The following is a 144,179-nucleotide window of genomic DNA, read 5'->3' as shown; positions in this document are numbered from 1 at the left end:
AGAGACGGGGCCGGGGGTGTGTGTGTGTGAAAGGATTTACCAGAGACCAAGTGGGGAACAGAACAGGCAGACTAACTGAAATACACTGCTGAGGGGAGCAACGGGCAAGTCAGGAGAGGTCTGCTGCCCCATGTGGGTTGCTCCCTGGCCTGCCAGGGATGGAACTCCTACTGCAAAGGCTGTGGATTGCTTCACAGCGCAGTGCTTAATCCCTTGCACCACCAGGGAGGCCCAGTTTGTGGCTAATCTTGTATCATCTATGTTACCACTCATTTCCCCCTCCATATTTTTTTTGAAGATTTTATTCATTTATACATACAAGAACTGGGGTACAAGCCAGAGTTGTGGGAGGTGAGAGGGTTCACAAAAGACAGAGTGGGGAATAGAACAGGCAGATCGCCTGAAATACACTGCTGAGGGAAGCAGCAGGCAAGTCAGGAGAGGTCTGCTGTACCATATGGGTTTCTCCCTGGCTGGGGATTGAACTCGTGCTGCAGTGGCTGTGGCGAGCTTCATAGGTTGCGTCTTAACCCCTTGCACCACCAGGGAGGACCTCCCCCTCCATATTTTGAAGCACATCCTAGCTGTCACATTATTTTACTCATTTATATTTTATATGTATATGTAAAAGAAAAATTTTTTTACAATTTTTTTAAGATTTATTTATTTATGCATACAAGAACTGGGGTACAGGCTAGAGGTGCAGGGGGGAGGGGGTGAGAAGATTCACCAGAGACAGAGTGGGGAACAGAACAGGCAGAGTGACTGAAATACACTGATGAGGGGAGCAGCGGGCAAGCAGGAAAGGTCTGAGGTGCTATGTGGGTAGCTCCCTGGCTGGCCGGGGATCAAACTCGTGCTACAGTAGCTGCCAATAGCTTCATAGTTTGCATCTTAAACCCTTGTGCCACCAGGGAGGCCCAGAAAAAAATATTTTTAAAACGTAATCACAGGGGCTTCCCTGGTGGCACAAGGGGTTAAGTTCAGCACTATGAAGCTATGTGCAGCCCCCGCAACATGAGTTTGATCCCTAGGCCAGGAGCTAACCTACATGGCGCAGCAGACCGCTTCTGTCTTGCCCACCGCTCCCCTCAGCAGAGTATTTTAGTCAATTCCACCTGTTCTGCTCCCCACTCTGTCTCTGCTGAATCTTCTAAAACTCTCAAACCTCTAGTCTGTACCACAGTTATTTATGCATATAAGAGCTGGAGTGCAGGCCAGAGGTGCAGGGTGCTGAGAGGATTCACCAGAGACAGAGTGTGGAGCAGAACTGGCAGATCAACTGAAAATACACTGCTGAGGGGAGCAGCCCGGGAGGACAGGAGAGGTCTGCAGCGCCATGTGGGTCACCTCCTTGGCCAGTGGCTCCAGATAGCTTCATAGTGCTGCAATTTAACCTCTTGCACCACAAGGGAGGCCCCTAAAATAAATCTTAAAAAAAAAAAAAAAACATAATCACAAAACCACTATTGCACCGAAAAGAACAGTAATTCCTTAGGGACATTTTTATCCTATCCTTTGGCCTTTGCCTTGCCAAAGACATGAGTTATCAGAAACAATATAGCTATGGGCCTCCCTGGTGGCACAAAGGATTAAGATGCAACCTATGAAGCCATCCACAGGCACTGCAGCATAAGTTCCATCCCTGGCTTGGGAGCTACCCACATGGCACAGCAGACTTCTTCTGGCTCACCTGCTGCTCCTCTCAGCAGTGTATTTCAGTCAGTCTACCTGTTCTGTTACCTATCCTGTCTCTGGTGAATCCTTTCACCCCCTACACCACTGGCCTGTACAGCAGTTCTTGTATGCATAAATAAATAAATCTTAAAAAAAACCAAACAGTATAGCTAAACAATCTTGGACAAAAGAACTATCCTGAGTTGAGATCTGCCCACAATTTTCTCATGAATAAATTTTAAAATTAATATAAATGATTTGTCTTTTATTCAATTAAAATGAATGTTACTAATAGAAATTATTTTCACAGCATTTAAGTGGCAATGGCTAAAACTACACACAGCAAAAGTTATCTGCAAATTTTGACCCAGGAAAACTGTATGCAGTCAAAATCATGACCACAAATGGGTACTCCAAGTAACAGAAAGCAAGAAAAAGAGACTTAAACAAAGCCTGATAAATGAGTCAAGTTTCCTTTACGAAATTACTAGAGGATGGGTCTGACCCCAGTGAAAACAATTTTATGAAAATAGAAAAATTGGTAGCAGTTTAACTCTTTTAAGTAGAGAATTGCTCAAATGATTAAAGAGAGCTTGTTCTGATAAGCATGTCTTCCAAAAAGACTCATTGAAGTTGGTGTAATTCTGGGCCTCCCTAGTGGCACACTGGTTGAGCGCTGGGTTGTAAAGCTGCCCTCAGCCTCTGCAGTGCCTGTTCTATTGATTCTATCCCAGGCCACCAGGCGAGGGTCCACATGGCGTGCAGAACTCTCCTGCTGCCCGCTACTCCCCTCAGCAGTGTACTCCCTCACTCTGCCTGTTCTGCTCTCTGCTCTGGCTCTGGTGAATTCTCTCACCCTCCCGCGCCTCTCACTGCACCCAGTGCTAGTATAAATAAATAAATAAACCTTTAAAAAAGAACGAAGTTGTGTAATTCTGATTAAAACACTTGGATTCACAAATGCTGGGCAATGTTTCCCTATGGATTATATATAAGGGCCAAAATCTCATAGATTTAGAGATATTAATATAATTTTAAATTTTGTAGTAGCCACATTTTAAAAAGAGGTGAAAATAAATTTATTTTCCATTGTACTCTTTGAAATACACTATATTTTATACTTCTAGTATATCTCAGCTCATACTAGCCACATTTAAAGTGTTTCACAGTCTGGAGCTACAATATGATCCAGCCATTCCACTCCTGGGGATCTACCCAAAGGACACAAAAACGTTGATTCAAAAGAATACCTGTACCCCTATGTTTATTGCAGCACTATTTACAATAGGCAAAACTGGGAAATAGCCCAAATGCCCAAAAATAGATGACTGGATCAGGAAGATGTGGTATATATACACAATGGAATATTATTCAGCAATCAAGAAAGGTAAACTCGGGCCTCCCCTGGTGGCGCAGCGGTTTAACGCTGGGCTGAAGCTGCCCGCAGCCTCTGCAGCACCGGTTCGATCCCTGGCCAACATGGTGCGCAGACCTCTCCCACCTCGCCCGCTGCTCCCCTAAGCAGTGTATTTCATTGCTCTGCCTGTTCTGTTCCCGGCTCTGGCTCTGGTGAATTCTCTCACCCTTCTGCGCTTCTGACTGTACCCAGTGCTTGTATAAATAAATAAATAAATCTTAAAAAAAAAGAAAGAAAGAAAGAAAGGTAAACTCATGCCATTCGCAGCAACTTGGATGGAACGAGAAGGAATTATGCTCAGTGAAATAAGTCAGAAGGAAAAAGAAAAATATCGGATGGTTTCACTTACAGCAGAAATATAGGGAAACCAAATAAGACATCTTTGTAAAAAAAAAAAATAACAGTGCAAAACACAACAAAGCAAAAACAGACAATTATAAATCAGAGACATACTGCAGGGGAGGAGGAGGGAGAGGAATCAGAGGGAGGGAGGGAGAAGAACAGGGGACTGAGGTGATGGTGCACGGGTGCCTTGGGGAAGGAAATTCTATGGGGACTACACCTGAGAGGGTGGGGGGAATCAAATATTGTTTAAAAATGAAAAATAATGTAAAAAATAAAAAATTTAAAACATAAAGTACTTCATAGTCTGTGTAATTAGTAGCCACCATACTAGACATTACAGGTCTCTGGGAAAGCTAATCTATCAGTAGATGGACAGAATGGCTTAATAAAGGCATAAAGTGGGCCTCCGTGGTGGCACAGCGGTTGAGCGCTGGGTTGCGAAGCTGCTGGCAGCCTATGCGGCGCCGGTTCGATCCCCGGCTGCTCCCTGGCCACCGGAGGAGGGTCCCACATGGCGCGCAGACCTCTCCTGCCGCCCGCTGCTCCCCTCAGCAGTGTACTTTGGTCCTTCTGCCTGCTCTGCTCCCCGCTCTGGCTCTGGTGAATTCTCTCACCCTCCCGCGCTTCTGACTGTACCCAGTGCTTGTATGGATAAACAGACAAACAAATAAATAAATCTTTTTTTTTTTTAATTTTTTTTATTTTTTTATTTTTTTATTTTTTTTTATAGAGGCATGCTTTATTTATTTATTTGTTTGTTTGTTTTTGTTTATACATGCACTGGGTACAGTCAGAAGTGCGGGAGGGTGAGAGAATTCCCCAGAGCCACAGCGGGGAGCAGAGCAGGCAGAAGGACCGAAGTACACTGCTGAGGGGAGCAGCGGGCGGCAGGAGAGGTCTGCGCACCATGTGGGACCCTCCTCTGGTGGCCGGGGAGCAGCCGGGGATCGAACCGGCGCCGCAGAGGCTGCGGGCAGCTTCGCAACCCAGCGCTCAACCGCTGCGCCACCGGGGAGGCCCCAAATAAATAAATCTTTAAAAAAAAAAAAGGAAAGGCATAAAGTTATGAATATAGAAATCAAGATCTGAACAAGGAATGGTTCCAGTATAGCCAAAAAGAAGTATATATGAGAGGGAGTGGAAGTAGATGGAAGGTTGAAAGAGAAGAAGGGACAAATATGGACTATTAGACTGGAAAGATAGTGTGAACTGGAACACTTTGAATACCTAAATTGCTATGGAGCTGCTTATATAAGATCATAAGCCAATCTTCCAAAGGCAATTTTCCCCACTTCCTTCAATAACACATTCTTTTCCCCAAGCAGTTGCTATTTCTACTGACTTCCTTATCCTATTTGCCATACAGAGAAAGGTAGCCCTCAATTCCAGGTCTCCAAATGATGGTCTAGAAAACCACTGATGCTAAGTTTTATCAAGACATACAGTAAATCATGGTTTTCTTTTCTTTTTTTAAGATTTATTTATTTATGCATGCAAGAACTAGGGTACAGGCCAGAGGTGTGGGGGGATGAGAGGATTCACCAGAGACAGAGCCAGCAACAGAGCAGGCAGACTGACTGAAATACACTGTTGAAGGAAGAAATGAACGAGACAGGAGAGGTCTGCTGTGCCATGTGGGTCACCTCCCTGGCCAGGGATAGTAACTCAGTGGCAGCTGATAGGTCACAGTGCTGCCTCTTAACCCCTTGTGCCACAAGAGAGCCACGCCCCCTCCCCCCATCCCTGACATCTTTTAATAATCTTCAAAAACAAGATTTTTTAAAAAGATTTATTATTTATTTATACAAGAGCTGGGGTACAGTCTGAGGTGCAGGAGGGTGAGAGGATTCAGCAGAGACAGAGCGGGGAGCAGAGCAGGCAGAAGGACCGAAGTACACTGCTGAGGGGAGCAGCGGGCGAGGCAGGAGAGGTCTGCCATGCCATGTGGGTATCTCCCTGGCCAGGAATCAAACTCGTGCTGCAGAGGCTGTGGACAGCTTCACAGCGTAGCACTCAACCTGCTGCCCCACCGGGAGGCCCAAAAACAAGATCTTTTAAGGGTCACTAAGTAGCCCTTTGCACTAATGTTTGTCACTGGGCTACTATTGTCATTTTGAATAAGACAATATATTTTCGCTTTTTTTTTTTTTAAAGATTTATTTATTTATACAAGCTCTGGGTACAGTCAGAAGCGTGGGAGGGTGAGAGAATTCACCAGAGCCAGAGCGGGGAGCAGAACAGGCAGAAGGACCAAAGAACACTGCTGAGGGGAGCAGCGGGAGGCAGGAGAGGTCTGCGGGCCATGTGGGACCCTCGCTGGGCGGCCGGGGATGCAGAGGCTGCGGGCAGCTTCACAACCCAGTGCTCAACCACTGCGCCACCGGGAAGGCCCTATTTTCGCTTTTTAACTTTCTTAAACTTTTTATTTTGGGCATCCCTGGTGGCGCAGGGATTAAAGTCAGCGCTCTCACGCTATCACCAGCCACTGCAGCATGGGCGTGAGTTCCATCCCTGGCCAGGGAGCTGACCCACATGGCCCTGCAGACCTCTTCTGCCTTGCCTGCTTCTCCCTCAGCAGTGTATTTCAGTAAAGCCGCTTGTTCTGTTCCCCACTCTGTCTCTGGTGGATCCTCTCACCCCCTCATCTCTGGCCTGTACCCCAGCTCTTGTATGTAAAAATAAATAAAATCTTTAAAAAAAAATACAGACCGATTTGCACTCATGAGATTTGACAACTTTCATTTATTTTTATTTATATTTTCACCCACACTGAAATATAAATTCTTGCAACTTTTGCCTATCTGGTAGATGAAATAAAAATCAGAGATGGTTATTTGTAGATTTTATGATCTTTTATCTAGAAAAAACAAGAAACTTAAACAAATAAAGTTTATAGGGAAGAGGAGTGTGTGTATTTGAAGGAAAGCATTATTATATTAATAGGAAGAATAAATTACACTCTGGAGGTCAATTTCTCAGTTTAAGTCAAAAAACATTAAAAATATGCATCTCTTCTGAGTTAGCAATTAAAATCCGGAATTTTCCCCTACAAAAATAAGAAGATATGTGAAGATTTAGCTATGATAATTTTTACTGAAACATGGTTTATAGGTAAATATTGAAAACAATCTGTATGCCCAACAAGAGACTAGTTAAATAATGAGGGTTCATTTATATACATTACACATTCACTGGAAATTATAATGTAGATTAAAATTTGTTGACTAACGGTTTCATACTCTATAAAACTTCAGTAAAAAAAAGATCACAGAATAAAACATACAATATGGTACCAATAAAAATGTATATAAATAGTTCTGAACTGCCTACCAAATTTAATTTGGTTAAATTTAGTCTGTTCTACAGGTAAATTCTTTTTGAAGTCCAAGCTAAAATACCATCCAAATGTGAACTTAGCACCTGACATCCCAGCCAACCAGTCATAAAATTCTGACATAAAATCCTTAAAGTTAGATTCCTTAATAAAATTAATGGTTGCTTGAATAACCTCTCTCTGCTTATTTTTGAAAGATCACTAACTGTCATTGTATCTCAGGATTGTTTCAAGTGTCCCCAAGGACCCTGAGAACCCCCCCCCCAATATTGTGTCTGTAATTTAGACGCTTATCCACTGATTGGAAGATGATTTTAGCTAAATGTTACAGTGTCCCCACAAAAAGGAGAGCCAGTATTTGCTCAGACAATTCCCTGTTTTTCCCAAACCATGAATAAACCCCATTGTTCCACTAGCCTCTGCACATCATTCTGTTCATCACAGCTGATGGCAAAGGCAGGGATAAGGCCAAGACACCAAGACTGCACAAGGAACAAGCTACCAGGCCACAGTATTTAATTCTACTTACAAAGAAAGAGTCAGGATTTCACAAGGGCTGCTTCAGAGAAATAGAAATGTGTCAGAAGGCTAATTTTTTTAAAGATTTATTTTATTTATTTATGCATACAAGAGCTGTGGTGTAGGCCAGAGGTGTTGGGGTGGGGGTGAGAGGATTCACCAGAGACAGAATGGGGAGCAGAACAGGCAGACTGACTGAAATACACTGCTGAGGGGAGCAGTGGGAGAGACAGGAGAGGTCTGCTGCACATGTGGGTAGCTCCCTGGCTTGGATCTAACTTGTACTGCAGTGGCTGCAGATAGTTTCACAGTTCAGAGACTTAACCCCTTGCACCACCAGGGAGGCACAGAAGGCTAATTTTATGGATAGTATCTCATTTACAAAATAATGATTGACAGTTGATGGGCATTTTTCATCCAAAAGGAGTCACCAAATGTGAATGTAAAAATATTTTCTGGGTACCACACCTTCTCAGACTTTTCCTTCCTTCCTTTGTTGGCTTCCCTTCCACGTATTTCTTTTCTCCTTCCCTCTCCACCCACCACTTCCCAGTTGGAAACAAATGATAAATTAACTTTGTTAAATGATGCTCTCCTTGTACAAGCTGATGTTCACTTAGCTGGCTTAAACCTTCTGCGTGTAATTTATCTTATAAAGAATTAAAGGGGTGGGGTCTTGGGCCTCTCCGGTGGCGCAGTGGTTGAGCACTGGGTTGCGAAGCTGCCCGCGGCCTCTGCAGTGCCGGTTCAATCCCCGGCTGCTCCCCGGCCATCGGAGGAGGATCCCACATGGCGCGCAGACCTCTCCTGCCGCCCACTGCTCCCCTCAGCAGTGTACTTCGGTCCTTCTGCCTGCTCTGCTCCCTGCTCTGGCTCTGGTGAATTCTCTCACCCTCCCGCGCTTCTGACTGTACCCAGTACTTGTATGTATGTATCAATCAAACAATCAATAAATAAATCTTTAAAAAAAAAATAAAAAATAAAGGGGTGGGGTCTCCCTGGTGGCGCAGCGGTTGAGCGCTGGGCTGCGAAGCTGTCCGCAGCCTCTGCAGCGCCGGTTCAATCCCCGGCCACCTGCAAGGGTCCCACATAGCTGGCAGACCTCCCCTGCCGCGCCCACTGCTCCCCTCAGCAGTGTCCTCCGTCTGTCTGCCTTTTCTGCTCCCGGCTCTGGCTCTGCTGAATTCTCTCACCCTCCCGTTGTCCTCTGTCTGTCTGCCTGTTCTGCTCTCCGCTCTGGCTCTGGTGAATTCTCTCACCCTCCTATGCTTCTGACTGTACCCAGTGCTTGTATAAATAAATAAATAAATAAATCTTTAAAAAAAAAAATTAAAGGGGTAAGATTCTGTCTCCAGGTCATTGCCAAAAATTTAACTCCCTTTTTAAATCTCCATAAGCCAATTTAATGCCTGTCTCTCTACTCCTCAGTAATTCAATAAACCTCCGTTGCCTTAATTGGGACTCTGGTTGCAGCTAACTTAAGAAAAAGGGGGACAATTTTATAGGATAGTGAGATACTTATACAACACCAAAGGACAGATATTCAATAAGGCCACTGAAGAGCTGCCAGGTCAACTGAAGGCAACCAGGAACAATAAAGCAATTTTGAGTCCCTGCTGTACATTCTTCCCCTCCTCCCGCCCCAACCCTGCCCCCCATACCTAACTTTCATTCTCTCTTCCTATCTGCTTTTTTTCCTCTCCTTTAATCTACTTGACAGGCAGAATATGGTTATTGTGTAGCTCACTGTGCATATGTTAAAATTCCAACCAATGGCAGACTGATTACACGTTTCTCAGTCTAACCTTAAATTCCCCCAAAGAAAAGATCTAATTATCAACTAGGCAACATGTCTACTTCTGGTCCAAAGAGTCACCGCCACAGAGACTGGATGAGGTGGTAGCAAAATGGCTCCCAAGAGCCCACTCCAATGAGCCATGTGTGGGTAGGTTTCCCAGAAAAGAAGGGGAGTGGCTGGGCGACTGAAGAAAACACCAAAAACGTAAACCAAATTAGTTTAAGACTTTGATATTGGACTGTTTGGTAACAGATTTTTTTCTTGTTGAAGCCCAGGATTATTCTAAAGAAAAGATTTCTAATTACATTTTAATAGAATGGAGTTTATAGGACCATGGCCAGTTCACTGAGAAGGGTAGAGATGTGAGCTCTTCTGTTGGGTAGTCCCAATGACCACCCTCTCAGATCCCAGTTACTCCAAACCTCTTCATCTTTCCAGTTTTCAAGGACAAAATTTCAAACTCAAAATTAAAATACGAATATTGACTTTTTTAAAGATTTATTTATTTATGCATACAAGAACGGGGATACAGGCCAGAGGTGTGGGGGGGGGGAGGGGTGATAGGATTCACCAGAGAGAGAGTGGGGGAACAGAACAGGTGGATCCATTGAAATACACTGCTGAGGGGAGCAGCAGGCAAGATAGGAGAGGTCTGCTGTGCCATGTGGATAGCTCCCTGGCTGGGGATCCATCTTGTGCTGCAGTGGCTGCAGACAGCTAAACAGTGCTGCACCCAACCCCTCTCACCATCAGGGAGGCCCCTGTACTTATTCTATTTGAAGAAATTGAGGAACTGAGATATGGTAGAGACAATGTTCCTCAAAAAGTTCTACCTGTTCCCCCACATTTCCCAGCCCCTAGCAGATGGGTGTGGTCAAAAGTACTGACCAAATAAAACCTGCGTGTGTTTCCCTAACTCTTATCTTCCCTGCATAAAAGCCACATGTCCAGATGGGGTGGTGGACAGGGTGGGAGGACCTCCATCCACCTGGTACTTGAAATGTTTTCTGGAACAGAGTCCCCTCCACACCTCCTACAAGTCCACATTGTATATTGGATATACACTGTAAATTAGAAATAAAGCTGTATTTGTTGATCCCCCAAGATTTTAATGTTTGTTTATTATTCTGTTTTCACTGCAGCACAACCTGGCTACTCTAACATATTTGAGATAACTTTCTCAAGAGGACACAGGATACATGGCAGAGACAATGGTTTAAACCCAGATTCATTTGCATTCTTTTTTAAAAAGTGTGGCAACAGATATATAATGTAAAACTTATCATTTAAAACATTTTATTTTAGGACCTCCCTGTGGCACAAGGGGTTAACTACAGAACTGTGAAGCTATCTGCAGCCTCTGCAGCACAAGTTCCATCCCCAGCCAGCCAGGGAGCCACCCACATGGCGTAGCAGACCTCTCCTGTCTCACCTGCTGCCCCCATCAGCACTGTATTTCAGTCAGTGTACCTGTTCTGCTCCCCCCTCTGTCTCTGGTGAATCCTCTCACCCACTGCACCTTTGGCCTATACCCCAGTTCTTGTACGCATAAGTAAATAAATCTTTAAAAAAATTTTTAGGGCCTCCCCGGTGGCGCAGCGGTTGAGCGCTGGGTTGCGAAGCTGCCCGCGGCCTCTGCGGCGCCGGTTCGATCCCCGGCTGCTCCCCGGCCACCAGAGGAGGGTCCCACATGGCGCGCAGACCTCTCCTGCCGCCCGCTGCTCCCCTCAGCAGTGTACTTCGGTCCTTCTGCCTGCTCTGCTCCCCGCTCTGGCTCTGGTGATTCTCTCACCCTCCCGCGCTTCTGACTGTACCCAGTGCATGTATAAACCAAACAAACAAATAATAAATAAATAAATAAATAAGACAAGACATGCCTCTAGAAAATTTAAAAAAAAAAAATTTTTTTTAAATGTTTTTTTTTAAGATTCATTTATTCATAAAAGAACTGGGGTGTAGGCCAGAGTTCAAGGGAGTGAGAGGATTCACCGAGAAAGAGGGGGGAGCAGAGCAGAAGGATCTGCTGAAATACGCTGCTGAGGGGAGCTGTGGGCAAGACAGGAGAGGTCTGCTGTGCCATGTGGGTCACCTCCCTAGCGGGGGAACTCAGGCCGTAGTGTTGACAGCACTGATACTTAACCGCTAGGCCACCAGGGAGGCCCCTTGGATCTGCTTTTGAAGGTGTCTGATATTGCCTTTCATATCTAAAAAATAAATCAATTTGGGGCCTCCCTGGTGGCAGAGGCGGTTGAGCACCGCACTGCGAAGCTGTCCGTAGCCTCTGCAGTACGGGTTCAATCCCGGCCCGCCAGTGGCAAGAATCCCACATGGCGTGGCAGACCTCTCCTGCCTGGACCGCTGCTCCCCTCAGCAGTGTATTTCGTCAGTCTGCCTGATCTGTTCCCTGCTCTGTCTCTGGTGAATCCTCTCACCCTCCCATGCATCTGGCCTGTACCCTGGTTCTTGTATAAATAAATAAATCTTTTTTAAAAAAAAGAAATCAATTTGCCTCTATCTTATCCATGTTATTTTCTGATCAGAAAAGCAAAGGAAACCTTCTGGAAATAGCTCAAGTAAAGTGAAAATTTAGTGTAAAGATAAAGATATCAGAGACCAGGCAAAATGAACCAAAGAGCCTCAGGGAGGACAGGAGCCAGTCATTCAGGGGCCAACAATTCTCTGTCTCTTGTGATGATGGTTGATCTGCTGCTGTAGGTGCAACTCCCTGTTCACTTATCTTCTAGCTCTCCCATGTTCCTTAGGGGCTTATTCATTCCTAACTCTGTTTTTCAAATGCCAGCAAACAGGCTGCTCCATTCTTGATTCTTCATGGTGTTTCCATTCAACTGGGTTCCTTGCACTGACAACACTTCCCTCTGTGTTATTTCTTATGAGAGGAACTTGTTAGGTCAAGCTCATCTTTTCCAACTTAGATATAAACCACAAATAGCCAACAGTTTAGTGGACTGACTCCCTTCAAGTAAGGTGACCATCTCTTGACCAGTATAGCATTTGTTCCTTCATATTTTCTGGTTCCATCAAGTGACTTACTGATCAAGGGCTAGGGATGAGAGTGGATTATCTGAAAATGGGAGGTGAACCATGTAGACATTGAAACACATGCTTAATAAAAGAGAATATGGGGCCTCCCTGGTGGTGCAGGCAGCTGAGCGCAGTGCTGTGAAGCTGTCCGCAGCCTCTCCAGTGCCGGTTCTATCCCCGCCGGCCTCAGAGCAACCCACATGGCAAGCAGACCTCTCCTGCCTCGCCCACTGCTCCCCTCAGCAGTGTCTTTGGTCCATCTGCCTGTTCTGCTCCCTGTTCTGTCTCTCGTGAATCCTCTCACCCTCCCGCGCATCTGGCCTGTACCCCGTTCTTCTTGTATAAATAAAATAAATCTTTAAAAAAAGTGAATATGATCTTAAAATTTTATCATTCTAGGGCCTCCCTGTGGTGCAAGGAGTTAACATGCAACCTATGAGGCTGTCTGCAGCCTCTGCAGCACAAGTTCAAGCCCCAGCCAGGGAGATACCCACATGGTGCGGCAGACCTCTCCTGTCTCGCCCGCTGCTTCCCTCAGCAGTATATTTCCATCAGTCTGACTGTTCTGCTCCCCACTCTGTCTCTGGTGAATCCTCTCACCCCCCACACCTCTGGCCTGTACCCCAGTTCTTGTATTCATAAATAAATAAATCTTAAAAAAAATTTTTTTAATCATTCTATGCCAGAGATTGCTGGTAAAGCACCAGAAAGTAGGAAAGAGGCCTGAAATGGATTCTTGCTCACAGCCCTCAGAGGGAACCCTGCCAACACCTTGATCTCGGACATCTAGCCTTGAGAACTGTGAGACAATACATTTCTGTTGTTTAAGCAACCCTGTCTGTGGTATTTTATTATGGCTATTGGAGGAAACACAGCGTGTGATAAGTACAAATTAATATTAGATGTTATTAGCCCTGTACACTTAAATCTAATTGTACTGAGGCAGCAATAATTTGCAGCATTTCAACTGTCAATTAAAGAGCATTTTCCAGCTTAAAAAAAACCTATCTTTTTTTTTAAATTTATTTATTTATGCATACAAGAGCTGGGGTACAAGCCAGAGATGCGGTGGGGGGGGGGGTGGTGAGAGGATTCACCAGAGACAGAGCGGGGAACAGAGCAGGCAGATGGACCAAAGTACACTGCTGAGGGGAGCAGCAGGTGAGTCAGGAGATGTCTGCTGCGCCATGTGGGTTGCTCCCTGGCAGGCCAGGGATTGAACTTGTGCTGCAGAGGCTGCGGATTGCTTCATAGTGTGGTGCTTAACCCCTTGCGCCACCAGGGAGGCCCAAAAACTTTATAATTTTAACTTGATCAAAAATGGGATTCCATTTAAATTGGTATTCTTTATTAAGGAGATTAAATATTTCCCTGCTTATGTATTTGCAATCTCTTTTTTGCTTATTTGTTAATGTTCTTAGTGCCTCTTTCTATTGCTGTATCCCTCTTTTCCTTGTTGATTAGTAAAAGACTATTAACCATTTGTCTATTGCATATATTACAAATATTTTCCCCAGTTTGCCATTTGTATTTAAATTTTGTATGGGGCCTCCCCGGTGGCGCAGCGGTTGAGCGCTGGGTTGCGAAGCTGCCCGCAGCCTCTGCAGTGCCAGTTCGATCCCCTACTGCTCCCTGGCCACTGGAGGAGGGTCCCACATGGCACGCAGACCTCTCCTGCCGCCCACTGCTCCCCTCAGCCCCTCAGCAGTGTGCTTCGGTCCTTCTGCCTGTTCTGCTCCCCACTCTGGCTCTGGTGAATTCTCTCACCCTCCTGCGCTTCTGACTGTACCCCGTGCTTGTATAAATAAATAAATAAAAATAAATCCTTAAAAAAAAAAGAGAGATTACAAAAAAAATAAAATAAATTTTGTATGTGGTGGGATTTGGCATAAGGACATTTTTTTAGGGGGAGGTTGCTCTTTTTTTTTTTTTTTTGTAGGTATAACTCTTACCTTTTATGTTTTTTGTCCTTAGGGCCATATTTAGAAAGTCCTATTCCCCAAGATGATCATAATGCTCATTTATTTTCTTTCTGGGATGTTTATGGGCTCATTTTTACATTACTTTGTATATGTGAGAGGGTAGAAATGATAGTAGCTAGCATTTATGAGGTACATTCTGTGTGATAGATACCATTAAAAAAATTTTAACACCCATTATCTCTTTTAATCCTCGCAATATTATGAGGTAGTCACTTTTAATAACTTGTTTTAAATATGGGGAAAATGAGGTTTAGGGAAGTTTAACTATCTTCCTTGCAATTTCACTGGCAAAAGTGGAAGAATAAATAATGAAGAAAAGATCAGAAAGTGTTGAAAAGAAAAGGATTTAGAGGAAACTAGCCTACCAGGAATATAATAAACAATGCCACAGTCATTATAACAGCACATTAGTGGCACAGGAATAGACAGAAAAATTAACTGAACAGAAAAGAAGGGACAGAATTAGAATCAAGCACTTAGCAAAAGCTCTTAGATGATAAGAATGACATTTCAATCAATGAGGGAAATATTACCTTTTACAACAAATGATTTTCGAAACAACTGATGCATGATTTTTGGAGGAATAGCTTTTGATTTTACTAATCCACGCTCTCTAAATAATCCTTTTTGTTGTTTTTTTAGCTCTATAATTTCTTTCTTTTTTATTTCTTGGGGCTTACTCTGATACTTTTATTTAGCTATGTCCTATATACTTTCATGTGTATTGTGAATAAATTCTGGACAGGCAAAAAATGAGACAGCCTCTAAAGGTAAAGAAGGGAGAAAAATTGCATGAGGGAACTGGCACTAACAAAGTAATTTTAATGTCAGTTATCTATTACTGCATTATAAGCCACCCCTAAACTAACTGGCTTGTTCATGATTCTGTGGGTCAGCAGTTGGAACTGGTGTTATCTGGGTAGTTCTTCTGCAGTTCTTAGTTGGAGTCATTCATCTGTCTATAGTGATCTGGGATTATTTTTAAGATTTTAATTTATTTATGCATCCAAGAACTGGGGTCAGAGGTGCAGGGGCAGGGAGGGGAGAGGACTCACCAGAGACAGAGCAGGAAGCAGAACAGGTGGATCCACTGAAACACCCTGATTAGAGGAGTAGCAGGCGACAGGAGAGGTCATGTGGGTTAGCTTCCTGGCTGGGGATCAAACTCATGCTGCAGTGGCTGTGGATTGCTTCATTGTGCTAAGACTTTTTATATATATACATATATATTTTATATTTATTATATCATTGTTCATTTTTGTACAAAGTATGACTTCCCATGAAATTCCCACCACCAATTCACCTGTGCACCATAACCATACTCCCCGCCACCAAGAAGGCCCATGATCTGGGATCTTAAGTAGAGCTGGTGGCTTGAGATGGCCTCACTCACATGTGTGGCAACTGGACACTTGTTCTCCCGCATGGCTTCTGTGTAGAGCTGCTCTGGATTGCTTATTTCTTAGTCTTGGTTTTTAAACCACAGTGAAAAGGGTTAAACCTTTTTGTGCAAGCACCTTTCAAGCCTCTACTTGCATCACATTTGCTATGTCCCATTGGCCAAGTCTAGATTCACAGTATGAAGGAATAATCTCCACCCCACCCCCATGGGAGATACAAAGTCCCATTGCAAAGAGACTTCCATAAAGGGGTAGGGGAAACTATTGTAATCATCTGTGTAAACAATGACCACTCTTACCATCTATTCAATGTATTTTTATTTAGAAAATATCATATGCCACATATTAGGCTCTAGGTTCAAAGATATATTATCTGTCCTCATATAAAATATCTGAGTTATGGGCCTCTCTGGTGGTGTAGGGGTTAAAAACACAGCACTATCAAGATATCGTCAGCCACTGCAGCATGAGTTTGATCTGGCCTGCCAGGGAGCAACCCACATGGTGCAGCAGACCTCTCCTGGCTTGCCAGCTGCTCCCCTCAGCGGTGTATTTATAGTGGATCTGCCTGTTCTGCTCTCTGGTGAACCCTCTCATTCCCCCTCCCACGCACCTCTGGTCTACACCCCCATTTCTTGTATGCATAAATAAATAAATATTTTTTAAAAATTCTGAGTTAGTGAAGAATCCAGACAACTAGACTAACATCACAATGCAGTGTAATTAGAACCATAAGTTTGGAGGGTTCTATGTAAGTAGGGGAATAGCACATGATTCACACAGGGAGAGGAATATAGGAAGGCTGCCTGGAGGAAGTGATTGCTATGAGGAACAATCTACTTTTTGTTCTCAATGAATGGAGAGGGAGGAGAAGAAGAGAGTAACACGTGAGAAATGAAGTCAAAGAACTAGCATTTAATCAACTTTCAACCATCCCCTTTATTTTACAATTTTTTTAAGATTTATTTATTTATTTGTAGAAGAACTGGGGCATAGGCCAGAGGTGCCGGTGGGTGGTGTGAGAGATTCACAGAGACAGAGTGGGGAGCAGAATGGGTAGATCTACTAAAATACACTGCCAAGGGGAGTAGCAGGCAAGACAGTAGAGGTCTGCTGTGCCATATGTGGGTTAGCTCCCTGCCCAGGGATTGAGCTCAGGCGATAGTGATGATAGTGCTGAGACTAAACCCTGGGCCACCAGGGAGGCCCCAACCATCCTTTTAAATCATGAAATCAAGACAGAAGCCTGAAGTCATGCAGAACAAAAGAATATGCCAAGACCATTTTTCCTGAGGCTCCCTGTCTCTTAGTCTCCTCAGGTTACATTCTCCATAAAAGATGTTTTGTTAAAGTGATTTTCCTAGAGGAAGTTTGTGGGCAGTTTGGCTACTGCTTATAGCTTTGAATCTGGAGCAATGCCTTCCATTCGTTCTCAGTAATGCCACCTGCCACAAATTTCTGGATGAAGCCCATGATCAGCATCACAACCAAAATGCCATAAAGCACAACAGAAGAATGAGGATGAAAATGTAACAGTGGCACAGAGGACACGGTTATTGCTCAATAAATGACTGTTGAGTTAAGAAAAAAAAAATGTTTGAAAGGATACATATCTCTCACAGTTATCTGTGTTTATCTCTGGCAAATATCTTCCTATATTTGCTTCTATGTTGTTTGAATATTTCATAATTTCAGATAGTAACGCTAGTACTACAAGTTTAAGAACTTTGAGAAAAGGGCCAAAGATATGAAACATTTCTGATACTACTGCCACCATTAATAATAAACTTAGTGAGTAAGTGCTAAGCATCTTATAAGAAATTAACATATAGCAACTCTATGGGTTTGATACAATCACTTTTCTTATTTTACTGAGTGGGAAGTTGAAACTCACTAAGGTTACATGATTTGCCCAAGATGACAGAGCTAAGATGTGTTAGAGCAAGTGTTTGACTCTGGGTTACCCAGTTTGAGTATATTAATAATCACATTTTTATACCAAAAACAAACTCGGAGGAAAGGGATAAAGGGAACTCTGAGAATGAGACCCAAAGCAGAAAGCACAATTAATTCAAAACCTCATATTTTATTTTATTTTTTAAAGATTTATTTATTTATGCATATGAGAACTGGGGCACAGGCCAGAGGTGCGGGGGGTAAGAGGATTCACCAGAGACGGAGTGGGGAACGGAACAGTCGGATCCACTGAAATACACTGCTGAGGGGAGCAGCGGGCACAATAGGAGAGGTCTGCTCGCCATGTGGGTAGCTCATGCTGCAGAGGCTGCAGATAGCTTCACAGTGCAGTGCTTAACCCCTTGCACCACCAGGGAGGCCCAAAACTTCTATTTTACCCTGACACTTCATCAATTACTTCCTATCTCTTAAGGCAGGTAAATTTGTTTATAAATAAAAGAAATTACCTCCTATGGAATCAAATGAATGTTCCAGGAAGAGGCCCCATGTCTATCCTGGGGTGTCATGTGTCCTGGGTTGTATATATTCAGAGAACTGTTTGCCCTAGGTTAAGAAGCATAGACAAAATCAGTTCTCTGTTGTGTTGGCATTTGCTCGTAGACGAACTAGGTCAGAATGTTTTCCTAAGATCCTGGAGAAGAGCAAACATAAATTAACTCTGCTCTCTACTCTGGTTCCAGTTCATGGGATAAACTTTCCCTCTTAAGTAAAACATACCAAGTGACCTACCCAGTGACAGCTGACAGAAAGGCAGATCTGCTGGCCTGGGTGTGACATTCCTCAGGCTGACCCAGCTGTCTCTGCCTTGGTCAGCTCCTCCTCACAGCCCACAGCCCACTTTCTAGGAATTCACACACAATGAGTGTTGCAATGACACGATTCAAACCAACACACGGTTGTTAAAGGATTAAGAAGTGCAAAAGTTTATCCACACACACAAAAAAAAATTGAAAATATGGGGTGGTAATCCTTATACAACATTATGCATGTAATTAAAGTCATAGATTTGTATACTTTAGATAGTTACGATGGTGAATTTTATGTTATATATTTTATCACCACAACAAAATAGTATAACAACAAATTAATTTATCTGTAAGAAAACAATATATTGTCCTGGTGCCAAGGATATTCTGGGACTGGGGCATGGTAACTGTATTCCAGGTGGGTAAAACTACTAAATAGTGGTGAACAAATCTAATTCCATAACCTCTCACTGAAAACCCTTCAATGGCTTGCCATTACTCTTGGGATAAAGCCAAAAGCCTTGGCTGATTCTAGAAGTCCTATGGAATCATTTTTTCCATCTTCATTGTACTTCTTCCCTCATTTATTCTTTCTTTTCTTTAAGATTTATTTATTTACACATACAAGAACAGGGTATAGGCCAGAGGTGTAGGGGAGGTGAGAGGATTCACCAGAGACAGAGTGGGGAACAGAACAGGCAGATCAACTGAAATACACTGCTGAGGGGAGCAGTGGGCAAGACAGGAGAGGACTGCTGCGCCATGTGGTTAGCTCCCTGGCCTGAGATCGAACTTGTGTTGCAGTGGCTGCAACTTAACACCTTGAGTTGAGACTTAACACCTTGAGCTTAACACTTTGAGCTCCTTGTGCTGCCAGGGAGGCACTCAGCTTCTTCTATCTTCTTGTTCCACCTCAGATGGTCTTCATTCCCATAATCACCTCACAGTTCAGACAACTGCTAGAACTTCAGCCATTATGTCCACATCCCACAAGTGAAAAGGAAAAAAAGGGAGAAAGAACATTTCTTACAAGTTGCATTTACCACTTCTTTTTACATCCCATTGGCCAGAATGTAGTCTAATGACCACATTTAGTCCCAGAAGACTGGTAAATGTGGTCTTGACTCAGGGTAATCATATGTCTAATTGGAAATGAAGTTTGGTCTGACTTATAAAGAAGGAAAGAATGGACATTGGCAGACTACTAGGGTCTCTGCCACAGTCACCCTTTTCTTATTTGGAAATAATGCATCCATCTAAAGTGATTATTCAACTCAAGTCCCTCTCCCTGACTAGACTGATAACTCTATGGGAGCTTGTTCTCATCTGTTTTTGTTCATCGTTGTATCCCCCGTGCTTTGCTTGGTGCTTGGTGCACATAGGTATTTCATAAATATTTGTGGAACAAATGCAGATAGGAGGCCATCTTGGTCAATTCAGGTTGCTATCATAAAATATCACAATCTATGTGGCTTTGAAACAACAGAAATTTATTTATCATCATACTGGATGCTGGGAAGTCTAAGATCCAGACACTGGCAGATCAGTCTCTGGTGAAAGCCTCCTTCGTGTTTCAAGGATGGCTGTCTTTTCAGAAAGAAATCTTAGAGTCTATTTTATAAAGACACTAATCTCATTCTCGAGGACTCAACCTTCAGACCTAGTCACCTACCAAATACCCCACCTCCTAATAGTATCACCAAGCCCCTCTTCCTCTCCCACCACCAGCTGGCAAACTGCTAGACTCCACTGGGATGTACTAGTACAGAGTAATTACTCACTAGAGCCTTACCTTGGGTTTAACAGGTGAATTTTAAGAGGACACAAACAATCAAATCATATCAGGGACCTTGGTGCCAATTGGGTGAATCTAAATGCTGTTAACACTTCCCAGCAAAAGTTAACACAATTAGGGCCTCCCTGATGGTGCAAGGAGCTAAGACTCAGCACTATGAAGCTATTGGCAGCCACTACAGCACAAGTTCGATCCCCAGCCAGGGAGGTGACCCACATGGCACAGCAGACTTCTCCTGTCTCTCCCACTGCTGCCTGTTCTTTTCCCCACTATGTCTCCAGTGAATCCTCTCACCTCCCACCCCTCACATCTCTGGCCTGCACCCCAGCTCTTGTATACATACATAAATAAATCTTTTAAAAAAGAGTTAATACAATTAGGTAACATTTACTGAATCTCTACTATGTTCTAGACATTGTCACTCAAATCTCAGACAGTCCTAAAAGGGAGGTTTCAGTGTTAACCCATTCATCTAGAAGAGGAAGTTATGATTTGGAGAGGGAAATTCCTTACTCCAGGTCACAATGCTGGGAAGAAGCTGGAAACCATGCTCTGGCTCTGAAGTCTGCTACTAGCCATCACTCAAGTGTGTTTCAGAAATAGGATGTAAACTGGTAAATTCCATCTCCCCTAGATCTACCTACCAGTCCCAGGCTAGTTCAACATCACCCACTGCAGCCTTTGCTACTCAATCCTAAGTCAACCAACAGTCTTCCATTATAACTAAAACTGTCATATTGAGAGAGACCAGAAGAGGAGAGGAGAAAAAATATACGTGCTCACACCCATTAGGATGGCTAGTATTAATAACAACAACAACAACAAAAAGGATAAAAACCAGAAATAACAAGTGTTGGCAAGGGTGTGGAGAAGTTGGAACTCTCATGCCTTGCTGATGGAAATGTAAAATGTCACCATTGGGCCTCCACGGTGGCGAAGCGGTTGAGCGCTGGGCTGTGAAGCTGCCTGCAGCCTCTGCAACACCGGTTCAATCCCAGGCAAGGGGACCTCTCCTGCCACGCAGACCTCTCCTGCCATGCCCGTTGCTCCCCTCAGCAGTGTATCAGTCTGCCTATTGTCTAATCCCCGCTCTGGTGAATTTTCTCACCTTCCTGCGCTTCTGACTGTACCCAGTGCTTGTATAAATAAATAAATAAATAAATAAATAAATAAATAAATAAATAAATAAATCTTTTTTAAAATATAAAAAATAAAATGTCACTACTGTGGAAAACAATATGATAATTTCTAAAATAATTAAGTGCAGAATTACCATATGATCCAGCAGTTCCATTTCTGTCTAAATATTCAAAAGAAGTGAAAGTGGAACTGGAACCTGTGTTTGTCTACCTGTGTTTATAGTAACATTATTCACGATAGCTAATAGGTCGAAGAAACCTAAGAGTCCTTTGAAATATGAATGGATAAACAAAATGTGGTATGGCTGCACAATGGGACATTGTCCACATTTAAAAAGCAAGGAAATTCTGACACATGCTGTAACATGTAGCAAGGCTCACATGAATGAACCTTGAAGACTTTATGCCAAGTGGAATAAGCCAGACACAAAAGAACGAATGTAATGTGAGTCCTCTTTTTTTTAAAGATTTATTTATTTAGGGCCTCCCTGGTGGCTCAAGGGTTAAGACGCAACCTATGAAGCAATCTGCAGCCACTGCAACACAAGTTCAATTCCCGGCCAGCCAGGGAGCTACCCACATGGCGCAGCAGACCTCTCCTGACTCTCCCGCTGCTCCCCTCAGCAGTGTACTTCGGTCAATCTGCCTGTTCAGTTTCCCACTCTGTCTCTGGTGAATCCTCTCACCCCCCACACACACACGTCTGGCCTGTACCCCAGCTCTTGTATGCATAAATAAATAAATCTTTTTTAAAAAAGATTTTTTTTAAGATTTTTAAAAAAATTTATTTATTTATGCATACAACAACCGGGATACATGCCAGAGGTGCTGTGAGGTTGAGAGGGTTCACCAGAGACAGAGTAGGGAGCAAAACAGGCAGCTCTACTGAATACACTGCTGAGGAGAGCAGCAGGCAAGACAGGAGAGGTCTGCTACATCATATGTGGGTGAGCTCCCTGGCCGGAGATCAAACTCAGGTCATAGTGGTGACAGCACTGAGACTTATCCCCTATGCCACCACGGAAGCCCATATGATTTCTCTTCTATAAGGTGCCACAGCAGTCAAGTTTATAAAGACAGAAGTAGAATAGTGGTTACCAAGGGCTAGGGAAGGGATGAATGGGAGTAGTGGCCCAGAGTTTCATTTTGGGAAAATGAAAACATGCTGGAGATGGATAAAGGTAATGATTCAGCAACAAAGTGAAGGTATTTAATGCCACCAAAAATTACTTTGAAATGATTACATTGGTAAATGTTACGTAACGTGTTATAGAAAAAATCAGCATTTTCCAGTGGGATTCCTAGGCTGGGCTTCTGGGCCCAAGGAAGAGGAGCTTAGCCAGGCACCCCATCCTGTCTTCCTTCGACAGTGCACCTCCAGTGGCACTGGGTAGTGAGAGGACATGGTCATCTAGGATGGACAATGGGAGTTTGTTCTAGTCCCTGGATTCCTTAGCAGGGAGCCCAAGCTCCTGCACCTCTCCCACCACCAGCTGGCACACTGCTGGTCCACAGAGGGATGTGCAGGTACAGGGAATTAACTGCGAGAACCTCACCCTGTGACCTTTCCTTCCTCTTCTTTCCTGGCACCATCCTCTGGCCTTGGGTTCCTGCCAAGGGTGAATGTCCCTCTCATGCACTATTATCAGCAATTCTATTTTCCTATAGAAAAGAGTCTGTGATGTGACTGCCTGAGGAAGAGGAGACTGTCTGAATCAAAGGAATATGTGTAGGGAAGTCTTTTCCTGCCCTCTTAGTCATTCAGCCTGTGTGGGTGAGGTGTCTTGTCCTGGTCACCATGTCTAACAAAAATGTGGTTCAACCAGGATGAGACCAGGAGCAGGAATGCACTTGACATCACTGGGAGACAGGCAAGGTAGTGCCACACCTGTGTGCTGGTCATTGAAGGGCAACCCATGAGCTAATTGAATATTAAAACTTTAAAAATTCCATTAAAAATTTCATCTAGGGCCTCCCTGGTGGCACAGGGGTTAAGTCTCCTGTTATCAAGCTATTGCCAATCACTGCAGCATGAGGCATGTGTTCAATCCCCTGCACCTGTCAGTCCTTCTCCTTCCACCCCCTCCATCCACGTTGTTTAAAAAGACTAGGAGAACAGTGGTTTTGATACTATAAAGAAAAAAATAAAATGCTCTGCCAGGAGGAAGTGGCAGGAATTAAATTTAATAAAATAAAAAATTCAGTGCCTCTTTTATATTTCAGGTACTCAGTAAGCAGGTGTAGCTGGTAGCTTCCATGTTAGTGTAGAACAGAACATTTCCATCATCACAGAGAAGCTCTGTTGGGTTGCGCTAGTCTCCAACAAAGATCAAAAAGTAGCATAGCATGGGCCATATTTAGTCCATAGCAGTAAAATATGATGAATAAAAGGGTAGTTTCTAGAGTCAGAAAATTGATTTCAAACCCTGCTGTGTTACTTATATCCATGTGATTTTGGACAACTTAACTTCTGTGCCTCAGTTTCCTCATCTGTAAAGTGGAGATAATGATGGAAATTACCTTATAGGTTGTTATAAAGACCAACTAATTAATACCTATAAATAATATAATAATAAATAACATTAATGATTCCTGGAAAGCACTTAGGAAATTACCAAATATATAATATGGATGTAATAAATGCTTTGATTTGCCTATTAGTTACTAACACATAAAGGTGAATATTTTGAAATACAAATTTTAGCTTATGGCTTTCTTTTCTTTTGCTACGTTCAGTAACTCTGGTTCACATTCCTGCAATGCTATGATTGGCTAGAACTGAACAGCAGCTGCCCAGTAAGTTGGAGCATAAACTCTGCAGCTGCCCACATGTTCTTTTTGGATGGATATTGCATCACCCTGCCCAGAGCAGGCATCTTTCTTTAATTTGCACAAAGGCATAGTGGTGAGTGAGCAGCCCCAGGGGAGGGGGCAAACACATGGCCCTCAAGAGATGTGTTAAGGAGAGTGGCAGGTGATTGTCTAAGGTACTGATATCCAATGTTCAATTCTGAGCTGTGACCCAAACTGTAGAATATTATAATTCTATAACTCAAATCTTCAATAAAGTCTGCTGCACACAGAGTTTGAGTGGTACAATATTTTGGTGAAATGAAGGAAGGAGGTAGTCTAATGTGGAACAAAAATGGCCGTGAAACAGAGTGAAGACTGAGAACTTTACAGTATCAAGAAGAACAATGTACCCCTCGAAAACTCTTAGGATCTTTTTTGAGGAGGGGCACCTGAATATGGGAATAGAGACTGGAATCATTCTATTTGAATAATTAGCAAAGCCTGACCCTCTAAGGCTGGAAATAGTGATGATCTCCTGAGATAGACATCTGGGTTATAGACTCATTCACGTTGAGGAGGAGGAACTGAGAATCAGAGTATTTTCAGTTTGTGATGTCCATTTTTTTTAAAGATTTATTTATTTATGCAAACAAGAACTGGGGTACAGGCCAAAGTTATGGGGGATGAGAAGATTCACCAGAGACAGAGTGGGGAACAGAACAGGCAGATTGAATGAAGCACTGCTGAGGGGAGCAGCAAGTGAGACAGGAAAGGTCTGCTGCACCATGTGGGTAGCTCCCTGGCCGGGGATCGAATTCGTGCTGCAATGGCTGCACACAGCCTCATAGGTTGCGTCTTAATCCCTTGTGCCACCAGGAAGGCCCTGTGATGTCCTTTTATCTCTTAATGTATGGAAACATCTTTCCATGTCTTTTTTTTTTTTACATCATTAATTCTTATGTCAGGGAGTGGTCATATCAGAATCAAATCACTGGCACTACTTTAAGCCATACAGATACATCAGTCAAGGACCAAGTGAGGAAACAAAATCACTTCCGGTGTTTAAAAACAGAATGGATCTATCACAAAAATTAGGGGATGACCAAACCCCTGGAAGGGCAGGAGGAGCAGACTCAGTTTTGCCTTCATGGGTGACTCCCAGAACACTCCCAAGGAAGTCATTCCCTTTGTCACCCTTAGAAGGCTGACTCGGCCCTCTGTGGTGGCGGTGGCTCAGGGGTTAAAGTTTCAGCGCTATCAAGATATCACCAGCCACTGCTTCACTGGGCTTGATCCCTATCCCCACCACCCAACAGGGAGTTAAGGCACTTGGCACAGCAGACCTCTCCTGTCTCCCCATCTGCTCCCCTCAGCAGTGTATTTCAGTAGATCAGCCTATTCTGCTCCCCACTATGTCTCTGGTGAATCTGCTCATCCCCCACACCTCTGGCCTGTACCCCAGTTCTTGTATGCATAAATAAATAAAATAAATCTTAAAAAAAAGAAGAAGAAGGTTGAGCTCTAGGACTTACTGCTCTGGCTATAATCCAGGTGCCAGAAAACTGGGACCAGGAGACTTTCCTCAACACCCCAGTCTGCACCCTGCTATGTGGAATTCTGCCACTGCTATCCCCACAACTTCCTCTCAACATTCTTGAACATGGGAACTAGAAGACTGGTGTCTCGTGGCTTTGCTTGCCAGAAGCAAACAACTGTATTTATATCTTTTATCTATAGCACGGGAAGTTCCACCAAAATAGATGCAGAGGGACCCTTCAACCAGAGATGAAGTCCTGCAGAGAATCTAGTGTGTTACCTCCAGCAAATCATTATTATCTCTGTTATGAGTCGAGCTATTTTTGCTCTCCCTGCTATTCCCCTTCTTCTAATAATAGTCCTCTGATTTTCCTTTGGAGAACCACTTCTCCCACTTGTAATCCATGTAGTTGTGTGGGGCTGATCCCAGAGCTTAGTCCGGGGGGAGGGCATATGTCCTAGCTCTGGAAAACTGGTGTACTTTGTCTTCTGTTCTTGCTCCATGTGTAATCCTTCAGAGACTATGTAAAAGGATGTGACGTCATATCCCTGGAGATGTCAAAAGAAGACGAGACAACATTTTATCCTGGACTGTTGAGATATTTACCAACTTAGAAGCCAGAGGCAAAAAACTATGATTCATTGTCACTTTCTGCTCTAAGGTTTGGTAATTCCCTGGCCTGGGTGATACAGATGAGCAAATCCTTCACAGATATCTTTTTTTTTTTTTTTTAAAGATTTATTTATTTATTTATACAAGCACTGGATACAGTCAGAAGCGCGGGAGGGTGAGAGAATTCACCAGAGCCAGAGGGGGAGCAGAAGAGGCAGAGTGACGAAGTACACCGCTGACAGCGGGCGACAGGAGAGGTCTGCGCGCCATGTGGGATCGAACTGGCGCTGCACCACTGTGCCACCAGGGGAGGCCCCACAGATATCTTTCAGATGTCGCACTATCTACAAAGAAGGCAACCCTGATTTCAAACTTTCTATCCTTTAGTGAAATGAAGCATTAGATTACAGTCTCTATTTCATTTGGAAAATATAGTCCTCATAACACTTTTAAATCCAGCCTAACCTTTACACACACACACACACACACACACACACACACACACACACACTGGCTTCTAATCCTCACTTTCTATTACTCCGTACTTTATGGGTTGGGATCTCTATTCCTTAGCATTAATATCCACAGAAATTGGATCACTCATCTCTCCAGGAACTGAACACAAGTACACTCAATTAAAAGAAAGAGAAGCTTGGGACTCCCCGGTGGCACAGCAGGTTGAGCACCGCGCTGTGAAGCTGGGTTCAATTCTGGCCTGCCAGGGAGCAACCCACATGGCGCGGCAGACCTCTCCTGCCTCACCCGCTGCTCCCCTCACCAGTGTCTTTGGTCCATCTGCCTGTTCTGCTTCCCTCTCTGTCTCTGGTGAATTCTCTCACCCTCCCGTGCCTCTGACCTTGTATAAATAAATAAATCTTTAAAAAAATAAAAGAAAGAGAAGCAGAGAATAACTACCTGCTTAATAAATTTTTGGTGATTTCATGTAAGGCGAGATACAGACTCACTTTCCATTGATATTCAGTCTTTTTTGACAGAAGGCCTGGGCAGTCTGTAATGGAAATAGTTGTGAATGAGACCCAGGTGTGGCTCCAAATCTGGATACTCAAATGATCCTGTGTAATCTTTCGGGGTCTCAGCTTCTCATTTGTAAATTAAATGGGCTGGATCCATTTGTTACCTAGTTTTAATGGTTTATAATAAAGTATCAAGTTCGTGTTAATTTCAGGGTAATATGACACAAAGCATAAAACAGTTTGCTTTATTTATGTTTTTAATTAAAAATATTTAGATGTGGTTCCAATAAGCATACCTAGTTCATTTCAGCTCCTTTACTGCAAAACTTGGGGTCAGGGACTACTTCAGTTTCTGTGTTCTCCTTGCCTGTGATGACCAAGGTATAAAGGTATCTGTTGCACTGGACTTTAAACTTCACATTAGCCTTATTTGTCTTGATCTTGACAGATTTGGCAACCTTTCATCTGCTGTGAGCAGAGAGTCCTCAGTTTCCTTGATTATAGGAGGAATGACTATGAGGCACGCAGGACAGGCAAGAAATAAGAGAGACAGATTTGCTTTAGATATGCCCCATTTGTGAAGAACACAAATAGAGTTTATTAAAGAGCTCTGAACTAACAGTCAGGAAACCAGAACGCTGGTACTTGTGTCATACCTGAGCATCACTGGTCAAGTCACTTGTCTTCGCTGTGCTATGAAGGGAAAGGCCTGAAGAAAATGTCTACTACTTTTCTAGCTCCAAGATTTTTTCTTAAAAGATTTATTTTTATTTATTTATACATACAAGAAGTGGGGTATAGGCCAGAGGTGTGGGGTGTGGGGAGTGAGAGGATTCACTACAGTCAGAGTGGGGAGCAAAACAGGAAGATCTACTGAAATGCACTGCTGAGGGGAGCAGAGGGCAAAACAGGAGAGGTCTGCTGCGCCATGTGGGTTAGCTCCCTGGCTGGGGATTGAACTCAGGCTGCATTGTCTGGTGATAGCTTGATAGCACTGAGACTTTAACCCCTATGCCACCAGGGAGGCCCTCTAACTCCAAGATTTCATATGAGCCCATGATCCAAAATCACCAAGAAGGTGTCAGTCCTAATGTTTTGCTGGGGAAGTAAATCAGAAGAGAAAGTGAATGCACCTCTGTGGATGAAGGGCCTACGTCTCAAAGGTTTTATGGCCTCCTGCTTTCTCAGGAGTATTGACTGCCACTTGTCCTCTCCTCATTACCACTCCCAATGTCCAGGTTTAAGGGCAGAGCCAGCACATCTGAGGCTCAAAGCAGGTTAAATAAGAAGGACCTTGACTTCTGTGGACTCCTTCCATGGCTAGAGTCCAAGGGTTGAAGACAGGACTTCTCTAAGTGCTTATCAGGACCCATTACTGGCTCAGCCCAGCTGACTACTTGGCAATGGACTTTGGTTAATCTATTAAGTGCCCCAGAAGTGACACTTTGGCTGACACCTTTGTCCACCACAGGGCCACACTTCAGGGAACTTGTGACCTCCAAGGCCGGCTGCTATGAAGGTTAGTAAAGGGCAATTGTCCTTGGAGATTTTCCAAATTGAACCACTTCAGAGAGGTGTGACAAGAGCCCAGGCCCACTTTTTTTTTTTTTTTAAAGATTTATTTATTTATTTATACAAGCACTGGGTACAGTCAGAAGCGCGGGAGGGTGAGAGAATTCACCAGAGCCAGAGTGGGGAACAAAACAGGCAGACTGACGAAGAAATACACTGCTGAGGGGAGCAGTGGGCACAGCAGGAGAGGTCTGCGCGCACCATGTGGGAACCTTGCCGGTGGACAGGGATCGAACCGGTGCTGCAGAGGCTGCGGGCAGCTTAGCAGCCCAGTGCTCAACCGCTGCGCCACCAGGGGAGGCCCCAGGCCCACTTTTGAAAAGAAGATTGACTAAAGAAGCCAGGTCGGGGGACTTCCTGGTGTCGCAGGGGTTAAAGACAATGCTATCAAACTAACGCCAGCCACTGCAGCACAAGTTTGATCCCCAGCTGGCCACAGAGCTACCCACATGGCACAGCAGACCTCTCCTGTCTTGCCCGCTGCTCCCCTCAGCAGTGTATTTCAGTAGATCTACCTGTTCTGCTTCCCACTCTCTCTCACTGCCCCCCACCCACAACTCTGGCTTACACCCCTGTTCTTGTATGCATAAATAAATAATTTTTTAAAAGAATGGGAAATAAAACAACAAAAAGTCAGGTGGGAATAGAATATAGCCTTGTGGGAAGATGAGACAATGAGGGGAGGGGAAGGAGAAGGGGCGCTCTAGGGTCACCCACAAAGGAGGAACAGTGTTTAAGCTGAGTGAGCAGAGGTTGGAGTTCAAGAAATCTACTTCAGGACCTCCCTGGTGGTGCAAGGGGTTAAGTACCATACTATGAAGCAAGCCACAGCCTCTGCAGGACGAGTTCGATCCCTGGCTGGCCAGGGACCTACCCACACTGTGCAGCAGACCTCTCCTGTCTTGCCACAGCTCCCCTCAGCAGTGTATTTCAGTCAGTCTACCACTTCTGTTCCCCACTCTGTCTGCAGTGAATCTTCTCACCACCACCCCCTGCCCGCATCTCTGGCCTGTACCCCAGCTCTTATATGCACAAATAAATAAATCTTTAAAAAAATAAAAAAGAAATCTACTTCAGAACAGGTAGATCTTCATGTGACTAACAAATTAAAATGCACAACATAACATTTCAAGTAGCCTGATTCTATATGCCACCATTCAGTGATTTTCACCCCGACTTTAAAAAGTAACATAAGGTAAAAATATGGAAAAAATAACTAAGAGAAGAGAAAGCACACAGAATTCAATGACCTAGTCATAACCACCATCAATATGTTGGTGTGTTTCCTTCTATAATTTATTTTATACCTATGTACACAATGTAATTTTTATAACTATGTACACAATGTATGTGCTTTAAAAAAATCTGCTCTTTCACTGAGATTTATCCTCATGAATACTTCTCAGTCAGTGTTATTTCTTGTCATCATTTTTAATGACTGAATGATATTTGGTCATATAGATATACTATTTTTTATTTAACAATCCTATCTTTTTTTAAAAGATTTATTTTTATTTATTTATGCATAAAAGAACTGGGGTGTAGGCCAGAGGTGAGAGAGTCACCAGAGACAGAGTGGGGAGCAGAACAGGCAGATCTACTGAACAACATTGCTGAGGGCAAGACAGGAGAGGTCTGCTGCGCCCCGAGGGTCACCTCTCTGGCAGGAGATTGAACTCATGCTGTGGTGGCTGCTGGATAGCTTCATAGTACTGACACTTAACCATTATGCTACCAGGGAGGCCCCCTCAGTAATCATCTTAATCAGAATTCCTTTTCATCTAAGACTACTATTCCTCCTTTTGGGGTGTAAGACTTGAGGCTACCTAGAGAAGTTGCTAGGATAGAACTAAAGAAGAAAGTCAACAAAAATCTCAACTATTTTTCCCTGGCTGAAGGAGAATATTCATTATTTTTATGTAGAGATGATGCAATAGCATATAATTAGCCCAGTTTGGGTGCAAGTTCTTTAGCCTTCCTCTTGTCCAGCTGGATGATATGAACCATAGATTTTGGACCCAAGATGTTTTCTCTCCAGTTACAGCAGGTCTCCTCATATTGTCATTGTAATTGACCCTATATCTTCCACCAGCCTGAGCCAGGCCTCTTTTGTCTTTCCAGTCAAGACAACATGAAGGCGACAGTGGTACAAGTCTTGCTGTGGACCAGAAGCCCCTGCTCCTGGGTATGCAGTAGGGAACCCCCATCTTTTGACACAGGGCCAGCAGAAAGACAACCAGCTCAACAGGATCCAAGTCATGTGCAATTATCACCAGAGTCTTCTTGTTCTCCATCAAGGTAGTGACAATATTAACTCCTGCTTGTAGGGCAGGTGGCATCTTGGTGACCCCCTTAAACCCCATTACCAGCAGCTTTCTTCTCAGTCCAGGAAAACAGTCCTTGTTTCTTCCCTTGTTCTGGCTCTAAGAAACTATTTTTAATTAAATGATAATATAAACATGATATACCAAAATTTGTGGGATGTAACGATACATGCTAAAGGAAATTTCATAGACTTAAACACAGATATTAGCAAGGAAGAAAGGCTAAGAATCAGTGTTGGAAACAGCCACATCAAGAAATTTTTTTTTAAAGATTTATATATTTGCACATATAATAACTGTGAGAGGATTCACCAGAGACAGAGTGGGGAACAGAACATGCAGACTGACTAAAATACACTGCGGAGGGGAGCAGTGGGAGAGACTAGAGAGACAGGAGAGGTCTGCTGCGCCATGCAGGGTATCAAACTAGTGCTGCAGTTGCTATGGATAGCTTCACAGTGCTGTGCTTCATCCCTTACACCACCAGGGAGGCCCCCACATCAAGAAATATTTTAAGTTATTAAACCCAAAGAAAATAGCAGTCATAAAGATAATAGCAGGATTTAATGAAGTAGAAAGTGAAAATACGATAGAGAATATTAATAAGGTAAATGTTAGTATTTTGAAGAGAATAATTGCTAAACACCTGGCACAACTGATGAAGAAATAGGAGTAAGGTTTAAATAACCATTATCAGGAGCAAAAAATAGGTGTCACTATTTTTAATGATGTTATAAACAACTTTATTTCAATAATTACATTTTTTTGAACTGGGTACATAATGAAAAATGTAAATTTTACCAAAATGGTACAAAAAGAAATGGAAATTCTGAATAGTTCCATACTTAATGAACAAATTAATTCAATACTTAGGACCATTCCCACAAAGTAACTTGGACCCAGATGGTTTTATCATTGAATTATCTCAAAATATTTAAGGAAGAAATGATGCTGATTTTACGCTGACTTCATCTCTGGGCCTCAGTTTCCTCACCTATGAATGACAGGTGTCCACCAGCCAAGCTCTGAAGTCTCTTCCAATGTTTACCCTTAATGTCTCTCACGGTGTCCCTTCTGGCAGGCTCTGATCCAAGAGTGGAGTTGAGGACACTTGGCATTGATGGTAAAAATTTTCAGAATTCTGCTGACTCTCATTGGATAAATGGGAGCGGCCTGCACCCTTTTTCATGCTATTCTAATTTGCTATAGAGGTTGCCATCTGAACTGTGATGGGTTCCCCTCCAGTGACCTCCATCCCCACTACTGTTTTTTACTCCCAGGGAAGTACAGGAAGCTTAAAAGTATACTCTGAGAAGAACCCCAGGATTAAGAGGTGTGTAGAGTGTTATGGGTGTAACATTAACTTCAAAAAACCCAACTATCTAGAACATGCAGATTTAGCTCTTTAAGAAACAAAACATTATTTGGAAATCATGCTTAATATATTATACCCACTCCTTTCCTAAGAATAAGTTAACTACCATTAATTCTTTAGTTTTTCCTTCAGAATATAGGATCACAGTGATAAATAACTATTACTGTAATCTTACAGAAGCAATCAGAAAAATTAAATCACCTTTAGTCATCTGCTCATACACCAACTAAATCTTACCAACTTTTTGTTGTGGTTTTTTTTTTTCCATTTCTTCTCTGCCTTGAAAGAAAATCTTTTCCCTCTCACTTATATGTGGAATATAGAGAAACCAAACAAAAGGTCAAGGAAAAGTCAAAACTAGCAAGCTGACCACAGAACTGAATCGTACAGCAAAGGAGGAGGGTGCAAAGCAGGGGAAGGATGAACACAAGGAATATGGTGATGGTTCATGGGTGATGTGGTGGCGGGGAAACTATGGGGACTACAATCAACGATGTAAGGAAAAAAATTTAATAATTAAAAATAAATAAAAGCAAGAAAGAAAAACTTCTCCCTATATTTCGGGCTGTTTGCAGTTCCTTTAGGTATTATAAATGTGCTCTCTTAACAGCTACAAATTCCTTATTCTAATGTGCTGTATCTATTTTTCTGTGAGTTAAGAGATTACCAGGAATATTAGAATTACATATAAACTAAGAGTAAATAAAAACCCTAAGGAAGGTAAAATGGAAAAGTTTCACGGCAATATCAACCTATGCATACACTCTGTTCTTTCATTCAAGTATAATAGGTCTTGTGTTACTAGTTTCAGAGAGAAATAGGGACTGGGAAGAGATGAATTTCCTCTAACCAGGGTTTATTATAACCTAGGGACCTTAAACTTGGATGGGGAAAAATACATCTCTATTTTCACTAACCTGTAACTTAAATGTGGTAGTTCCTTCAGTTATGAATATAAACTATAAACCACTATTGCATTAACAGTACCTGTGCATTTATCATCAGTAGAAATTGACTATTTTCATATACTATTATAGTTGTTAGAGTATGCTGAAATATTGTGTATGCTTATCACTACTTCATAAGTTGAAGTTATTAGATCCATCACTAGACCCTGATATTTAATATGCTTTAAAAATCCATACTAGGGGCCTCCCTGGTGGCGCAGCAGTTGAGCGCTGGGTTGCCAAGCTGCCCGCAGCCTCTGCAGCGCCGGTTCGATCCCCGGCTGCTCCCGGAGGAGGGTCCCGCATGGCGCTCAGACCTCTCCTGCCGCCCCCTGCTCCCCTCAGCAGTGTGCTTTGGTCCTTCTGCCTGCTCTGCTCCACGCTCTGGTTCTGGTGAATTCTCTCACCCTCCCGCGCTTCTGACTGTACCCAGTGCTTGTATAAATAAATAAATAAATCTTAAGGGAAAAAAAAAAAATCCATACTAAGGCCTCCCCGGTGGTGCAGTGGGTTGAGAACAGCACTGTGAAGCTCACAGGTTCAATTCCCGGCCAGCCAGGCAGATACCCACATGGCGAGGCAGATCTCTCCTGTCTCTCCCATTGCTCCCCTCAGCAGTGTATTTCAGTCAGTCTGCCTGTTCTGCTCCCTACTCTGTCTCTGGTGAATCCTCTCACCCTCCCATGCCTCTGGTCTGTACCCCAGCTCTTGTGTAAAAATAAATAAACCTTGGGCCTCCCTGGTGGCACAGCGGGTTGAGCGTAGTGCTGTGAAGCTGTCCACAGCCTCCGCAGCACAGGTTCTATCCCGGCCAGCCGCGGAGCAGCCCACATGGCGCGGCAGACCTCTCCTGTCTCGCCCACTGCTCCCTTCAGCAGTGTATTTAAATCCATCTGCCTGTTCTGTTCCCCACTCTGTCTCTGGTGAATTCTCTCACCCCATACACATCTGGCCTGTAACCCAGTTCTTGTATAAATAATTTTTTTTAAAAAAAATCACAAAACTTTGTAATAAAATGCTCTGTTTAATAAATGTAATGCAAGATAACGCATGAATAAAAAAATAAACAAACCTTTAAATAAATAAATAAATAAAGTATGACCTTAAAAAAAAAATTCAAGCTAAATCATAAGTCTGTTCAAAATCATGTTGATAGTCATACACCAAGGTTTCCCCCTAAGTTTGGTGGAAGGAAAGAGCAGAGAGGGCAGTGAGACTGCGCTCAGGAGCACTGGGTCCTCAGGGAGGGTGCCACTGCTCACTGCATCCAGGCACAGAGTCCCATGTCACCAAGCTGGGAATGGAAACGGTTGACAGAGTGCTGTGACCTGCAGGGAACAATGCCTGAGTTCCTCATGGGGCAACCCCCCAACAAAAACCCTCCCAAAATTGCACATTTCTCATGAGAATGTGGGACCCCCCAAAAAAATCAATTTCTATTTCCTACATAATAGAGTTTGGGGGTTGAAGTTTGTGACAGCTGCAAGATCTTCTCTAGTGACTGAAAGGCATAGCTTCAATTACAGGACTTCTGTGTGAACACAAAAAGCATGGAAAAGGTTAAATACCTGTGTTCAGATTGTATTATCAAGTAAGGATTTGCCGTATATATTGCAACATTAAATATAGAAAGAATCCCCCTCTGTGTTTTAGTCAAGTGGTCTTATATTTGACAGTTGAATTAATTGCACTGCTCAGGAGCTTTTGATGGAATTCCTGAATAGCAGCCATGTTTTAGATGCAGCTGATGTGTGGCAGTCTGAGTGCATACCAGGGCTTGGAAAACTTGGTTGTAGTCCTGACTTCTCCATTTGCTGCCTCATAAGTCAGGGGACCAAACTAGGATCCCAGACATCTTTGTACTGAGTTCAGTCTCCCCTGCCTCCATCAGTCTATACTGTCAGCTTCAGATCAACTCAGCTATCTGTTTTACGTCCCATTTCTGCATTTCAGAGAGCAAGTCTCAATTTACGGGCTAAAAGGACCAGAATGACTTCAAGTGGCAGGCTCTGAGGGAAGGGGCAGCAGGTGCCATGTCTAACTATGAAAATAGTATGAAGCCCCTGAAGCAATCTAAGAAGCATGCCAAAGATACGGATGAGAAGATAAGGCATTCAAGCAGAAGCAGAAAGAAGAGCAGAACAAACCCAAAGAGCTACAAAGCAAAGGCTACAGGGAAGGGAACCCTGGTTACAGGTAGAATTAAAAAATCTGGCAAAAGGGCCTCCCTGGTGGCGCAAGGGGTTAAAAACAGCGCTGTGAAGCTATCTGCAGCCTCTGCAGCACAAGTTCAAATCCCTGGCCAGCCAGGGAGCTACCCACATAGTGCAGCAGACTTCTCCTGTCTCACCCGCTGATCCCCTCAGCAGTGTGTTTCAGTAAGTCTGTTTGTTCTGCTCCCCACTCTGTCTCTGGTAAATCCTCTCACCCCCTGAATCTCTGGCCTGTACCCTAGTTCTTGTATGCATAAATAAATAAATCTTTTTTTAAATCTGGCAAAAGTAAGCTGTTCCTCATTCCTGAGCTAATGGTTCCTTAATTCCCTTTCTGTTTAAACATCTGGATTCCCTGTCATCCTATCTGTTGCTATCAAGTTAAAATAAGGTGTCTTGGAGTCTATTGCACATTTATGAATAACCTTTTGTTAAATAAAAGTTAAAAAAAAAAAGGAGGAAGAGAATCAGGGCAAACACTCTTCTTTTCTACCTTGTCCAAAAATTCCCTTCCAAAATAGAAGACCCCTTTGGAGGGGTCAACTCTTACAGAGTTGAATAAAAGCCCTGCCCCTTTTCAACTCTTGCAGACAGTGCTTCCCCAACTCTATTATTCCTCTTCGGGCCTCTCTTCACTCAACACTACCCAATCCTACAGGGAATGGGGGCAGGGTGCAAGGGAGTGGTAGGGGCAGCATTCAACTTCTTTGTTATTCCCTGTACCATGTGTGAGCTTTCCCCTCTACAGCCAGGCCTAGTGTGGGAAGAAGTCTCAGGCCTCAGCCTGCCAGATTGTGCAATTGATCAGATGACAGGTGAGGTAGGCTCCTCCTGCCCCCATATTGTGTCAGCAATTTCAAAAGCAACATCTAAGTATTGAGTGTCTTGATCTTAGAGGGAACTCTACCTTATCCTTAACAGGCAACAAGGGGCCTCCCTGGTGGCACAGCAGGTTGATTGCAGCACTGTGAAGCTGTCAGCAGCCTCTGCAGCATGGGTTCCATTCCCAACTGGCCAGGGAGATACCCACATGGTGTAGCAGACCTCTCCTGTCTTGCCCGCTGCTCCCCTCAGCAGTGTGTTTCAGTAGATACACCTGTTCTGCTCCCCACTCTGTCTCTGGTGAATCTTCTCACCCTCCCGTGCCTCTGGCCTGTACCCCAGTTCTTGTATAAATAAATAAATCTTAAAAAAAAAAAGAGGGAGACACGATGATGGAGACACAGAAGACCTGGGTTCTAGTCCAATATCTGCCAGTAAAGCATCCCCTTGCATCCAAATCTCCTCCTCATCCTAAGTTTTTCCATCTTTAAGACAAGAGGATGAAACAAAATGAACTTTAAGTTGCTTTCCACCCTTAGTGGTCCTTGCATATTATCAACATCCCAAAAGACAATACAGGGCCTCCCCGGTGGCGCAGCGGTTGAGTGCAGGGTTGCGAAGTTGGCCGCAGCCTCTGCAGCGCCGGTTCAATCCCCGGCTGCTCCCCGGCCACCGGAGGAGGGTCCCACATGGTGTGCAGACCTCTCCTGCCGCCCGCTGCTCCCCTCAGCAGTGTACTTCGGTCCTTCTGCCTGCTCTGCTCCCCGCTCTGGCTCTGGTGAATTCTCTCACCCTCCCACGACTGTACCCAGTGCTTGTATAAATAAATAAATCTTAAAAAAAAAAAAAAAAAAGAATATCATTAAAAAAAAAACAAAAAAAACAAAAAAAAAAACAAAAAAAAAAAAAACAAAAGACAATACAAGGAAGCCAAAAGATTCAGTGGAGATGAAGGGCCTAACCCAAGCCACATAGTCAGGAAGGAAGAGAGAAAATTTACGTATTTAGGCTCCTATTCTATTTAACTGCATTGGTCAAGGCAAAATTTCACCTCAGGAGTATTGCCCTTTCCAAAGGTTTAACAGTCTTTGAATTAGGACACATGGAAGTAGGAAAACATCCAAGGTTCAGAGAGCCCTAGGCCTGTTGCTGAGCTCACAGGCAGTGAGGATAACTGAAGAAGTTCATCACAGGGATGCAAAAGGAAGTCAGGAGACCCAGTCAGATGTATGACTGACAAATGGAAGAGTGGGCACTAGCGATGTGTTAGGCTAAGAAAAAAATGGGACTAGGATGGTTTACCTGCTCAGAAAACAATGTCCTTTTTGACATCAGAGAAAAATGCCGTATTAGCTAGACATGCAACCAGTTTGGCTGGGAAAAGAGGCCACCACCTAGTGATAAGTAACAGACTGGGAAGGAGTATAACAGGGGCTGGCCACTTCCATTGGCTTCCTGAGGTCTGACATCTTTCTGGTTCCTGGTGCCTGTTGTATAAAAGATGGGGTACAAGGGGTTGTACCCCTGGTGGTTCAAGAGGTTAAGACTCAGCACTATCAAGCGATTTATTGCCAGTCACAGCATGAGTTCGATCCCTGACCAAGGAACTAACCCACATGGCATAGCAGACCTGTCCTATCTCACCTGCTGCTCCCCTCAGCAGTGTATTTCAGTCAATCCGTCTGTTCTGCTCCTCACTCTGTCTCTGGTGAATCCTCTCACTCCCTCCCCACACACCTCTGGCCTGTACCCCAGATCTTATATGCATAAATAAAATTTTTTTTTAAAAGATGGGGTACAGAAGATAAACACTGAAGACCACAGTGGTGGCTAGGGAATTTCATGTTTTGGCTATTTGATATAGCCCAAGGAACACTTACGTGCACATATGTAGTCATATGTAATAATAAAACAAACACCTGTGAACCCACAACCCCACTTAATAACTCCCACACAATCTGAGCTCAGAGTTCTCATCTCCTGCCTTAACTAGAGGTGACCACTCTTCTGAATTTGCCCCACAATCTTCTGTTTTTCTTTATATTTTCCCACACATAAATCCCCAAATAATAGTGCTTGGTTTCACCTATCTTTTAATTTAACAAGATCAAATTTATTCTCTCAAGTACTGTTTTCAATCATTGTTTCTAAGATTAATCCATGCTGATATGCATATAGTTCACTCATTTGTACGATGATAGTGTTCCACTGTGTACATATGCCACCATTAATTTATCCAGTCTTTTGTCCAATTGTCCAACAGCATTTGGATTCTTTCAAGTTTTTTGCTATTTTGAACAATGCTGTTAAGAACATTCTGGACATTTATGTGACCTGGAGGCCAACTTTAAGAATTTTTCTGAGATATATAATCTGAAGTGGAATTATTGGGTCAAATTGCTTTTCAGAGTGGTGAACCAATTTACATTCTACCTATCAGAGTTTGGGTTGTGCCACATTCTCGCCAAGAGTTGTATTGTTCACCCTCTTTCCATCAGCATCCCAAACCTTGGTTATCTCTGCTGATGACAGAGGAGGGAAGGGAGGGTGAGGCTCTCACTTTTCCAAGGATCCAAGACATTTTTTTTTTTTAAAGCATATTCTTTTTTTTTTTTTTTAAGATTTATCTTTATTTATTTATTTTATTTATTTATGCAAGCACTGGGTACAGTCAGAAGCGCGGGAGGGCGAGAGAATCCACCAGAGCCAGAGTGGGGAGCAGAGCAGGCAGAAGGACCGAAGTACACTGCTGAGGGGAGCAGTGGGCGGCAGGAGAGGTCTGCGCGCCATGCGGGACCCTCCTCCGGTGGCCGGGAAGCAGCCGGGGATCGAACCAGCGCTGCAGAGGCTACAGGCAGCTTCGCAACCCAGCGCTCAACCGCTGTGCCACCGGGGAGGCCCCCAAGACATTTTTAAACCTCCAGTGAACATACTGAGAAGTTTCTGTGTACCTCTGTATTCCTAAATGGATATCACTGAACACAAGACTGTGGAGAAAATGTCAGTTTGGAGCTAGACTAGGTAACTTGGGTTTTTTTCTATGTGACTATCAGAATCACTGGGTCCTTTTGGAGAATGAAGGCCAGCAGGTAGATTTGTTAAATCTGCTTAACCTGAAGCACACTAAAGCCTGGTCTCCTGAGGGTACTGATGATTCCTAATTAATTTTTTTAACCTATCAGCCCCCTTCACCTTCTCCTATTTCTCAGGTGAACACTATTTACTTCCCTCCTCTCTCTAAGTCACTATTTCTCCAAATGTGATCCCACTGTCACCGCATCAGAATCAGCTGGGAAGCTCATTAAAAATGCAGATTCTCAGACCCCTCTTTAGACTGACTCAGACTCTCGGGGTGCAGCTCAGGGACCTGCTGTTTAACAAGTTCCCCAGGTGATCCATGTGTACGCTGAGGTCTGAGAGCTGCTGCTCTAAGCAGTACCTTAAGGGAGGTAAGGCCAAGGTCATCTCCAGGCAGATTCAGACACTCTTCCAGTTGTTCCTCCAAAGAAACAAGGTGAATCCCATCTTCCCTTGACTTTTTCCCTACTTCCGCTGCCCCCCACCAACCCTCACCCAGGGCAGTAGAGATAAGTAGACCCTTTATCTTCTTAGCACTTAGCACCTGTATGTTCAAGCTGTGCATCCCAACTTTGTTTACAGTAAAGAGAAACTGAAAACAACTGCCTGCTAGTAGAATTTTGATCAAATATAAAATGGTACATCTTTCCAGTGGAGTGCTATGCAACTATTAAAAGTGACTTTATTATTGCATCTCTACTTTCACTAAATCTTTTAAAAGCATGTTACATTTTACAGTTTCCAGTACTGTTTGCACTTTCTACAGAAGTGTGCATTGTCTTTGTAATCAGAAGAACACAATAAAACACAAAATGCAGATACATCTAAAAATGTTTCCTGGATATTTATAGAGGAGCTGGTTTAGATTATCAGCAATCCCTGATAATAAAAATCTCTTTAAATCATCAAAGGACAAGGCCTCCCTGGTGGCACAAGGGGTTAAGATGCAGCCTGTAAAACTGTCTACAACCTCTGCAGCAAGAGTTCAATCCCTGGCCGGCCAGGGAGCTACCCACATGGCACAGCAGACCTCTCCTTACTCGTCCACTGCTCCCCTCAGCAGTGTATTTCAGTCAATCTTCCTATTCTGCTCCCCACTCTGTCTCTGATGAATCCTCTCATCCCCCACACCTCTCACCTGCACCCCACCTCTTGTATGCATGAATAAATAAATCTTTTTAAAAAAGACATAAAACACGAAAATACATTTAAAAAAAAATCATCAAAGGACATACTCTAGGAAAATTTCCCATATCTAAAGGACCTGTGTTTTCAGATTGAAAAAGCTTGCCAAAAGGCTAGCACAACAAATACAAACAGATGCAGATATTCATCATCAAATTTAAAACATCAAGAATAAAGAGGAGATCCTGAGAGTTTCCAAAGAGAAAAAAGGAAAAACAGGTCAAAGACAAAGCTTCAAGAATCAGAGTGGCATCCTGGCTTCTACCAGAGGCATCAGATATTAAAAGACCATGAAACTTTGCTCTCAAAATGTTGAAGAAAAATGACTTCTAGATCTATCCTGAACAACCTAGTAAGTGTGATGGTAGAATAAAAATATACTGAGATGTGAAGGGAGCCAACATTTAGTTTCCCCAGCACCCAACCTCCTGTAGGCTATATTTTAGCAAAATGAGGATATACAACATGGAAGAAAAATCCACATACCCTGGAAACTTACAATCCAACCAGAACACTAGTGAGGGCAGGCCCAGGGGACCCAGATGTGCACACACTCCTGGTGGACATAGCTCATCCAAACTGGGACAGGAGGACGGGACTGAGGTATAGCTACCTCCACAGAGAAAAATGCAAATGAAACATGAAATCATGTTTAAGTGTGTAGAAAAACTACTGTAGTCATGTGACAGATCTTTGGGATCATTTGGGAAAAAGTGGTAGTAAAACAGAGGTAGGAACATAGAAAATTAAGCAAATGAAAAAGTGACAGCTGTTAATTTCAGGAAAATCAAAATAGTTGTACAAGAGAGAAAACATAGTAAGAGCACTATACAATGGCACTCTGCCTAAAATTGACAAACTATTAAATTGACAAACTATTAAATTGACAAACTAATAAATGCCCATTATGTAGCGTTAAAGAGAAAAGCAAGGGAAAAAACAGTTGAAGAATTGAACCTCTGGAGCATGGGGCAGGGCATGGGTAAAGGATAGTTGTATTTTGCCATAAGCCCTACAACACTGTTTTTTTTTTTTTTAAAGATTGATTTATTTATGCATACAAAGAGGGGTAAGAAGATTCACCGGAGACAGAGTGGGGAGCAAAACAGGCAGATCTTCTGAAATACACTGCTGAGGAGAGCAGAGGGTGAGACAGGAGAGGTCTGCTGAGCCATGTGGGTCACCTTCCTGGCTGGGGATCTAACTCATGCTGCAGTGGCTGCGGATAGCTTTGTAGTGCTACAACTTAACCCCTTGTACCACCAGGGAGGCCCTCCCTTACAGAACTTTAAAAAAAGAAAAACTATGTACGCATTATTTTGATAATAAAAGTTAGAACACTCTTACACTGCTGATCAAATGTCAATGACAAAACCATTAACTTAAAAAAGGTAAACATAGACTTACCATATGACCCAGCTACTGCTTTCTTAGGTGTATCTACTCAAGAGAATTGAAAACAGTTGTTCAAACAGAAACTTATACTGGAATCGTTCAGCCCTATTCACAATAGCCAAAGAACGGAAACAACCCAAAAGTCCATTAACTATGGATGGAGGAGTAAAACGATACCTATCTTATTGTGAAATATTATTCGATCACAAAAAACTAATGAATGATTGATACAGGTTACAATATAGATGAACCTTAAAAACATTGCTCTAGGGCCTCCCTGGTGGCACAGGGGTTTAGACACAACCTATGAAGCAATCCGCAGCCACTGCAGCATGAGTTTGATCCCCAGCCAGGGAGCTACCCACATGGCGCAAAAGACCTCTCCTGACTCTCCCACTGCTCCCCTCAGCAGTGTATTTCAGTCAATCTGCCTGTTCTGTTCCCCACTCTGTCTCTGGTGAATCCTCTCACCCCCCTCCCACACCTCTGGTCTGTACCCCAGTTCTTGTAGACATAAATAAACAAATCTTTAAAAAAATTACTCTAAATGAAAGATCTCAGATACACACGGTATGATATCACATATCAGATACACATATTGAAAAATATCAGAGTCACAAGATATCTGAAATGTCCAGAATAGGCAAATCCATAGAGACTAGAAGTAGATTAGTGGTTGTCAGGGGGTAGGGAGAGGAGTCAAAGATAAAGGGATGAGGAGTGACTGCTCAATAGGTATAAGGTTTTTTTTGGGGGGGTGATGAAAATGTTCTCATGAGAGTTGCACACCATTGTGACTATATGAAAAACCACTGTGTTGCACACTTTTAAAAGTTCAAATGAGGCCTCCCTGATGGTGCAAGGGGTCAATTCTCAGCACTATGATGCTATCCACAGCCACTGCAGGACAAGTTCCATCCCTGGCCAGGGAGCTACCTACATGGCACGGCAAACCTCTCCTGTCTTGCCTGCTGCTCCCCTCAGCAGTGTATTTCAGTCAATCTGCCTCTTCTGTTCCCCACTCTGTCTCTGGTGAATCCTCTCACACACACCACCCCCCACCCCGCCCCCTACACCCAAGTTCTTGTATGCATAAATTAAGAAAATAAACCTTAAAAAAATAAAATAAAAGGTCAAATGGTGAATTTTATGTAAATTAAATTTTATCTCAACAAAAACACATTCAGTTGTAGCAGAAGACCCACTTCAGACTGCCTTAAGCAATGAGAGAGATGTGTTTTGAGTTGAAAGTATTTTTAAAAGCCCCACAAACCTAATGGCACGTTTTCTTTCCACTCTTCCAAGGTCTAAAATCCACTGCACCCCAAGACCCTGCTGGGAGGTCAGTACAATGTAAATAGGCACCTGAGGGACCGAAAATCGGGAACAGTTCTGGTGTCACCATTAACTTACTGCCAGACCTTTAGCAGAATTTAATTTTTAGCTTCCAAGTCTCCACTATGGAGCAATTACAGTTTGCTCTTAACCAGCGAGTGTGAAGATGAGAAGAGATAACGTTTTTTAAAGCCTCAGGCACAGTGCCTGCCCCACAGTAAACACTTCCAACACTTAAATCATAGTAAACACATAGTTTCCCTTAGTAAACACTCAATTATTTAAGAGTACTAGACAATCGCCTAAATGCGGACGTTTGGGAACGCCCCTCCTGCTCCCTGGAAAGGCAATTTAAACACAATGAAGCGCAGTGGGTAGGAGGAGAGGATTTTCGAAAATAGCACCAGCGATACCCTTTGAGCGCTGACTCCGCGGCAGGCCCTAGTCAAAGGCCTGCGGGCGCTCGAGCGCGTCTGTCTCCCGAACCCGCGCCGCCTGCGCGCCCGCCCGGTGCCAGGGGAGACGCCCTACCCGCCCGCGGCCTGGTCCCCCTGCAGGGGCGAGAATTCGGAGCTGGGCCCGGCGGCCGGCGCCAGCAGCCGGAACCAGCAAAGGCGCGCCCCCCTACTCCTGCGCCTCAGCCCGGCCCGTGCTCGCGCCCGCGGGGCCCAGCGGGCAGGGCCTGTGCGCGGTTGGGCTCCGGGGACGCGGGACCGAAAGGGCGGGGGCCGAGGCGCGAGCGCCCTGAGGCCGGACTGCGGAGATGCGAGGGCCGTGGGGTACGGAGGCCGAAGGGTGCCCAGATCCAGGAATACGGGGGCGCCGGGGGGAGGGGCGAAAAAAAGAGGGGATCTGAAAGAAGCCAAGGTTTGGGTAGGAGGAGGGAACCAAACACGCCTCGAAATCTGCCTGGGTGGCGCCTCTGGGGCCCGCCCCCTCGAAACCTCCCTGGACACTGGGCTCAGCGCTCACCGTTCCTGTTCACAGGCTTGTTTACTTATCTCCTCCTCTACTCAGATTGTTTTGTGAGGTTGCATTTTCTTCATTTTAAACATTGGCTAAAGGATCCAAACTGTGTCCTCTCACGGGCTCTAGTAGACATTTGGTTTCTCTGAAGTTTGGTCTTCCATTTCGTATCGCCGTGCCTGAACATGGCAAGCTCTCAGTAGCTGATGATGGCTGAGTATTTAATGAGTGACTGTGCGATTCAGCTACCTTGCTTGGGCCACGGATCTGGAAGCTGAGGTGGAGGGCTGTGATGGGAACCTTGCCCCAGGAGGACTAGGAGTCAGCGCTATAATCCTTTACATGTGTATATTGGTGAACAAAATCGGTAACAATCAAATGTTTTTCTCATGTTACTAGTGGGGAAACTGAGGTTCAGAGGAGTGAACGCGGCTTGGTGTTATGTAGAACCCTGCTTTCTGGGAGCAGACTTCCTGTAACACCTGCACTAGGATTGTAGGATGGATGCCCACAAGCCTGACGGCATTCCTCCTGCGTTTCAATTTGCCCACTGCAAAGGGAAGGCCATGGGCTGGTGACTATAGCCAACAGCACATGGTGTAGTGGTAAGGTTACTGCAAGGGAGAGCAACATTGTTATTTAATGCTAGTCCAGGTTTGAATCCTTGCAGGTATACCTGCCAAACCTTTACTGGGCTATGTATGACGTTGGGGAGGAAAGCAATGATGAGTGAAACATAGGCCTTGCACTCAGGGAGTCAAATTATTGGCAGGACAATAATTGTCTATATTAAGGAGTTAATGAAGTCTAACTGAACCAGAGATTCACAGAATACCTGTGGAGATTCCATAAGACTGCAGTGCGAAGTACTGATGTCAGAGTTCCAACTCAGGCCCACAGAGTCAAAATTTCCTGGAATGGGATCAATGCATGTGAATTAAAAACAAACAAACAAACAAATTTGCCCTGAATTCTGATGTGCACTCCTGTTGCTCTACTGCAAAATCATTGCTGATTGCAAACCTAAAAGAGAAGCACACAAATAACTATTACAGAGGGCAAATTGGGGTGAGTGCTTAATAAAGTACCAAACCAGGGCCTCCCCTGGTGGCGCAGGCAGTTGAGTGCTGCGCTGTGAAGCTGTCCACAGCCTCTGCAGCGCCATTTCGATCCCAGCTGGCGGCAAGGGTCCCACATGGTGCAGCAGACCTCTCCTGTTGCGCCCACTGCTCCCCTCAGCAGTGTATTTCATCATTCTGTCTGTTCTGTTCCCTGCTCTGGTTCTGGTGAATCCTCTCACCCTCCCGCGCATCTGGCCTGTACCCTGGTTCTTGTATACATAAATAAATAAATCTTTAAAATATATATATATATATATATATATATATATATATAAGTAAAGTACCAAATCAAGTGCTATTAAGTTTTTTTTTTGTTTTTTTTTTTTATAGAGGCATGTTTTTTTTTTTATTTATTTTATTTTATTTGTTTGTTTGTTTTGTTTATACATGCACTGGGTACAGTCAGAAGCGCGGGAGGGTGAGAGAATTCACCAGAGCCAGAGTGGGGAGCAGAGCAGGCAGAAGGACCGAAGTACACTGCTGAGGGGAGCAGCGGGCGGCAGGAGAGGTCTGCGCGCCATGTGGGACCCTCCTCCTGTGGCCGGGGAGCAGCCGGGGATCGAACCGGCACCACAGAGGCCGCGGGCACCTTCTCAACCCAGCGCTCAACCGCTGCACCACCGGGGAGGCCCACAAGTGCTATTAAGTTTCAAAGGAGGAAGAACTCACAGGTGGATGGAGGAATCAGGAAGTATTAGGAGTGAGTGACAATTTGTGATGGGACATACAGTATGTGTACGCTATGGGTCGGTAGAAATTATGGGAAGAAGAGGAGGACATTTCAGGTAGAGAGACCAGCCTGAGCAAAGACCCAGACAGAAAAGAACATGGAATGTGTTCAGGGACCAGGAAATGGTGAGTTTGGTTGGAGGGTGGATAAACATGGGAGGAAATAACAGAGTGGAATTCTGTTGTGAATGGCTTTATATGGTAGGATAAAGATTGATGAAGTGGGCCTCCCCAGTGGTGCAGCAGTTGAGCGCTGGGTTGCGAAGCTGCCTGTGGCTTCTGCAGGGCCGGTTCGATCCCTGGCTGCTCTCTGGCCACCAGAGGAGGGTCCCACATGGCGCGCAGACCTCTCCTGCCACCCGCTGCTCCCCTCAGCAGTGTACTTTGGTCTTTCTGCCTGCTCTGCTCCCCGCTCTGGCTCTGGTGAATTCTCTCACCCTCCCGCGCTTCTGACTGTACCCAGTGCTTATATAAGTAAATAAATAAATCTTAAAAAAAAAAAGACTGATGAAATATAAATAATGAAGTGTCAATATTGTAGACAGGCTGGTGCCTTCAGAATTGATTATATATTTAATATAATAATGATTAAAAAAACCCAAAACAAAATTTGTAGGAACAATAAAATGGTTCCTGAGTTTACTTGGAAACATTAAACATGTAAGAAAAGTCAGGCAATAGAAAAATACAATAATTGAAACAAATGTGTTTAGTGTAGAAATAGGCACACAGATCAATGAAACAAGTCTGGAGATAAAGCCAAGCATATGTGGAAACTACATAAATTAACAAGAAGACAATTCAAATCGATGGGTTAAAAATTGCAATCAACTCGTTGATTGCATGGTGGGCCATCAACATTGCTCCTCAGAAAGACAAGAGGCTTTACAGGACCATATGGAAGTTTAATATAGCCCTTACTCATCCAGCAGAAAAGGAATTTTTGATTCTGGAAATTTTATTTAATTGTTTCCTCTTTATTAAAGTTGATTCTAGAATTTTTAATCAGCTTCTACTAGAGAAGGTTAAAGTCAATGGAAAAACTGGAAATCTCAGGAATGTTGTTCACAGTGAGCACTTCCAGAATAAAATTACTGTCATTTCTGAGAAACAGTTCTCTAAAAGGTATTTGAAATATCTTGCTATGAAATACCTTAAGAAGAATAATCTTTGAGGTTAACTTCCTATGGTTGCATATGACTTTCATTACGTCTAAATTAGTTAAGATAAAGAAGGATTTGAGGGCCTCCCCGGTGGCACAGCGGTTGAGCACTGGGCTGCAAAGCTGCCTGCAGCCTCTGCAGTGCCAGTTCAGTCCCTGGTGAGCGAGGCGCAACAGACCTCTCATCCCACATGGCGCAACAGACCTCTCCTGCCATGCCTGCTGCTCCCCTCAGCAGTGTATTTCATCAGTCTGTCTGTTCTGCTCCCCGCTCTGGCTCTGGTGAATTCTCTCACCCTCCTGCACTTCTGACTGTACCCAGTGCTTGTATAAATAAATAAATAAATAAATCTTTAAAAAAAAAAAGGATTTGACTCTGAGGACTAGGTGAGACCATCCCATGTAGGACTTTGCTTGCTAAAAAAATATATAATACATAATAAAGCAGAAAAGAGAAATATCTGGAAATGGACTTAGTTAATACAAAAATATTGTACTCTGATAGAATTGTATTCAAATAAAATTAGTCACAAGGGGCCTCCCCGATGGCGCAGCGGTTGAGCACTGGGTTGCAAAGCTGCCTGCAGCCTCTGTAACGCCGGTTCGATCCCCGGCCACCAGGTGAGGGTCCCACATGGTGTGCAGACCTCTCCTGCAGCCCGCTGCTCCCCTCAGCAGTGTACCTCGGTCCCTCTGCCTGTTCTGCTCTCTGCTCTGGCTCTGGTGAATTCTCTCACCCTCCAGTGCTTCTGACTGTACCCAGTGCTTGTATAAATAAATAAATAAATCTTTTTAAAAAAAAATTAGTCACAAAAAGTAAACAAGGGCCTCCCTGGTGGTGTGAGGGGTTGAGACACAACCTATGAAGCTATCTGCAGCCTCTGAAGCACGAGCTTGATCCCTGGCCAACCAGGGAGCAACCCACATGGCACAACAGACCTCTCCTGACTCGCCTGCTGCTCCCCTCAGCAGTGTATTTCAATCAGCCTGCCTGTTCTGTTCCCCATTCTGTCTCTGGTGGATCCTTTTACCCACCGCGTCTCTGGCCTGTACCCCAGCTCCTGTATGCATAAATAAATTAATTTTTTAAAAAAGAAAAGGACTCTGTGAATCCACTTATATATCTAAAGCAGTCAAATTCATAGAAGCAGAAAATAGAACAGTGGTTACCAGGGTCTAGGAGATGGGGACTGAGGGGACTCTTTTAATGAGTGTAGAGTTTTACCTTTGCAGGATGAAAAAGATCCGGAGATCTGTTTCATAATAATGTTCATGTTAGCATACAGCAGCAAACTGAATTCAAGGATTTTATATCATGACCAGATGGAATGTATTCTTGGAAAAAAGGGAGGTTTAACATAGGGAAACAATCAGTATGCTACATTAAAAGAATGAAGGGGGGGTGGTCTCCCTGGAGGTGCAGGGGTTAAAGTCAGTGCTATCAAGCTATTGCCAGCCACTGCAGCAGGAGTTCAATCCCCTGCAGACCAGGGAGCAACCCACATGGCACAGCAGACCTCTCCTGCCTCAGCAGCTTCTCCCCTTAGCAGTGTATTTCAGTACATCTGCCTGTTCTGCTCCCTACTCTCTCTGGTGAGTCCTCTCTCACACACAGACACACACACAGACACACACACACCCCTGCACCTTTGCCTTACACCCCAGTTCTTGTATGCATAAGTGAATAAATCTTTAAAAAAAGTAAAAGATCAAGGGTTGGGGGAATGATCAATTCAACTAATGAAAAAAAACATTTGACAAATTTCAGCATACTTTCTTGACAAAATCACCAAAGTAAGAATAAAAGGATAATACCTTAACATAGTAAAAGCTACGTATGAAAAGCCTACAGTTAACATCATACACATGGTGAAGGACAAGTTTTTCTTTGAGATTAGCAACAATAGAAGGATGCCCACTTTTGCCATTTTTGTTCGATATAGTACTGGAGGTCCTAGCCAGAACAATTAGACAAGAAAAAGAAATAAAAGGTCTCCAAATTGGAAAGTAAGAAAAATGACCCCTGTTCATAATTATATATGTAGAAAAACCTAGAGATTCCACACAAAAAAAACTGTAAAACTTAAATAAAATTGCACACAAATTTGTAACACACAGAAATGCAGTTGCTATTTGGATGAACAATCTAAAAAGGAAATTTATAAAGCAATTAACAATAGCATCACAAAGAATAAAATACTTATGAATAAAAGTAACCTAGGAGTTTCTATTAGTTTGCTAGGATATCCCTAACAAAATACTTAACAAAGATTTATTTCCCCACAATTCTGGAGGCTAGAGGGCCCAGATCAAAGTGTCAGCAGGTCTGGTTTTGTTTGGGGTGTCTCCTTGTTTGCAGTTGACCACCATCACCTTCTAGCTATGTCCTCTCACGGTTAACTCTCAGTCCGTGATCTAATTTCCTCTTACAAGGACACCAGTCATATTGGATTAGGATCCACTTTCACAATTTCACTTTGTGTGGGCCTTTTAGCATTCATTCAGCTTGGTGTATAGTGAAACTTTCCAGTTTGAAGAGTTTTATTTTTCTCAGCTTTAAGAAGTTTTCTTCCATTATTCATTTATTCTCTCTGTTCTTACCTTCTGGAAACCCCTACCAAACAGAGTTCGAGCTTCTGGTTGTATGTTCTAAATCTCTTTTTTTAACCTACATTGTTTCCCCTCCAAACTGTTGGGTTTTTTTTCTGCAATGAATTTCAGATTTTGGTTTTTCAACAAACCAGATTTTTGTCTTTTTTCTTTTTCTTTTTATAATTTTAAACCTATTTTAAAGTTATGATAATGTATATTAATTCATTATCATTGTAAGATACTTAAATGATGCACAAAAAAATTAAAATTCTCACACCTCACCTTGAACATTCCTACTGTTTCCCAAGGTAATCACTTTTATTGGATTAGGGTTTCTCTTTCTAGATCTTTTTCTATGGCTACTTTTTATATGTTTATGTTTTCATATTAAAATTTGTTTTTGCCTTATGCACATGGTATCAAACTGAATCTGCTATTTCCAATTTTCTTTTACCTTTTCTATGTCTTGGAGATTTTCCACGTCAGTACATATAGATATTTTTTTGCCTTTTTTTTTAGATTTATTTATTTTTTAACAGCTACATACCACTCCATAATACAGAAGTTCCATAATTTATTTACTTGTCAGATTATTCCCATGTTTTCTTGTTTTATACATTTTACATTATTTATTGCTAAGTGATTCCTTAAAAAAGTAATTTAAACTTCCTCTGTTAGGTTGCAGTTGGCCACACATTCCTTGCTGTTCCTCTCATCCAGAGATGAAATCTATTTCTCCACTCATTGGATTGGGATTAGTCTAGATCATAAGGGTTATTCTAATTCTCTCACCTTCTTGGAATGTTGCTTCCATGAAAATGAACCCGGTCTATCCTCTTGGAGAGTGAGAAACAATGTAAAGCAGAGACAAACTCTCCCAGATTGGGTGCCCCAGGCATTGGCAACCATTTTCATTTCTTTTTTTTTTTTTAATAGAGGCATGTTTTTTTTATTTATTTGTTTGGTTTTTTGTTTATACATGCACTGGGTACAGTCAGAAGCGCGGGAGGGTGAGAGAATTCACCAGAGCCAGGGCAGGGAGCAGAGCAGGCAGAAGGACCGAAGTACATTGCTGAGGGGAGCAGCGGGCGGCAGGAGGGGTCTGCGCGCCATGTGGGACACTCCTCCGGTGGCCGGGGAGCAGCCGGGGATTGAACTGGCGCTGCAGAGGCTGCGGGCAGCTTCGCAACCCAGCGCTCAACCGCTGCGCCACCGGGGAGGCCCGGCAACCATTTTCTGTAAAGGACCAGATAGTAAATATTTTCAACTCTGTGGGCTATATGGTTTCTCTTACAACCATTCAACTGACTATTGTATTTTGAAAGTTTCCATGAAGAATAAATAAGTAAATAGGTGTGGCCAGAGCCTCCCTGGTGGCTCAGTGGTTAAGACGCAACCTATGAAGCAATCTGCAGCCACTGCAGCATGAATTCCATTCCTGGCCGGCCAGGGAGAAACCCACATAGAAAGACAGACCTCTCCTGTCTTGCCCGCTGCTCCCCTCAGCAGTGTACTTTGGTCCATCTGCCTATTCTGTTCCCTGCTCTGTCTCTGGTGAATCCTCTCACCGCCCACATCTCTGGCCTGTACCCCAATTCTTGTATAAAAATGAATAAATCTTTTTAAAAAATAAATAAATAAATAAATAAATAATAAGTGGTCAGATTTGGCCCACCTGTAGTAATTTGCCAGCCCTTACCCTAGACCAACCAGCCACTCAACTGCCAAGCATGTGTATAAGGTCATCCTGGGTCGTTGAAGCCCCAGTGAAACCTCCAGTAGATTGCAGAAATCAGCTGAACCAGCCCAGACCAGAATAACTACTGGATGATGCACATAATTGTGAGTAATAACTGTTATTTCAAATTACTAAGTTTTATAGCAAAAGTTAACCAACACACTAACCTTCTCATCATCAGACATTATCAGTAGTTAAAATTTTTATTAATCCAATGTGTTAAAAATGATAGTTAGGGGCCTCCTTGGTGGTGCAGGGGTTAAAGACAGTGTTATCAAGCTATAGCCAGCCACTGTACCACGAGTTTGATTCTGGCCAGCCAGGGAGAAACACAGATGGCGCAGTAGACCTCTCCTGCCTTGCCTGCTGCTTCCCTCAGCATTGTATTTCAGTAGATCTGCCTATTCTGTTCCCACTCTCTCTGGTGAATCCTCTCACCCCCCCTACACCTCTGGCCTGTACCCCAGTTCTTGTATGCATAAACAAATAAATCTTTTTAAAAATAGTTAATTTATTATAACTTTCTATGAGTACTTATATATTTGGGCATTTTTTCATATATGCTCATGAGTTATATGTAAATATATATACATGTATATATGATCTTTTCTGAGTTTTCTATTTATATGCACTGCTCATTTACCATTGGATCATCTTCTTACTGACCTCTCATTGTTTGAGAACATATCTTGAATATTAATCCTTTATTATATATATTGCAAATGTTTTCTCCCTATTGGTCTATTATTTATATAGAAGTTTTAAAGTGTTTAAATATATAAATTATTTATATAGAAGTTTTAAAGTATTTTTATAGACTCAAATTCACAAATCATTGCCTTTATGGTTTTTGAGTTTTAGGTCTTTAGAAGGCCTCCCTTTTCTAAGTTTATAAAAACATTCTCCTAACACTTTCATAATGGACTTTTTTTCATAACTGTTTAATTTATTATCCATCTGGAATTTATTTTATATGTGGTGTAATTTTAATTTTTTCCAAGTGGAAAAAAATATTTATTGGTCATTCTTTCACACTTTGGTTTGCAGATAAATTTTAAAATCATCTGCAACTCTTTATAAAAAATCTCTTGGAATTTTAGTTGTTATAACAATTTACTTCTTATTTTTTTCAGAGGACCCTCAAATATTCAGAAGACTCTCAAATATTCTAGTCTGTTAATGGCACTAATTCTGGATTTTTAGTCCTATTCATAATTTCTTATTTTATTCTTTTTTTTTTAATTCAAAAGGGCAGGTTTATTATATAAGAAAGGGGAAAGGAAAAGAAAGGACATGTGGATACTCACAAATGGGCAGAAAGGGCTGTTCTTGAAAGGGACAGTTTTGTGAAAAGAGATGCCTGCACAGTCACAGGCAGGCAGCCTTGGAAGGAGAGCTGCCTCTGCTGCTTTGCAAAGGGAGAAGGTTGGTGAAAAGCACCAACTGCATAGACACAGGTAGTCAGGAGACCTACTTGTTTTATTCTTTTTTTTTTTTTCTATTTGTGTAGGAACAGACCCTTTTTTTTTAATACATTTTTTACATCATTTTTCATTTTTGCACAATGTATGCATTTTCATCTTGGTTATAGTCCCTATACAATTCCCACCCCCCTTGCTTTGATCCTACTCCCTCCTCCCCTCCCCCCCGCCCCGGTAGTGTGTCTGTGGTTTGTAGTTGCTTGTTGATTTTGATTTTTACTTGTTTTATTCTTAAAAGTAATGTGGGCCTCCCTGGTGGCGCAAGGGGTTGGGATGCAACCTATGAGGCTGTCTGCAGCCACTGTAGCATGAGTTTGATCCCCAGCTGGGGAGCTGCCCACATGGCACAGCAGACCTCTCCTGGCTTGCCCACTGCTCCCCTCAGCAGTGTATCTCAGTCAATCTGCCTGTTCTGTTCCCCACTCTGTCCCTGGTAGATCTTCCCACGCCCCACATTTCTGGCCTGTACCCTGATTCTTTTTTTTTTTTTTTTTTAATACAGAGAGAGCCCATGTACTCTTTTTTTTTTTTTTTAAGGATTTATTTATTTATTCGTACAAGCACTGGGTACAGTCAGAAGCACGGGAGGGCGAGAGAATTCACCAGAGCCAGAGCGGGGAGCAGAGCAGGCAGAAGGACCAAAGTACACTGCTGAGGGGAGCAGCGGGCGGCAGGAGGGGTCTGCGCGCCATGTGGGACCCTCCTCCCGTGGCCGGGGAGCAGCCAGGGATCGAACCGGCGCTGCAGAGCCTGCGGGGTCAGCTTCGCAACCCAGCGCTCAACTGCTGCGCAACCAGGGAGGCCCTGTATCCTGATTCTTGTATGCATAAATGAACAAATCTTTAAAAAAAAAAATGTGTTCTCTTTTATAGGATTCGGAACAGGAGGGAATGTGGTTGGATGTACATTTCGTTCCAATTCTTCTACCAGTTACTAGTTTTAAAAATTTACTTTTCAAGTTATTAAAAGAATTGTTTGTAACAATGAAAAATATGGTGTCCTAAACATAAAACATGTGAGTAGTTCTCTCATTTATGTAAATGTAGGTGGGTAGCAGTCATTACTTTGGGATTAAGGCCCTAATTAAAGTGGCCATTAGAGCTATGAAAAATTAACTTGGGGGTCTCTCTGAGAGAACAAGGAGTTAAGTCTCAGCACTATGAAGCTATCACCAGCCACTGCAGCACGAGTAGCTTCTGATGCCCAGCCAGGGAGTTAACCCACATGGCACAGCAGCCCTCTCCTATCTCTCCCACTGCTCCCCTCAGCAGTGTATTTCAGTAGACCTGCCTGTTCTGCTTTCCACTCTGGTGAATCCTCTCAACAGCCCCCCACTTCTGGCCTGCACCCCAGCTTTTGTATGCATAAATAAAATAAATCTTAAAAAAAAAAAAAAGATCTTGGACCCTAAGAAGTTGGATAAATTTACAAGAGGGAGGAGGCCAGGATTGCATAGCAAAAAAACCTATCCTTAAAATAAATGGGAGAAAATATTTGCTCGTCTAATAGGCTAACAGGAAATACCTACAAAGAACTCAAACAATTCAACAACACCACAAAAAGCTAAATAAGCCAATAAAAAAAGAGCAGAAGAGCTAATTAGACATTTTTCCTTGCCCTTGGGAGAATGGCCCATATTAAAATACCAGAAGCAACAAATGTTGGTGAAGATGTGTAGAAAAAGGAAACCTAGTACACTTTTGGTGGGACTGTAGACGTTCCATCCCCTATGGAAAACATTATGGAGTTTCCTCAAAATATTAAAAATAGATATACCATATGATCCAGTAATTCTTCTCTTTGGTAATATTCAAAGAATGCAAAAGCACTAATTTGAAGGGATATTTACACTCCTATGTTCATTGCAGCACTATTTACAATGGCCAAGTTATGTAAACAACTTGAGTGTCCAATGACATATAAGTGGGTAAAGATGTGGTACATATACACAATGAAATGCTACTCAGAGCCTCCCGGGTGGCACAAGGGGTTAAGATGCAGCACTATGAAGCTATCTGCAGCATGAGTTCTGTTCCCCACTCTGGTGAATCCTCTCACCCCCCACACCTCTGGCCTGCACCCCAGGCATAAATAAATAAATAAATCTTTTAAAAAAATACAAAGAATTTAAAAATATATGACTCCAGAATTGAGACTACTAGCAGAGGTGGGGACAAACGGGAGGAGGCCCAATGGTCTGTGATGTAAGATTATGGGTGCTTTGGTTGTGTACTAACATATATCTAAAGAGGTGTGAACCCATACCCCTAAATCATATGCACTGTTGTAAACTAATGGTACTACAGTTTAAAAAAATAAAAGAGGGGTCTCCCTGATGGCGCAGCGGTTGAGCGCTGGGTTGTGAAGCTGCCCGCAGCCTCTGCAGCGACGCTGCAATCCCCGGCTCCTCCCGGCCACCAGAGGAGGGTCCCGCATGGTGCGCAGACCTCTCCTGACACGCCCGCTGCTCCCCTCAGCAGTGTACTTTGGTCCTTCTGCCTGCTCTGCTCCTGGCTCTGGCTCTGGTGAATTCTCTTACCCTCCTGCGCTTCTGACTGTACCCAGTGCTTGTATAAATAAATAAATAAAAATAAAATAGAATAATAAATGAGTTCTTTTAAGATTAAAAAGAAGAAATTAATTAAGATATTAAAAAGGAGGGGCCTCCCTGGTGATGCAAGGGGTTAAACGTCAGCACTATGTAGCAATCAGCAGCTACTGCAGCTTGAGTTCGATTCCTGGCCAGGGTGGTGACCCACATGGCACAGCAGACCTGTCCTGTCTTGCCCGCTGCTCCCCTCAGCAGTGTATTTCTATCAGTCTGCGTGTTCTGCTCCCCACTCTGTCTCTGGTGAATCCTCTCAACCCCCATACCTCTGGCCTGTACCCCAGTTCTTGTATGCAATGAAAAAAAAGATATATAAGAGGAGACTGGGGTCTTCTTGGATAGAAGGAATTGATATTCGTTGTTCCCAAGACATGAAGGTGGACAGAACTGTGAATGTTAACTGGTTGGCCCTGGCCAAAGGACAATGGCAGGGATGAGCTAAAAGGTCTTTGAAATAACGAATTAAGTGGACTCCAAGCAGATGCACTCAAAAATTGATTTCAGCCCAGTAGATTAGTGATGCTGAAAGCAGCTCTGATACCAGCTGTGCAGCCTTTCAGAATTAGCAGCATTACCTGTTGAATGTGCAGAATCAGTTTCTCACTAAGGCAGCAAGGACTGAAGGATGTAATTGATTAATTGGATGCATATATAGTACTAATTCTTGCAGGGGTGTGGAAATTCTCCTAGATTAAATCCATGGGATTTGAAGGCATATCAGAGAGATAAATCCTAAGAAGCAGATGATGAATGTATCATTTATCTTGTATCGTCTCTAAATAATTTTCATTTTATACAAAAATACTTTTTAAGATGTATTTATCATTGTACCATAATTTGGGAGTAGACCAACCTACGTCTACCCATAGGGAAACTAGTTTTTAAAAATGATGGCCTTGTGAATATATAGAAATGTAGAAGTATCATTTGATGATGATTGGATCTAAGTGGTGATGTTAGTAGGCAGAATGAGGGGCACCCTGGGACCCCCAAACCTGAACACTCTAAATGGGTTCTGCCATCTGCCATATAGACAAAACATACTGCTAGTGTGAAAGACCTTCAATAGAAAAGAACTTTAATATAATTAGTGTGCAAAAGAGAGAAAAAAAAGAGAATATATTTAGTTGAAAGTTTCCAATTAGGGGACTCTGTGGTGGTGTAGGGGTTTAAAGTCTCAGCACTATCAAGCTATTGCCAGCCACTGCAGCATGAATTTGATCCCCAGCCAGGGAGCTAACCCACAAGGCAAAACAGACCTCTCCTGTCTAGCCCACTGTTCCCCTCAAAAGTATATTTCAGTAGATCTTGCCTGTTCTGCTTCCCGCTGTGTCTCTGGTGAATCCTCTCACCATCCTTTCCACCCTCATGCACCTCTGGCCTATACCTCAGTTCTTGTATGCATAAATAAATAAAAATAAATCTTTAAAAAAAATAAACAAGGGCCTCCCCGGTGGCGCAGCAGTTGAGCGCTGGGCTGTGAAACTGCCCGCAGCCTCTGCAGCACCAGTTCCATCCCTGGCCACTGGCGAGGGTCCCACATGGTGCACAGACCTCTACTGCTGTGCCCGCTGCTCCCCTCAGCAGTGTATTTTGTCAGTCTGTCTGTTCTGCTCCCTGCTCTGGCTCTGGTGAATTCTCTCTCACCCTCCCGTGCTTCTGACTGTCCCAGTGCTTGTATGGATAAATAAATAAATATTTAAAATAAACAAACAAACAAACAAACAAATAAATAAATAAATAAAAGTTTCCAATTATTACCCGAAATTACCCATCCCACCCCACCATGAGTAAATGCCCAAACAAGGTTGGCCCAAAGCGGGGTCACTGAGACTGGGAAAGCTTGCCACAAGTCTAAGGCATCTTCTGGTGGGGAACCATTGGAAAGGGCTAGAAGGGGCCAGGCAAGTCTAGAAGGAAAAGAGCAAAATCAAAATACAAAGCAAGATAAAGGCTGCCATTATCACCCTCCCATGTGGGTCTCTTACCCACATCTCTTCTAAGTGTCTCCTTCCCTGTCCCCCAAGTCTCTGTGTACAAGTCCATGGCTGAGAATCAAGGGTGGCTTCTTCACACATCTCTTTGCTCCATGTGCCTTTTCCAGGTCTTCTCTTTACTAAGTCTCCTCTAACATGTGCTCAATGCTTAGCTCCACTCTCCAATAGGTGGGCAGAGAACATGGAATCTCCCCTTTTTATGGGGATTACACTGTTACTGAGAGATTTTAGATAATTTTTGTTTTCTTTTTCATACTTTCCTTTATTATTTAAATTTTTTCAAACTTTCTACAGTGAATATGTTTTATCTTTATGAAATAATTTTTACATGGTAACTGACTAGAGAAGTTATTAGGAATACTGTAATAAAAATGTCACTGTGTTTCAGAAACTCTGCTACATGTTTTGTTTTATTTTTTAAGATCCATTTATTTATATAAGAACCGGAGTACAGACCAGATGTGCAGGAGGACAAGAGGACCCACCAGAGGGCCTCCCCGGTGGCGCAGCGGTTGAGCGCTGGGTTGCGAAGCTGCCCGCAGCCTCTGCAGCGCCGGTTCGATCCCCGGCTGCTCCCCGACCACTGGAGGAGGGTCCCGCATGGCACGCAGACCTCTCCTGCCGCCTGCTGCTCCCCTCAGCAGTGTACTTTGGTCCTTCTGCCTGCTCTGCTCCCCGCTCTGGCTCTGGTGAATTCTCTCACCCTCCCGCGCTTCTGACTGTACCCAGTGCTTGTATAAATAAATAAATAAATCTTTAAAAAAAAAAAAAAAAAAGAGGACCCACCAGAGACAGAGCGGGAAACAGAACAGGCAGACTGACGAAATATGCCGAGGGTAGCAGCGGCGGAGACAGGAGAGGTCCGCTGCACCATGTGGGTTTCTCCCTGGCCGGCCAGGATTGAACCAGTGTTGCAGAGGCCACGGATAGCCTCACAGTGTGGTGCTCAACCAACTGCACCACCAGGGAGGCCCTATGTTACATGTTTTATATTCATTATCTGATTTCTCACAACCCTGAGATTACTATTCCATTTTGCAATTTTGAGCAAACTGAGGTTTGAAGAGTTTATCTAAATTGCCTGTAATCACAAGGTTAATAAGTGGTATGGCCAGGATTCAAGCCCCAGTTCTTTGGTTGCAGAACTAGGATCTCTATGACTCAACCCATATGGGAGTCGGATCTCTAGAGCTAACAGAGTGCTTGCTTCGGCAGCACATATACTAAAATCTCTGGAGCTAACGGAGAAATTCACTAGATACGTAAATACAATCCAGTTTCAATCCTAACAGGCATACCTCCAAGGCCATTTTCTCTTGCACTTTTCCAGAAGCAAGTACTACTACCAATAATTGGTACCAATGTCATTATTAATAAAATACAGAAAACTATCTGTGGTGTTCTGCTACATTGTTGTACCCAGTGAGCCATGCTTTCTAGTATTGAAGGGTGCTCTGGCATAATCCCCTCCCCCTGAGGGCCTCCCCTGGTGGCGCAGGGGTTGAGTGCTGGGCTGAGAAGCTGCCTGCAGCCTCTGCAGCACCGGTTCGATACCTGGCCACTGGTGAGGGTCCCACATGGCGCCACGGACCTCTCCTGCCACGCCCACTGCTCCCCTCAGCAGTGTATTTCATCACGCTGCCTGTTCTGTTCCCTGCTCTGGCTCTGGTGAATTCTCTCACCCTCCCGCGATTCTGACTGTACCCAGTGCTTGTATAAATAAATAAATAAATAAATCTTAAAAAAAAAAAAAAAAACCCTCCTCTTGAATTTGAACCGTCAGATTTTGACTAGAGGGGTCTTCCTAGTGGCGCAGGGGTTAAAGAGAGCACTATCAAGCTATTGACAGCCACTGCAACACAAGTTCAACCCCCACTGGTCAGGGAGCTAACCCACATGGCAAAGCAGACCTCTCCAGTCTCTCCCACTGCTCCCTTCAGCAGTGAATTTCAGTAGATCTGCCTGGTCTGCTCCCCACTCCTTCTGGTGAATCCTCTCACCCCCCCACCCACACTTCTGGTTTACACCCAATTCTTGTATGCATAAATAAATACATCTTCAAAAATAAATAAATAAAATAAATAGAATTATCAAAGCACCAGTTTTGAGCCTAATTCTTAAAAAGACCTAACAGCTTCTACTTTTGCCCTTCTGGAAGATGTGAGTCAACATGGAAGAAGTCTGGTTATTCTATTGGAGAGATTATATGAAAAGATCACATGCAGAGGGAGAGACTATGAGATTACAGGGAGAGAGAGGCCCAGTCATTCCAGATGAAGTAGCCCTCGGCTGATGCTATGACCAGCAGCAGTAAGGCCAACAGAAAGAAAAATAATAATAGATTTCAAAATAGTGAGAAAATGAACGGGCTGTTGTTTTTAGTTATACATTTTGGGGTTGTTTGTTATACAATAGATAATGCAACACATAGTTTTTCTAAGTTAACTACTGGCACACTCAGTTCTGCATAAAGCTGAAGTCTCCATTCTTTACTCCCTGTCTCTTTGTCTCATGGCAATAGTTTGTTGTAAGTGTTTGCATAATTACTAGAACCTAGGCAAGCTTAAAAAAATTTTTTTAGGGCCTACCTGGTGGTGCAAGGGGTTAAGTGTCAGCACTATAAAGCTATCCCCAGCTACTGCAGCAAGAGTTCAATCCCTGGCCTGGGAGGTGACCCACATGGCGCAGCAGACGCCTCCTTTCTTGCCCACTGCTCCCCTCAGCACTGTATTGCCTGTTCTGGTCCCCATACTGTCTCTGGTGAATCCTCTCACCTTCTGCACCTCTGGCCTGTACCCCAGTTCTTGTATGCATAAATAAATGAATCTTCCAAAAAAAAATGTTTTAGAGGGCCTCCCCTGGGGGCGCAGCGGTTGAGTGCTGGGCTGCAAAGCTACCTGCAGCCTCTGCAGTGTCGGTTCTATCCCCGGCCACAGGCGAGGGTCCCACATGGCGCAGAGACCTCTCCTGCAGCGCCCGCTGCTCCCCTCAGCAGTGTACTTCGGTCCTTCTGCCTGTTCTGCTCCCCGCTCTGGCTCTGGTGAATTCTCTCACCCTCCCACGCTTCTGACTGTACCCAGTGTTTGTATAAATAAATAAATCTTTTAAAAAAGATGTTTTAGAGAGTGGTACTAGGAAAGTGGTACCAGGTGAAAATTTATCACCTTTTATTATGAGTTGTATGCACTTTTTTTTTTTTTTTCAGATTTATTTATTTATTTAAACAAGCATTGGGTACAGTCAGAAGTGCGGGAGGGTGAGAGAATTCACCAGAGCCAGAGCAGGGAACAGAACAGGCAGCGTGATGAAATACACTGCTGAGGGGAGCAGCGGGCAGCAGGAGAGGTCTGCGCGCCATGTGGGACCCTCGCCCGGGGATCGGGGATCGAACTGGCGCTGCAGAGGCTGCAGGCAGCTTCGCAGCCCAGCGCTCAACCGCTGCGCCACCAGGGGAGGCCCCAAAGCATTATTTAGTATCTCGAGCGGAGCCCAGAAAGCTAAATAAAAACAAACGCTACGTTTAAAAATGAAAATCAAATTGCCTATCTGATTCTAAAGCAGCGCCCTGAATCACACGACAACGCGCCCTATCACACCCCCTCCTTCTGAAAGCTGGAGCGGCAAACACCAAGTCTCGCGACAGCTTCTTCTCTCTTCGGAATCTGCCACAGATCGCGCGAGAGTGACTCGTCCAATCATGAGACTGGATGGCCGGCCAAGATGGCGGCGCTGTGCGAGCGTAGCATCTGCGTTTCTGGGAGCTTCGCTCTGCGCGTGGCTTAAGCCTGTGGGTGTAGAGGTCTAACCCAGACTGGTAGGGATCTTGACTTCAGAGGTGAGTTACTTACTATTTCGCACTCTGGTTGTGCGTTCATTTCATGTATATATCATTCACGATCCTCATTCTCTCGATCTGGGGCTATGAAGTGCTGGGCCCGTGAAAGGTCTAGGGAGACCGAAGCGCGTGCCAGCGTGTGGGTGGGTGGGAGGGAGGGAAAATGGGATGTAGGCAAAGAGCGAAGGGGAGTTGGAGGGGGATAGAGGGAGAGAAAGAGAAACAAACGGGAAAACTTAACTGAGTTGTAAAATAAGAAATGTAGAAGAGATGGACAACTGGTATTGGCGGGACTAGAGGAAGAAGTTGGGTTTATAAGAGAAGGCGAGGAGAGGGGAAGAGCCGGAAATTGGGGTTGAAGTAGATGGAATCTGTGCAGAAAGAATTCAAGTGTTGAAAGCGCGATTTAGACTTTATTTTGTGTTACGATATACAGTAGTTGAAGAGCTTTGTTAAGGTTCCGTAGAAATCTAAGAAACAGATCATGTAGATGGGAAAGATCAAAGAAAGTCGAACCGTTAGCTTCTAGGATCTACTGCGTTAGCTTTCTGGGCTGATTTGGGTAACCTGGAAGAAAAAACTCCAACCCTCAGGCTGAGTCTTTTTAAGAGTCAAGATGGTGACTGCTTAACGAGAACGTGAACAGTACCATCGTGCTTTCAATCAATAAATACTTGTTGAATGCCTACTCTTTACCCTGTTTTAGGCATTGGCATGTTACAGTGAACAAGATAGACTATGTTTTCCTTTGTGACACTTAGCTGGCAGGACCGATTTAAAATATATACAGATGGATAAGTTTTATCTGGAGTGTGTTCATTCACTGTCCATTTAAATGGAGGTACTGAGGAAATGCATCGATAAAAAGGTGACATTTGATCAAAGACCTGAACCAGTTGAAGATAACCTTATATGTATGCATTTCTAGGGGAAAAACAGACCAAACAGCAAATACAAAAGCCCTGAGGTAGGAGTGGGCCAAACTTGATAAAGGAACAACATGGAGGCCAGTGTAGTTTGAGCACAATGAGCCAGGAAAATAGATTAGGTTACAGAGAAGTAGGGAGATCACAGATAATCAGCTAAGATCCCGTTTCCTGTATTAGGAGCTTGGTTAGCAAAAAAGTGATTTTATTAGTTCATTCTGCATCTGTCCTGATCAGAAAGGTTTGGTAATGTATGAAATGAATTAGATCTGCCATATCTGTCATTTAATTTGTTTCATATATGTTCAGAATTTCATGTGTGAATGTTGATGTATGCTGTGTAGTCTTTAGAAACTTAAACTGTTGCAGAGCCACCATATATCAGTCTCTTGAAATTTTAGAGTTTCCTTTTTTTGTTGCTTGCTAGAATCACAATAAGGAAAGCATTTTCCTTTCAATTTTGGAGGGAAACTGCATCTTGTCCTAGTTTTATGTTCCCTTCTTTCCTGATAGTCTGTAAAGGATATGTTAATGTCAGTAAATTAAAATTTGTATGATCATTTCTGTAATAATGTGTGTCACTAAAGGTGGTAATTTGGTGTGCTGAAAAACTTCTAAGTTGATAGTGTAATTTCAGCTTTTTGGGCCTGGTCTCCCAGCCAGGAATGGATCCCAGGCTGCAGTGGCAGCACTGAGTCCCAGCCACTAGACCACCATGGGTTGGTGTCTCACGAAGCGGCAGCTGGAACTTCGCAGATGCTTAGACAAGCAAGCGAAGAAAAGAGGCAGATTTGTTTAGAGAAAGAAAAAAGCTTATTGAGAAAAGAAACAAAAATAAAGTAGTACTCCCAGGCCCATGGAACCAGGCCAGGGATGCGTGAGGAGGCAGATGTGGAGTTGTCCCTCAGGGAATATATACTTTCTTACCCTAATCATTCTAAAGCTCCACCTGTCTCTTTGTGATTGGTTAGTTCTTGGTGGTCTCACTCACTGCCTAAAGTTCTGTGCCCAGAACTAAGTCTCTGTGTCCCAGGCTTATCTTTTTTCTTTATCTTCCTTGTCTAGGAATGTTCTTTTGCCCCTAGTCCTGGGATGTTTGATTAGTCCCCTTTGGAATTTGTTGTGCTTGTCTCTGGAGCCTTCCTTAACTCTCCTGAAGTCCCTGCACTGCCCTTGAAGCTGTCTGATTATCCCTAACTTGCCCTAGAACTCAAAGTGACTATTAATTCTTCCAAATTTTGAATTATGAGTTCACTCAACAAGTATTTACTGTATGCCAGTTGCTGGGATGTACAGTGAAGAATAACATGGAGGGTTGCAGTCAGGGGTGTGGGGATGAGGGAGATAGAGAAGAGTAAACTAAAGAGCTCTGAAGGAAATGGACAGAGTACTTTGAAAGCATATAGGGTCAGCATCTGATTGGGTTTGTGATGTCTGGAAAAGCCTACCTACTTGAGAAAATTATGATCAGAATGATTTGAAGGGCTAGTGAACCTTCATGACATGAAGGTATAGTTAGAAGGGTAAGGAGACTCTGTCTGAAAGAGAAGCAGATGGTTGGGCATACAGATACTGTGAAGGAAAATGAAAGACTAGTATGCCATAGTACAGGAAGGACAAAGTGGCAACAAATGAGATTGGAGGGATAGGTAAAGTCTAGATTTAGTGTTCTTTGGCTTTACATAGATTTAGGTAAAGCCTAGATTTAGTGTTCTTAATGGTTTTGGACTTTAGGAAGCCACTAAAGGGATTTAGAGAGGAATGTTCAGATGTATGTTAGGGCTGGACATGTCAGGTGAAAAGTGTATTGCAGGGGCTAAAGTGGTTACAGAGAGATAAGACGGGCTATTAGAGTAACCCAAGAAAAATGATGATTTGGGCTAGAAACATAGGTGTTAATGAAGGGTGAAAAATGGATAGGGTCAAGAAATAATTAGGAGATAAAGAATATTGAGGACATGGTATGTTTAAAATGGGGGGAGGGTGGTGTGGTGAAAATGCTAAAGATTTCAGGCTTGTGCAACTGAGTGAGAGGTGGCGTTTGTTCAGCAAAATAGGGAAGATTAGAATAGAATCAATTTGAGATGGATAGAAGTGATTTAGTTTTGGACGTGTGTGAGATTTGGACATACTGTATATGAAACATTTTTGAGCCATGGTCTGGTCTGAAGACAATTCTTTTTTTTTGAAATGGTTGTTAAATCCTTAAGAGGAGGCATCCAGAGGGGGGAGGTGGGGTGAGGAGAGAGCACAAAGGACTGTGGTGCAAGTGCTAAGGCTAATACACCCAGGGATGTAAAACAGTGGTACTTAAATTAAAAAAAGAAAAGAAACTGGTTTTAAAAAGCTGTCAAGAAAACCTTTGAAAGAGTGTTTGCAGATTTATTATATAAAGCTGGGATGTATAATACAAAACCTGCAAAGGAGAGGTATCTAGGAGACTTTTTAGGAGGGGATATATCTTAACCGGGGAGATTAGGGGAAGGAAGGATCTTCCTGAAGAAGCAGTGCTTGAACTGTGACAGTAAGGAAGAGTGGGAGTTCCTCAGGTGGCAAGGAGGAGGGAACATTATAGACAAAGAAGTAAATATCCTATTGCCAGTGGAGTAACAGAAAGAAGAGCAAAGGCAAAGGGTGAGACTTAAATTGAGGCTGTAAAAAAAATTAGGTATAGGCCACACCATGCTGGGCCTTTTAAGTACACTGAAGTAATGGTTTTTATTTTCTCCTAAGAGGAAGGTTTAGAGCAAGTGGGCATATGAGAACATAATGAGATTTGTGTTTAGAAACGACTGCTGCCAGGTGGAAAGAGAGTAAGAGTGGATTTACCGTGACCAATTAAGAGGCTGTTGTAGCAGTCTAGGTAACTTGTCCTGGGCTGATATTGCTGGAGATAGGAAAAAATAGATGAATTTGAGTGCTATTTAGAGGGTAAATCCTCCTGAATAGTGATTTATTAGGATATGTTGAGAGAGAGAACTATTGGTTGATTTCTAGGTTTCTAGCTTAATACTGTTTAGATGAATGCTCATTTTTTAAAAAGTGGAAAATGAAGAATGACGTAGAGAAAAAAGGCGCCTATCATGCAGCTATAAATACTAAAATAGTTTTTAATTATCAACTATTTAGAGATTTACTAACCCATCACAATGACTTTTTTTCTTTGTAATCCGAAAGAAGATGCAATTATGTTTGTTTTCAAACACCTGTTTATCATCCTAAACAGAAAGCAAATGCTTTTAAACAACAACTCACCGTTCCTTTCACCCCCAATCCTGCTAACTTCTATTCTGTCCTATGAATTTGTGTATTCTTGGTACCTCATACAAGTATAATAATACAATGTTTGACCTTTGGAGTGTGACTTGTTCCTTTGTATGTTTTTATATTCATCTATGTTTAGCATGTGTCAGGTTTTTATTTTTTTAACCAAATAATATTCTGTTTTATGTGGATACCATATTATATTTATTCATGCATTTATGGATACTTTGGGTCTTATCCCCTTTGAACTACTGTGAATAATGCTGCCGTTGAATGTTGGTATACAAGTATCTGTTTGCATCCCTGCTTTCAGTTCATTTGGGTATGTATCTTGGAGTGGAATTACTGGATCATATGATAATTTTATATTTAACTTTTTAAAGAACTGACAGTTTTCTATGGCAGTTGTGCCATTTTATATTCCCACTTGCAGCACATGACTCCAGTGTCCTATAACGTTGTCAACACTTGTGCTTTAAAAAATATTAAATGATAGCTATAACCTTATGATACTAAGTGATATCTTATTTTTGATTTCATTTCTCTGATGACTTGACGATGTTGATCATCTTACATATGTTTATTGTGTACATTTTTTAAATTTATTTTTTAAAATATTTTATATAATTCTTACAGCATTTTTCATTTTTGCACAATGTATGCATTTTCATTTTGGTTATATTCCCCATACAATTGCACCCCCCCTTATTTTGACCCTAATCCTTCCAATCCCCCCCGCCCCTGCCCCGTAGTGTGTCTCTGGTTTATAGTTGCTTGTTGATTTTGATTTTTACTTAGTACTAATTAGTCTTTTTCCTGATCCCTTATTTAGGTTTTCTAAATTCTTGCTATGAGTGAGACCATCCGGTATTTTTCTTTTTATTTCTGACTCTTTTCGCTGAGCATGACCCCTTCTAGCTCCATCCATGTTGCTGCAAACTGCATGTGTTTATCTTTTTTGATTGCTGAGTAATATTCCATTGTGTATATGTACCACATCTTTTTGATCCATTCATCTATTTTTGGGCATTTGGGTTGTTTCCATAGCTTAGCTATTTATTGTGTACATTTAAAAAATAATACTCTCACTTGATTGGCAAAGATGTGTTGGTTGTAACTTGATTTAGCAACCACAACTTTTCCCCATTTGTGATTTTTAAATTTAATATTCTGATTTCCCCCTTTTTTCTTTTTAAAGATGGCTCTGAGTAAATCAATGCATGCAAGAAATAGATACAAGGACAAACCTCCTGACTTCGCATATCTGGCATCCAAATACCCAGATTTTAAGCAGCATGTTCAGTTAAATCTGAATGGAAGAGTGAGGTAGGTAACAACTGAAGAATTCTTAATGCTGTATTATCCTAGTGTAATCTGAATGGACATGGTAAAGTGGAAAATATACTAGACTTGATTGTAGACCTGAACATTAATCCTAGACATTCCTTTAAACTTCTCATGACATGGACTTCCCTGGTGGCCTAGAGTTTCAGTTCTATCACTGCTAAGGACTGATTTCAATTCCACCGGGGAGCTATTCTACCCATGGCGCAGCAGACCTCTCCCGTCTCTCTGACTGCTCCTCTCAGCAGTGTATTTCAGTAGATCTACCTGTTCTGCTCCCCACTCTTTGTCTCTAGTGAATCCTCTCACTCCCTCACCTCTGGCCTACACCCCATTTCTTCTACGCACAAATAAATAAATCTTTAAAAAAAAACTCATTATCTTGGACAAATTACTTAAACTCTTTGGGTTTCAGGTTTTTAATCTATAAAATGAGAGAATTATACCAAATGCCTTTTTTTTTTTTTAAGATTTATTTATTCATGCATACAAAAGCTGGGGTATAGGCCGGAGGTGTCGGAGAGGGGGTGAGAGGATTCACAGAGACAGAGTGGAGAGCAGAACAGGCGGATCCACTGAATTATACTGCTGAGGGAAGCAGCGGGTGAAATAGGAGAGGTCTGCTGCACCATGTGGTTTAGCTCACTGGCTGGGGATCAAACTCATGCTGCAGTGGCTGCAGATAGCCTCATAGTGCTTGAGATTTAACTCCTTGTGCCACCAGCAAGGCCCCCCAAATGCTTTTTAACTCTCCTTTTGAGTCATGCTGCCTAAATTGTTGCTTATCCAACAGAGTTCCCACAGTAATTGTAGAAACTTTAGGACTTTGCTCTACAACTTGGTGACTATGAGGATCTAGATTCCTTTTTTGAAGTGTGCGTTTATTTTGATGTGAGGTAGGAAAATAATAACCAGGACACCAAAACTGATTCTGCAGATAGTATTACTTAGGATGCCACTACATTTAAGAAAACATTAGTTTGAATGTTTTATGAAATAGCAGTGATTATGATAATAGTATATTATACCTAGAAAAGGGAGTCCTTTTTTTTTTTTTCTTTTTTTAAAGAGGCATGTATTATTTATTTGCTTGTTTGTTTGTTTTGTTTATACATGCACTGGGTACAGTCAGAAGCGCGGGAGGGTGAGAGAATTCTCCAGAGCCAGAGCGGGGAGCAGAGCAGGCAGAAGGACTGAAGTACACAGCTGAGGGGAGCAGCGGGCGGCAGGAGAGGTCTGCACGCCATGTGGGACCCTCCTCCGGTGGCCGGGGAGTAGCCGGCGATCGAACCGGCGGTACAGAGCCACGGGCAGCTTCACAACCCAGCGCTCAACCGCTGCGCCACCGGGGAGGCCCCAGGGAGTCTTTTTTTTTTTTTTTTTTTTAAAGATTTATATATTTATGCATGTAAGAGCTGGGGCACAGGCCAGAGATCCTGTGGGTGAGAGGATCTAGAACAGGCAGATTAACTGAAATACAATGCTGAGGGGAGCAGTGGGCGAGACAGGAGAGGTCTGCCTCACCATGTGGGTTTCTCCCTGGCCAGCGGGGGATCGAACTCGTGCTGCAGAGGCTGCAGATTGCCCCATAGTGCGGTGCTTAACCCCTTGCGCCACCAGCGAGGCCCTAAAAAAGGGAATCTTTGACTGTATTCCTTAATTCTAGAGGACATAAGGAATTGGAAATTCCAAACCTGCCCTGCAGAAAGATGTGGCCATTCAACTATGGAGAAGAGGGGAAAGGAAGGAATAATAGTGCCATAGAACTTAAGACATTTTGCTGACCTCTTCCTTCTAGCAGTCTATGTTAATTTTTCTGGGAGTTAATCCTCAATTTTCAGCAGGTTCTCAAAGGCATGTTTGACTTCCCCCATTCCTTTACCCTAGTACACAAAGGTCAAAATTAAATGCACTAGAATTTGTGCTTTCCAAGTTATTTTTTTGTCTCCATTCAATAGAAAATTCAACACATCCCTGTATATGAATACTTGTACTATTTATTGTGTTTAGTTTATTATATTGAATACATTAGAAAATATACTTCAAGGGCCTCCCTGGTGGCACAGGGGTTAAGACGCAACCTATGGAGCTCTCTGCAGCCACTGCAGCATGAGTTTGATCCCCGGCCAGGGAGCTACCCACATGGCGCCACAGACCTCTTCTGTCTCGCCCCCTTCTCCCTTCAACAGTGTATTTCAGTCAGTCTGCCTGTTCTGTTCCCTACTCTGTCCCCGGTGAATCCTTTCACCCCCTGCACCTCTGGCCTGTACCCCCGTTCTTGTATGTATAAATAAATAAATCTTTAAAAATAAATGAGTCTTAAAAATATAATCTATGTTAGACATAATGGTGTTCTAACTGGGTAGAGGCAGTGGGGGTAGAGGTCTAGATGAATGTGAGAGAAATTCTTGGATAGGATTAGCAGAGGAGGTGCAGCAGACCTCTTCTGTCTGGCCTGCTGCTTCTCTTAGCAGTGTATTTCAGTAAAGCTGCCTTTTCTGTTCTCTGCCCTGTGTCTGGTGAATTCTTTCACCCCTGCACCTCTGGTCCACATCCAAAATTTGGTGGCATGTATGGGGAGAAATCAGGTATAGACACCTCTTATTCCTTCTCTCCATTTCTCGTTAAGAAAAAATAATTAGGAGGATATAGTGGATATTAAGAAGTATGAGCCAGATACTCAATTTAGATACGAGTATTGCTGTTTACTGAGGTAGGAAACAAATGAAATGGTTTGTGGGGAGATGTTATTTTCAGTTTGGGACAGTGAATCTGAAAAGGCTATAGGATATTCGTGTAGGGTGCTTTATAGGCAATTGAAAATGGAAGTCTGAAAAGGGAGAAGAGCAGTGAATGGGGTGGTGTTAATGAAGACTCTGAGTCTTTGATCTGTATACTGAAGGCTGGATAGAAGGGAAATAATTCTAACTGTAGAGAACAGAATTTCGTGAAAGGCCTGGTAAGTTTGGAGAACTGCATTGTAAGTCTGGCTGAGATGATAGCACTTTGGGGAATAACAGAAAATGCTTCTGAAAGGAAAATAAAGAACAGGTCACAAAGAGCCTTTCATAACTTGCAAATTAGAATGAACTTGATTTTTCAGGCATTGAGGAGTCAGAGGATTTTTAAGATGGTTAGGATTTCTAAGATGGTAGAAGACATATTTTTTTTAAAAATCACGATTCCGCCTGTGACTGTGTGGGTGTTTCTTTTCACAAACTTTCCCTTTGCAAATCACATAGCTTAAAAGGAATATAAAATATTAGAAGTGCATATAAAGGCATATTAAAAATAAAGGAGTGCAGAAACCTGCTTTTTTTTTTTTGAAAGATGGTGGAAAGAAAAGGAATATAAATCACACTTCAAACTAAAATAAGTTGGTAACCAACTTCAGTAATTATTTAAAAAGTTATAAGAATTTCAGAAATTTGGGCCACCCTGGTGGACTAGGGGTTAAGTTTCAGCACTATCACTATCTTGAGGGCCCAACTCGATGGCCTGAGTTCGATCCCTGGCCAGGGAGCTAACCCACATATGGCATAGCAGAAATCTGCCTGTTCTGCTCCCCACTCTGTCATTTGTGAATCCTCTCACCCCCTGCATCTCTGGCCTGCACCCCAGCTCTTCTACGCAAAAGAAAAATAAAAAATCTTTAGGAGTCTCCCTGGTGGCGCAGGGGTTGAAGTCAGCACTATCAAGCTATCGGCAGCCACTGCAGCTGGAGTTCGATCTCCAACCCACATGGCACAAACCTCTCCTGTCTCACCCCTCAGCAGTGTTATTTCAGTAGATACGCCTATTCTGCTCCCCACTCTGTCTCTGGTGAATCCTCTCACCCCCCCACCTCTGACCTATACCCCAGTTCTTATATGCATAAATAAAAATAAAAATAAGTCTTAAAAAATAATAAAATCTTTAGAAAGAATTTTGGAAATTTTATGATTAAGAATTTTTTAGCTACAATATTAAAGCAGCTTATTCTATATGTTCTGCAAAAGACAAAGGCAACGTTTTACTAAAACATCTTAATAAGCCCTCCCATTCTTTTTTAGGCTCTTCCTTTGTACTCCAAAGTACAAACAGTAAAACTGATTGTAGAACTCATTTATAGGGAGACATTGAAAACATATGCTTTTGTACAAGGTAGATTTTCAAAATGGAGGTTATCCATGGATGCACAAAAGGAGATTTATAGAAATTAAATAACCACTGTAGACTTGGTTAAAAAAATAAGGGTTTGTCCAAACCTGATGTATACTGATACAGATGTGGGATACTTAAAACATAAAGCGAGCAGGCAATTAACTTACTTACTTTCTGTTTGAAATGACTGAAGGAATAAAACACATTAGGTCCAGAGTGTTCATTGTTCCTGGGATTTTAGTTCTGTATACTAAAAATAAGCAGGTAATATGCTGGATATTTTAGCAACTCATCTTTCTAAATTTCTTGCATGTTGATAAGATTTTGGTATGGGAATCGTTTTAAAGACTTAACGCAAAAAAAAAAAAAATACTCCATGAATTCAGGAGAGATGAATTGGTTCAAATGATCACAACTTTTAAGTGCTGAACAGCAAGAATATTTTGCAAAGTGTTTGAATAGGTTGATTATAGCCCAAATAAAAGAGGTTGCAATTATGTTGAAGCTTGGTAAAACTGCTTTTCAGTACTCCTGTATTGAAATACATCATTAGACTTATTCACCAAGTCAACATGTTGGCTAATCTGTACAACAAATTGGGTCCTGTTTCAAGTTCCATTTCTAAGGAAATGGTAACAGGCACCCCTGTGGTTTCATTGAATGCAGCAGTTGTTTCTGTGGCCACTGGAGTCTTTGAAGTATAGCTGCATTTTAGGACAATACTTCTCTATAAGTTTACCATAAAAAGTTCCACATTGCTTTTGTGTTATGAACTGCTCTGCATTTTCATATTTTATTCCATATTCAATTTATGCCGGGCAACCAGTACTGGAGCTCTTTCAAGGCTATAACAATGAACAGTAAAATTACAACCAGATTCTTTACAAAACTTGTTTTACAAGACTTAAACAGTCATCAACAATCTTGTTAGATGGCGTTGCCCATCATCAGAAGGCCAATCCAGACAACGAATGCCTTCTTTTGCCACAGCAGTAGTGTCATATGTTGCTTCTCATACTCTTACTATTGTGGCATCTTTATACTTTTTACGTTGGTCTGTTGATATGTATATTTAAGGTCTTATTGCTTGGATTATAAGTAATAATTTCATGTTCATATTACTTATAATCTCATGAAGCATCCAGTTCTGTGGAAGTTATATAACTCTTGTATGTAACTTCCACAGAACTGGATGCTTCATTTCACCCATGTTAGTTAAAAAAGCACTCAACAGGGTTATGAAAGAATTTTTAAAGTTGGAAATGATGCAGAGAAACTTAGTTTACTTCAGTCTACTCCACTTGAAATTCTCAGTGCTTAAAGTACTAAAATTAGGAGCAAGAGGAAATGAAATGAACGTCCTCACAAAATCAGCAATTATTTGTTGAATTCAGTAATAATGAGACAGTAGAAAGGAAGCACACTGAAGTTTACCCCAGCCAGATCAGACCTCTTGCAAAACACTCTGCAGATTTCAAGTCAATCCAAATTAATCACTCTCATAAAGCTTCTTAATGGAGTAGTAATGAACTCTTTAGTTCACTTGTCTGCATAGAGTACTGCCTGATAGTAATCTCTGTCTGCCCTTCTGAAACTCCATAAATGTGTGAGCTAGAATTGCCTCTCTCTAACATATTCCCTTGGGTGGGTTTGTTTATTAGAAAAAAGTTCTATACTTGATAGCTTCGCTTTCAGCTGTCCAAGTGGGTCAACTTAAAATATTTTGGCAGGAAAAAACAAACTTGTCTATGAAGGGAAAGGAAAGAAGGTAAGACCCTCCTTATTTCTTTAAAGATGGACAGAAACAATATTCACTTACATGTAGTAGGCAATAGAACATATTTAAAAGTGAACTATGATAGATGTTAGAGAGAGATGATTTCTGTCTTTTTCTCTTTTCAGTGTGAATGACCTAGCTTCTTCTAAACCTCCCTTCCTGTTTACTCAGGTAGTTGATTGTCTTCATTGATGGAATATTCTTATTTTGAATTTCCCCCTTTTTTATTCATTATAATGATCTCAAGTACTAATTACATTTTCATGTATTCTTTATTTTCATAGTGGCTTTTTATTTTAACTCTATGAGATACATGGAAAGGAATGGCCAAAATAGAAAATCAGCTAAATGATGGAAAAGGACTATCAGACAAAAGATTAGACCTGAGATAGACTGAAATATCATTTATTTGCTATGTTAGGGAGAGTACTTGAATGAGTCATCCTAAAGCTCATTCTTAAGGGTGTCATTTACAGCTGTGAAGTTTTAGGTAATTTTTTAGCTTTCCCAAGACTGAATTTCTTCATCTGAAAAAGGAGGAAAGAACATACTTTGGGAGATTATCATAACAACTTAGCTGTATCCATGTAAAGTGACTGGCACAGGGGGCCTCCCTGGTGGCGCAGGAGTTAAAGACAGCACTATCAAACTATTGCCAGTCACTGCAGCACAAGTTCGATTCCCCGGCCAACCAGGGAGCAACCCATATGGCGAAGCAGACCTCTCCTGTCTTGCCCACTGCTCCCCTCAGCAAGTGTATTTCGGTCAATATGCCTGTTCTGTTCTCAGCTCTTGTCTCTGGTGAGTCCTCTCACGCCTCACACCTCTGGCCTGTACCCCAGCTCTTGTATGCATAAATAAATACATCTTTAAAAAAAATAAAGTGACTGCCACATTGTATGCAATTAGTAAGTAATAGATACTCTTATATTAATCCTAATGTAATTGATAGTGACAAGGATTGCTAGTATGATCTGTTTATCTTCCTTGCACCTGTCACTGCTTTGTTATAATCATATCTGATCATTGCAGTTAAGATTTTAGTTTACTTTTTCATAGTAACCAGCTACATAGGGACTGCAATTTACTTGAGCCCTGTCAGTTGAGTTTGACACTTGATTTTAAACCAAAGACCCAGCATTGAAGGGCTTTGACATACTTAGTGATTGTACCATTTTTAGCACCTCAGTGGTTATCTAATAAATGGAAACCAACCTGGAGTAAGATTGGGAGGCTTCAGCCTTTGTTGTTGTTACTTCAGGTTCAGCTTCTACAATGTTGAGATTATTTTAACCAATGTATCCCTTGAAACTTAATCTATAATGGTAATACTGTATTCATCAGTAGCAGAGCAGGAGTCATTCTGGGGAAGTCTGACATGAACCTGTGGACAATAGGCTGTTTTGTGAAGCTGGATATGTTAAACAAACAACAAAGACTGATGGAATAAATTGCTAATTTCCATGTGAAGGCTAATTTTAGCTCCTATGCCTTCCTGTGACCTCAGAAATGAGAATGAAAAAAGATCTTGCCTGTACTCAGGATATTTGAATTTCCCAGGGTGCTAACGTGACCTAGATACTTAACTAGTAAAGTTGGATGAGTAGACTTTGTCCTACAAAAGCATTTCCAACCCTCTGATTACTGTCCATTTTCTTAGAAGAAAATGAACACTTGTTTTGCTAACAAAGTCTAAGACTGAATTTCCTCATCTAGAAAAGATACTTAGATATTTTTATTTCAGTTTACTTCAGCTAGACTAGCCTCTGCTTGATGTATTTTTTGGTAACTAGGACATAGTTCCTTATTAATAAATTGTATGATCTAGTCCATCAAAGTAATACACACGCATATTTTAAATAACAAGGATTGTTTACATAAGCAACAACTCTGTTTGAAGGTACTAAGAAAACATTAATTATATTGCTATTTCTCCTGCTTCAAGTGTTTCCTGAAACTATGTAATTAATGCTCAAGCTGCAGTACTATCTTTTGGTGATTGCTGTCACTGTGGGAAATATCCTGATTTGGTTTCCAACAGAATTGTCCTCTTTTTATGGAAAACAGTACCCTGAACTTGTATGGACCTGTTTCTATTTTTTGAAAAAGGAATTGGTCTTTATTATACAGACATTATAGCGACCTTAATAGAAAAATTCCAGAAATATATCCTTCCTGGCTACATTTATAATAGAATTATTATATACATAAAAGAAAAAGGTCATAGTTCTTCCACTCCTCAAGATCAAATTACTTTGTATGCCTTTTCTAAACCTTTGTCCTTATGCATAGATAGTAATTTTTATGGTTGTAATTTTGAGACACGTGTAATCATAGGACTATTTTTTAAACCCCCATTTGACATATGCATTTTCCATATGGTTATAAAATGCTGTTATGAAGTTGATGTTATGGTAACTGTATTCAGATAATACAGAAATATGGGGCAAGTGAAAGTTATCCCTACTCGGGGCCTCCCTGGTGGTGCAGCGGGTTGAGCACAGCACTGTGGAACTGTCTGCATCCTCTGTAGCACCGTGTCGCCTTGCCGGCCAGCCAGGAAAATAACCCACATGGTGTGGCACACCTCTCCTTCCTCGCCTGCTGCACCCCTCAGCAGTGTCTTAGGTCCGTCTGCCTATTCTGTTCCCTGCTCTGTCGTCTGCCTATTCTGTTCCCTGCTCTGTCTCTGGTGAATTCTCTCACCCTTCTGCACATCTGGCCTATACCCTGTTTGTTGTATAAATAAATAAATAAATCTTTTTTTTTTTTAAAAAAAAGAGTTACCCTACTCATCCACCCACCCATGTCTACATCCAGAGGTGTTTCTTAACCTTTCAAACTTTTTCTATGCATATACACATACATGATTTTTTGTTTTGCTTTTATTTTTATAAGAAAATGTGATCATAATTTACACATGTTTTTGCTTAAACATGATTTTTTAAAAAAAATAATAAGGTACACTCTTCACACAAGAGTATGTGGATCAGCCCAGTTTTAACTCCTTCTATTTTTATTATTTTTTTAAAGATATTTTATTTATGCACACAAGAGCTGGGGTACAGGCCAGAGATGCGGGGGGTGAGAGGATTCACCAGAGACAGAGTGGGGAGCAGAACAGGCAGACTGACTGAAATACACTGCTGGGGGAGCAGCGGGCAAGATAGGAGAGGTCTGCTTCGCCATGTGGCTTTTTCTCTGGCAGGCAGGGGATCGAACTCATGCTGCAGAGGCTATGGATTGCTTCATAATGTGGTGCTGAACCCCTTGCGCCACCAGGGAGGCCCTCCTTTTTTTTTTTTTTTAAAGAAAATTTATTTATTTATGCATACAAGAACTGGGCTATAGGCCATAGGTGCCGGGGTGAGAGGATTCACCAGAGCTAGAATGGGGAACAGAACAGGCAGATGTACTGAAATACACTGCTGAGGAAGCAGCGGGTGAGACAGGAGAGGTCTGCTGCACCATGTGGGCAGCTCCCTGGCCAGGGATCACACTCATGCTGCAGTGGCTGCTAGACAGCCTCACAGTGCTGTGCTCAACCCCCTGCACCACCAGGGAGGCCCTTAACTCCTTTTAAATGACTGCAGAGTCACTTTGTGGATGTATTCAGTTAACTCTACTAAGAATCTTCAGGTTTTTTGTAGTTTTCTGTAATATAACACTTAAAATTAAGCTGTTTCTCTTACTCCTGGAGTTTTTTTTAAAGCTTTGCTGAACTCAGGGTAAATCACTGGGCTTTCCTAGAGAATGGCAGAACCCTTTACTGTACTTGGAAAGGACAAAGAGGCATTTGGATGACTAGATTTTTATTTCCTGTCATTTGCCCTTTAGTTAGCAGTTACCTGCATTTAAAATGAGCTTATTGGGCCTCCCCGGTGGCGCAGCGGTTGAGCGCTGGGTTGCGAAGCTCCGTGCAGCTTGTGCAGCGCCGGTTCGATCCCCACCTGCTCCCCGGCCACCGGAGGAGGGTCCCACATGGCGCGCAGACCTCTCCTGCCGCCCGCTGCTCCCCGCTCTGGCTCTGGTGAATTCTCTCACCCTCCCGCGCTTCTGACTGTACCCAGTGCTTGTATAAATAAATAAATAAATCTTTAAAAAAAAAAAAATAAAATGAGCTTATTGATCTTTGACTTTTCTTATTTTGCAAGTAGAATTTTGAATTCTTGGGTAATTTTGGATTATCCACTGTTCCATCCTTGTATTTATATGCTTAACCAGTGGTCAAATTAAAGTTAAAAAACTTCATAAGCTTATTTGTATGTGTTGGTGGAAAACAACAAAAAAAAGACCATGGGTTTGGCTTGTGGTTTTGTTTGACAGACAGTTATTTTGTTGTTAGTATTACTGTTCTAATTCAGTTAAACACTCTATCCATACTTTGGATCCCATAAACTTCCCCTTCTCCAGAACCTTACACAGTGTAGTATTCCTTCCCTTAAATATTTATTCTTTCTCTATAAAGTGGCTTCTTCCCTTAGACTAAAAACTGAGATTTCATTCACATACCATAAAATCACCATTTTAAGTGTACAGTTCAGTTTTTAGTACGTTTATAAGGTTGTGGCAGCATCACATCTAGAATGTCTATCTAGAATGTTTTAAGCACCCCAAAAGAAATTCCATACCCATTAAGATGTCATTCCCCTCACCTTTCACTCCTCAGCTCCTGGCAACAATTAGTTTGCTTTGTTTCTACGTATTTGCATGTTTTGCACTTATATAAATGCAATCATAATATATGACTTTTAAACTGTTCGTCTTTCCATTAACCCTACCACTTCTACTGCCCCTTCTTTCAACCCTCCCTGCACAACTCAATTTTTTAAAGAATTATTTTTTACTGTCTTCATTTGTTCACAGTAATCATAGCCCATTCCAGGGTGGTTTCTAATTCTACCACTACTAAAGCAGTTCTTACAAAGGTCTCCAGTGAATTCATGTCACTCAATCTTTAAGTTCCAGTTGACTTCTGAGAAGCATGTTACTCTGCTGATGCTAATCTCTTTCATTGGCACCCCTCCTCCTTTGCCTTTCTCAGCACAGCACTACACTCGTCTGGTTTTCCTTATTCCACCCTCTTTGTTGCGTCACTTCCTCTGTAATTATTCTATATACAACCATTAACGGATTCTTAAGGCTTAGTGTTAAGCTGTCTTTTCCCCTTAGTTTGTGTTTTCTCCTTTAGCATACTTATTTGTGACAGGGCCTCATTATATTGTTTATAAATTATTAAATATTTGTAGATCAGTTTCTAGATATCACTGCTTACTCCTCATCTCCACTTGAATGTCTCAGACACAGCTCAGATTGATATTTCTTCTCAAAAATGCTGGAGTTGTCAATTTCAGTGATGAATGCCACTCACTATTATGTTGACCAATTTGTGAACACATATCCCTCATTTCATATATCAGTCCATCACTGTCTTGTAAATTTGTCAGTTTTTTTTAAAGATTTTATTTATTCAAGAGCCGGGGTACAGGCCAGATGTGTGGGAGGGTGAGAGGATTCACCAGAGGCAGAGCAGGGAACAGAACAGGCAGACTGACGAAATACACTGCTGAGGGGAGCACAGGAGAGGTCTGCTCACCGTGTGGGTTGCTCCGAGGCTGTTGGGGATCGAACCGGCACTGCAGAGGCTGCGGATAGCTTCACATTGCTGGGCTTAATGGCCTGCGCCACCAGGGAGGCCCAAATTTGTCATCTTAATATCACTTAATTCTTTTCACTTTCAATCTTTGTCACTGCTACCTTTATCCATTGTTTTAAACTCAGCTACAACAATAGCTTTCTAATTGGTGTCTCTACTCCCATTTGGGTCTGTCTTTGTTACTAGACCTAAATCCTTAACAGCTTATAATTATCCTGGTATGATTATTAATGCTTTTATTTTCACTTTCAGAAGAGTACTGGAGCAGATGACAAAATTATGTGGTTATTCTAATTTTTAGACCCTACATAATATGGCTGCTATCTTCCTCTCCAGCCTCATTTTGAACTATGCAAGCCTACAAATCCACTCAACATTAATTATGTAGAGCTGAGTGGTGGCTATACCCTTTGAAATGTGTCATCTGGCATAGTGCTACTAAAGTATGGTCATTGATGGGCCTCCCTGGTGGCGCAGCGGTTGAGCGCTGGGTTGCGAAGCTGCCCGCAGCCTCTGAGGCGCCGGTTCAATCCCCGGCTGCTCCCCGGCCACCGGATGAGGGTCCCACATGGCGCGCAGACCTCTCCTGCCGCCCGCCGCTCCCCTCAGCAGTGTACTTCGGTCCTTCTGCCTGCTCTGCTCCCCGCTCTGGCTCTGGTGAATTCGCTCACCCTCCTGCGCTTCTGACTGTACCCAGTGCTTGTATAAATTTAAATAAACAAACAAACAAACAAACAAACAAACAAACAAACGAAGGATCTTTAAAAAAAAAGATTTTATTTATTTATGCATGCAAGAGTTGGGGTACAGGTCAGAGATGCGGGGGTGAGAGGATTCACCAGAGACAGAATGGGGAACAGAACAGGCAGACTGACTGAAATACACTGCTGAGGGGAGCAGCGGGTGAAACAGGAGAGGTCTGCTTCGCCATGTGGGTTGCTCCCTAGCCGGCCGGGGATCGAACTCGTGCTGCAGAGGCTGCAGCTTGCTTCATAGTGTGGTGCTCAACCCCTTGCACCACTAGGGAGGCCTCTTTAAAAAAAAAAAAAAAGATTTATTTACACATATAAGAACTGGGGTATAGTCCACAAGTGTGTCGGGGGGAAGGGGAGCAATCAGAGAGTCAGTAGAGGTCTGCAGCGCCATGTAGGTAGCTGCCTGGCTGGGGATTGAACTTCTGCTTCTGTCTGTGGATAGATTCATAGGTTGCGTCTTACCCCTCACAGATTCATAGGTTGCATCTTACCCCTTGCGCCACCAGGGAGACCCTTGCATGCTTTTTTTAAAGTCTTGTTTTCATTGTCTAGTTTTGTCATTCTTAGTATCACTGAAGCATATGATGTCAGTTTGTTAACTTTGATCATTCAGTGAGTGGTTAAGGTGGTATCTATCAAATGCCTTTTTTTACTGTTTTTTTTTCCTTTATAATTGATACCTTGTAGAGAAATACTTTGTGACTATGTAAATAACCTGTTTCTGTTTCTTATCAAACTTTCACCCACTACTTTCAGCATTTATGATTTTTTTTTTTAAGATTTATTTATACAAGCACTGGGTACAGTCAGAAGTGCGGGAGGGTGAGAGAATTCACCAGAGTCAGAGTGGGGAGCTGAACAGGCAGACTGATGAAATACACTGCTGAGGGAGCAGTGGGCGAGACAGGAGAGGTCTGTCGCGCCATGTGGGACCCTCGCTGGCAGCCGGGGATTGAACCGGCGCTCCAGAGGCTGTGGGCAGCTTTGCAGCCCAGTGCTCAACCGCTGCACCACCAAGGGAGGCCCAGCATTTATGATTCTTAAATTGAAACAATTATGAGCATGATGATTGCCACTTATAATTTCCTTAGTCACTTCTACATTTGTCATTCTAAATAATGACATTTATTTATTTGTTTGTTTAAGTATGGACTCATATATTGTTCTTTTATTCTATGGACTATAATCCCTTGCTAATATATATTTTTAAAGATATATTTTATTTATGCATACAAGAGCTGGGGTACAGGCCAGCGATGTGGGGGGTGAGAGGACTCACCAGAGACAGAGTGGGGAACAGAACAGGCAGACTTACTGAAATACACTGCCGAGGGGAGCAGCGGGCGAGACAGGAGAGGTCTGCTGTGCCTTGTGGGTTTCTCCCTGGCCGGCTGGGGATCAAACTTGTGCTACAGAGGCTGCGGATTGCTTCATAGTGCGGTGCTTAACACCTTGCGCCACCGGAGAGGCCCACTAATATTCTTCATTCAAATTGTCCCAGGTTTATCCAACAGGAGCCTCTTTAAACTGGTCTGTGTGCTTTTGACTTGTCCTCATCTTTCTTTGAGAATGTCTAATTTTCTGATATAACAAAATGTTCCAGGCTCATCTTGTACTTTCCCTTTTCTAAGCTGGAACAGCCATTTATCCAAGGATAAATCCCAATTTATTCCTTTTAGTGAAGAGTAATGTTTGGAATCCAAAATCTGGAACATTAGGTATGCTTATTGCTATGAGAGTATCATTGCTTCTAAGTGCTTATTCTGTCTCCCAGATTCATTCTCTTTCTGTGTACTGTATGTCTAAGCTTTGCTCTTTTTTTTTTTTAAAGATTTATTTATACAAGATTGATTGATTGATTTATACAAGCACTGGGTACAGTCAGAAGCACAGGAGGGTGAGAGAATTCACCAGAGCCAGAGTGGGGAGCAGAGCAGGCAGAAGGACTGAAGTACACTGCTGAGGGGAGCAGCGGGTGGCAGGAGAGGTCTGCGCTCCATGTGGGACCCTCCTCCAGTGGCCAGGGAGCAGCCAGGGATCAAACCGGCGCTGCAAAGGCTGTGGGCAGCTTCGCAACCCAGCGCTCAACCGCTGCGCCACCAGGGAGGCCCTAAGCTTTGCTCTTAATCTCCTCTACTTTTCCCCTATAAATTAACTCCCAACGCATTCTTACTGGTCATAAGAAACAGTTATATTCAAGTATAGAGTGCAGTTTTTGTGTAGACAACAACATTCATATTCCTGAAAAGCTAATTCAGCCCATCATCACTCTTCACAATTACTATTAAAGTTGTGTTTTTCTAAACAATTTTTTTAAACAGGGTCATGTCATCTAGCCTGGTTGTATATTTCTTAATGTGTATCCAATGTTTGCTTAAGTAGCAGAAGAATAAAGAATTAGTTAAGGGTTAAGACGGGAGGATAATGGAAATGTTTGCTGTTTTTTGGTTATTCTGTCTTCAGATTATTGTGTTCAGTTCCTTAATTTCATAGATTGAGAAGCAGATCTAAGAACTAAAATAACTTAAGTCCATGGCTAGTTGATTGCAGACTCAAGGTTAGAGTCTGGGTTTCTGAACTCTCTTATTGGGTAATGGAGGAGTTGGATCCATGATATCTCCCTGAAGTTTCCATGATAGCCAGGTGGAGAGCACGTTCTTCTTCTGTCTTGGAAACACTAGCATCTGGGCATTGAGATTTTCAAAATCATGGTTGTTCATTTGATGACCAGAAAGGGAACAGAAAAGAAGATGGAGCAGATCAGAAGTTGTTTAAGGACAGCCAGCTCTCTGATTGTATAACTTTGGACCAGAATTCTGAGCAATTTCAAAGCTCTTCTTTATCTTTTATAGTCTAGTCCCATCTACTGTTTTATCCACTTTTTTCATTGCCCCTATTATGAATATTACTGGTTGGGTTTCTTTTTAAGGTTTTCAGTTTAGCAGCATTTTAACATCAAAATAATTATATTAGTGGCGCAGCGGTTGAGCGCTGGGTTGCAAAGCTGCCCGCAGCCTCTGCAGCACTGGTTTGATCCCCGGCTGTCCCCCGGCCACCGGAGGAGGGTCCCACATGGCGCACAGACCTCTCCTGCCGCCCGCTGCTCCCCTCAGCAGTGTGCTTCAGTCATTCTGCCTGCTCTGCTCCCCTCTCTGGCTCTGGTGAATTCTCTCACCCTCCCGAGCTGCTGACTGTACCAAGTGCTTGTATAAATAAATAAATAAATCTTAAAAAAATTATTAGCACAAGTTTCTTAAGAATTTAAATATCAATATATCATACAATATATTCCTAGCTTTCTATCCAAGAGAAACAAAAACATCCATACGAAAGACACTTAAGACTATTTATACCAGTATTGTTCACAGTAGCCAAATAGTAGGTGTAATCTAAATGTCCATCAAGTGGTTTGGATAAACAAACCACACATGTGGTTATCTATACAAATAATAAACTACAATGTGGTAATCCATACAATGAAATATTATTTAGCTATAAAAAGAAATGTAGTACTAATACCTGCTACCCTGCTGATAAACCTCATGTATATTGTGCTACGTGAAAGAATACAGACACAAAGACCACATGTATTAGATAATTTCAATTATGTGAAATCTCCACAGAGGCAAATCCATGGAGACAGAAAAGTACCTTAGTGGTTGGCTAGAGCTGAGGGTCAAAGATGAATGAATTACAAGTGTGCATGAGCTTTCTTTTTGGGGATGATAGAAGTATTCAGAAATTGAATTATAGTGATGGTATGGTTGTACAATACTAAACACTAATAACTATTGAATTGTATACTTACAGGTGAGTGTTCTATGTTTTTAAAATTTATTACACGCGAGGCTCCTTGGTGGTACAAGGGTTTAAGTCTCAGCATTATCAAGCTGTCACCAACCACTGTAGCATGAGTTCAATATCCGGCCAGGGAGCTAACCCACATGGCAAAGCAGACCTCTCCTATCTTGCCCACTGCTCTCCTCAGTAGTGTGTTTCGGTAGATCTGCCTGTCCTGCTCCCCACTCTGTCTCTGGTGAATCCTGTCAACCCTCCCCCCACACCTCTGGCCTACACCCCAGTTCTTGTATGTACAAATAAATAAAAATAAATCTTTAAAAATTAAAAATAAAATTTATTACACGTGAATTTTATCAATGTAAATTATGCCCCATCAAACTGCTAAAAATCCTTATACTTTAAATTTGATTCTGTAATGTTACATTATCTTATCCTATTTTCTTTATTAAGCATTTTTACTGTACTTTCTACTTTTAAGTATTATTAAAGAATGCTAATGTCAAATGATGTTAATCATAATATATAGTAAAAATAGCCAGCATTTGTAAAATAGTTACTATGTACTAGATATTATTCTAATTACTTTTCACGGATTATCTCACAATAGGACTGTGATACAGAAACTGTCATCCCTATTCTGCAGCTGAGGAAACAGTTACAGAGGTTATTTAATTTGCCCAGAGTCACATAACTAAATTAGGAGACAATCAAACAGTAATTGGACCAGAGACATTCTTGTCCTTTCTGTTCCATACTTAAATCATCTACTAAATGTTTTGATGGAAACTCAACACTGCCTCAAATGTAATGTTACTATGTTTAACATCTTTCTATATATGCAAATGCTTTACCTAATTCTCTATGTGATTTCCTAGAAAAATAAAATGAATGTATGGTATTGCCTAATTGCCGTACAGCATAGCAAGTCTTACTAATTGGTTTTACTTCTTTTTTTTTCCACCCCCAGTCTTAATTTTAAAGACCCTGAAGCAGTGAGAGCTCTAACTTGTACTCTCCTAAGGGAAGATTTTGGACTTTCAATTGATATTCCGTTGGAGAGGCTAATTCCCACAGTTCCCTTGAGACTCAACTATATTCATTGGGTAGAAGATCTGATAGGTCATCAAGACTCTGACAAAAGTACTCTCCGAAGAGGAATTGACATAGGTATTTGGTTTTAAATTCTCTTTAGGCTAAAAATAAATTTCATAAATTTTACAAGGTCAAATTCATTGTAAACATCTCTTCTGGGTATTTGTTGTATGAAAGAAATTGGTTACAGATATTACTTTTCTTATGTGCTATACCTGGCCTTTTCTGTCATTGATTTCTCTTGAGAAGGGGTTGCAGAATCACACAAGAAGCAAAGGGTTAAGAGAAGTACAGAATGAAAGTGAGGCTCTTATTTACTTTGTTTTTCAGATTACCATGTTGATAATCTTTTCCTAGTGGGTATTATTTTTACTCTGATTAATTTTATTAGTATAGTACCATAGTCCACATTGAGTTTTTTTGGTGATAGTCATTTAATAAAAGATCACATGGGCCCTGAATACTTTGAGGAGTCTCCTGGATGATTATTTGTAGAAGGTATTTAATCCAAAATTAAACGAAAGAAGTCATTGCATTAAAATAATGTTCTTTAATGCAAATGGTCAACAGGCATATGAAAAAATGTTCAACATCACTTGTAATCAGGGAAATGCAAATCAAAACTACCATGAGATACCATCTTACACCAGTGAGAATGGTACATATTAAAAAAACTAGCAACAACAAATGTTGGTGAACTCTCCTGCACTGCTGGTGGGAGTGCAAACTGGTCCAGCCACTATGGAAAGCTGTGTGAAGATTACTCAACCTGCTAAAGATGGAGCTTCCATATGATCCAGCAATTTCACTCCTAGGTATTTACCCAAAGAACACAAACATTAATTCAAAAGGGCACCCGCACCCCTATGTTTACAGCAGCACTATTTACAATAGCTAAGCTATGGAAACAACCCAAATGCCCAAAAATAAATGACTGGATCTAGAAGATGTGGTATATATACACAATGGAATATTACTCAGCAATCAAAAAAGATAAACTCATGTGATTTGCAGCAACATGGATGGAGCTGGAAGGGATCATGCTCAGCGAAATAAGCCAGAAAAAAAAGAAAAATACCAGATGGTCTCACTCATAACAGGATTTTAGAAAACCTAAATAAGGGACCAGGAAAGGAACTAATTATAATAAAGTAAAAATGAAAATCAACAAACAACTATAAACCAGAGACACACTGGGGGAGGGACGGGGGAGGGAGTAGGATCAAAATAAGGGTGGTGGGAATTGTATGGGACTATAACCAAGATGAAAATGCATACATTGTGCAAAAATGAAAAGTGATGTAAAAAATATATAAAATTAAATAATAAAAATAAAAAAAATAAATAAGGAGGGATTGGAAAAAAAATAATGTTCTCTTAATTGTAAACTTCTATAATGGAAAAGACTCCATATTGGTTCATTTGAGAGAGAGTAAGTCACAGATATAGAAGGAAATGAAGCCAGAGTATGTTTTATAATTACAAATATAAGCCTAGGTTTTCGTTTAGTAGGGTTAAAACAGTTTTTCAATCTTTTGGTCTTTACTAGTCCTTTATGGAGGGCGGGGGAAAGCTCTGAGTCTTTTTTTTTCAGAGATTTATTTATGCATCCAAGAACTGGGGTACAGGCCAGAGGTGTGGGGGGGGGGAGAGACAGTCGGGAACAGAACAGGCAGACTACTGAAATACACTGCTGAGGGGAGCAGCGGGCGAGACTGGAGAGTTCTGCTGCGCCATGTGGGTTGCTCCCTGGCCGGCTAGGGATCGAACTCCTGCTGCAGAGGCTGTGATAGCTTCATAGGTTGCGTCCTAACCCCTTGTGCCACCAGGGAGGCCCTCTTTGAGTCTATTTCTAAGTACCATTATTAGGAAACACAATCTCTAGATAAGTAGCATTTTAACTTTTACATTTGCGTGCAGTTTTAATCCTCATTGTATTATCTTTTCAGTAGTATTTATTGATCCCTTCCTTTTTCCTCTAGGCACTCTTTTGTTTCCATGATAACAGATTCCTCTGGTATTCCTTTATCATTTCTAGTGCCTCTTTTTCCCCTTTCGACTTATTATTTCTGTATGTGGCCATTGGAACAACATTGAGAATCTGTAAAGTGTAGTCTTTAGACCCTTTCTTATTTAACTCCCTACTTTTAGGCAATTTCATCCACATCTATGACTATTTTCCACCTGCAATCAAATACTACACACTTATTTAATCTTTTACTTCAAATTATTTTTCTTTAGTTCTAGTCCCATATGTATAGAAATTTGGCTATCTAAAAAACATCTCACGGGCCTCCCCAGTGGTGCAGAGGTTGAGCACTGGGTTGCGAAGCTGCTCGCAGCTTCTGCAACGCCGATTCAATCCCCAGCCTCCGGGCGAGGGTCCCACATGGCGTGCAGACTCTCCTGCCACTTGCTGCTCCCCTCAGCAGTGTACTTCGTCAGTCTGCCTGCTCTGCTTTGCTCTCCGCTCTGCCTCTGGTGAATTCTCTCACCCTCCCGCGCTTCTGACTGTACCCAGTACTTGTATAAGTAAAATCTTAAAAAAAAAAAAAAAAATTAAAAAAAAAATCTCACACTTTGCCAGATCTAAGTCCAGTTTCATCACCTTTCTTCCTAATTTTGGTTCTCTTCCTTTGTTACTTATTTCAGTAAAGCTACCACAGGCCACTCTGTCATTTTTGATAATTACTTCTCCCCATTCTCACTGAGAAAGTCTATTACCATTTCCCGTTGATTTTTCTCTCTCAAATATTTCTTAAGCCATCTACTTCTCTCCATTGCCACTGTCACCATCTCAGTCCAAGTCACTATCATCTCTCCTGGTCTACAGAATAGCTTCTCAGCTACTCTGTTCTAATCCACTCTATTGCTTTTGTTCCGTTTTCTAGAATGTATATATAAGTCCATTTCTGATAGCATCTTTACTATAATGATTTATTTGTTCTACAACAAAAGCCAAAACCTTCACTTGGCCAAATAGAATTTCCATTGTCTGATCCCTGCCCTCTTCTCTAGGTATCTTTTTTTTTTTTTAAGATTTATTTATTTATTTATACAAGCACTGGGTACAGTCAGAATCGCGGGAGGGTGAGAGAATTTACCAGAGCCAGAGCCAGAGCCAGAGCCAGAGCGGGGAGCAGAACTGGCAGAAGGACCATAGTACACTGCTGAGGGGAGCAGCGGGCGGCAGGAGAGGTCTGCACGCCATGTGGGACCCTTGCCGGTGGCCAGGGATCAAACTGGAGTTGTAGAGGCTGCTGGCAGCTTCGCAGCCCAGCGCTCAACCGCTGCGCCACCAGGGGAGGCCTTCTCTAGGTATCTTTAAGCTTTATCTTATGTGCTTCTCTTCCTTGTTTTCTGTACTTATCTTCAGTTCTGATCACGTATCTTGATTCCAGACCTTTGTACATGTTCCCTCTGCCTTGAACTTTACTATTTTCATCTTTCTCACTTATACTGTAGTTATCAGCACTATTCTTATTTTCTCAAGAAAGCTTTTTTTTCTTGAGAGATTAAGTTCCTTTTCTTGTGAACTTTAGAAAGCCATATTTCTTACTTCATGTCATTTTTTTTTTTTTTTATGTTTATAACCACACATTCACTCTTCTGGGTGATTTAATGAATTTCTCTGCCACTAGAGTGCAAAGTACAGAACGTGTAACTTTTTTGTTTACTATCCCAAGACCTAGCAAAGTTTCAGGCACATGGGTGTTCAATAAAAAATTTGTTGAATGTTGATAGATACATACATCATTATTTCAGCATTCACAATTCTGAACACCCCCATATGAGCTAAAGACAATGTACAAATAATGGGGCTTAAAAGCTTTTGCCTTTTTATGTTCATGGCAGAAGATTGACTGATTGATGGGTTATATAAAAAAGCTTGAGAATCTAGTTAGTGCTAATTTATTTTAATTATGCCCCACACCTTCTAAAATAACACTTGGGGATATAGGAGGTTAATGGATTTTAGCTCTTCACAAGGGGCATTCTTGCTGAAATCACATTCATTCTAATTAGGGTTTTATATAAATTCTTCCCCCAGACTCCATCAGTTTGCTCTAATTCTATGATTATACTCTTTCCATTTTTATTTATCATTTCAAAGATTATTACCCACTTAAAAATATCATTCAACTTTCTGAGGGGATTAGGTTGTTAGAATGTAAAGGTCATAAGAATTGAGAAATTTGATTTTCTTGCAGAAATACACTGGAGCTACCTAATCTTTGTGCATCTGAAGGAAAGTGTACTTTTTTCATTTTAAGTGAAATTGAAGTATGGAGAGAGAGACACATGAGAATCAAGAAGGGCCTGGTGTCTGGTCCAGATTTTTTTTCCCCACAGGACTGAAAATACTACTTAAATTTTCTTATTTTGAATAACTCTCATTTACCAAAATAACTAGCAGGGACTAAATAATTGTGACTTCTGAGAGGAGCTTGAGTACCCTTCCCTCATCACCCCACACATCCCCAAGGAGCTTTTGTCTAGCAGCATCATGGCCAAGATGCTGTTAGGTAAAAACATTGATAGGAAAGGTAACAATTACCATGACTGTCAAGAAGCTTAAATGTTCTGGTCATCAGTTGTTGTGTCTTTTTCTAGCCTAATTAATAATACTTGATAAGCAAGTAGTAAAATGATCCTGGGTTTTCTCTGGGTTAGAAGTATCTCTAGCCTTCATCTCTTCCTGCCAGATCCTTAGAAGGCTAGACTGGCACCAAGATGTGGTCAAGGGAAAGCTGGCCTGGAGTGCCTGGCACAGGGTGGCTGTTACAGGCCTTTGGGAGAAACACTGCCTTTTTTTCTCTTGACTGTGCTCTTTCAGATCTTTTTGACAAGGATTAGTCAGTAGTCATGAAAGCACCAATTGTGATTATTGTATAGGTTAGGACTAAGTCCTAGTTGTCAAAAAAGTGATTTTTGCCTAGAGCATCTACCTCTGAATGTCTTCCTTGATACTATGGTACGGTAAGCCTGTGACTGGTGTTTTAGATCAAGTATCTTTCCATGTCTCTCCACATACTGGGTTGTTGGAAAAGTCATGATGCATTTTTTCTGTTTTTCAAAGAAAAACTATGTCATGACTTTTCCGACAACCTGGCATATCCATATATATGTATATATAAGAAATGAATTCTCTCTTTCATATTTTTAAAAGCCTGATTTCAAGTACCAAATTGCAGATATGTGGGGAATTAGGTATTTTAATATGAAAATTTTATGTCCTATGTATTTCTGCTTTTGCTGAATGGGATGGTATGTTGATCTACTTGAAGATTATTATTGTGGTGTTTTAACACATAGCATTGATTTATATTAAGAGAATCAAATTTTTTGGTAAAACCTCAAAAATTTTATGTAAAGTAAATTGAGTTTTAACAATTTTCAGGTAATCAGTCCTATATTAGTTGATCACCAGTCAGTTATACACACTTCATTTTGCCAATAACATAGAAAAGGAGAGGACAACAAGATTTTATCCTCTAGGAAAATTGTATCTAATTATAATGTAAGACTAACATGCTTGAAATGATTCAAGAATCTAGTAGCTACAGTGTATGTACATAATCAGCTGGTGTTTTAAACTGTTGAAATTATAGGAATTGTAAGAGAAGAGAGGAATGGTATTTTTGTTTTTCATTCTCATCTCTTATTCAGGAGTATGCAATCTGTTCTGAATTTTCATTTTACTAGGTACTGGAGCATCCTGCATCTATCCTTTACTTGGAACAACCTTAAATGGCTGGTATTTTCTTGCTACTGAAGTAGATGATATGTGCTTCAACTATGCAAAGAAAAATGTGGAGCAGAATAACTTATCTGATCTCATAAAAGGTTAGCTTTACAAAATAAATATCCCTTTCAAGCTTTGCTTATTAAACCATCTTTCTGATTTAGTATATCTTGTTATCTTTTGCTTTAATATACAAACTTTGTTAATTTAAAAAATCTGGTATGTTGGGTTTGCTGAAATATGGTTAATACAGTCGATATTTATAATTTGTGGATCTGTAATTATGAATTTGTCTGCTTGCTAAAATTTGCCTATTCAGGTTTATTTTTAACTCCAAAATCAGTACTCTGTATTGTTAATGTGTTTTTTAGTTAATCAACTCTTATATTGCTAATCACTTTAAAAATCTTGCAGCTTTAAACAATATCTTAAAAGAGTTTTTGTGAGTCAGGAATTTGGGTATGAACCTGCTGTAAACCTGATTCACTTTTTTTTTTTTTTTAAGATTTATTTATTTATGCATATAAGACTGGGGTACAGGCCAGAGGTGTGTGGTGTGAGAGGATTCACCAGAGACAGAGTGGGTGCAGAACAGGCAGATTGACTTGAAATACACTGCTGATGGGAGCAGCGGGTGAGTCAGGAGAGGTCTGCTGCACCATGTGAGTTGCTCCCTGGCCAGGGATCGAACTGATGCTGCAGTGGCTGTGGATAGCTTCATAGGTTGCGTCTTAACCCCCTGTGCCACCAGGGAGGCCCTGATTCAGTCTTTTATAAGGTTGCTGTCATCTGAATGATAGAATAGATTTGCTTCCAAGATGGTGTACTTAATGACTGTTAATAGGAAATAGTTCATTGCCATGTGGTTTTCTCCACAAAGCTGCTTGAGCATCCTTACAGCATGTCAACTGGCTTCTCCTTGAACTGGTAATTGACGAGGTAAGGGGAAAGAGGAAGCCATATCACCTTTTATAACCTAGGACACCCTGTCATTTCCATCATATTCTATTTGATAAAAGTGAGTCACTGAGTGTAACCTATATTCAAGGAGAGGGAATTAAACTCCACCTCTTGAGGGCCTCCTTGGTGGTGTAGGGGTTAAGTCAGTGCTATCAAGCTATCACGCTGTGGCCTAAGTTCCATCCCTGGCAAGGCAACCAACCCATATATGGCATAGCAGATGTCTCTTGTCTCATCTGTTGCTCCCCAAAGCAGTGTATTTCAGTCAATCCACCTGTTCTGCTCCCCCCTCTGTCTCTGGTGAATTCTTTCACTCCCCACCTCCTTGGCCTACACCCCAGTTCTTCTGTGCATAAATAAATAAATCTTAAAAAAATAAACAACTCTACCTCTTGAAATGACTGGTGTGACAGAATTGATGGATCTATTTGAAAACTGCCACAGCTTTACTGTTAGTTCAGTTACTGTTTTTTCTCCTAGTGGTGAAAGTACCACAGAAGACACTCCTGATGGATGCTCTTAAAGAAGAATCTGAGATAATCTATGACTTTTGTATGTGTAACCCTCCCTTTTTTGCGAATCAGTTGGAAGCCAAGGTAAAATTATCTTTTGCTTTAAAGTAATTGAATATTTAAGTTTGCAAAGATAAGAGAGAAGAGTACTTTCATTTTGGAAGTTGTATCAATTAGGATGCTTCTGATATGAAGTTAATCTTTGAGTGGAATATTTTCTGTGCATGATACCAAGTCAGAAGGCATAATGAAAACGTGATAGACATTTTTGAGCTACACTATACAAAGAGTGCAAATTTTGTATGTTTAATCACAAAAACGGTAGGTAAAAAATCCTGGAAAGGAATATTTACATGAAGTCAGTTGTTTAAAATATAATATTACAGTGGTTATATGATTTTTAAATCCTAAATCCAGCATAATATTTGTAAACTTAAACCTAAGTGTTCTTACTTAAAACTAGATTACAGTCAAAAACTTGGTTAAAATTTAAGGTATAAAAACTTTTCATCAGCTTTTTGTTGTTGCTGTTCAGGGAGTAAACTCTCGAAATCCTCGAAGACCTCCACCTAGTTCTGTAAATACGGGCGGTATCACAGAGATCATGGCAGAAGGAGGTGAATTAGAATTTGTTAAAAGGATCATCCATGACAGTTTACAACTTAAAAAAAGACTCAGGTAAGTTGGTCATTACAGCATGGGAATATTCCCCCCCTTTGTAAATCCAAGACGAACCCATGTCACTTAGAAGAAATGTAGTCATGATGGTTTGAGGAATAAATAGATAAAAATAAAAAGACCTTATAGTTGGCTATAGATGACCCTGTTTCTGAGCATGGTCTCATGCCTTTAATTGGTTTGTGTTTCCAGTAGTCATCTATACAACATGGAAGGAAAGGAGGAAAATACCTTATGATTGTATTGCTCATTTTTGTATGGTACTGTGATGGAGTAAAACTGATTCAGATGTGGCTTTTGATTAGGAAACAGATGGATTCAGATCTGTCCCATGAACCAGATAAATTTGTTGCCTAACCCTTGAAGCAATTTGTGTTCTTGGAATCAATTTCCCAAACAATGACAGATGTGGGGGATAGTGAGCTGTCAAGAACTTAATGAAGGGAAACTTAGCTCACTAACCAGTTCCAGAGACGAGTTAAGGATATTTCTTTTTATAAGCTAATTATTTTGGATAACACACCTGTCATTGAGCAGCATCTAATGTACTCAAAAAGAGCTATTTGTCTTGCTTGACTTCTCATCCTGCCAAATGTTGAAATGCTGGATAATGTGGTAGTTCAAAACTAAAAGGACTTTCAACCCTAGCATTTAGCTTTGGGAGATAACACACATAACAAAATTTACCATCTTAAACATTTTTAATGCATACAGTTTAGTAGTGTTAAGTACATTGACATTATTGTGCAGCTAATCGCTAGAACTCTTCTTGTAAAACTAATAATTCTATAACTGTTAAACAGCAACTCCCCATTCCCCCTCTGCCAGGGAGCCCAACCCCTGACAACCACTATCCTCTGTATGTATTTAACTCTTCTAGGTATCACATAGAAGTGGAATCATACATTATTTGTCCTTTTGTGATTGGTTTCTTTCACTGATTATAATATCCTTGATAGTCATTCATATTATAGGTTGTCAGAATCTTCTTTTTTAAGGCTGAATAATATTAATAATTCATTGAGTATAATATACCGTATTTATTTATCCGGTCACCTTTTGCTGGACACTTGGGTTGCTTCAGTCTTTTGGCTCTTGTAGATAATGTTGCTGTGCTGTGCAAGTATCTCTTAAAACTCTGCTCTCAATTCTTTTGGGTATATACACAGAAGTGGAATTGCTAGATAGAGACAACTTTGCTTTTGCATTTTAAGATGTTTAAAACTGCTTATTTTAATAAAAAGCCAATTCCAAAATCAACAAATACCCTGATTTGATAAGTACTAGTATCTGGAAAGCAGTTGTATTATATTAGTCTGCTTCTCAGAAAATTTTAGACTTTGTTGAAACCAAAGGTTATTACGTTTTTGCTTTATGTTGAGTTTCAAAGACACATTAGTGTATGAAGAAAAAAGACACTTAAGTTATACTGAGGGTTGAGAAGGGTCTGAGAAAGTAAAATGAACTTAAAGTAACAGAATACTGAAACTCATGTAGAGGTAACCAGCGCCTTATGGCCATTTCAGTGTCTGTTGGCTTTTTGAGGGAACTGGAGCCATTCAGTAAAATGAGGAAAGCCATTTACTGGAGACCTTGATCACTAAATTTCTATAAAAATATAATTTAAGGGGCACCATTCCAAGAAAGAAAAATTGGTTAGTATGTTCCAGGTCTGCCAGTACCTGGTTCTGTGAAAGCCTCTAATTGAATGAAAGGTATGTTTACTAGGAGTGATAAATAGCTAATGCCCATCTTATCTCTCTATAGTTGACAATTTCGAGCTTGATACCATCCATGGGAAACTTTGCCCAATTATGATTTATTTAAAAACATGGTTGAGCAGTCTTGCTCATTCTGTTAGGATGCGGGGAGGTTGAGAGGGACCATAAAGAAAGAAGGGAAGAAATAAAGTATTAGAGGTTTTTTTTTGTTTTGTACTGGAAAGAGAATAGAAGAATGTTTCATGAAAGAGTATTACTCATAAATATTGTTAACTATTTTACGAGCACCGTGATTTTCATTTGTACATATTACTGGTTCATGTCCTCCTGTACATTTTAAATATTGACAGAATATTTATACCATTACGCCTTTTCGAATACTGTGAAAATTGAGTATTTTGAATCTCTAGAAAATAAGCATTAATAAAACAATATTTAAACCTGCCATCTGTTTATCCCTTTAGAATTTTGTTCCTTCTTATCTTGAAACAATATATAACATTATGGCGTGAAATAAGTTAAATTTGTTGAACTGATCTCAAGATACCTCACCTAAGTCATGCTCAGCAGCAACTGCAGTTACCTTTTATAGCAATGATTTTGTGATTTTTCATGAACCACAGATCTGAATCCGAATTAAGTTCCAACTTAATACAGCTTTCACTCATTCTCCCTCTTTGCTTTTTCCTTTACATTCCCCACCATCTTGCCAGATGCTAGCTTTGTGTATGCCTACTGTTGGTATCCAGAGACCCAATTCCTTGTAGGGTATCTGGGTAAGCCTCCTCACACCAGCAAACAACTATTGAATTTATGAAGGTGTCTGAGACTTTAGTTCAATTCTAACACTACCTACCCAGACGCAATGTGAAATTCCACAAGTTCAGGACTCAGTCTTCTAAGATGCCCCCCTTTTTACTTCAGACTCCTGCCATAAGCCTCCTGCCACAATTGCCAAGTTTCTGACCAGCCAGGTATAGATCAGAGGTCTGCATAACCCCTTCTTCAGATTTAAAGTTCAGATCATTATCTGTACTTTTGATCCAACAGCTATAAATCAGAGATTCCCAGAACACTCATCTCAGCTTTGAAAGGTACACAGAGCTCAAGAAATCCATTCATTCACTAGATCACCAATTTATTACAAACGATATCTATCAATAGCCAGATTGAATAGATGAGTAGGACCTGATATGGGGGGGAAGGCACAGAACTTCTCTGCCTTCTCCAGAACTTCTCTGCCAGTGTCCCCAGATCTTCACGTGTTCACCACCCTGGAAGCTCCCTGAAATCCCTCTTTCTGGACTTTAATGAGGGTCTTATTACATTGGCAAGACTGATTAAATCTTTGAACTCACTCCAGGAAGTCAGGGGGATGGGACTGAAAATTTTACCCTCTATTCTAGTTGGTTTTCCTGGCAACTCCTCCTTCCTCTAGTGTCTTCTAAAGTTACCTTCATTAACAAAACAACACTTAAAAATGCCAATGCTTTGGGGGAGGTAGGGGGCAGTTGAAGATCAAATATGTATGAGAAAATATTTTGATCATCTAAATTACCAAACATTTCTTTAAAGTCACAATGCCATAGTATATAATTCACATGTTTGGTGATGGGCAGTAAATTGTATAATCTTGGCCTTTTGAATGTGAATCTTTGATTTTTTTTAATTTTATTTTCTCATTGCTAAAGAGGGATAATAATAGCTGCCTCATTCTCAAAGTGTGATCACAGAATTAAATAAATACATACTTGATATAATTAACAGAAATTAATATTAAATAGGATCTTTTAACTCTGTGGCTGACCTAGGAATCCAGTAGATTTAAATGTGGTCCTCTGTTAAAAAGAAATTTTATCGTTTAAAAAAAATTTATTTATTTTTGCATGAAAGAACTGGGGTGTAGGCCAGAGGTACAGTGGTGGGAGTGAGATGATTCACTATAGAATAGGCAAATCTACTGAAATACACTGCTAAGGGTAACAACAGGCTAGACTGGAGAGGTCCGCTTTTCCATGTGGGTTGGCTCCCTGGTGCTGCAGTGACTGGCGATAGCTTGATAGTGCTGTGTCTTTAACCCCTGCACCTCCTGTATCAACTTTTATGGCATTTCCATCAAGTATTCACGGGCTGGTTTGGCTTTAGGTGGTCAAAGAAGAGAGTTGTTAAAATCAGCGAGGATAATGATAACATTTTTTATCTATAAGACTGGGGTGAGGATAGAGTCCATAAAATCTGTGTGTAGTTCATTCTGTGTGTAGAGCATCCTTTCCCCCCAACAATACTAAAACCATGTATTAAAAAGGATATTTTATTCCCATTAAAGTAGGATAAAAGTTTATTTTTAAGGGCCTCCCTGGTGGCGCAAGGGGTTAAGTCTCAGTACTATGAAGCTATCCGCATACACTGCAGCAGGAGTTTAATCCCCAGCCAGGGAGTTCACCCACATGGCATAGCAGACCTCTCCTGTCTCACCCACTGCTCCCCTCAGCAGTGTATTTCAGTCAATCTGCCTGTTCTATTCCCCACTCTGTCTCTGGTGAATCCTCTCACCAACCCCAACCTCTGGCCTGTACCCCAGTTCTTATATGCATAAAAATAAAATGAATAAAAAATAAAAACATGTTGTCTTTTAAAAAAAAGTTTATTTTTAGTTATGTAAGTGTAGATTTGGAATTTATGATAATTTAAATGGCAGATTTTGAGGCTGCTTTGGTACATATCTAGGGACATTTATTCTGGTACTTTATCAATATTATAAACATCAAAGTGTTAGTTTCTACTGTGTAGGGAAGTTTTTAGACTACTTTCATCATAGCCCTTTACACTCAAAACTTCTGCTTTTATCTTTTTCCTATATTGTACCTTTGTTTAAGCTTGAGTTCAAAAAGGTCCAGTCCCCACTAAAAAGAAACAGGGTTCTTGGAGAAATTGGTGATTCCAGTGCTCTGTAATAAGGATAAGATGAATCTAGAATATCTTATTCCAAAAAATAAGGAAGTACTCAAAAAAAAAAAAATGTCAAGGGGACATGGGCACCAGTTTAGACCAAATCTGGACAATATGAGTTCAAGAATGAATAATGACATTGTGGTTTATAAGCCTTTGAATAAAATAAGCAAATATATAAGGGAGGTAAAGGAAATGTCTTTTTACAGTAGAATGCCAACTAATAAATATAGAAGGAATGGTAATGCTAGAAAAGTCACCTTTTTAGTCATTACTGTAATGGTTCATGGAGGAATCAGTGAAAAAGTTGAAGAGAAAAGTGTTATTTGTATAGTTTCAAAGTATCTCACCACATATTACTTATAATTAGAAAGAAATACAGTAATTTTACAGCATAAAAACCTAGGGGATATCACTTTGACCAGGTGATCATCTCCTGATGTGACACACTTACAAAGATATAATAGCAGATCTGTGCTTGTTATGCCTAAAATGTATGACCTGAATCTAGTTATAAACAAACATCTGACACACCAGCCTGAAGGATTTTGTAAAACAATTTCTCAAAAATATTAAGGTCATGGGCCTGACTCACCCGCTGCTCCCCTCAGCAGTGTACTTCAGTCAGTCTGCCTGTTCTGCTCCTTCTCTGTCTCTGGTGAATCCTCTCATCCCCTGCACCTCTGGCCTGTACCCTAGCTCTTGTATGCATAAATAAATAAATCTTTAAAAAAAAAAATAAGGTCATAACGTTTAAAAAAAACTGTTCCAGATTGAAAGACACTAAAGAGACTTGACATGTAAATGAAATGCGTAATCCTAGACTGGATCTTGCTTTGGGTTTAATTTGCTTTTCTTATTCTAGCTTACTAAGGTGGAAGCTTAGATGATTGATTTGGGGTCTTTTCTAATGTGTTCATCCAGTGCTATTAATTTCCCTGTAAATGTCATATTCACTAGATAAAGCTTAATAAGTTGTGTTTTCATTTAGTTAAAAATGTTAATTTCTCTTAGGATTTCTTCTTTGACCTGTGTTTTATTTGTAAGTGTATTGTTTAGTCTCCAAGTATCTTTCTGTTACTGATTTCTAGTTTAGTTACTTTGTGGTATAAGAGCAGATACTGTATGGTTTCTGTTCATTCAGATTTGTTAATGTTTGTCATTATGTCCCAGAATGTGGTCTGTCCTATTGAATGTTCCATGTGAGTTTGAGATAAATGTGTTGTTCTGTTGTTGGAGGAATAGTCAGTAGATATCAGTTATGTCCAGTTGATTGATGGTGGTGTTGAGTTTTCTGCCTGCTGGATCTGTCCATTCTAATAAGAGGATGTTGAAGTCTCCAACTCAAATAGTGGAATCATCCATTTCTCCTTTGCAGTTCTGTCAGTTTTTGCCTTATTTTGACATGAGGCAACAACTCTGCTGTTAAGTGCCAGTATGTGAAGGATTGTTAGGTCTTCTTGGATAATTGACTCCTTTAGCATTATATAATGCCTTCTTTATTCCTAAAAACTTTCCTTTGTCTCAAGTCAGTTCTCTCTGAAATTAATATAGCTACTCCCTGCTTTATTCTTATTATTGTCAGTATAATATATCTTTCTCCATTCACTTTTTATTTATTTTTTTATCCATTTACTTTTTTTTTTTTTTTAAGATTTATTTATGCATACAGGAGCTGGGGTGTAGGCCAGGGGTGTGGGGGGTGAGAAGATTCACCAGAGACAGAGTGGGGAACAGAACAGGCAGATTAACTGACATACACTGCTGAGGAGAGCAGTGGGTGAGTCAGGAGAGGTCTGCTGGGCCATGTGGGCAACTGCTCCCTGGTTGGCTTGGGACTCGAACTCGTGTTGGAGAGGCTGCAGACAGCTTCATAGGTTGCATCTTAACTCCTTGCACCACCAGGGAGGCCCCATTTACTTTTTAAAGTGGATTTTGTTTCTTGATCCTCCCTGACAATCTCTTTTAATTGATACATTTGTAACATTGATCACAGTAATTATTTTTATAACTGGATAAATGACTACCATATTTGTTACTGTTTTTCTGTTTGTTCCCTTGTTATTTTTTATCTGTACCTCCTTTCTGCCTTTTGGGTTATTTAGAAGATTTATTTATTTTTTACTTATGCATACAAGAACTGGGGTATAGGCCAGAGGTGCTGGATGGGGGTGGTGGTGAGAGGATTCAACAGAGACAGTGGGGAGCAGATCAGGCAGATCTAGTGAGATAACCTGCTGAGGGGAGCAGCAGGGAAGACAGGAGGGGTCAGCTGAGCCATGTCGGGTAGCTCCCTGGCTGGGGATGGAACTCATGTGGCAGTGGCTGGAAATAGCTTGATAGAGCTGAGACTTTAACCCTTGCCCACCAGGGAGTCCCATTTTGTGTTCTTTTTTTTTTTAAATAAAGATTGATTGATTGATTGATACATACAAGCACTGGGTACAGTCAGAAGCGCGGGAGGATAAGAGAATTCACCAGAGCCAGAGCAGGGAGCAGAGCAGGCAGAAAGACCGCAGTACACTGCTGAGGGGAGCAGCGGGCGGCAGGAGAGGTCTGCGCGCCATGTGGGACCCTCCTCCGGTGGCCGGGGAGCAGCCGGGGATCGAACCGGCGCTGCAGAGCTTGCGGGCAGCTTCACAACCCAGCGCTCAACCGCTGTGCCACCAGGGAGGCCCCATTTTGTGGTTTTAATTGAATTTCCAACACTGTGTTTTAGGTTCACACTTCTTCAAATGTATCTTCATATACCACACCCACCTCCAAAATACCAACAACCCTTGCCACAGCCCATTGAGCCTCTCACCCTTTGTTCCCTACACTGAGCTTTTTTTTTTTTTTTATAGAGGCATGTTTTCTTTCTTTATTTATTTGTTTGTTTTGTTTATACAAGCACTGGGTACAGTCAGAAGCGCGGGAGGGTGAGAATTCACCAGAGCCAGAGCGGGGAGCAGAGCAGGCAGAAGGACCGAAGTACACTGCTGAGGGGAGCAGCGGGCGGCAGGAGAGGTCTGCGCGCCATGCAGGACCCTCCTCCGGTGGCCGGGGAGCAGCCGGGGATCAAACCGGCGCCGCAGAGGCTGCGGGCAGCTTCGCAACCCAGCGCTCAACCGCTGCGCCACCGGGGAGGCCCTACACTGAGCATTTTCTATGTTCCATATTCTGTATTAGCATATTGGTTACAAGTTTAAAATTTTTTTTACAGGTTTTCTTAGAATTTGCAGTCTGTTTACAACTAGTCCAAGGTCACTTTCAAATTAAGTCCATATCCTTTAACAGGTAGTGTGAATGTCTTAATAATAACAAAATAATCCTAATTCCTACTTTTTGTTCCTTGTGACATTATTATCATTCATTTCACGTGTAGGTATACATAATCTTACATAATTGAATATTGTTGGTAGTATTATTTTGAATAAACTGTTATACCTTGTAGATCAATTAAGAATAAAAAATTTCTGGGCCTCCCTCGTGGCGCAAGGGGTTAAGCACCGCACTATGAAGCTATTGGCAGCCTCTGCAGCATGAGTTCAATCCCCAGCACCAGGGAGCTACCCATGTGGTGCAGCAGACCTCTCCTGTCTGCCGGCTGCTCCCCTCAGCAGTGTATTTCAGTCAATCAGCCTGTTCTGCTCCCCACTCTTGTCTCTGGTGGATCTTCTCACCCCCCACACCTCTGGCCTGTACCCCAGTTCTTGTATAATAAATAAGTAAATCTTAAAAAAAATAAAATAAAAAGTTTCTTTTTAATGTGATACTTCTGTGTTCTTCATTTTTAATATAGGTCTGAGTTTCTGACCTATACCATTGTTCTTCTTTCTATAGAACTTCTTCTAACATTTCTTGCAAGTCACTTCTATTAGCAAACGATATTCTTGTTTTCTGTTTGTTGGAGAATATCCTTATTTTTCCTTTAAGTTTGAAGGATAATTTTGTAGGATACAGAATTCTAGAGTTTTGGTTTTTTTTTTTTAAATTTATTTATTTATTCATACAAGCACTGGGTATAGTCCGAAGCACGGGAGAGTGAGAGAATTCACCAGAGACAGAGCAGGGACTAGAGTGGTGTTTTTTTTCCCTCTCAACACTTCACTTTATTTATTTTTTATAAAGCTGCTCTTACTTTATTTTTTATTTTTTTAAGATTGATTTATTCATTTACACAAGATCTAGGGTACAGGCCAGATGTGCGGGAGGTGAGAGGATTCACCAGAGACAGAGCAGGTAACAGAACAGGCAGACTGATGAAATACACTGCTGAGGGGAACAGCGGGCACGACAGGAGAGGTCTGCCGTGCCGTGAGGGACCCTTGCCGGCCGGCGGGGAACAGCTTCACAGTGCGGCACACAATGACCTGCGCCACCAGGGGAGGCCCTCAACACTTCACTTTAAATACTTTAGTCCAGGGCCTCCCTGGTGGAGCAAGGGGTTAAGTCGCACCACTATGAAGCTATTGGCAGCCACTGCAGGAGCTAACCCACATGGCACAGCAGACCTCTCCTGTCTCACCCTCTGCTCCCCTCAGCAGTGCATTTCAGTCATTCTGCCTGTTCTGTTCCCCACTCTGTCTCTGGTGAATCCTCTCACCACCTATACCTCTGGTACCCCAGTTCTTGTATGCAAAAATAAATCTTTTAAAAAAATACTGCAGTCCACTTTCTTTTTTCTTGCATGGTTTCTAAAGACAAGTTGGGTATAATTCTTATCTTTGTTCCTCTATAGGTAAGGCATTTCCCTCTTACCTATAGAGTAAGGTTTCTTTCAGGATTTCTTTTTTTATCTTTGATTTTCTGTTTTTTTAAAAATCTTATGCCTAGGTGTGGGTGGAGGGACAGGACATTTTTCCTGCTCATTGTTTTTTCAGCATCCTGTATGTATGGTTTGGTGGGCATAGAAGAACTGTGATACAAGTGTGAAGTTCACAATCCAAAGGTATAAGTTCAATAAAAGACTGAGACCTAATAATATGATTGTAGAATGCTTCCCCTCCCCCACATCTCACCAATGTATTACTAAAGGTCAGCATTAATATTCTCCCAAACATTAATTTGGGAGAAATTGTTAATCATTATTGTTTCAAATATTTCTTCTTTTTCTTTTTCTCTTTTCCTTCATTTTCCTTCTGTACTTTTCACACACATAATTTTACACCTTACTTTGTAGTTATCCCACAATCCTTGGAATTTTTTTTCCAGTGTTTTTTTCTCTGTGGTTTTTGGTTTGACAGTTCCAAATAAGCTATCCTCAAGTTCAGAGATTCTTTCCTCAGTTCTACCCAGTCTACTAATATCCAGGCTACTAACAAGCCCCTTTAAGGCATTCTTCCTTTCTCATGCAATTTTAATCTATAGCATTTCTTTTTGGTTCTGTATTAGAACTTCCATCTCAGTGCTTACATTGTCCATTTGTTCTTTTTTTTTTTTTTTAATAGAGGCATGTTTTTTATTTATTTATTTATTTGTTTGTTCGTTTGTTTTTGTTTATACATGCACTGGGTACAGTCAGAAGCGCGGGAGGGTGAGAGAATTCACCAGAGCCAGAGCGGGGAGCAGAGCAGGCAGAAGGACCGAAGTACACTGCTGAGGGGAGCAGCGGGCGGCAGGAGAGGTCTGCGCGCCATGTGGGACCCTCCTCCGGTGGCCGGGGAGCAGCCGGGAATCGAACCGGCGCTGCAGAGGCTGGGGGCAGCTTCGCAACCCAGCGCTCAACCGCTGCGCCACCGGGGAGGCCCTGTCCATTTGTTCTTAAATGCTATCTGCTTTATCCATTGGACCCCTTCACATCTTAATCATAGTTGTTTAGTCTGGTTCTGATCCTTGTACTGTCTCTTCAAGCTGTGATTTTTGCCATTCTGTGTATCTTCCAATTTTTTCTTGATAGAAAGACATTATGTATTGGGTACAAGTTGCTGCTGACCTTTAGTAATATGTTGGTGAGATGTGGGGGAGGGGGGAACATGCTACAATTATATTATTAGGTCTCAGTCTTTTATTGAACTTGTACCTTTGCATTGTGAACTTCATACCTGTATCTCAGTTCTTCCTCTATGCCCATTTGATGGAATAGGATGGCTAGAGTAGGCTGGAATTGGTGCTGCCCTTCTAGGTCAGTTAATCTCTGATAAAACTGCAATAGGGGCAACATATCTTTTCCACCTGAGATCATGCAGGTGTTTCTTCTCCAACCTCCTCCCATTGCAAAGCTACAGAGGCAGCTCTCCTCCCAAGACTGCCCACCTGTGACAAACCTGTCCCTTTCAGGGGTAGCTCTTCTGCCCGCTTGTGTCTGTGCCAGCAACCTTTATTTCCCTTCCCTTTTTATAATAAACCTGCCCTTTTGAATATAAAAACAAAAAACTTGAATAGGTTAGACTCAGCTTCCCTAGTTTCTCCTGAGCTTTTACTAAGAACAGAATGCTCTGGTAGCTCTCCTGGGCTCCTCTTTCTATGCAGGTAGCTCTTAAACCTACTCCTTTAAAAAGTGCACCTCTTTCTGTGCCTGTGCAAGCATCCTTTTCTTTCCTTTCTTTTTTATATAATAAATGTGCCCGTTTGGATTTAAAAAAAAAAAAAAAAAGACCAGGATGCCCTGGCTTATTTCAAATGGTTCCTTTTCCCTTCCACTCCTTGGAAACAGGGAGGTTTTTTTTTTTCTCCATACGCAACATGAGAATCTGGTCAAGATCCTGGTGATTGGGTCCCCCTGGAGTTTATAATCTGATAGACTTGTCAGTGCTGAGTCTCCAGCACTTTGTACAAGTTCAGGTTTCCCTACCTCTGTCTTGGTTCTCATTGAGGTTTTTGTTTGTGGTTTTCTGCTCTAGCAAGTTGTGATTTTTTTGTTTCTTCCTGTTAGTCTTTCCAGTTTTATTTATTTATTTAAATAACATAGGAGAGTTCTTTTTTTTTATTTTTATTTTTTTTAAGATTTATTTATTTAGGGCCTTCCTGGTGGCGAAAGGGGTTAAGCACCGCACTATGAAGCAATTCGCAGCCTCTGCAGCATGAGTTCGATCCCTGGCCAGCCAAGGAGCAACCCACATGGCACAGCAGACCTCTCCTGTTCGCCCGCTGCTCCCCTCAGCAGTGTATTTCTGCCCATTCTGTTCCCCACTCTGTCTCTAGTGAATCCTCTCACCCCCCACCCCCCTGTATCTCTGGCCTGTACCCGAGCTCTTGTATGTATAATCTTTTTTAAAAAAGATTTATTTATTTATACATACAAGAGCTGGGGTACAGCCAGAGCTGTGAGGGGTGAAGATTCACCAGAAACAGAGTGGGGAACAGAACAGGTGGGTTGACTGAAATACACTGCTGAAGGGGAGCAGCGGGCAAGTAAGGAGAGGTCTGCTGCACTGTGTGGATCAGCTCCCTGGCTTGGGATCAAACCCATACCAGCTGAGACTTTAACCCCTGTGCCAACCAGGGAACTCCTAATTGGTTCATTTTTATGTCTTCCCTCTAGCACCTTGTACATGTTTTGTTATGGAGCATATTTCTCAACTGCTTTAATGTCCTCATCAGCTAAGTCTGTCATCTCTTTCCTATTTGTTGGTCTATTTCTAATGAGTGGTTTTTATCCTGATTGTGAACCATATTTTCCTGCTCTTAATGTCATAATATTTGACTGGATCTAGGACATTACAAATCTTATGTTTTGGGATATTTTGTTGTTTTCCTTCAAATGTGTTGGACTTTGCTTGACGTAGTTACTTGGGATCAACAGAATTTATCCTTTTGTGTCTTGCTTTTAAACATGCAAAACAACCTCTAGCTCCATTACTAGTCACTAGCCTTTACAGGACTTTACTAGATGCCCTGTTTATTAAGAAGGACTGTATTCTTTGGCTAGTAGGATCACAAAACTAGTTCCAGCTTAGGACTGCAGGAATTGTTCAGCCTACTGCTTTCTGGGGGTTCTTTCCCTAGCCTCATGGAATTCTACCACACATGTGCAGATTGTTATTCTGCAAAATATTCCTAGGAGCTCTTCCATGGAGGCCCAGAATTCTCTCTTTATATAATGCCTTCCTCACTTGTGTTTTGCTTTTTATTATTTTAAAATATTTATTGTTTTTTATTAATGCATTCAACAACTGGGGGTTGTCAGAGGTGTGGGGGGCGGTGAGAGGATTCACCAGAGACAGAGTGGGGAGCGAAACAGGTGGATCTACTGACATACACTGCTGAGGGGAGTAGTGGGCAAGACAGGAGAGATCTGCTGCGCTGTTTGGGTCGACCTCCCTGGCTAGGTATTGAACTCATGCTGCAGTGGCTGCTGACAGCTTCATAGTGCTGAGACTGAACCCCTTATACCACCAGGGAGGCCCTATTTTGCTTTTTAAATTCTTGCTGCTACAGCCTCCTGAACTCTCCATCCTCTTAAGTCATGAATTCAATAAGATTGTTGGACTGAGTTTCCTTTCCCTGCATTGCAGTTTGGAAATTTCCTTCAGGCAGTATGCTCTAGCAGTTGTATGGTTCACCTTCTTTGTTTTTCTCTGAGATTATAGCTCTTCGCTGCAGTTGTCCAGTGTCTGCAAAAAGATGCTTCATATATTGTGTCCAGTTTTTCGGTTGTTTATGGTAGGGCAATTTCCATAGTAGTTAATACTACACAGGCAGAAGCAGAAGTCCTGCATAATTTTATACTTTGTAAAGTTTTTAGAATAATTAGAAGGAATAAATTCTCTTCTTTTACCTTTTCACTGGTTTGCTCCATCTTCTCCCACGCATGCTATTATGAATTTGTATGTACTGTAGAATAAGTTAATTTCATGTTCTGTTGAAAGTACTGCAGTACATATCCTTAACTAACCTATCAGAAGATAGAGTCATGGTGTAATTTTTCTCAGCATGGTGTATGGGAGTTGTTGATAAAAATGTTTTTTATTGTTATTTATTAACTAATTTCTGTTCTAAAGAATTTTTTTAAATATTTATTTATTTATTTATACAAGAAGCGGGGTACAGGCCAGAAGTGCGGGAGGGTGAGAGGATTCACCAGAGACAGAGTAAGGAGCAGAATAGGCAGACTGTCTGAAGTACACTGCTGAGAGGAGAAGCGGACAAGACAGGTGAGGTCTGCTTCACCATGTGGGTTGCTCCCTATCCAGCTGGGGAGCAAACTTGTGCTGCAAAGTCTGCCGATTGCTTCATAGTGGGACGCTTAATGCCTTGTGCCACCAGGGAGGCCCAGTTTTTTTAAATTACTTTGTGCTTATTTTCCTTGAGTAGATTGGTCTTTGTCTAAATACTTTATACACAATTCTTTGTCATTTAGTATTTGTTTGATACTGTTCTCATCTTTGCATATGACTGATGCTTACTTTAAAAATAGAACCATATAAACAGTGTTTTACTTTTGTGATTTTTATTTCTCCTAGGTGGTATAGCTGTATGCTGGGAAAGAAATGCAGCCTGGCTCCTCTGAAGGAAGAACTTCGTGTACAAGGGGTAAGGCCATCATTACTATTCTGATGTACTACTTTTCTTTTTTTTTCCAAAGATTTATTTATTCATGCACACGAGAGCTGGGGTACAGGCCAGAGATGCGAGGGAGGGGTGTAAGAGGATCCACCAGAGACAGAGTGGGGAACAGAACAGGCAGACTGACTAAAACACAGCCGAGGGAAGTAGCGGACAAGACAGGAGAGGTCTGTTTGGCCATGTGGGTTGCTCCCTGGCCGGCTGGGGATCGAACTTGTGCTGCAGAGACTTCGGATTGCTTCACAGTGAGGTGCTTAACCCTGTGTGCTACCAGGGAGGCCCCTGATGTACTACTTTTTCTGCTGGTTGGAGCAAAAAATTTTCTTTTATACACGAAAACTGTTTTATTTTTACTTGTTTACTTTTGTGATTTTAAAATTAAAAGGTTGAAAAAAAAATTAAATTAAATTAAAAGGTTGGGCCTCCCTGGTGGCGCAAGGGGCTAAGCACCACACTATGAAGCAATCTGCAGCCTCTGTAGCACGAGTTCGATCCCCGACTGGCCAGGAAGCAGCCCACATGGCACAGCAGACCTCTTTTGTCTTGCCTGCTCCTCCCCTCAGCAGTGTATTTCAGTGGATCTGCCTGTTCTGTTCCCCACTCTGTCTCTGGTGAATCCTTTCACCCCCACATCTCTGGCCTGTCCCCCAGCTCTTGTATGCATAAATAAATCTTTAAAAAAAAATTAAAAGCGGCCCTCCCCGGTGGCGCAGAGGTTGAACGCTGGGTTGTGAGGCTGCCCGCTGCCTCTGCGCTGCCGGTTCGATCCCTGGCTGCTCCCCGGCTGCTCCCCGGCCGCTCCCCGGCCACCGGAGGAGGGTCCCACATGGCGCGCGGACCTCTCCTGCCGCCTGCTGCTCCCCTCAGCGGTGTGCGTCGGTCCTTCTGCCTGCTCTGCTCCCCGCTCTGGCTCTGGTGAATTCTCTCACCCTCCCGTGCTTCTGACTGTGCCCAGTGCTTGTATAAATAAATAAATAAATAAATCTAAAAAAAAATTAAAAGGGACTTTTTTTTTTTTTTTTTTTTTTTATTTTTTTTTTTTTTTTTAATAGAGGCATGCTTTATTTATTTGTTTGCTGGTTTGTTTGTTTTGTTTATACAAGCACTGGGTACAGTCAGAAGCGCGGGAGGGTGAGAGAATTCACCAGAGCCAGAGCGGGGAGCAGAGCAGGCAGAAGGACCGAGGTACACTGCTGAGGGGAGCAGCGGGCGGCAGGAGAGGTCTGCGCGCCATGTGGGACCCTCCTCCGGTGGCCGGGGAGCAGCCGGGGATCGAACCGGCGCCACAGAGGCCGTGCGCAGTTTCGCAACCCAGCGCTCAACCGCTGCGCCACCGGGGAGGCCCAAAAGGGACTTTTAATAAAAAATTGTTAGAGGGCCTCCCCGGTGGCACAGCGGTTTAGCGCTGGGTTGCGAAGCTGCCCGCGGCCTCTGCGGCGCCAGTTCGATCCCCAGCTGCTCCCCGGCCACCGGAGGAGGATCCCACATGGTGCGCAGACCTCTCCTGCCACCCACTGCTCCCCTCAGCAGTGTACTTCAGTCCTTCTGCCTGCTCTGCTCCCCACTCTGGCTCTGGTGAATTCTCTCACCCTCCCGCGCTTCTGACTGTACCCAGTGCATGTATAAACAAAACAAACAAACAAACAAACAAACATAATAAATAAATAAAAACATGCCTCTATAAAAAAAAAAACTATTAAAAAAAAGTTGTTAGATCTATCATTGACAATTTTTATAAAATAGACAGGAAAATCAAGATTAGAATACCAGAGAAACAACCAGAAATCAAAAACCTGGTGTCTGCGTACCACTGACCCCACATCTGACTCCTTTGGAATTATAGAAAACTAAAGGCAACCTAAATTAAGGGGACTTGTTCCACATCACAAATCTTAGTTTTCAAAGAACATCTAGAATCAGAGGATAACTTAAGTCTAGTGTACTTCCTGCTATGGTGACTGTCTACATGGGTTCTGCAACTTTCTTCTATTTTTAAAAGCAGGTGGCAAATAATTTCTTCCCCCCATCCCTCTTCCAGTTTATTTTTTGGTATGAAGAAGTTATGAGTAGGAGGACTTTTCAGGGAAACTGATTAGATGTGCATTCAATGGTAGAAGTCAGGTTCCTGATTTCTCTATTTCTCCTGTTTTTCTCTTTAACACCTTTTCTTTGTTAAAATTATAATAGCTACAGAGTAGTTTCATTTTCTTTCCTAAAATTTGATAGAAGGGAGTGTACATAGCTGTGTTTAGCCAGTCATGGTGGTCCTCTTTCTTAAAAAAAAAAGATAACAAAAAAAATCCCTTTTGAATCATTTTACCAATTATTCTCTGAAGACCTGTTTTTTTGTTTTCACTTTGGTTTGATTTCGGTTTTTTTATATTTCAGTCTTTAAGCCAGAACTGGAAATTCCCCCCAATGATTTATGAAAAAAATAAAATAAAATAGCCTTCTTGGGAAATAATTTATTCATTGATTATTACATAGCTATGCATTACTGGTTTTGGATAGTAATATTTGTTAACTCATAAAAAGAGAGACCAGGGCCTCCCTGGTGGCGCAGCTGTTGAGCGCTGGGTTGCGAAGCTGCCCTCAGCTTCTGCAGCACCGGTTCGATCCCCGGCTGCTCCCCTTCCACCGGAGGAGGGTCCCACATGGCGCGCAGACCTCTCCTGACGCCCGCTGCTCCCCTCAACAGTGTACTTCGGTCCTTCTGCCTGCTCTGCTCCCCGCTTTGGCTCTGGTGAATTCTCTCACCCTCCTGTGCCTCTGACTGTACCCAGTGCTTGTATAAATAAATAAATAAATAAATATTAAGAAAAAATAAAAAAAACTTAAAAAAAAAAAAAAGAGAGAGAGAGAGACCAGTATATAATTTAATATGAGGCATCAGCCTGAAACATACTGGTAGAATGATTTCAATTAGATGAAATGCTGTGTTTATTTGTTTCAGGTTCCTAAAGTCACATACACTGAATTCTGTCAAGGTCGGACAATGAGATGGGCTTTAGCTTGGAGTTTTTATGATGATGTAACAGTACCAGTAAGTAGAGAACTTGCTTCAGCTTCTCTAAATGCTAACACATGGTGGGTTTTAATAGGTCATAAATGATCTAAATGTGTACTGTTCTGTTTCCCTGGAGTTTGCCTCAAATGCTTATGTCAAAATGGAATGTGGTGGTTTTCTAGTTTGTTGTTTTTGTTATTTAGATGGTATATATTAATAATATAGCATTAATGGCCAAATATTCTGATTAACAAATAGTTGATCTAAAGCCCTCAAATTGAAACAGAAACACTTCTCCCAAATCATTTTTAATGATTAAAAATCATTTTTTAAATTTATAGCTTTGAAGCATTTTATTAAAAAGTTGAAACACACAAACTAATAATAAAATTCATCATATATTTACTTCATTTTTTAGCTTGACCTTCTAGTAAACCTGCTAGTGTCATTGATTTTGACTGCTATATAAGGAGATTCTCCCTTATCTGGGTGATTTAAAAGCATAATTTGTAGATGAGCATCTCTTACTTTTCCTTTATTGGCAATAGGGCTTATGCCTAGAATTAATACTGCTTCATGTTTTGTTATTTTGTTTTAAAATCCACCTCTGTAATAGCCACCACTGAAAGCAAATTTTGGTAGACTTTGGGAAACATAACTGTCTGCAAATCCTGTGGCAGCAGTGGTCAGTCCAACTGCTGCCACTGTAGTGGCCATGGCTGTGGCTCAGCTCCCCTCCCTCCACCAAGAGCACAGTTCACCACAGTCCAGAGACCATGGCCGCCAGACTGACCTCTACTAAAAAGTGACCTGGCCACCTGGAACATGATTTTAAGTAAGTCTTGGAAAGCTGACTTTGGTGACCATGGGCCTTTCTTTGTGGGTTTGAGTAACAATGATTGTTGCTAAGCAAACATCAATGAATTGGAAATCAGTCAACTAGGAATTAAAAATTCAGGTGGTTTATCCCCTTGCATCGCCTTGTGGGTATAATTATTCTGTTGGATATTCCTCAAGAATTAAAATTAAAGGCTGTTTATTTTCCTTTAACCACTGCTGCTTCCCTATAGTAGCTGTCTCCTGGGGGAACATAGAAATGGGTGCAAACTTTTGATGTATAACACTTAGGGATTATTCAAATGAAGGTTTCTATCTTAGCTTTAAGGTTAACGCTAGGATATTGATTAGTTTTGAAGCTGGGCAATAGGTCATTATCCTCGTCTCATATTCTTGAGCACTTTCTATTTAGAACTCTTAAAAAAATTATATGTTCTACAAAATTCTGTTTGCCCTCTCTGCTGCTGTATATCAAGTTAAAAATACTTCTGAACTAGTTAGATTGAATAATTTGTCTGGATTGTACTGAGAGGTGGTAATAGAATTATAGCATTAGTTATATATATTAGTTATATTGCATTAGTTCCTTGCAAGAGTGATTGACTTACTAGTTACCTATAGCCTTCTGCTTTAGGTTTATGCACACATTGCCCTGTATATATTCCCTCCTTTGATTTTATTTTTTTTTTAAGATTTATTTATGCATACAAGAGCTGGGGCACAGGACAGAGGTGTGGGGGGTGAGAGGACTCACCAGACACAGAGCAGGGAATAGAACAGGCAGACTCACCGAAACACACCACTGAGGGGAGCAGTGGGCGAGCCAGGAGAGTTCTGCTGCGCCATGTGAGTCACTCCCTGGCCAGCTGGAGATTGAACCCGTGCTGCAGAGGCTGCAGACCACCCCACAGGTTGCATCCTAACCCCTTGCACCACCAGGGATGCCCCTCCCTCCTTTGATATTTGTGAAAACCTAGTACTGGTCCTTCAGGTCTCTAATCCCTTGTCTATATAGTAGACTTGTATTGGATGTGCCTATCCCAGGATTTTGGCCTCACTTGGTCTCTGAAGTCATCTTAAATATTGGCGTGGCTATGAGCCACTTTCCCTTTTCTCACAGAGCAGAAATGTACAGGTGTACAAGGGGACAAATTGTAGCTATTTCTGAAGACACAAGCTCAAATCTGAAACTGAGCCTGTCTTTCCAGTACTTTGCAATTAGGCATGCTGCTGTGTTAAAATAAGTTTCCCAGTCAAGTTTGAAAGACCTTGTCTTGGAAGCCTAGATTTGCCCCTTTACAATTAAGTAGACTATCTAGAGGTTAGTATTTGAAATACTCATTGGTTAAAATGCTGCTTCTGCTTTTTAGACTTCCCTGAAGAATTATCCTTCTGTTGTCGTCTAGGATGCCCAGACTTTCACAACAATTTGTTAAAATCATTAGTAATGTCTTAGATTGTCCCTATGCAGACACTAATAGCTGCAGGAAAGTGGAACTGCATCTGTTTTCAAATGCACTCTGTTTCACTTGCCTCCCACATTTGTTGGCACCACAGGTGGAAGAGCTGACAATGAGCTCTGGCACTCTCCACATCATCTCAAAGACCATAGTCACCATGACCCTCTTGGATTACTATTTAAGATCAAACATCAAAGAGCCCTGTGTTTCTGTGTTAGCAAAATCAGCTTATTTCTAAGTCTTCCTGCCTCCCTCCTTGTCTTTTAGGCTACCCTCAAGCCCTGTTCATTTTCAGCCATCAAAGAATGCCTCTTGCTACGGACCTCAGGTTTCTCTCATGCCAGAGTAGTCCTCCCTCCCTACCATTCCCCCCAACCCAAAGCTGTTAATAATGCATTCCCAAGTGTTCCATTAGGTGCACTTAAACTGTTACAGGGAAAATGGCAATTTCTGATTTGTGGTAACCCAGCAACAGTTTCTTAGCACTGGTGCCCTTGATCAGCATCTGCTTTCCCAGGGGTAGTCCCAGGGCACTCATGAGGTTTTAGTGGACTGTCCTCTTCATGCTCCTTCCCTCTACCTGTACTTCTCACCCTATGCTTTATGAATTGCTCACCTGACTTTCCCCCTCTTGGCCCTGTTGGGAGTGGGGAAGGAGAATACTGCTTTAAATGAGGAGAGGAAGCCAACAACTAGAGCTAGTTAACCAGAAATATTGACCTACTTCCCCACACCACCTCCCACTCCTGCCTTTTAGGGTAAATGTGCAAGTTACTATGGCAACTCAGGCCTACTGACTTGTTTCTGTTGGTGCTGAATGCTGAAGAAGTTCTAATTCACTGCTGATTCATTTGCCTAAACCCATTGCTGTTATCTGGATCATTTTGAGCAATGAAAAGACAAGTCCTAGTGTTGATAGTATTTTTGTACAATCATTTTTACAATCATAGATTGATGATTAATGTAAGGAAGCATGTTCTTTACAGAACGCGAACAAGCCATTTAAAATGTATCTGGGGCCTCCCCAGTGGTGCAGTGGTTGAGCGCTGGGTTGCAAAGCTGCCCGCAGCCTCTGCAGCGCCGGTTCGATGCCCAGCCGCCAGGCGAGGGTCCCACATGGTGCGCAGACCTTTCCTGCCGCCTGCTGCTCCCCTCAGCAGTGTACTTCGGTCCTTCTGCCTGTTCTGCTTCCTGCTCTGGCTCTGGTGAATTCTCTCACCCTTCTGCGCTTCTGACTATACCCAGTGCTTGTATAAATAAGTAAATAAATATTTTTTTTTTTAAAAAAAGATTTCCTTTAAAATGTATCTGTCCCAGCTTCTCTAATTGCTTGAGGTATTATTTTAGCTTTCCTTTGTTTTCAGCAGTTTTGTTATTGTTAAAAAGGGAAAATAATATGACTCTAGTAAGTTGTCCATCTTTATGAGTATTACCCAGAAACTGGTTTAAAAAATTTATCCCCCTCCATCCAAAATATTCCTTTAAGCCTGGGGTTTTCTTGTCTGGGGAATAATAGCTTGAAAGCTTTTTGGAGAACAGATGGAGGGAAGGGGGTCAAATTAATTAGGTAACCTTGTTAGTGTCAGAGCTGGGGGTCTCCTGACACTGCTCTACTTACTTCATAGATTTTCAGACTAGTTCTAGATAGATTAGGGATTTCATGTGCATCCCCCAAGGGATGACAGTTGGGGACAGATGTCAGGTTGGTACTTCAGGCCTCACTTACTTTAACCAGAAATCATCTGTTTTTATTAATATCATGAATTGATTTCATTTGTTTAAAGCATTCTGCTATTAAGAAATGGTTGGAAAACTTAAAATATACCAGTCTGTTTGTTATACATTATGCTAAGAAACAGATATGATAATTAGGCAGCTGAACTTTGAGCAAAACCAAAGCTAAGAAGCTGCTTCTTCATTACTTTTCTTATTGTGATTTTCATTGTAGTAATACCAAACAAATATGATACCATTTTCTATCCCTTAGGATGATTAGTTCATGGGAGAGAAAAACATGAAATGTTGATACAGAATTTTATATGAGTAAATGCTGATGTATGAAACATAGGGACCAGAATGTTGTTCAGTTAGGGAATGCAGAACAGGAAGATGTTCAGACTGGGCTAGTTTGACGTGACTTCCTGGAGGAGGGATTTTCAGTGTCTGACCGGTGTTCAGTAAAGATTTGTTGAATGTTAAAAGGAATGATGTAGGACTTGTACTAAGATGCAACATTGTGGGCCTCCCCTGGTGGCGCAGGCGGTTGAGCGCTGCACTGTGAAGCTGTCCGCAGCCTCTGCAGCGCTGGTTGGATCACAGCAGGATTGCGAGGGTCCCACATGGCGCTGCAGACCTCTCCTGCCTCGCCTGCTGCTCCCTTCAGCAGTGTATTTTGTCAGTCTGCCTGTTCTGTTCCCTGTTCTGTCTCTGGTGAACCCTCTCACCCTCCCGTGCATCTGGCCTGTACCCCAGTTCTTGTATAAATAAATAAATCTTTAAAAAAAAAAAAGAAGCAACATTGTGAGCTGGACATTAATAGAATTGTGATAGTAATTTAAACCTGACAGTAATCAGTGAAGTAAATAATATTATCCCCACTTTCTAGATGAAGAAACTGGAGGCTCTAAAAAGGATGCATCCCAGATTAGTCTGATTTCACAACCTGAGCTATTAGTCACTCTGATACTCTGTTATCCAAAATACCCCCTTATATTCCAGCCTGGCCATGTAATAATCTACTCACGTGGGCCCTCATCATCTTGAGTATAGGCCGTGCCAAATGCCTGTCAAGTAAGAGTCACTTGGACTCATCCTAAGCTCACCATTCTGCTCAAAAACTCCTGAGTGACTATTTACTGCCATCATAAAGTATAACTCCTCATTTGGCTCCTTGGGCTTCCCAGATCTGTCCTTAGGTTTACTTTCCACCTAATCACTCCCTGCTTTCCTGACCATACTGTCTTATACCATATTAGTTTCCACAGACTTTTCATGATGCCAAAGTCATAGCTGACTTTGTACTATCTTTGCTTACAGCCCTTTGGTCTTTCCCGTGGACTTCCTTCCACAGCAGTCCAACTCAATTCCAACTTCGACATAAAGCCCTTCTAATCATTCAGCCCATAAAAACCTTTCGCTTCTTCTGGATTTGTACCTGTCTCTTTCAGTCATTTGTAGTTCTGCATAAACTTCCTTGTGTTGTATTTTGTATTGGTGTTTTGTTAAATGACACAGTGGATAACACCAAAGCTTACCGCATGTTGTATAGAAAATGCCTTTTGTGATCTGTCACCTATCTAGCTGTATGTAGGTTACTTGACTTTAAGCTTCAATGTTCTCATCTTAAATGGGGAGTAATAATAGTACCTCCCACTTAGGGCTGTTCTGAGGATTAAATGTACTTAATACAGTGCCTGATGTGAATTTAGTGTTCAGTAAATATATATTGTATTATTTCCCACCGTTTCTTCTTGCCCACCTCTTTGATGCTCCAAGAGCTGTTGTGATCTCTTATCTCTCCTCTAGGGTATTCCTCTCTGACCATCAGAGTCCTCATCTACCAAGTTAGTTCAGATACTATCTTCTGTAAATCTTACCCTCACTCATCCTAAGCTGGTAGTGAGATCCTCCTGTATTTATACTTTTTGTCCAGACTCCCATTATTGTATCTTTTATATGGCATCAAATTAGCATATTCTGGTCCTCAAATAATAATTGTTAAATGAATTAAAACAAAGGAATAAATGTATCACAGTGATTCTTAGACTTTTCTACTGATTTGTTCAGCTATAGCAGAAAATAGTTAAGGAGAAACCGCTGCGTATCAGGGTGACAATAAGGATGTTTCCAGGAAGTACGCATTGCTCAAGAAATCTTCTCTTTCTCTTTAAAATTAATTTGAATTTTGTATTCTATTCCATAATATGTATGTATGCTTTCCTGATTTTAAAAGTCAGTAACTTAATATTGAGTCAAATCAATAATCTGAGAGAATACCTGTATTTATCATTTGGTTCCATTGTTATTACTACAAAGTATGGTGAACAATAAGTTATTTTTATAAATCATGTATTTTTTTCATTTTATTTTACCTCTTTAATCCTAAAATGAAGCTTACAGAATATAGTGCTAGATTAGCAGGTCTGACATTCATTCTGTAACTGTTTGTCAAACATGTTATTTTGGTCTTGGCTTCTAATTTTTTTAATTCCTAAAAGAACTCTCTTTTGGAGTTTGGAATTTTGTTAAAATTCCCTTTAAACGGGGGCGGGGAAAGGAGGGCTTGGGGTCAAAATAAGGGGGTTGTAATTGTATGGGGAATATAAAAAATAAAATTTAAATAAAATGTGAAAAGAAAATTCCCTTCAAAGCCTACATGACTTATTTGGAATGTTATCTTAGGTGAAATGTTTTTGTATGCTTTTTTAAGATTTATTTATTTATGCGTATAAGATCTGGGGTACAGGCCAGAAGTGTGGGGGTGAGAGAATTCACCAGAGTCAGAGTGGGGAACAGAACAAGCAGATTGACCGAAATACACTGCTGAGAGGAGCAGTGACCCCTTGCGCCACCAGGGAGGCCCTATTTTTGTACTTTAAAAGTAGGTTTGATTTAAAAAGAAAAATAGCTGAAAGCTACTTCTTTTAATTATTGCATAGCTTCTTAAACTACTGTAATAAGTGGTCTCAAAGTGACTACTTTAAGGAACCAGCCTTCCCTTCAATGTGAATGTACTATGGTCATTGTTTTTGAAAAGTCAACCTTACTGATTTATAGTATATACTAGAAACACTTTGATTCCTCTTTTAATTTGGAAGTTCCACGAGGGCAGAAACCATATATTAATTCATCTGTAAATTTTTTTAGCAGTACTTGCTTTTTCTACCTTCCTTTCTTTATTAGAGAAAAGGGGATTAAGTTTGAGAGCCCCACTTTTTTTTCAATTTTAATGTTTACTAATTTGTTATTTTTTATATTTCCTTATGGTAAACCTTTTAGAAATATTAATTTTTATAAAATATTTATTTATACAAGCACTGGGCACAGTCAGAAGTGCAGGAGGGTGAGAGAATTCACCAGAGCCAGAGCGGGTAACAGAACAGGCAGACTGATGAAGTACACTGCTGAGGGGAGCAGCAGGCGCTGCAGGAGAGGTCTGTCGCGCCATGTGGGACCCTCGCTGGCGGCTGGGAATCGAACTGGCGCTGCAGAGGCTGTGGGCAGCTTTGCAGCCCAGCGCTCAACCGCTGTGCCACCAGGGAGGCCCTAGAAGTATTAATTTTTTTAGGGCCTCCCTGGTGGCTCAAGGGGTTAAGACGCAACCTATGAAGCTATCCACAGCCACTGCAGCACGAGTTTGATCCCCGGCCAGGGAGCAACCCACATGGCACAGCAGACCTCTCCTGTCACGCCTGCTGCTCCCCTCAGCAGTGCATTTCAGTCGATCTGCCCTTTCTGTTCCCCGCTCTGTCTCTGGTGGATCTCACACCTCCCCCCACCCCCCACCTCTGACCTGAACCCAGTTCTTGTATGCATAAATAAATCTTTAAAAAATTAATATATATAGAAATCTTTAAAAATTAATACTTTTTTTAAGATTTTATTTATGCATACAAGAACTGGGGTACAGACCAGAATCATGGGGGGTGAGAGGATTCACCCAGAGACAGAGTAGGGAACAGAACAGGCAGACTGAGTGAAATACACTACTAAGGGAAACAACAGGTGAGACAGGAGAGGTCTGCTGCGCCATGTGGGTAGCTCCCCGGCCAGCCGGGGATTGAACTGCTGCTGCAGAGGCTGTGGATAGCTTCATAGTGCTGTGCTTAATTAACCCCTTGTACCACCAGGGAGGCCCAGAAATACCAATTTTTCTTAAAGGAGGGGAAATTTACCATAACACTACCACCAAAAGATCACCACTGTTAGCAGTTGAGTGTGTATTTCACATATTCAAAAGACTCAAAAGTAGTAGCTTTCTTTTTTAAATCAATTTCTAATACAGAAAACTACACATTTAGTAGTACACAAAAGTATGATAAAAACAACTTAGCCCCATCTTAGCCACTTAATTCTATCCCACTCCCCAGAAAGAACGTATTTTGTAGATACTGCTTTCTAGAGTGATTGCCTTCATAACTCTTTTTTTTTTTTTAAATTTTTTTTTTTTTTTTTTATAGAGGCATGTTCCATTTATTTATTTGTCTGCTTGTTTGTTTGTTTTGTTTATACATGCACTGGGTACAGTCAGAAGCGCGGGAGGGTGAGAGGATTCACCAGAGCCAGAGCGGGGAGCAGAGCAGGCAGAAGGACCGAAGGACACTGCTGAGGGGAGCAGCGGGCGGCAGGAGAGGTCTGCGCGCCATGTGGGACCCTCCTCCGGTGGCCGGGGAGCAGCCGGGGATCGAACTGGCGCCGCAGAGGCCACGGGCAGCTTCACAACCCAGCGCTCAACCGCTGCGCCACCGGGGAGGCCCTGCCTTCATAACTCTTGATCTGTGCTGTCCACTGTATGGGCTAATAGCCACTTGTGGCTTTTTAAATGAAAATGAATATTTATTTATTTATTTATTTTTAAAGATTTATTTATTTATACAAGAACGGGGTATAGGCCAGATGCGCGGGAGGGTGAGGGGATTCACCAGAGACAGAGTGGGGAAGAGAACAGGCAGACTGACGAAATACACTGCTGAAGGGAGCAGCAGGCACGACAGGAGAGGTCTGCTGTGCCATGTGGGTTGCTCCCTCGCTGGCCAGGATCAAACCAGCTCTGCAGAGGCTACGGACAGCTCACAGAGCTGCGCTCGACAGCCTGTGCCACCAGGGGAGGCCCAGAAAATGAATTTAAATTTCAGGGTTTTTAGTCTCAATAGCTGCAATTCAAGTATTTAATAGCAACATGTGACTGGAACCTACTTTATAGAATAGCACAGATAAAGAACATTTATCACAGGGGCCTCCCCGGTGGCGCAGCGGTTGAGCGCTGGGTTGCGAAGCTGCCCGCGGCCTCTGCGGCGCCGGTTCGATCCCCGACTGCTCCCTGGCCACCGGAGGAGGATCCCACATGGTGCGCAGACCTCTCCTGCCACCCGCTGCTCCCCTCAGCAGTGTACTTCAGTCCTTCTGCCTGCTCTGCTCCCCACTCTGGCTCTGGTGAATTCTCTCACCCTCCCGCGCTTCTGACTGTACCCAGTGCATGTATAAACAAAAAAACAAACAAACAAATATAATAAATAAATAAACAAACAAACAAACAAATAAATAAATAAAGCATGCCTCTATTAAAAAAAAAAACATTTATCACAGAAAGTTCTAATGGTCACAACTACTGTAGATAAAAATATGCTTTAGGGCCTCCCCGGTGGTGCAGTGGGTTGAGCGCAGCGCTGTGAGGCTGTCTGCAGCTTCTGCAGCGCCTGTTCAATTCCCAGCAGGCCAGGGAGATTCCCACATGGTGAGGCAGACCTCTCCTGTCTCACCCACTGTTCCCCTCAGCAGTGTACTTCGGTCCTTCTGCCTGTTCTGCTCCCTGCTCTGTCTCTGGTGAATTCTCTCAGCCTCCCGTGCCTCTGGCCTGTACCCCAGTGCCTTACATAAATAAATAAATCTTAAAAAAAAAAAATGTTTAAAAAAATATGCTTTAACCTTAGTTTTTGATTTATCAACTTTAGTTTCAATTACCTTGTTTCTGTTTAGATATAGTTTCATAAATTTAAAGACACGTGTAATATCATTAAATAAATAATATGTGTATTATATGTATATTCATAATATAAATGTGGTGTCACAATAAATATGCTAAGTATATCTGTTATAAATTTAAATTTTTAAATGACTTATTGACAAGTAACCCAAATTTCCTCATGCTTATTCCCAGTTGCTAACCCCTCCCTCTCTCAGTCTCCTGCCATCAGTCATCATGGATTGGTCTTGTCTGTTTGTAGCCTTTAGTATCTGAGTTCTTTCATGACAAGTATATATGTGGGATTCCTCTACTCTATATTGTTGTGCGAGAAAGAAGTCGTTCTTTGGAATAATGTTACTGTATTGTACGAATAGGCTATAATTTCTTTTTTTTTTTTAAGATTTATTTATTTATACAAGCACTTGGTGCAGTCAGAGGCGCGGGAGGGTGAGAGAATTCACCAGAGGCAGAGCAGGGAGCAGAGCAGGCAGAAGGACCAAAGTACACTGCTGATGGGAGCAGCAGGCGGCAGGAGAGGTCTGCGCGCCATGTGGGACCCTCGCCCGGTGGCTGGGGATCGAACCAGCGCTACAGAGGCTGCGGGCAGCTTTGCAACCCAGCGCTCAACCGCTGCGCCACCAGGGAGGCCCTAGGCTATAATTTCTTAATCTATTCTACCATGCAGAGACATTTGAGTTGTTTACAATATGTGGCTATTATGAATAATGTTTCTGTGAACATTCTTGTACAGCAATTTTACATTTCAGTTGAGTGTAAACTAGGAGCAGAACTGCTATGGAGTATGATTAAGTTCAACTCTAGTAAATCCTCCTAAAGGAGTTGTTTATACCTAGCAGATAGTATCTGCAGTTGTTCCACATCTTCAACACTTGGTAGTCTTAAGAATTATGTCATTATGTTTTATTTTGCATTTCCCTGATAACTAATGAAGTGTAATGTCTTTTATCTGTCAAGTATTTGCAGATTCTCTTTCTGTCAGCTGTCTAAATTTCTTGCCTATTTTACTACTGGATTTTGTTGGCTTGCTTTTTTGATTCATTTGAAGGCATTATCAGTATTTTCTGGTTTTGAGCCCCCTTTTAGTTATATATTGCTAATATCTTCTCAGACTGTACCTTGACACCTTTTAATCAACAAAAAAATTGTAATAATTTAACCCAATGTACCTTTAGGTTGGTTATTACTTTTTGCATCTTCTTTATCTCAAGGTTAAATCTTTCAAGTTCATGAATATATCTTATATTATTTTCTAGATGCTTTATTATTTGAAGAACTTTTTTTTTAAAGATTTATTTATTTATGCATACAAGAGCTGGGGTACAGGCCAAAGATGAGGGGGTGAGAGGATTCACCAGAGACAGAGTGGGGAACAGAACAGGCAGAATGACTGAAATACACTGCTGAGGGGAGCGCAGGCAAGACAGGAGAGGTCTGCTTCTCCATATGGGGAGCTCCCTGGCTGGCCGGGGATCAAACTCGTGCTGCAGAGTCTGCGTATTGCTTCATAGTGCAGTGCTTAACCCCTTGCGCCACCAGGGAGGCCCTATTTGAAGGCCTTTCATTTAAAAGAAATCTTTATTTTGGAAAATTTCAAATTTATAAAAAGATTGGAAGACTAAGCCTCCCTGGTGGCACAAAGGGTTAAGTGTCAGTATTAAGAAGCTATCCACAGGCACCGCAACATGAGTTCAATCCCCGGGCTGGGAGCTGACCCACATGGCACAGCAGACCTCTCCTGTCTGCCCACTGCTCGCCTCAGCAGTGTATTTCAGTAGATCTGCCTGTTCTGCTCTTCCCACTCTGTCTCTGGTTAATTCTCTTACCCACCCCCACCCCCCATACCTCTGGCCTACACTGCAGTTCTTGTATGCATACATAAATTTTTTAAAAATAAATTTTTCTTTTTTTTTTTTCCTTTTTTTTTTTTTTAAGATTTATTTATACAAGCACTGGGTATAGTCAGAAGCGCAGGAGGGCGAGAGAATTCACCAGAGCCAGAGCGGGGAGCAGAGCAGGCAGAAGGACCGAAGTACACTGCTGAGGGGAGCAGCGGGTGGCAGGAGAGGTCTGCGCACCATGTGGGACCCTCCTCTGGTGGCCAGGGAGCAGCCGGGGATCAAACCAGTGCCAGAGAGGCTGCGGGCAGCTTCGCAACCCAGCGCTCAACCGCTGCGCCACCGGGGAGGCCCAATTTTTCTATTTTTTTTTTTTTTAAAGATTTATTTATGCATACAGGACTGGGGTACAGGCTAGAGGTGTGGGGGTGAGAAGATTCACCAAAGACAGAGTGGGGAGCAGAACAGACAGACTGACTGAAAATACACCCCTGAGGGGAGTAGTGGGCGAGTCAGGAGAGGTCTGGGCACCATGTGGGTAGCTACCTGGCTGGGGATTGAATTTGTGCTGCATGCAGCTTCATAGGTTGCGTCTTAACCCTTTGCATCACCAGGGAGGCCCAAATCTTTTTTTAAAAATGTCATTTTTTTTTTAATCTATATTTTTCTGAGTGCTTCTCCCTGATATTAACATGTTCCTCAGACTCTATCTTGCCTGTAAATTGGTATTTCTATCTAATAAATGGTCAAAAAGAGACTTGACTTTCAGGAGGGGAATGAAGAGGTAGGACTATTTTCTAAGTTGTGTGTATGGTGTATTTCCATCAGAGGGCACATAATGTTTGCTTGTCTTTTTGTAATGTCATACTCATTGATGATATTGTCGAGCCATTCATTCAATTACATTTGAAAAATACTGGTATTCCAATTCTGTCATTCTTTATTATATAAAAGTATTTTTATAAAAAGAAACTTTCCTTTATCAATTATTTGTTCACCCAAGGTCTGGTTCATATGGTAAAGCCAGGATAAATACTTGATTCTTTTGTTTTATTTTTCAATTTTAAGAATAATTTGGTGGCTTCCTAGCATCTCTCAAAGAGGGTGGTTTAATTTTTGTTTTTGTGCTTGTTTGTTTTTTAAATATTACTTGTTTTCTTTTTGTTTTTATGCATACAAGAGCTGGGGTATAGGCCAGAGGTCCAGAGGGTGAGAGGATCACCCGAGACAGAGTGGGGAGCAGAATAAGCAGATCTACTGAAATACACTGCTGAGGGGAGCAGCAGATGAGACAGGAGAGATCTACTGTGCCATGTGGGTCACCTCCCTGCCCGGGGATCTAACTCGAGTTGCAGTGGCTGCTGATACTTAACCCCTTCGCTCCACCAGGGAGTCCCTAATTTTTGTTTTTAAAGCATTGTAAACTCATAGATAAAACTCAATTTTTCAATCCATTGTACTAATTATCTTTATTGGTATACTGGTTGTGTCCCATCTGTGGCCATGGGGAATTTATTCAAGTTGACTCCTGAAATTTTTTATCATGACTAGTGGTCTTCAGTAGCTTCCTTGTTTGCTCATATAGCACATTGTTCCTGGCTTTTATTTTTTTTCTGTCCCAGACCTGGAATCAACCATTTCTCCAAGGATATCTGGTTTGTTTTTTGTTTTTTTATTTTGTTTTGTTTTGTTTTGTTTTTTTTTAAGATTTATTTATTTATTTATACATACAAGCACTGGGTACAGTCAGAGGCGCGGGAGGGTGAGAGAATTCACCAGAGCGGGGAGCAGAGCAGGCAGAAGGACCGAAGTACACTGCTGAGGGGAGCAGCGGGTGACAGGAGAGGTCTGCGCGCCATGTGGGACCCTCCTCTGGTGGCCTGGGAGCAGCAGGGGATCGAACCGGTGCTGCAGAGGCTGTGGGCAGCTTCGCAACCCAGCGCTCCCAGCTGTGCCACCGGGGAGGCCCGATATCTGGTTTGTTTTAATGGGAAATGTTATTTAGAAGTATGATATTGATCTGGGCACTAGCTTGATCATTAATGGGCTCATCATTGTTGCTGGCCTTTCTTATTTTGTAGAGGTTGGAATTAATTTCTTTTTAAAGATAAAATATCTATTTCATGCTGATACTTTCTAATCAGTTTCTACTTATCATTTGTTTATAGCTGCCATTCTAAAATTCCATGCCACAAATCTTAGTCCTCAACCCTATTAATATAATTACTCATTTGTTTTGATCCATGACACCACAGGTTTCAAAAATGACTTGTGAAAATAGCAATTATGTTCTTTTTTGTCCTTATTCACTATGTCATGATGAATTTTAAAGTCATTTGGAATATTTCCTCCTTGTGGATTTATGCCTAACTATGGCACATAGTTAGGTTTGTTTGTTTCATTTTACTTTATATTTTTAGGGACCACTGTATTCATTACTTAATTTTGCTTTATACATGTAAAAGATTTTCACATGTTTTTCAAATCAAATCTAATTATATATATAATAAAATCAAATCTAATTATATATATATAATCAGAAAGCTAGCTTCTTTCTCTTGTCACTTTGCCCTAATCCTTTACTTCTCTGTAGGTTACTGCTTAATGATTTTACATTTAGCACAACAAATGAAAAACAGCAATTCAGTTTGTTGGGGATGATTTCAGGAGATTTTAAACACATGTCAGGTTAAGATAACTATGGAAATGCCTACCAAGCTGTTAATAAGAAAACTATGTCCTTACATAACAAAATATTCAGTTTACTTCATGGCAGCAGAGTGACGGGTATTTGAATAAGGCACAGTCCTGAGATAGTGTGGCTGCCTTCCTAGTGTTACAGAGCAACCCCGATACAAAACGGGTTGCCTGACAGTGGGTCCATACCCACACACTTATAGTGCACTTATTAATGCTAAACTGCAGACACACACAAAAGGTTGATAAAAGGTTTGTTTACAAGTGAAGGGGAAATGGGGAAATGAATAACTCAGGGAGAAAAAGAGGGAGATAAGTTCATAAATGCGTCCTACCCGTTCTGCTGACCTGGTGAAGAACCAAGCGAGCTGCATGGCCAAGAGAGCAACCCCCCAGCCACATGGCCAGTTAAATACTCAGTGAACATAGTTGCTTAACCCCACCGCAACCTTCCCTTTGGTGATCATAGGATTTGTAGTTCCCAGTGTCTTGATGGAGTGGGGTTGGAGTACACATAGCCTGTATGGAGTTTGCTCAGGACATCCTTTACCCCTAACACTAGCACACCTGATGTCTGTCAGTATTAGCTGTGAGATATCATTGTTGGCCCTTTGTCTCCAAATAATGATAGCCTGTACTGACTCTCAGCACCTAGGCATTCTACCTGTTTTTGGAGGCCTTGCAGCAGTAGCCATTTGGAGGATGGCATGGACCCCAGCCAATGGCTAGGAGCACTCCTACCCCCTCAAGACCATTCTAGAAGCAGCTTTACCAAAACAAGGGTGGTGTGGCTTCTTGCTCAGATGGCCTTCAGTGAGTGACTCTGCTTTTCCTGCAGATGCTAGAAAGAACTTAATGATTTAATGCAGCTTGTGGCTTTGTTGAAAATTTTTGCTTTTGCTTTAGTTCACAGCAGAGCTTTGGCAGCATAACAGATGCTACATTTGTGTCAAGTTACACCTCATCTGAAATTCTCTTGACTGCACCACTGAGATCTAGAAATTAAAGTAAGAACTGGGATGTGAGAAATTTATAGACAGACCTGCAAGCTGAAGCATATTTTAAAATTTAAGAATGATTTTGCCCACTGGTTTCAGTCTGATGTGTTTTTAATAATGCCACAAAATAACACTTAAAGCACACCCCCCCTTTTAATTATTATGCATTGGATACTTTCTTACAATTCAAAACCCCTGTAGGATTTGCAGCTCTCCACCAAATTTTTCAAGTTGAATTTCAGTTGAATTTCACCTGGGTGGTGTAGTAGTACATTTTCTATTCTTAAATAAGTTGTAAATTCACCTTCTGGCTCTTTGCATTAATTAGCCATTATAAATGATTGGGTTTTTTTTAAACACTTTGAAATGTTGAATTATTTCTGTTGCCTCAATTGCTAAACTAGATTATGACAGTTTGAGTGTAGCACTCTTCATTTAAAATTTTTGTGAGGGTCTCCCTAGTGGTGCAAGGGGTTAAGACACAGCCTATGATGCTATCCACAGCCACTGCAGCATGAGTTCGATCCCCGGCCAGGGAGCTACCCACATGGCCCAGCGTAGACCTCTCCTGTCTCGCCCACTGCTCCCCTCAACAGTGTATTTCAGTCAGTCTGCCTGTTCTGCTCCCCACTCTGTATTTGTGATTTGAGATTATAAGCATATTAGCAAAATAAGATCATCTCTATTGAGGAAAAACAACTTGTATTTTCTAGTGTTGTGGCAAGGTATGAAATTATCCTCTACTAGAGATCTGGAGTTAAATTTACCTATTAATTTCTCAAGATCTCCTTTACTTTACTCTTGACCCTGCCCATGTATTAACTGTTGCAGTACAAACAAGATGGGGAGAGGAATAATTGCTGTAAACCAAGCTTAAGTTAATCTTCAATCATTTAAGAATGTTGCCTGGGAATTTCTAGATTATAAATTGTCTGTCTCTTGAGTGACTCATTTTCTATAGTAGAGTAAAATCCTAAAGCAATCCTGAGATTATGTATGTGTACCTGTGTGTTAAAACAGTTAAGTAAAAATCTTCAGAAATACCAAATTTGTTGATTGGCAGTTGTATGTAGAAAATTGGCACTCAGGTGCCTTTTTTGAGATAGGGAAGTCTTCATTTTCCTCCAGGGATAACAGGGTAATAGTCTGTGTTGTTTCTGACTCCCTCAGAACTTGGAAAGTAGAGTCTGATAGCACTCTTACTATGTTTATCTCTCCTTTAAGTTCTAGACATGATGTTGAGTCTTTTCTAAACTTTCGGAGAACATATTGCAGGCCAGCTTTAGCACAACAAATGAGAAACAGCAATTCAATTTGTTGGGTGGAATTTATGGGCACAAATGACTGTCATCCTCTGTCAGAAGAGAGATGGGGTGTTATATCCTTTTAACCATATTTGTGGATGACCTTTGGTATGCTAGGATGGCTGTTAGGGATGGCCCTGTTACTGTGACCTCTCCAAGGTAACAGCCTCGGGTGTTGGTTAAGTGAAATTGGAAATTTGATTCTTGTCCCCCATTCTTCTCTTACACACCACCATCTTTCTTCCTCCCCACCTTAATAATCATATTTTAAGCTCCTTAGAGTAAAGTCTTCGGCTCTTAGTGGACTGTAGAAATATTGTATCTTAAGTTGGATGATTGAGTAATAACAATACTACTGTCTTAATGTCAATGTGAATTTGTATCATCTTGTTTGAAACATTAACTGAACAAGTTCAGGCTCAGACATGGCTTAGAGTCCACTATTAATTTCTCGAGCAGGTTCTTATACCCTTTGTGTTTGATACTATTCTAGTTTCCTTTTTTTTTTTTTTTTTCCAATTAGTTGCTTTCTGGTATAAAGAGGAGGTATACATTGTTTCTTAGAAATTCTGTTTCTGGGCCTCCCCAGTGGCACAGCAGGTTGAGCACAGTGCTGTGAAGTTCTCTGCAGACTCTGCAGTGCTGGTTCAACTCCTGGCTGGCCAGGGAGATACTCACAAGGCATGGCAGACCTCTCCTGTCACGCCTGCTGCTCCCCTCAGCACTGTATTTCAGTCAGTCTGCCTGTTCTGCTCCCCACTCTGGTGAATCTTCTCACCCTCCCACGCCTCTAGCCTGTACCCCAGTTCTTGTATAAAAATAAATAAAATCTTTTTTAAAAAAGAAAGAAAATGGGCTTCCCCGGTGGCGCAGCGGTTGAGCGCTGGGTTGCGAAGCTGCCCGCGGCCTCTGCCGCGCTGGTTCGATCCCCGGCTGCTCCCCAGCCACCAGAGGAGGGTCCCACATGGCGCGCAGACCTCTCCTGCCGCCCGCTGCTCCCCTCAGCAGTGTACTTTGGTCCTTCTGCCTACTCTGCTCCCTGCTCTGGCTCTGGTGAATTCTCTCACCCTCCCATGCTTCTGACTGTACCCAGTGCATGTATAAACGAACGAACAAACAAACAAACAAATAAATAAATAAAACATGCCTCTATTTTAAAAAAAAAATAAAAAAAGGAAAGAAAGAAATTCTGTTTCTGATACTACTTTACAAGCTTTCTGGCATGGAGCCTCCCTGGTGGCACAAGGGGTAAAGTCTCAACTCTTTCAAGCTATTGCCAGCCACTGCAACATGAGTTCGATCCCCAGCCAGGGAGCTAACCCACATGGTGCAGCAGACCTTTCCTGTCTCACCCACTGCTCCCCTCAGCAGTATATTTCAGTAGATCTGTCTGTTCTGCTCCCCACGCTACCTCTGGTGAATCTTCCTGCACCTCTAGCCTACACCCAAGATCTTGTATGCATAAAGACATAAAAATAAATCTTTGAAAGTTTTCTGGCATGGAGTAAGCTTTTTTTTTTTTTTTTTTAAGATTTATTTACTTTTCAGGCCTCCCCGGTGGCGCAGCGGTTGAGCGCTAGGTTGCAAAGCTGCCCGAAGCCTCCGTGGCGCTGGTTTGATCCCCGGCTGCTCCCCGGCCACCAGAGGAGGGTCCCACATGGTGCGCAGACCTCTCCTGCCGCCCGCTGCTCCCCTCAGCAGTGTACTTCGGTCCTTCTGCCTGCTCTGCTCCCCGCTCTGGCTCTGGTGAATTCTCTCACCCTCCCGCGCTTCTGACTGTACCCAGTGCTTGTATAAATAAATAAATAAATCTTTAAAAAAAAAAAAGTAAATATCCTATTAAAAATTACTTACTTTTATTTATACAAGCACTGGGTACAGTCAGAAATGCGGGAGGGTGAGAGAATTCACCACACCAAGAGCGGGGAACAGAACAGGCAGATGGACGAAATACACTGCTGAGGGGAGCAGTGGGCGTGGCAGGAGAGGTCTGCGCGCCATGTGGGACCCTCGCCCGGCGGCGGGAGATTGAACCAGTGCTGCAGAGGCTGCGGGCAGCTTCGAAACCCAGCGCTCAACCACTGCGCCACCGGGAAGGCCCTGGAGTAAACTATCTTATGTATTTATGGAGTATATGGTGTTGCTGGCTAATTCTTGTAAAATCTTACCCAGCAATTGGACTTTATTGTGTGTATAGGTGCATGTACTCTGTCTCTGTTTCCAGGTAGAATTGTAGTTAGCAGCACAATTATCAGATGCCCTTTTTTCAAGAAAAGATCTTCAGAATTGATTGATGTTTTCTCTTTTGGGAAATTTATCCTTTTAATTCTTACATGCTTATTTTGAACCTGACCTGAGAATTAGTATTTAAATGTTTTGATAAGTTTTATCAAGCAGGTACAAGTTTATCTCTTAAAACAACGTGCCTATAATGTATCTGACATTCACTAACAATACTTACAAAAAATGTTTAGTAAGTTTAAACTTTAAAGAAAGCAATTGTAAAATAGTTGTGTCATTTCATTTTTTTTAATGGAACCTGAGTCCCCCTAGTGGGGAGAATATAATTCACTTTTCAAGCTTGAAATAGAAAAAAGAAAGAAAGAAAACAAAATTTATGTGGAATCAGCTTTTATATCCATTGTTCTCATTAGTACTGATATCCTCATATCCACTCTCCCTGGCTGAGCTGCAATGCTCGGCTAGCCATTGACTTGGCCCTAACTTTAGCCAAGATTCAGCAATCTGCCTCTCCCCTGCACACCATCCTAGTGGCCGTGGCCATTCCTTGCTGTGATCTCACAAGCTGTAACTGACTGCTTCTGTCAAGCCTCAGCAAGTATAAACTCATACTAGCAGTTAGTGGTTTTTAAGCCATGCAGTTCTTTATAGGAGAGAACACAGTGCCCCCCAGAGGTTCCTAAAGTTGCTACAGAAAAGAATAATTTGAAGGGTCTGCTTTGGGTAGAGTAGGTAAATTAAGAACAGTTAGTAATGGGAGGAGTTACGTACAGATAGCCAGAACACGGGCAGCATGGTATGGCAAAGGGTACCTGGGTTTTGGGTTCAAATAGTAATTTTGTAATTACTAGCTGTCTGACTTGGAACCGATTATATAACCTCTGTCTTACCTCTGTAAAGTGGGAAGATGGAAAGCTAGTTTCCAGGGTTGTTGTAAGTTTTGAAAATAAATGTGCAAAGGATGTTGTGTTTTTAGTGCTCTGCATTTGGTAGCAGAAATAGGAAAATTTTTTTCACCGGTGAGTTCATCATAATGCATGAAATTTCGTTAGTTGGATAACTTTCTCTTCTTCATGCCTTTTTCTTTCAGTCACCACCAAGTAAGCGAAGAAAATTAGAGAAGCCAAGGAAACCCATTACATTTGTAGTGTTGGAGTCTGTGATGAAAGAATTATCTCTCAAAGCCTCATCCTTGGGTTCTGAGACAGTGGAAGGCATAGTAGTTGTGACAACATGGATTGAAAAAATTCTCACCGATCTCAAGGTACTTGGTTTAATCCCAGTGAAGTGCTAATAAATAATCTTCACTGTGTGAAGAAGTACTTACTATCTTCCTTTTATTCTCTTCTTTATTTAAAATAAGTTTCGCAAGGAGAAAAGTGATTTTTCTATAAATTGTGTTTTTCCTCCAAATAGGTCCAACATAAAAGAGTTCCCTGTGGAAAAGAGGAAGTTAGCCTTTTCCTAACAGCCATAGAAAACTCCTGGATTCATTTAAGGAGAAAGAAAAGAGAACGAGTGAGACAATTGAGAGAAGTTCCCCGAGCTCCTGAAGATGTCATTCAAGCCTTGGAAGAGAAAAAGTCTACTCCCAAAGAGTCTGGCAGTAGCCAAGAGTGGGCCAAGGGCCCCCCGGAGAGTGCCCTGTGTGGGCCTGCTCCCCTGGAGGGCGAGCCTGTCACAGTTGAGGGCCATGGCCCAAACCAGGATTCGCTTTCCCAGGATGAAAACCCAGAAGTAATGGAGGATGAAAGGAGTGAGGAGAAGGGAGGGATGGGGGCTTTGGAAAGTTGTAAAGGCTCTGGCAGTGGATCCCAGGACCGAGAGACTTTTGAGCAGCTCAGCAGCCCAGTGTCTGAAAAAGGGAATCATCTCCAGAGAGTGGCTGGACATTACCTATTTAAGTGTTTGATAAACATTAAGAAGGAGGTGGATGATGCCTTAGTTGAAATGCATTGGGTTGAAGGCCAGAACAGGGATTTGATGAACCAGCTTTGTACCTATATACGAAATCAAATTTTCAGGCTTGTTGCTAGTTAACTCCAATTTTTTTTGCGTAGTTGGGAAGGTTTCTATGTACAAAACAGTTTGCTTTGGAGTTACCAGTGGGGTAGCAAGAGGAATTCTACCATTGGTCCATTGGTAGCATTATATGGAATTACCTTAAGAAAAAAATGGAAACAAATTAGTCCATTTTAAATATATGTATTCTCCCCCCCCCCTTTTTTTTTTTTAAGTTACAGAGCATTGTAGTATGGCAGTTCAGGAAGAATCGTGGTTGTCAACATCAACAAAAACCATCAGTAAACTTTTAAGGGATTTAAACCTGACTTAAACCGACCACCTTGCCTTGAGACTGATTCTCTGAAACTAAGAAGATTGTTTTTGGAATCTGGTCTGAGTTAGAACTGGGCAGAGCATCATGCTCACTCTTACCCATTGTTCCTCCTTCAAGAAGGTGGAGTGGCTTTCCCATCCTCCAAATGGAGGCAGTGTATCCCAGAGCATAAAGGCCTTGTGCCCTCTTCTGGACTCATCTTCAAGACTGAAGACTTTCTGTGGGTACATATGATTGGTTACCCCTGCATCAATCTTGAGAAAGGAACTGACCTAGAAGTAGGTGGTAGGAGAGAAAATCCCTGCTATTGCCAGGAAGAAGTATTGGTGAGCACCTGGCTGTATCACATACCTGACTCATCTCTGTTTTAGTGTTCCTTATTTCAGAAACAGAATTAAGTAAGCAAAACTCCCAGATGTATTTGAAATACAACAGAATGAAACCATACCCTTACCTCCACCCTGTCAAAAGTATCATTTTGTAGCAATTTTCCTGCTGTATGACTTAATTTGTTTTGACATTTGAAGTGGAGATCAGTTTTGTTTTTAATATGAGAGTATTGGAATTGAAAACTCTTAGTCCTTTTTGAATCCAGGGGTAGAGGAAATATTTTTCTTGGCATTGAATAGGTAATGATCAGCGATAAAAAATAAGAAATGAAGCAACAAGGGTGTGTGCTGTAGGTTGCGTAAGAAAGTTTCATCAGTTGGCAGATAAGTTGTAACTGATCAAATACTACTTTTTTCTGGGTTCTGTTGTAATCTCCTTTGTTAATGCTTATCATTAACAGAGAGTACTGAGGCCAAGGAAATCATGTTCTTAAAACATGTTTTTAATTGGCTTGTCAGAGCTCAACAGGAATGTCTCTGGAAAAGGAATTCCTTTTCTTACTCTCTTAGTCACTCTCTGCCATGCTGACTTTCACAGCTTGATTTTACACCAGCAGCCTAGGGTTCTGTTTAGACTGAAATCTGAGTGTGGTACCAGAGCTCCTTGCCATTTTCAAGGAAGCCTGGGATTGAATAGATAAGCCACTTTGTTTTTTTTGAGAGGTGGCTATCCGTTAGAACAGAAAGATGGTGACTTGGCCATATCTTGGCAGCAGCTAGAGCAGACCTTAAACAAAGATAAAAGAAATGAAAATATTTCCCTGAATGTTGGAGACAGGTGTAAAAAGAGAACATGTGACCAGTCAGTGTTTATAAACTAGCCCATGCACCTTCCAAGAATCCATAAACCTCTGGCTCTGTGAGCAAGGTGTTCAAGCCCTCCCCTCCACCCTCGAAATAAGGGTCTCTGTTTTAGAGAGGGAGTGTCACTAACCAGATGAGGACTAAGAACCATTGTACTCTACAGCCTCTCATTTGATAGGATGAGGAAACCAATACCCAGGCGTACATAGAACTGAGATTCAATCCAGGGCCCTGGATTCCATTGTATGCGTGGAATTATAATCTCTACCCACCTACACTGTACCAGCCGTGCTTGCCTATCATGACTATCACGTTTTGAATCATACTGAATCATGCTGAACCCAAATCTATTTTCTATCTTAATAAAATTTGAGGATGATTGAGTTTAAGTAGCAACTATTCATTTGATAAGTAGTCAATAAGAATTGTTTGCTTAAAAAAAAAAAAAGAATTGTTTGCTTATCTGACTATAAAAGAATGAAACTGTACCCTTACCTTGATACCCATGCTCAGTAGATACTGGGAAAATGAAAGCTGAAGGCAAAAACAGTAATGAAATCACTCCTAGCCTCAGTCTTCTCATATACAAGCACTGTTGGTATTTCAGTGTTTCCTTCTAGTCTCTCTTTCTATAGATAGGGTGTGAGAGTGTGTGGATTTAACTTTGGTTGTACAAATGCTATATGCTCAGTTTTACTTCATTTTTTTTTCATTTAACCTTTTGTATTTCTCCAGGTTATAACAGTAGTATATTTATTTACACTCCTTGCCTGTTGAAAAATGTTCTTTAGATGTGATGTTAGCCTTTGTTTAATACTTAGAGATTCCCAGAGAATATTCTGCATAATTAGAGGCAAGAAAGATGTGTTATTTCTCTATGTGTTTCACTGCCTCAGGTTTAAGACTTGCTATTATGGAGGATTTTTGTAGGTGTTACCCTAATACTCTTAAAATTAAAAAGGTATGTGACAAGGGAATTTTCTACTACTAGAACTAGGTACTATCTTTTCATCAGATATCTTCATTTCCTTGCTGAAAAGATTAGCTTATTACTATCTAATGAGGGAGTCTTGAAAACATTTTTTTTAAAACATTTAAAGGGCCTCCCTGGTGGCGCAATGGGTTAAGTCCCAGCACTCTGAAACTATCACCAGCCACTGCAGCAAGAGTTCGATCCCCAGCCTGGGAGCTAACCCACATGGCGCAGCAAACCTCTCCTGTGTCACCCAATGTTCCCCTCAGCAGTGTATTTCAGTCAGTCTGTGAAAGGTTCGGCGCGGTAAAGAAAAGGAGAGCCAGGCTAAATTTCTCAAAGGGAGGGAAAGTTTATTGCGCCCTGGGCGGACCTCACAGACCCAAGGCGGGGGTCAGTGAAGCCGTGCACGTTGTTAGGGGGAAGCAGGGTTTTATAGGGTGAGGAGAGGTCAGGTGGGAAGTTGGGCTCCGAAGGCGGGAAAAGTTTGTAGGGCAGGTATAGATAGGTTCTTTGTCTGAGACCAGACTGGTAGGGGGAGGGGGGAGGCTCATTGTCTGAGTCCTCCAGGCAGGTATCCGCATTCCTGCCCCCCAGGTGGGCTTCCTGGTTGGCTCCTGCATTCCCGCCTGCTGCATGAACCTTTCAGTCTCCCTGTTCTGCTCCCCACTCTGCCTCTGGTGAATCCTCTCACCCCCCACACACCTCTGGCCTACACCTCAGCTCTTGTATGCATAAATAAATAAACTTTAAAAAAAAAAACCTTTAAAATTTCTTTTGGTTATGCATATACTTTATAATGTGATGCAAGACAACATGCACCTCTGGGATAGGGGAAAAGGAGCAGAACAGGTGAATCTACTGAAATACACTCCTGAGAGGAGCAGTGGACGAGACAGGAGAGGTCTGCTGCCCCATGTGGGTTAACTCCCTGGCCAGGGATCAAACTCATGCCATACTGCCTAGCAATAGGTTAATAGTCCTGAGACTTAACCCCTGCACCACTGGGGAAGCCCAGGAGTTAAATATTTATGGTATTATCGTAAATCCTTTTATGTTCCCTGGCCTTGGCTTCTATCTCTTGATAATGACTAAAGTAGGAACAGAAGTTAACTTGTTTTCCAAGGGGGACTAAAGTTTTGGTTCTTTGGAATCTGCTTTGCTTCCAGCAATTTGGTTCCTAAACTCTATGTCCTTGCCCAATATAATAGCATCACCACTTGTCAGGGCTAGCTAGCATCTCTGAGGTCAAGTTTCAGCTAATCTTTTCTTTTTCTTTTTTTTTTTAAGATTTATTTATTTATGCATACAAGAACTGGGGCACAGAGGTGTGGGGGTGGTGGGGATTCACCAGAGACAAGAGTGGGGAACAGAACAGGCAGACTGATCTAAGTACACTGCTGAGGGGAGCAGCGGGCGAGACAGGAGAGGTCTGCTGCGCCATGTGTGTTGCTCCCTGGCCGGGGATCGAACTCGTGCTACAGTGGCTGCGGATAGCTTCATAGGTTGCGTCTTAACTCCTTGTGTCACCAGGGATGCCCTAATCTCTTTTTTTTTTTTTTAAGATTTATTTATTTAGTAGAAGATCTGGGGTGTAAGCCAAAGGTGCAGGAGCAGAACAGGCAGATTTCTAGTGAAATCCACTGCTGAGGGGAGCAGCAGGAGAGACAGGAGAGGTCTAGTGCACCTTATGTGGATTAGCTCTCTTGCCAGTATGGAACTCAGGCTGCCATGGTGGGCCCATCATGGTGATAGCGCTGAGACTTAACCCCTAGGCCACTGGGGAGGCCCTCAGCTAATCTTAAGAGTTTATGTTGATGACTGAAAATATTATATTTTTTAAAACATGAAACCTCTTGTCTTGGTGTAATTCAAAGCTTTACCATGTGAGCTTACCAGCTTCTACGTTCTGACAAGTAATAAACTTCAGGGTGTGGAAAAGATGCAAAAGAGCCTGTGGGAAATCCAAAGCCTTTTAAAAGGAAAGAACCTGTCTGTCTGGCTTACACCATAGCGTTTTTCTTTCTAGCCACACGGGGGCATCTTTGGCTGTTGTATCAAGTGCCTTAATTGTGAGCACATAAAATGTGCCCTTGGTATTTTCTTGAAATATCCACTAGCTACTCATATAAATATTTTCATGTAAGCAAGTACATTTTCACATAAATAAAATTTGGAAAATAATGGTAGGAAAAACGGGGGAAAATCACCCCTTTTTTTTTTTTAAATCTGGGCATTATCGGGCCTCCCCAGTGGCGCAGCGGTTGAGCGCTGGGTTGCGAAGCTGCTCACAGCCTCTGCAGCGCCAGTTCGATCCCCGGCTGCTCCCCGGCCACCGGAGGAGGGTCCCACATGGTGCGCAGACCTCTCCTGCCGCCCGCTGCTCCCCTCAGCAGTGTACTTCGGTCCTTCTGCCTGCTCTGCTCCCCGCTCTGGCTGTGGTGAATTCTCTCACCCTCCCGCGCTTCTGACTGTACCCAGTGCATGTATAAACAAAAAACAAACAAACAAAATAAATAAATAAAAAAAAAAAAGAAAAAAAGCCTTAAAAAAAAAAAAAATCTGGGCATTATCTTTCAGTGTTTCTATGTTTATGGTTCCAGTTGACTGTTTTTTCTTTCCACCTGTCCTGCTACTGTCGAGTATATCATGTTGGGTTAGGTTGGGGTCAGTACTTTGGATCACTTTCTTACTGGTATCTACTTAGGGTACTGGAGCGGGAAATGTTTACTAATCTTAAACAGTCATTTTTCAAGGATATATGTTTCAAGAAGAATGATTTAGAGAGCTTAAGGAAGAAATTGGTTTTGATATTCTCTTGTCTTTTAATTTTTGTTTTGGTGTATTTTCCTGGCTAACAGGCATGTGTGTTAATATGTGTTGTTCACATCAAACATTGGCACAGTTGGTTCTGTGTTGTGTATATAACATAGGTTAGCTGGGTCTGGATTCCCACAAGGAGTGTTTCTGTGTAGAACATGTATTATTACTAAACCTGGGAGTGTGTGAATTCAAGAAATTCCATTTACTCTTATTTTTATGGCACAGGACCAATGTTATGAGTCCAACAGATTTGCACATTAGGAGGAAGAAGGACCAATTTGGAAAGCAAGGATCCTGTGAAAGAAGGAAAGTCTCAAAGGTGCAACAGTTTTACAGCCATCGAGGAGGTGGGAAAGTTCTGTGACAACATCCTTTTTAGGGACATCTTTTTTAGGAAAGTTGGTACTTAGGAGATTGGATCGAAGCATAGACACTAAACCAGTAAAACCCAGAAGAGGCTTACTAGTGAGAATGAGTTGACTTTTGCTTCTGGGAGCAGGGTATTATTGGGCCTGAACCTTTCTATGCTAGTGCACAGAACCTCTTGGTACCAGTGCCAGCAGTGTTAGAAAGCCCTGCTTAGGGCTCACTGTACTAGCAGCAGGGCTGCAAACACACACTAGAGAGATCCTGCTCTGTTCTGGAAAGACATTCAGATTCTCTGCTGTGACTCACCCAAATGACTAAAACAGCGGTTGGTTTTTTTAATTGCTGGTTGGAACAGTTAATGCTCCCTTTCGGAACAACTCATGCTGCCTTTTGGAGGCTGAGCTTTTACTCTGGAGATTATGTTGTGACTGGGTGAAGGCCTTACACCTCTGAATGAATACCCCTTGAGGTATATATAGCCTGTCATCCTATCTTAGTTGAGCCAGACACTTGAGGGACTCTACTTTCTTCAGGGAAGTGTAGGATCATGGGTCTGTGTTCTGGGTTATGCATAATCCAGAAACACATAGAAAAAGTAGACCAGAACCTGCAGAGGAACTTGGTAGAATTAGCTTGTATGTGATAACTCTCAAAAGGGCAAGTGATGTATAAATCCAAGATGCTTTATAAACCATGCCAGGGGAATGAAAATAAGGAAACAAAGCTCAGACTTCACAGTTCATCACATCTGGGTTTACATTCCATTTCCACTTACAGGGTAAGTCAATTTCACTTAGCTTTGGCTTCCCCATATAAGAGATGAGAAATATTTATTTCACAGAGTAAGCAGTTAAGTGAGAGAAGTACTTAAATAGCTGGTAGGCATCTCAACTTGCTTATCTTTTATTCTTTGAGTTCTCAGTTTCTGGTCAGAAATCTACCAATGACTCAAATGAAAAAGCTGATTCCACAAGTGTGCATCTGCAGGTATGGAGAGTCACTTACCAATAAGAGCAAAATCCAAGCTTCCATGTAATGGAGGAATGAATAGAGAACCATTATTGATATCTTGTGTAGAAATCGTCTCATTTGGTGCTCCTGCAAAATTCTGATGTCCCTGTTTGATAACTTAAAGAAATGAAAGCTCAAAAGCTTCAATGTCTTGCCCTAAGGTTATTCACAGTTAAGTCACAAGCAGGATTTGAACTTAGCCCCAGTGATCCAAGACTTGGATCTTGTACCAAATCTCAAGATTCATAGCAAGTGCTGTAGGTGGGTTAGAAATGGACTCCATTCTCATTTGACTAACTTCTAGGGAAGGAGACTTCAATTATATGACACAGGTAAGAGAGAATAAGAATCTCTCACAAACTTCACAATTTAGATTTTTTTCCAGCCTGTGATCAATGAGCAAGATTTAGTAAGTGAAATTGCTTATAATTAGTTTTTAATTTATGCTACCAAATCTTTGTAGAATTTTGTGTTTGGCAGTAGTGGAGATAATTAAGTAGTTAGTGAAACCACAAAATAAAATGTCTAGTGCAAGCACACGTTGGATCAGAATCAATGTAAAATAACATAATTAGGTAATGACTCTTTGACAATACATAATTGGGACTCTTTGACAATACATAATTGAATAGTAAATGGAAGAGAGGTTTTATTTTTTAATAATAGACTACTCAAAATATTTCACTTATAGAACAATACAAAATTGATGTGCTTTTTTAGAGAAGGTAGCAGTTGTCAGAAAAATACGTTGTCTTTCCCCAGGTAGGTTGAATGAACTCGTGTAAAACTGGAGAAAAGAAAAGGCTGCCTGCCATCTGGTGGACCCATTCAGGGAGTGTGGCCCGGGAGTCTAGAAACTAAAGCCAGGAAATTCCCAGCTGAGGAAATTGGCTGACTCCAGCAGCCCGTCAGCCCCCAGGGAAATGGCAACCAGAGCTACTGCTGCCCAGAGAGAGAGAGAGAAGGCTATCCAGAGAGCAGTGCTGAGTTGGACCCCCTCCTGGGTCAGTGGGTGAGCAAGGGCCTTCTCGCAGATGTCTCTTAGTGGGAAAAGAGGATTCTAGTCTGGTCTCACGTAGGTAGGATCCTTAATTCAGATGTTTGCCACAGGAGTCATCCCTTTAAGGCCAGATATGGGAATTCATGGACCAAACTCTGGTCTGTATTTTAGTGAACTGTAGGTGAACACTAGCAATGATCCTATTTGTTCTTTTCTCTAGTTGGCTGACCTCATCGACTCATATACTGTTCACCGATAATATATCCATCATAAACAAATCTGGACCATTCCTGAGCTCTCAGTTTCCACATACCTAATCACCTATTGGTGGGGTGTCTTAAATTCCACTGTGGGAAAAAAAAATATCCACTGTAGCTGTGTCAAACACAACTTATTGTCTACTCCTGTTTCTCTCTTGTATTCTGGAACACCATCTACCTAGCTGTCCAGCTGGAACTCTGTACCTCCCTCTCCTCAAACCAGAGAGTAAAATCTTCCACTTCAGAAATATCTCCAAAGTCCAGCCCAACTTCTGTGTCCCTAGTGCCATTGTCTTAAGGCTTTTTCTCATCACTTGCCTGGACAAAGGGTAGCCTGATCTTCAAAGTTAAGCAGTGAGGGCCCTCCCTGGTGGCCTAGGGGGTAGGCCTCAGTGCTGTCACCGCTAAGGCCTGAATTCGATCCCCAGCCAGGGAACTAACCCACATAGGGTGAGCAGACCTCTCCTGTCTTAGACAGTGCTCCCCTCAGCAGTATATTTTAGTAAATCCACTGTTCTGCTCCCCACTCTGTCTCTGGTGAATCCACCCCCCACACCTCTGCCTACATCCCAGTTCTGCTATGAAAAAGTACAAAACAAAGCTAAGCCATGAAGGAGCAAATTTAGATAGATGGGGAAGGGGGAGTTGGAGAAATCTGCTTCATCTTTGGGAGTGAGGCGGGGTGAAACATCTTCCAGAAGAAAGATCAGGATGGGAAGTAGACCCATGGCAACAGGTCACATTAGTTACGATGAAGAGAATGAGGCACTACCTGATAAAGCACAGGAGAACTTTCCCCTTTCTTTCATTTTACAAAAGTAATGCATTTGCCTAAGAACTTTGGAAAAATAAAAATTTACAGTTCTGCGCATTTTTTATATTTTGTTACTTTTAAAATTTTTTAAATGCATGTATTTTATTTTTATAGAGATTTGTTTTTATTTATTCATACAAGAACCGGGGTGTAGGCAGAGGTGTGGGGTGGGTGAGAGGATTCACCAGAGTGAGTGGGAAGCAGAATAGGTGGATCTCCTGAGATACACTGCTGAGGGGAGCAGCAGGTGAGACAGGAGAGGTCTGCTGGGTCATATGGGTTAGCTCCCTGGCCAGGATCGAACTGTCCTCCTGTTGCAGTGGCTGATGATAACTTGATAGGGCTGAGACTTTAACCCCTGCACCACGAGAGAGGCCCTGCATTTATATTTTTATTTCTTTTTTTTTTTTTTTTTAAGATTTATTTACAAGAACTGGGGTACAGGTCAGAGGCGCGGGAGGGTGAGAGAATTCACCAGAGACAGAGCCGGGAGCAGAACAGGCAGACAGACCAAAAACACTGCTGGAGGGAGCAGCAGGCGAGGTAGGAGAGGTCTGCTGCACCATGTGGGTTTCTCCCTGGTGGACTGGGAATCAAACCCGCACTGTAGAGGCTGCAGACAGCTTCACAGTGCAGTGCTCAACCTGCTGCGCCACCGGGGAGGCCCTGCATATATATTTTTAAACAGCAAATGTGGAATCATATTAGTTACGTTCTTCATTTAGCAATGTAATTGTGATATAACCTTTATTCTAAGTATAAAATTTATGTCAGAAAACTTGCAAAAATAAAAATTACTAATAATCACAGAACACGAAAACAACCACAGTTAATATTATGGTTTATTCACAACCCTTTTGCTAAAACTGTGAGGGTTACCTCAGTAAACCAATTGTTCCTGGCTGGAAATTCAGGTTTTCTCGTTTTCACTATTGTAAATCATGCTTTAGTGAATATCTTTGTTTTTTCTTACTGTTTTAAGATAAATTTATATATAAGAATTACTGCAGCAGGAGACTGGACTCTTAAAGACTGTATTTCCAGTTTGCTCTCTAAGAAAGTTGTGCTAGTTTGTTTCCACAAGTGCCTGTTTGGGTTTTTTGTTTCTTGTTTTTAAAGATTATTTATGCATACAAGAACTGGGGTACAGGCCAGAGGTGTGGGGGGTGAGAGGATTCACCAGAGACAGAGTGGGAAACAGAACAGGCAGATTGAATGAAATACACTGCTGACAGGAGCAGCGGGCGAGTCAGGAGAGGTCTGCTGCGCCATGTGAGTAGCTCCCTGGCCAGCCAGGGATCAAACTCATGCTGCAGATATATATAGCTTCACAGTGTTGAGTTTAACCCCTTGCGCCACCAGGGAGGCCCCCAGTATGTTTGTTTTGTTTTTTTTAAGCATACTAGAAGATGAATTTTTAAATTCTGCTAGCACTAGAAGATGAATTTTTAAAAATCCTTTATCAACTGATAGCCAGAAATATTTTTATTGCTTCACTTTTATTATGATAGTCAAGGTGAAACATTTTTTTAATATTTAGATTAATTATTCATATATGTGGATTTAACTGCTTTCATTTTTCTATCCAGTTTTTTTTTTTTTTTTAAGTGAATTGGAAGGGCACATCTTACCAATATTTCCTCCATTTTTTCACACATCTTTTCCTTTTATTTATGGTGACTTTGTTTTGTTTTGCATTTAGGAGCCTTTGAGGGTTTACGTAATCAAATCAGTCATGCTATGCCTTTGTATTTTCTTTGTTTCCCTTTAGTGGTAGATACCTCCTTCATCACTCTTGGAACAGAAAAATGTCTACCTATGTTTTACTAAGACTCTGACTCTTTTTTTTTTAAAGATTTATTTATTTATACATAGAAGAACTGGGGTACAGGCCAGAGGTGTGGGGGGGAAGAGGGTGAGAGGATGCACCAGAGACAGAGTGAGGAACAGAACAGGAGGATTGACTGAAATAGACTGCCAAGGGGAGCAGCGGGCAAGTCAGGAGAGGTCTGCTACGCCATGTGGGTAGCTCCCTGGCCAGGGATCAAACTCGTGCTGCAGTGGCTGGGGACAGCTTCATAAGTTGCGTCTTAACCCCTTGCACCACCAGGGAGGCCCTCTTTTTGACATTGTTTACATTCAACACTTGAATCTATATTGGTGTATGATATGAGGTTTAAGGGCCTGTGTTTTAACAAATAGTTGAATTACTACAGAGTAACTCTTTGGCGAGATTACTGGTAAACTCTAGCACTGCCTCTGAGGTGTCTGTGTTGGGAACAGGGACTCTAGCAGGGTGGGGCCTGGGAAGGGTTGTATCTACTATCCTAGACCCCAGCCTGGAAGGGGAGGAGAGGCACAGACAGGTATGTGGCTCCTAGAGTGTTTCTCAATACAGATTCTATAGGTGTTGGGGCCTTGATAAGAAATTTGGTTGTAGTTGTGGAGCTGAGACCTCGATCTAGGTAGTTCAACCAGTAACAGGACACTCCTCTGGACCTTACATACTCTTCTGAGAGGGCATCGATTACTAGCACAGATAGCTGATCTCTTGAGTTTCAAAGACTTGATTCTGTAGCTTTGCATTTAGGTGTGAGCTTGGGTTGCTTGGACAGTAGACCTTAGTCCTTTCTGTGGGACACTGATTGCATTCGAGCCCTCTGCCCTGGGTAGGACCTTCCCTATCATCAGTAGCCCCCAACCTCCCGCTGCTCAGCTGGCTCTGCACTCTCATGGCAAGACTCCACCTCTCTCTGCTCATATCTTTGCTCAGTCTCCCTCTGTCCTGAATTAATTTACTTTCATAAAGCCAACTTTTTTTTCTTCAAAGGAATAATTGAAATCCTCCTCATTTCTCTTGTGCCTTTCCACTTTGATCTACTTTCTCCTACCCAAGTCATCCATAGCTCCCACTCTAGCTGCATAGCTTGACTAGCCTCTTTAGTTTCTCAGAAAAGCTCAGAGTACAGGACTCCTCCCTTTTTCCCCTCCCCCTGAACTGCATTTCTTTGCTTATTACTCAGTGTTCACACCCAGGGTGGTTGCTTGGATAAAAATCTGCCCCTTTAACCAGTCACTTTTTTTCAGGCTGGACATAAAGTGAGGAATGGCTATCTACCCAGGCCCAGAAGCTCGTACAGTAAGTTAAGAAGCTCTAAATTTTCAGAGTGGCCTGAGGTCTTATAGTGTCCTCCAAGTTCTTCTGAGTACCCAGACCATAAGCCTGATTCACTTTCCTTACCTTCTCACTCATCTGCTAAGCTTGTTTATTGGGCACCACTATGCAAAGTTAATGATTATTCCTGTCTTCATCCAGGAGGGGAGAAGTGATCTCCTTACTATCACCCATTTCTGTGAGCTTTTCAAGGACTCTGATCCTACTTTCCCAGGCTGGACTATCCCACACAGTCAAAGGAGGAAAAGGCTGACACTAAGCAACTTTGTGACCATGGATAAGACACTGTCTTGGACCAGGTGATCTCAACTCTTGAAGCTGTGACATCATGTGAGGCAAAGAAAAGGGAAAGGATGTGATGGAAAGGTGGAACTTGATTGTACCAGTTTTGTAGGTTCAGGAGAACCCCTTTACTCACTGGGAATAGAGGAAGGTAGGTGCTGACAGGTAGAAACCTTTGGCTCTTCATTTAGGATTGAATATGATATACCTTTATCAAAGTAAGTGAAAAATCTTGCTCATTCATTCACAGTGGGCTTGTCAGGAATCAGGTTCAGTTGGTTAACCCAACCTTAAATTCACTTATTTCTTCTTGACCTTAGAAAAATAGGATTATCGGGCATCCCCAGTGATGCAGCGGGTTCAGCGCAACACTGTGAAGATGTCCACAGCCTCTGCAGCGCAGGTTTGATTCCCGGCCGGCCAGGGAGATACACACATGGTGGCGACAGACCTCTCCTGTTTTGCCCGCTGCTCCCCTCAGCAGTGTATTTCAGTAGATCTGCCTGTTCTGCTCCCCACTCTGTCTCTGGTGAATTCTCTCACCCTCCCATACCTCTGGCCTGTACCCCAGTTCTTATATAAATAAATAAATCTTTATTTAAAAAAAAAAGAAAATTAGGATTATCTGACAACCTAACCTAAAATGAGTCAGCACCTTTATGAGACTTTGTGATCAGCAGTACATCCTCTTGTGCTACATCCATTATGGTGGTAGAGAGCAGAGCTACCTTTTGTAGGTATTACTGTGGAACTGAGTTTAGCTCTGTGATCTTTTACCCTCACCAAAGACCTCGTGACCTTGACTACAAGGATATCTAGCCCAGTTCCTGGCACACAATAAATATTTGTAAAATGAATGTCATCTGGTATGTCCCTGAGTATACTAATCTGTCCCTTCCTCTACATCTCATAGCTAATTTTCTCTTTTTGGTCTTGCTTTAATTGTTAAGTAAGAGTGACTTAAAACCACTTGCAACTTTTGAGAATTAGGCCTGAAGAGTTAGGACATCTGGGAACTAGTGTAAATGTCTGCACGTTTGGCTTGGTAGCCGCTTTCTCCCAGATCATGGCCTGTACTTTGCAGGGATCACACAACTGATTTTCATAGATCTTTAGAGTTGTGGCCCCTCCATGCTCAACCACAGATGCTGGGCCATTAAATATGCAAAGATCAGCACCCTATATACTATGTACTAGTAATGCTCCATTGGGGTGAATGGTAGAAGATGAAAGATAGTCTCATTAAAGGAATGTCTCTAGTTAGCATAACAAAAAATTTGAGGGACTTAAACTGGGTGTTGAGGTGCACAAGACTAGAGGAAGAAAACTGAAAATAGAAACCCACTCCTGAGAGCCCACAATGATGGAAGGCCCAGGGTTCCTTCTGCCCCAAAGGTACTAAGCACCTAGAAGCCATAAAGGAACTTTATGACTTTGATCATTACCAAGACATGCCAGCCTTTCTCCTGAAACATCAAAAAG

General features: G+C 41.9%; 1 protein-coding gene and 1 pseudogene across 2 annotated transcripts; one reads left to right on the top strand and one right to left on the bottom strand.

Moving 5' to 3' along the window:
* The first annotated feature begins 66,935 nt into the window (after nt 1-66,935).
* Nucleotides 66,936-130,594, top strand: METTL16 (methyltransferase 16, RNA N6-adenosine). Its single transcript, XM_084237525.1, has 9 exons — nt 66,936-67,078; nt 84,196-84,395; nt 90,027-90,167; nt 91,507-91,622; nt 92,074-92,216; nt 106,273-106,342; nt 109,329-109,418; nt 129,550-129,723; nt 129,876-130,594. Exons 1-9 carry the CDS (start codon nt 66,951-66,953, stop codon nt 130,497-130,499), a joined length of 1,686 nt encoding a protein of 561 aa, XP_084093651.1. The 5' UTR covers nt 66,936-66,950; the 3' UTR covers nt 130,500-130,594.
* LOC311174263 (mitochondrial import inner membrane translocase subunit TIM14-like) lies at nt 109,790-110,099 on the bottom strand (annotated as a pseudogene). Its single transcript has one exon. The product of its transcript is annotated as a mitochondrial import inner membrane translocase subunit TIM14-like (transcript).
* Nucleotides 130,595-144,179: the final 13,585 nt, after the last annotated feature.

The sequence above is a fragment of the Talpa europaea genome, assembly GCF_964194135.1.
Source record: "Talpa europaea genome assembly, chromosome: 7".
Classification (NCBI taxonomy): domain Eukaryota; kingdom Metazoa; phylum Chordata; class Mammalia; order Eulipotyphla; family Talpidae; genus Talpa; species Talpa europaea.
Note: the sequence above shows the minus strand (reverse complement) of the source record. Positions and strands in the feature narration are given on the sequence as shown.

Bases quoted from the DNA above. Each gene is read 5' to 3' on its own strand.
- METTL16 (XM_084237525.1), top strand. From the start codon at position 66,951: ATGGCTCTGAGTAAATCAATGCATGCAAGAAATAGATACAAGGACAAA. The intron at 90,168-91,506 runs GTTAGCTTTACA...TTTTTCTCCTAG, and splicing joins CTTATCTGATCTCATAAAAG to TGGTGAAAGTACCACAGAAG. The intron at 92,217-106,272 runs GTAAGTTGGTCA...TATTTCTCCTAG, and splicing joins CAACTTAAAAAAAGACTCAG to GTGGTATAGCTGTATGCTGG.